This window comes from Corvus moneduloides, chromosome 5, assembly GCF_009650955.1.
Source record: "Corvus moneduloides isolate bCorMon1 chromosome 5, bCorMon1.pri, whole genome shotgun sequence".
NCBI lineage: Eukaryota > Metazoa > Chordata > Aves > Passeriformes > Corvidae > Corvus > Corvus moneduloides.
Genome location: NC_045480.1, coordinates 36,770,483 through 36,914,661, shown reverse-complemented (window position 1 = coordinate 36,914,661; position 144,179 = coordinate 36,770,483). Strand labels below are relative to the sequence as shown.

The 144,179-nt window shown below is 36.8% G+C and overlaps 3 protein-coding genes across 12 annotated transcripts; 1 reads left to right on the top strand and 2 right to left on the bottom strand.

Moving 5' to 3' along the window:
- Positions 1-18,068: 18,068 nt before the first annotated feature.
- Positions 18,069-38,389, bottom strand: FBXO8 (F-box protein 8). 2 transcript variants are annotated; one of them, XM_032110430.1, is made up of 6 exons: positions 38,212-38,389; positions 36,065-36,401; positions 33,690-33,816; positions 26,799-26,917; positions 25,163-25,359; positions 18,069-24,452 (listed from the first exon to the last, which is right to left on the bottom strand). In XM_032110430.1, the coding sequence occupies exons 2-6, from the start codon at positions 36,391-36,393 to the stop codon at positions 24,265-24,267; spliced, it is 960 nt and encodes a 319-aa protein (XP_031966321.1). In that variant the 5' UTR covers positions 36,394-36,401; positions 38,212-38,389; the 3' UTR covers positions 18,069-24,264. The 2 variants fall into 2 exon arrangements, with proteins under 2 accessions (XP_031966321.1, XP_031966322.1); XM_032110431.1 differs by having other exon boundaries at positions 36,065-36,404; positions 38,212-38,361.
- Positions 38,390-38,459: 70 nt separating this feature from the next.
- On the top strand, positions 38,460-51,545 carry CEP44 (centrosomal protein 44). 6 transcript variants are annotated; one of them, XM_032110427.1, is made up of 11 exons: positions 38,460-38,563; positions 39,966-40,108; positions 40,697-40,844; positions 41,850-41,996; positions 42,884-42,991; positions 44,429-44,557; positions 44,943-45,152; positions 47,893-47,962; positions 49,811-49,938; positions 50,191-50,228; positions 51,028-51,545. In XM_032110427.1, the coding sequence occupies exons 2-11, from the start codon at positions 40,020-40,022 to the stop codon at positions 51,134-51,136; spliced, it is 1,176 nt and encodes a 391-aa protein (XP_031966318.1). In that variant the 5' UTR covers positions 38,460-38,563; positions 39,966-40,019; the 3' UTR covers positions 51,137-51,545. The 6 variants fall into 6 exon arrangements, with proteins under 6 accessions (XP_031966318.1, XP_031966315.1, XP_031966320.1 ...); XM_032110424.1 differs by having other exon boundaries at positions 38,461-38,563; positions 44,426-44,557; XM_032110426.1 differs by lacking the exon at positions 38,460-38,563 and adding an exon at positions 38,579-38,930 and having other exon boundaries at positions 44,426-44,557.
- An 18,176-nt stretch (positions 51,546-69,721) lies between these two features.
- Positions 69,722-129,651, bottom strand: HPGD (15-hydroxyprostaglandin dehydrogenase). 4 transcript variants are annotated; one of them, XM_032109263.1, is made up of 7 exons: positions 129,225-129,644; positions 128,930-129,053; positions 124,862-124,968; positions 113,870-113,966; positions 107,712-107,788; positions 105,632-105,795; positions 103,534-104,549 (listed from the first exon to the last, which is right to left on the bottom strand). In XM_032109263.1, the coding sequence occupies exons 1-7, from the start codon at positions 129,315-129,317 to the stop codon at positions 104,411-104,413; spliced, it is 801 nt and encodes a 266-aa protein (XP_031965154.1). In that variant the 5' UTR covers positions 129,318-129,644; the 3' UTR covers positions 103,534-104,410. The 4 variants fall into 4 exon arrangements, with proteins under 4 accessions (XP_031965156.1, XP_031965154.1, XP_031965155.1 ...); XM_032109264.1 differs by lacking the exon at positions 105,632-105,795 and having other exon boundaries at positions 129,225-129,649; XM_032109265.1 differs by lacking the exons at positions 103,534-104,549; positions 105,632-105,795; positions 107,712-107,788 and adding an exon at positions 69,722-72,805 and having other exon boundaries at positions 129,225-129,651.
- Between the last annotated feature and the right edge of the window lie 14,528 nt (positions 129,652-144,179).

The window sequence follows — 144,179 nt, the reverse complement described above, 5'->3', positions numbered from 1 at the left end:
TATTAATAATTTTAATAAGCTGTAAATTGTTGCTGGTGCAACATTGAATATTGAAAATTCCTATATAGTTTTTAGCTTGATAGAAACTTAGTGAACAGCAAACAAAGAGATGCTTCTCTAACACAGAACCACTAAAGGGAGACTCAAGGGATACCTTCTGTTTCATTGTAAGTTCAGTAATGAACTTGGTCACTGCTCTGATTTGGATCTTTCAAGAATTTTTTTGTCCTGGGAAGCTTTGAAAGAAAGCAGATTTTTTTTTTCCCCTTTTCAGAATCATGAAATGGAATCAGAAAAGCATATGCTTAATTTTCTATGTAAGTCTTCATGCTGTACACATTTGTGTGTATCCATGTATGTGCATCTGCCTGGGTGTGTGCATAAATGATTCAGATGATAACCTGAAAGCCATTCAGTGGAAGAATAACAGACAAAAAGTAAAGCCTCAAGTGGCATCTATAAATTTGTTCCAAATTCCCTATGTATCTAAGTCTGTCCAAGAGAAAATCTGAAAATGTCTTCAAGATTTGTTTTCTTCAAGAGTCCAAACCCAAAGCACCCCAAGCTGATAAGAGACTCTCCTTTTGTATTTGACTGATCTGGAATGGGACCAATAGATCCAACAAGTTGATGAAATGAGAAGCTAAGGGATTGCATATGCATAAATAAAACCCTGATGTCTAAATCAGGTTAATTTAAATCCTCAGAATATATGTGAGTGCTCAACAGTTATTTATTAATTCCTTATTCACCATGATGAGCTTAAATTGTGAGCTGAGGTCCCTGGCAGATTTATGCAAGTTTCTTCTTTTCCTTAATTGGAAGAATTTGTTAGGGTTTTGTTGTTGTTGTCGGGGTTTTTTGGGGTTGGTTTTTTTTGGTGTTTGGCTTTTTTGTTTAGTTGGTTTTGTTTTTGGGTTTTTTTAAGAGTGAAAATAAAACAAATTCTTCTGGTTTAACAATGATTTCTTTTCTTGTAGTTACATTCGAGAAGTTAACACTAAAGTGTACAGCCCAGACCCCAAAGTCTCATGAGGCAAATATGTTAATGGTTTATAGATTAAAATAGCTATTATCCCATTTGCTCTGGGAACAAGCTATGAGAGCTAAAAAATGAACAGTGTAATGAATAAATATACTCTAACCTAGACCAAAAGTGGTTTTCTTAAAATGAAAAGTAGAAGATCATGAGACTTTAGGCTGGCAATTTTTAATAAAGTGTGCTGACAATTGTGTCAGGCTGCTATAATCCTTAGACTACACTACGCATTATCCTAGAAATTTCTGTAAATGGAAATAAACAATGGTACTCAGGGGGACTGGCTTAGCTTACAAAGAGCAAAATAACCCACAGACAGTACAAGTGAAGATCATTGTTTTTTCTTCAGCTAATTTCTTCCAAATGTGTGTATACTACTAGATCTATGAAAAAAATTGAAATATAGTCTCCATTGGATATATGGGTATACACAGAGAAATGGGATGGATAAATTCCCTCAAGCATTAGGACCAGAAATCCGTGATTTTTGTGATTTTGAATGGTGAATGGTAAATGGTTGACTGGTATCATCCTAGGAGATGAGAACCAACAGCATATTTAGTGAGCATTTACCAAGGAATGACATTTCATTGCTTCTTCGGTATTTGGTAGTCAGTGGGAGGCAGGAACTGCTACCTTGAAAGAAGCTAAATACTGCTTATCTGCAGGTTGGTGACATCTTTCCTCCTTCAGTCACAGCAGCTCTTGAATCTGGGTTGGCATATCATTTTAGTTAAAAAAATTTATTAAGGCAACATTCAATACTGCCCTTAAAAGCCAAAACATTTCCATCTTGTTCACAGCATGGAGCGGGTGCCAAGTGCCACCTCTACTTTCCCCACTGTGTTCCCCAGCTGTAACACACGGGTGACAGTCTGCTGCTGGGCTGCTACTTTGCTTTTGAGTGATTAGACTAAGTGTGGGGTTTAGAGGCTGATTTGCTTGGCCCTGTTATCTGACAAACTAGATCAATTTAATGTTTTTTGTACTGGCAAGGCTCCTGATACAGCTATGTTATGGATACAAAGGAAAGCACAGTATGAATGAAGATATTTTGTTTTGGTTTTGAAACAAAGAAAAAATACAAATTCTGGTGCTTACTGGGTTAGGGATGAGGATGTTTACAGGATAAATTGAGTGGGGACAAAAACAAAAGGAACATTTTCATCCTTTCTGATTAATAGATGTTTGTACAGCACCATGAAGATGAGAGTCACGTTAAGTGTTATTAATTAATATTCTTTCAAGATATTTATAAGATATTTATAATATTTATGTATTTATGACAACAAAAATGTTTCAATATCAAAGTGAATTATCCCAGAAAAAATGCCAAGCTTTTGATCTGCTTATACATCACGTCACTGCAAACCTTTTCCTTTCAACCTAGAGTTACATTCAAAAGCAGAAAGATATACAGCTGACGTTTCGAACTGCATGACACTACGATAAACTAGGGTTTCTCTAGAAGATAAAATACATCATAAATCGGTGTAACACTTACCTCATTTTAAATATTACTGTCTCCTTTTATCAGGTAACACTATATAACCTCCTTTTACCTCCTTTCTTCCCATATTTTATTTGGTATATTAATTCTGAACAATGATCACAAGCAGAATTTTTTTTTAATTAAAATCAAATATATGGCCTTAGAGGCTTAGGTTATCTGATAAAAATATTTTAATTAAAAAGATACCAATTCTTTTGGCTCCCTGATGAACTGATAATAATTGAAATGTACGGTGTTAATTTTAATCTGCAACCAGTCGTTTAAAAAAATAATTCTTACCCTTTTTCAAAGTCAAAAAGAAATAAGTAAAAAGAAATTCCTTAAGGGGAAGAGGAAACTGGCCCGATGGGCATTTTATTGCAGATTGTCAAAAAAACACCCAATATTAGACAGAGCTTATTACATTTACTTATAAAGTTATTTTATTTTATTTTATTTTATTTTATTTTTCTAAGCATAAAGAAATGCTTGTCTGACTACAGTAACTGAGTTTCTACTTTCATGGCACTCTACCCCTAGGGGAACTTCATATCTCTTACAAATGTACTTTCTTTACAAAATGCTGACTCTGTCATGATCATTGGGACACATATTTCACTACAGTGAGGCTTCACCCCTGGGCCTTGTACCAAGGAGTGTGCACGTAACAAGGACAGATTTCACAGGGAGAAAACTCTTTGTATGTTGGGAATGCAGCTGTTGTGTAGCAGCCCTGCAAAATCCCATTAGAGAAATGTTGTTTAAGGAGAGGATAGCAGACAGCATTCTAACACTTCAAGAAAAAAATCAAGATCACACAAAAAAAAACAAGAAAGAGAGACGAATGTCCACTTTTTATATTTTTATTTATTTATGCTCTAAGCCACTAGCAGAACAACTTATTTTTCCAGGTATTTTTAAGAACTTCTGGATCAAACTTCTATAGGAAAATTGATTTTAGTACAAGCTTTTAAAGACGGATCAGAAGGTTAGGAGTGGCTAATTATTATTTTAAAGAGATACCCAATGTAACATGAATTTGAAAGCTGACACTGAAGCAAAAGTATAGATCATGAGTGACAGCTACTATATAAGAGCTTCTATATAAGAAAAGTTGAAAATGCCAGATACAGTGCATAAGTTACTAAAGGAGTTTTTTTTTTTCCTTTTGAGATTGTGGGACTTAATTAGATATTAATTCCAGGTGGGATGTTGCCTGGAATTCTTTCATTTGTAATGATTGATTTTTAAGATCTAATCCATTTTTATAAATCACTGGATGAGCATGACTTCATTCAGAAGAGTGATTTAATTCTATTGTGACTGTTCTGACCTTAAATATTAAGCAAACATGGCATAGTAAGTAAAATACTCTTCTAAATAAATAAATAAATAACATAATTTACATTTTTTACAGAAATTTGAAGTTTGTTTTCTAAGTTTGACAGTGATTATGCAAAATCAACTAACTACAATCAAAATCCACTACATTCAAATAAACTATCATGCTTTGGTTTGTGTTTTTAATGTATCAGCTTAGGTTGATCTACACATTTAAATAAAATTAAAACAGTGAAAAGCTTGGGAGCAGAGACAATCTGTGTGTGCCACTGAATACCCTGTAAGAGCAAAAGCTGTTTCTGTGCTACCCACAGAAAAAGTAGCATCAGCTGTGCACAGGAGCAGACCAACTACACTGAAAGTGTGTGTGCAAATGTCAGGATATGGAGGGTTACCCCCTCCCTTCAGTGTGCCCTCTGCCTAACCAAACACCTTATTCAGGCAGTTTAATAAGTATTGCAGTTTTCAGAAGTGCAGGATGCTTTCCACTAACATGAGGGGGAACTGTTGGCCAGACATCATTAGGGAGCTAAATAAGATCCTCAGAATTCAACCACAGGCATATACTTCTAAGTATTTTGTTCAGCAGCCTTAACCTTTTAAAATTTCTTAATCTATGCATAGTTGATTACTGTCATTCTTTCCAAATATTCCTGGTCAAGATTATTCTTGTGAGTTCTGTAAATAGTGCCTAAAATTTTTCTTGTGTATCAGTTTTCACTTTGCACATGTTTTGCTATGATCTTGGAGTAGGGAAAAGAGGAAGACTTATTTATGCATACTCTTTGTTATTTTATATTGTATTTCAGTGAAAGTTTCAGAAGTTTTAACAAGATTTGTAATTTTTTAATATTTCTTGAACATGTAAATGTATTTATGGTATGAGAAAGGAGGAAACTTGAGTTGGTAAATCAATGAAATCAGAAACCAGAATTTTAGAAACAGGTAGAATCAGGAAACTGATTTTGATTCCTTGACATTAAACTAAAAAGTATTGGTGTCTGAAGTGGTGTTGCAGTTTTATCATCATTTAATGTTATAACTTGACACTTTAGTCTTCCTTATATCAGCCTAATTACCATTAGGTAACCATAATAACAGAATTAAGGAGGCATTCAGGATAGATATTTTAAATTAACACTAACACTTGGTGAGTAATATTCTTTCTTTAAGATAAAATGCATTTGTTATGGACTCCACAAAAAAAGCATATTCAATTGGGGTATTTTAGTCCCTTTTAGCTCTGTAGTAGGAAAAAATGAGATCAGCGTAGACATCTTATCTTCACTAGGTCAGTGTCGTGGTTTAGAAACAGGTTTGTGGCAACCAGATAAACTGGCTTTTATTTGCCTTTCATCTCATGTCTACAGGGTTTGCTCCCCAAGACAACTTCAATAGGCAATATTAAGAGGTTTGGGCTGCTTAAATATTATGTCAGTCAGTCTGTGCTTTTCTTGAGTATAGCTTAAAACAACGTACTTCTTTGCTCCTCTGGTTGGATTTTTTTTCTTTTTGAAGAATAAATCTTTTATTATCTCCCTTCACAGAAGGGCAACATTTGTTTCTTTATTTTTGTATATGAATTTACTACAACAGATAACAGGATATTGCAGTCTTTGTGATGATTTAGAAGCAAGGGGGGGTTCATTCTTTTTCCTTTTTTTTACGTCCTGTTTCTTTACCTCCTTTGCTTTTGGTTTTGCTCTTGTTGGATTAACATGCACATGTGCTGTAGACAGTCTTCTGGCTTGCTTGCATGCACACACATGTGGTGCATATACCAACAGGATCCACCATGAGATCTGCATGCATTCCTGCAATTAAAACTGCTCTCATTTAAAAATAGGGCTTATTGACATGTGTCACTACAGACAAACAAAAGGAAAAAGAAACAACCTCAAATTCAGCATTTCCTGAGAGAGGAATTCTCAAGAGCTAATATCTGGGAGAGAGGTCTGTTTTTGTGACTGCTTTTCACTTCCCGTTTCTCTACAGGAGGAATCCTAGTACTGTGTGGGGTAGGCTTTCAGCTTTGAAAAACACACACACCCTGCAGAGACCGCACCCTGAATACGTGCTTGTTGCATATTTTGGTGATAATCAATACGTGTTGTTAAGACAACTTTTGGTTTTCTGATATGGAAGCAGAAATAATCATATAGATCACAGAAAAACAGAATTTCTAAAGACCGACATTCACCAGTTAAAACGGCAGTTGAATAATCTGCTAAAGGAGTACATTGCATAGTTTATTCTAGATTTCTGTAAATAATTTTATTGTTCTGAAAAAAAAAGTCTTAAAAGAAATTCAGAGGAAAATAATGTGAATTCTTTTGAGATAACATTTGTGATTTTGATTATATGTAGAGCAAAAATGAAAACTCAATGAGTTATGCCTGAGTTCATATTTTCTTCAGAAATTAGTTGTACTAATAAAATAGTCTTTTTCTTAAGCAGGAATAAAGAAAAACATTTTAATTACCACAGAATTTGAGGCGAAGCTTTGCATTTTATAAACTTCTATAATTTTTTACATAATTTTACTTCCTCATCAGAAAAAAAAGATCTGCTTCTAACTGTGCTTTACTGCTAAAGGTATGAAAATCTGTTAAAAAGTTAAATTTACTGCTAAATGTATTACAAAATTGAAATGTTAAAACACTGCATTGGTATGTTGGAAGCATTTAATTTTGATAGGCATGATGTATAGCGAGGGAAGTAAAGTACTCAAATTATGCTGTCTTTGAAAGACCAGGTAATTTAAAAGTAGATTATCCAATGAGACCGAAGTAGTAGTTGTCAAATTTTCAGGAAGTAATTAAACAAGCAGAGGGTCTCTCTTTTTTACTGGCTGTTTCTGGGTTGCATAGAGATTATGAAGAGAGACAAGAAAAATGACAGAGCAGGCTAAACAGCACATCAAACTCCCCTTGAAGAAACCTTTTTTTTTTCCCTTAGTGGCTTTCTGAATAAGCTAGGTAATGTTTTGTGGTATTTTTGGTGCAGGTATCTGGTAAAATGTGCCCTTTGAAAGAGACACCACGGGCAACTTCTTTTTTTTTAATACTTCTGAATGAAATCTGTGCTACTCCAAAAGACTTCTTTCCTGTATATGGTTTGGGCTTGTTTTGTTTTGTTTTGTTGTTTTGCTTAAGATTTTTGTTTAGATCTCAGCTCTTCTGGTTGACTGCCACCTGGCCCCCTGCATTTTCTTTCCAAAGTAGGGCTACGATTGCCTGTCCAGCTGCCCGAGGTTTCACACAGCTCCACACCACTCACAGAGTGCCTCAGTCCTTCTCTGGCACACACTGCCCCACTTTTGCTCTGCTTCTTCCAGTTTGCATGCTGTGACATGAAAGAGCTGCCCCTGGGTTTCTCAGCAACATAACCTCAGGCAATGATCTTGGGTCTCAGTTTGGCTAAGAAATTTCAGTGCCTCAGAGGAGAAAGCAAGATTCCAGAGCAAGGATGCAGCTAGATGATAAAAACCCACCCTCTGGCCAGTGTAAACATGGAGGGCAGGGCTATGTCTTTTTATTTTGCAAATTCAAAGATGTAACCATTTTAGGAATCAGCCCTCCAGTATCTAGGTATTAAGTGCTGTATCAAATCAAGAGGTTTTCTGACTTCAGGAAGATGAGAACAATGAGTGTCCAGCCCTTAAAATGGACACTTATTTTGCTTATTCTCAAACTTTCATCCCTCTTTCTCTGTATATTTCAGTACTGCAGATGCAAGAAGAGAAATCACAATGGTACCAACATACAAGGTGAGGAAGCAGATCAGATTACTTTGAGAAATAAGCTGTAAAACCCACTCCTGATTTTGCAGGAAATGTCCTGCAGTGTCCTGTGCCCAGATTTGCCATTGCATCACACACAATAGAAGGCACCACCTGGGACCATTGAGAGAGACTCAAGGCCAATCTGACTGGCCTCCCAGAAAAATATGAGGGAAACCTAAGTATTTTGGTTAGCCAGATTGACACTGCAATTACCTACATGTAGCCACTTCTCTCTTGACTTCTTCCTGAGGCATAAAATTTCTGCTGTGAGTGTTCTGTTGACCTTGCCCTTTTCAGTTGCCCAAAGAGCTGATTCTCACCCACAGCAGCCAGGGCTTCAGCCACTCTCTCGCCTAGTGCTAGGAAACTTTCTGTATTGACAATACAGCGTCAAAAGGCTTTCTTCACCTTCTTTTTTTTGCCCTTTTGTATGGTAGACTAATGCAAGATTTCTCTCTAAGACATAAGGATTTATATGTGTTTACCTTATCCATTCACTGCTTTAAACTGTGGGGTGTAGACTACTGATTAATGTTGCTAACTACTGAACAACTGCTGCTGTGCTCCCTAAGGAAGACTGGAAGTCACCAATGGGATCTCTTGGAGTCTGTAGCTGTCTGTGCAGCAAATAGTGTGATAACATTTCCATAACTAAACCTTATAAATGAAGTGAAAATTAAATCCACACTTTAATTTTAAAAGCTGGAATGTGAGAAATTGAGTAAGAATAATATTTTTAAAATTTTTTTAAACCCTCACCTTAAATATTTTCAGTTCCATGTCTCATGGGTGGGGGTACATCTTTTTTAAAACTAAATTACATTTTTAAATTATTATTTTATCAGCTTCATGTTTCTGCATGAAAACTGCATTTTCGAAACTATTTCTGGTAGCTGGAAAATTGAGATTGTAGGAAATTATGACAGTATGACAGTAGATGGAGGTGATAGTTATTTTTCTAAAGGCTTTCTATAGTCACAGTTATAACGGCCTAGAGTAAGCTGAGAGGCCATTGATTTCTGCAATTGCACCATCTGATTAGCAGTGTATGCACGACTCTAGATAGTGTTGATGACATTAAACAGGCCCTTTTCAACCCAGATATGCACTGAAAGAATATTGCACACCAGTTGTAAAAGACACTTCTGACTGCATCCACAATGTACAAGAGAGGTATCAGAAAAAGCACTGGTATTTGTTAGAAATGTGTATATGTGCACATCAAATTTCAGGACAGATCTGTTAACAGACTGCTTTTTTTTTCTTAATAGAAACAGCTGAATGGAACAGATTGTACTCTTTGGAGTTACCAGCCTGATTTTTTAATGGAAATGATGCTGGAATCAGTGTCCAGGAAGAGGCTGACTTGTGAAGAGACTGAATTCTTGCAAACAAGTTTGGGACTGGTGGGGAAAGGTTCCTCTTGATACCATGGAGAGAGGTACCTGAAAGGTCACGTTTGAGAAGAGAAATGTTTGAGAGTTGCTCTGCATGTGGTAGTAACACTGAAAACTGCAAACTGCAGATCATCAGTGTGTTTTCATGTGGAGAACACTATGAGAGATATAAAATTGGAGCTGGTAATCACAATTGTTACTATTGTGGGTGAACGAGGGATTAACAGAAGGAGTAAGATTGATTTGTATGTGTCTACATGAAAGCATGTATCCAGAGCACCCTTTGGTATTATGTACCCTCTGAAATTAAAGAGCTAAATTCTTCAAAGAAGTGCACTGTGAATAAATTCACAGCTCCAAGGAAAGGGTTCAATCATATGCATTATCCTCTGCATTTGGAGACTTATTGGGCATTGATTATAAATGCAGGGAGAAAAACTTGTGGTTGTATGTGAGACACCAAAAAGACTTTTCTTGAGATTCGTTTTCAGTCAATTATCATATTAGGTTGGAATGACAGTTTCAGCTTTGCCCCTAAATAATTAAATAAAACTGATTTTGGAGGCCCCGTTTGATCCTTTGGCTTCTATGCAGAAAAACGTGTGCAAATACACTTGCCAAGGCACCTCATTTAAAAGAAAACTCCAAACCACTGTCAACCCTTCTTTTATTACCCCGCTAAAAAGCCCTGTTCTCTCTTTCATCCCGCGGCACTCCTCGAGCAGCACAGGATATTTGCAGGTGGGAGGAAAAAAAGTGTTTTTTCTTTTCACCAGTTTTGTTTGCACCTTTCCAGTCTTGCTGCCCGTTTGCCACTGGTGCTGCAAGAGCGGCCCGCTCCCACTGGTCCCCAGCGCCACGGGGAAGCCTGGCTCCCTGCCCGCAGCGGGACAGCTCTCCGTGCCGCTGAGCCTTTCGCCCCAGTTATTGGGCTTCTCCTAACACTTCTTTCTCTTTCTTTTTGTCTTTCTTTGGATGGGGAGGGGGCCGGGTGAAGGTAAATCTCCCGCCGGCAGGGCCAAGGGGAGCCCCTGAGCTCCCCCTGCTTTCCCCGTGCTCTGGCTTTCCTCTCCCTGAAGCCCTGTGTACACAAAGGGCTCGCTTCTGCCTTTCAATTAAGTAACCGAGATTTATTTACTTTTACTCTTTCTCCCATCCCTACACGTATTTAGTGTCTGTAGCTCCTGTCAGCTTTGGGATTGGATGTTCTTTTGATTTTTTTTTTCTTTCTCCCCTCTCCTCCCGATTAAGTTATTTATTTGCATTTCCCCGGAGGCAGACTTAAATCAGATATCCGTGTAAGGGAAGACTCCATCCAGCCTGTCTCCTACACCCAGCAGACAGACGCGTCTCGGCCACCCCGCCGCTCCGGCCGAGCGCCTGACCCTCGGCTCGGCAGGGCTGGGGCTCCCGCGGCTCTGGGGGTGACCGAAGAGCCCCAGCTAGCTGGGAGGCTTCCTCCCAGCACGTCGGAGGGACTGGCTGAGCTCAGCCTCAGTACATACCCTCAGGGGAAAAAAACCACCAACAAAAAAGCCCCGACAACAGAAAACACACCAAACCCACCAGCGCGTTGCTGGAGAAGGAGAGTTTCCCCGTGTTTGAGGAGCTCAGGCGGAGTTGGGTGACCCAAAGTGTTGGGGACAGCGCTTGGCACCAGCGGGTCCTCCGGGGCTTTCCCGGAGCGCCTTATATGGCGGGGGCGGGGGGGCCCGGCCCGGCTGCGAGGCCGAGCCCCAGCCGCGGGGAGCGTGTGCGTGGGGGCTGCCGCGGGGTACACGCGCTTTGTGTCATTCTAGGGGGCAGAGGGAGAGGACGAGACGGGGATCTCCGAGGAGACCCCATCCCGCCAGAAGGGAGAACCATAGCAACCTTCCCGGCCACGAAAGGTAAATGAGATTTGGTCTCTGTAGGTTGGGGTTGTGTTGTTGTTGTTTTGAACTTTTTGTTTGGACTGGTGGTTTGTTTTGTTGTGGGAGTTTTTCTCTCTGTGGGTGTGTCTTTGTGATTTTTAAAATACGTGTGTTTTTTCATTCTCTCTCTTTTTCCATCCTCTCGTCGTTTTGTGAACTGCACGGACCTGCCGGGGGAGGCTGCTATTGGCATCCCGGGGAGCGCCGCCGCCCTGTCCCCGCCTGCTGCGTGTCCCCGCGGGGGGACGGGCCCCACCGGCGGGGGAGCAGCGCGGGGACGCGGAGCGCCCGTCCCGGCCGGCGCTGCTTGCTCCCGCCGGCGGCCCCTCCGCCTGCCGTCCTCCTTCCGCTCGGCTTTGCCCGGCTCCGCGGTCCCTTTGCTGCCGGCCACCGCGGGCACGTCCCCTCCGAGGCTCTATGCGTGACTTCCGTGGAGAAGTGGAGGGGACTAAAATCGAGGAATTATCTGTTTGGCACTGAAGAGGGGAAAAAGGAAAACCGCGAGGTTCGGTCACCTGCTCCGCGTCCTGACCGGAGGAGAGCCCGGCCGGGCCGGGGCCTGCGAGAGCTTTTATTGCCCATAAATAGTACCGGGGGAGCGGCCGGTAATGCGATCAGGAAGGGAGGCATTAGGCAGAACAGCGCTCAGGCACCGGGCGCCTACAAGCGCGCTCTCTAAAGACGCATCGAGGCGAGTCGCAGTAAAGGTTTTATTGGTAACTGAGAAGCGCCTCGCAGCCGCAGGTTTGGCATTAATGACCGCTTCGGTGGGTAGGAATTACACTGCCGGGCTGGTGGCGAGACCCAGCGGGCAAAGGGCGCTACGCGGTAGTAACACGTATTTACTAAAGGAGTTACTGCCAAATGAATGCCGGGTTTCAGTCTTCGATTTGCTGGATAAATTTTTGAGTAACTATGAAAGTAGGCCAATAACATTTATAGAGGAAAGGAAAATATTTGAAGTTACAAACTTCTCTAATAGCTGAAAATTAACTTTTGACAACAAGCGGGATTTCCCCTCCTCGCTGATTCAAAGAAACATCTATACTTAAGTTTGACCCTAAAAGTTCTACTATTTTAAAAATAACAGCGCCCCGCAGGGCAATTTTCCAGCTGTAGAAGAACCTTTAAAACCAAACCGCAGTGGTGCCTGTGGGCAGACGTGTTTAGAGCCGGCGAGAGCAGAGCATCCCCAATATTTTTGTTAGGATTTTCGGGTATGCAGGGAGGACAGGAATGTTATTCTCTTCCACAGATCCTGAAGTCCTTCCTACAAGATTTTCTTTTTGATCCGCTTGTTGTCAAGTAATTAGTAAAAGGAATTACCCGCTCTGGCGCTGTGCCTTCAGGTAGCAGAGGTGTTAGGTGTGTAAACTTCGCATTTTCTGAATGTCTCCGGCTCGCCTTCCTCCTCCATCAGCAGCGGTCCTTTCAGGGGGGTTAAAATTTTAATTTAGTTCGTTGTAATTCAGCTATGAAGGGGTGTGTTATGTCGCTGTCTCTGCCCCTTTGAAGTTAACAGACTGGTTGCAGTGACTTTGCCTCTCCGGGCAAAGGCAGAGGGGGGTTTTGTGGCGAGGCAGAGCTGCCGGCAGTCCTTGTCCTGCCTCCCGGCCCCCCCGCGGCAGGGCTGGCACGCACCGAGGCACAGCTGGGAAAATCCGATGGCGCGACCGTCAGAGCAGCTTCCATTGCCCTTGGGAAGACTCTCTTTTTGTCTTTGAAAGTTTCTCACGCGAATTTCCCCAGGTGTACAGCTGTATTTTAATATGCTCTGGAATGTTAACGTTACCTTGGGAAAAAAAAAAAAAAAAAAAGATAGAAGAAGAAAGCGAAGAAAGCAAAGGCACTTGTAACTAACCAACCTTTGAGTTTTTTGCCTTTTCTCACGTGAGGATTTAAGCTCTAAATTTTATCCGTGCAAACGGAAACGGTAAATATTGAGGTACGGATTCATAAAGATACCTAAATGAACACATAGCTTTAGTGTGATTGTGTGCGTATATATATAAGCAGTTTTGTTAGAGCACTTTCATTGAAAAAGAAGAGAAGCTGACGAAACGATTAAAAGATTAAAATCTTTATCAGATTAAAAGCCGTCTGTTGTTTTTAAATGTTTAAATCCTTTCATCAGGATTATGGCTGTATTCCAAATGATGTAATAGAAGAATTTTGCTTGTAACAGGGGAAAAAAACCCCAAAACCAACAAAAAAAAAAAAACACCAAAAAAACCCAAAAACAACCAACAAAAAAATCCAAAGAAAAAAACTACTCCACCCCCAAAAGATTTTTTTCACCTTCCCACCGCCAAAACAACAACAAAACCCCAAAGCGTCGGAGAATTTTTTTGTTTTATTTTGCTTTCATTATTCAATGCTAAGACTTAACAATTACAGTTTGGAAAACCCATTTGAAAACAGTAGGGCCACATTAAAACAAACGTCTGGCCAGCATTAATCTAGTGTTTGGAAAACACTTGACAGTTGCGAGGGTTCCCCCTTCCCTTCCCTTTCGTTCCTTTAAAAGTTACCCCTTTCAAAAGGACATCACAGACCCTATCTCTGCTTCTCCAGGTAGACTCCCCTGTCTCTCTTTCCCTTTTCATGAAGGGGTAAATTGAAAAATCATTTAATTATTTTCATTCTAATCGCCTTAATCCCCCTTATACTAGGAGCAAATGATGATAATGGGATCCACATGGAAAAGACCCCTGGAGGGGGGGTTTAGGGCAGGGATCCTCCCGGCAGGAGCCTTGGCAGGTGGAGATGGGAGGGACGGGGCGGGGTGGGGTGGGACTCGGGGCTTTAACATAAATAGAGCATTGGACTAAGCCTCCTCAAGCTGCAGGCAGCCTAATTGTTATAATTTTTTTTTTTTGTTTCAGGTGACACGGCTGTAAAGTGACGCGGTTGTCACTCTGGGGGGACAGGCGACCCTCCTGAAACAGGAGAAGAAAAAACAAAACCCATCCTCACTCCCCTGCCCGCCATCCCCCGCCTCCTCGGAGCCTAAGCAAGGACAAGCTGATTAATTTTCCCGGGTCGCCCTCGCAATCCCCGAGGGCCGCTTCGCTTTGCCGCCATCCGCGGCCGGTGACCGTGCAAATCCCTCCGGCTGCGAGGGCTCCGCGGCAGCCCAGGGATGAGGAGGAGGAGGAGGAGGAGGTAGGGCAGCTCCCCGGCGGCATTACTTGTAAGCAGCGCCGTAATAGTACTCCTCTCTGAGGCTGCAGGAATAGAGCCAACGGCGAGATCACCGGGTGCTGGGTTTTCTTTGGGCGTTTGCAGATTTATACAAATACGGGGCCTGCCGGTTCTTATAAACAAATTTCAGGACACAGTCAATCAATCATACCGGCAAGCAAGCAGACCAGGAGCCTAGGATATATACAAGGCATAAATATATACATATAAACCCTGTCAATTTTGGAGTAGTTACAATTTTTTTTTCTATAAGCCTTTCTAAGAGAAACCATATCTAGAAAGATTCTGACAAGTCAGGAAATCACAGTGGAAAAGTAGAAGGTATTGTCAGGAAGTTATGTTACATTGTATGTTTTAATACTAGCAAGGGAAACATTGGAAAAGAGAAAGAAAAAAGTGTCTAAGCAAGTCGAAGACTAAAAAAAATTATTATGCTTACAGTCAGAGAGACAATTTCAAGAATATGTGGCTGAAAAACATGAAACTTAGCCACTTTAAAATATCATGCAATAGACAGCTCCATAAAAGACATGAGTTAACCAGATTTTCTAGTCAGCAAAGTATTCATGTTGCAGTCACTTCTAGTCTTTAATTTGAAACATATTTGTATCTAGGGATAGGTCCTTGCAAATGCACTGTGTTGTTTTGTTCTGGTTTTTTAATGATCTTTTGATAACAAGAGCTCTGCACAGCATGGAGTTTGTGTTCTCTCTTTCTGACACTGAGCCCTTTTCTTGCAAAAGGACCTGTGTGAACAAGGAATCCATAGAATGAAGGGTGCAACAGGTCTGAACATCCCAGCAATGCAGAAAGAATAGTTGTGTATCAAGGTAGGAGAAAGATAATTAAGTTTCAGGACTTAAAAGAGAAGGACCTATTTTGTGCTGGTGTAAATTAGGAGTTTCACTGAAAGAGAGGACTGGTTGGTACTGCAGAAATTGTGTGTTGCTCTTGTGCTGCTGTGATCCAAAACTGTGGCTCCTTCTTCTGGATAGTGAGCATTGAGGAAGGCCAGGGGAACAATGCACAGAGAGCAGCAGTTGCGCTGTAGGAGAAAGTATCAAGAGGAGCTTTTCCCAACTGCTAAAACCTGTTAAACAAACTTGTAAAATTGAGGATCAGAGTGTTGGCTTTGCCCAGGAAAGACATTATGACTTCACTGCCTCAATGGAGCTATTGTCAGGAATAATTTTATTTTTTTAAAATTACTACATTTGTTGTGTAAGTTCTCCTATCAAGAATAAACTTGATATTGGGTCATTTCACTCCGTGGTTGTTTTCTGTTAAAACAAATCCTATAAGGAGCCTAAGCCAAATATTACTGGTGTCAGGAGTGGGTTTTGGCGATGACCTTCCAAGCTGACTGGGTCTTAGAGACATAAATAGTAGGAAAATTACATCATTGCCTTCTCAGAAACTGAACGTGTTTAAAGATATGTATGGTCAGCAGAATAGGGATTGGACTTACATCTAAGACCCCTTCCCTTCAAGGACTTGTGTTTAAAATGGATTGGATCACTTACTTGTTTAAAGGCAGTTTCATATTCATGTAATTATTTATGTTTACCACCATATAAGTGAATGCTTCGTCAGTCACAGCTTTATCCTCCTGGACCCAATGTATTATTTTTCATAGCAATATATAACCTTGCCTTGATTTGTGATGTGTAAGACTGACACAATGTGTGATAAACGCATTAACTGACAATTTCCAGTTAAAAGAGCACATAAAATAAATAACAATAATTAATATCTGAAGACTCTGTAAATACTTACTAATTTTGATGTGATTTTAATGTTATGGAAAAACTGTGAAAGCTCACACACTTTTTACTCTCAAAGATTGTTTGTTTTGTTTTTTTTTTTTTTTTTTTTTTTTTTTTTTTTTTTTTTTTTTGTATCCCGGGCTTAATGATTGTTAAGACTACTATAAACAAGCTTTTGTGGAAATGAAGACAGTGAAAAAGGAAGAAAGAGGGATAGATGTATACAATACATATGCCCAACAGTATCAACAACCCCACCTCGTCTGCCCCATATCTGGGCTTTCTTCAGCCTTTGAGTATTCCTTCTAAACTCTGTCATATGGCAAGTGACAAATGTCTTTCCAGAAGGTCTTACAATGCTACTGATTCGCCAAAGACTGCTTGTGAGAAGTGCCTGCCAGAGCAGAGAGGTTACCTCATCAGCCTACTAACACACAAATTCTCCTTTGCTGCATTATGTGGTACGCCTGCATACTGAGAACTGGCTACGACGGGGGTGAAGTCAAATGGGTACTTTTACACCTTTTCTTTTACACCAATATATTGCTACACCTGTACAGGTGGGACTCCGCTATTTATTTTACAGATCTCCTTTACCGTCATTGAATTTTACTGTTTCTCTTTTCTCTGAGGTTAAATGCTTTTTGCCACTACTTCTATGAACTAACAGTATTACTAGCACTACTGGTAGTAAGCCTCCAAAGTCTCAGCCTGCTTTTGGCTTCTTGTCTCTACTGAGAATAGATCATCCAAGGAGATGTGAGGATACTGCTTTGTTTCAATTGATAACACAGTGACATCTATCACCTTAAACAGTGTATGAGACCATGGCTCTGTTAGAAGGTGAGTCATTAAAGATACTTCTAAGTCTTTACTTCTTCCAATGCAATCACATCCTGACTCTCCACCCTTCAGTTACCAATTTGCTTTTGACAGAGGTGGGGCAGTAACTTTTCTAGGGTGTAACTTGTTAGGTGTGCGGTAAGGAAAACACAGATAAGCTTCTCCTAGTATTATCTCATATTTGTCTTAGCTCAAATATGTGGTGAGCAACTTCTAAAACAGTCTAGAGATCACTAATTAGCATTCATGAAATCAATTTGAGGATGATTTTGGAGTGAATTTATTGACATAAAACTACATTTTGCAACGTGGGCTTCTTCTGTTGCTTTTGCATAATAGATCTATCTGTACTCAGAAAATATTGATACTCACTGAGAGTACATCGTAACTGCTAATTTCTCTTGTTTCTGTTATTTAACCACCGTGAAGAAATTACACAGAACACTTTATATTTTAAAAATAACAAGATTACACACTATTTACTAATTTGGGGGCAAGAGGTGTAGTTTGCAAACAAAGACTGCTCAGCTTCCCTGTGGACAGCTGTGGAGAGGTTCAGAGGTGTTGGGCAGGACAGAAAAGCTGTTTATGTTACTGCAGGAAAGAGGGAGGATGAGGCATGAATACATCTGGGACCAGGTATCCTCTTACAGAGACCACTAATCTCACCTTTTCAAAACTTCTGTCTTGATCTGCATTAAAACCAACCAAATTTTAGCTTTAATGGAGTCTTATCAAAGAGAAATTCCTTTGCTTTTTTCTGTTTTACTAATTTGAGTCTTTAGACTCAGGTTATAAATCTTGATTTATGATTGACAATTTAACTTAATACTACTAAATATCACTAATTTAAAAGAATTTTCAATACATTTCAGAGTCTTTATGATTTAAAAAAAATCTACCTTATACAGGGAGCCAGAATAATATCTATGTCTATTTACATCTTCAAATTAGCCCTTGAAGTGCTGTGATTTTCAGTATGTTATGCAGCACTATGCACACTGTGAACACTTAATACCAAGAAAGGGAAATAATATTTTACTTTTAAAAAGTTGAAAAAGAATTTTAAAAAAGGTGATTACTAGTCATGTGCCTTCTGTATTTTATTACATATATAAACCTTATTTATAGGGAAAAAAGATTCAAGCATTTCTTTCTGTATTTTTGCATTGATAGATGAATGTTGAGTACTTACTTTAAATTTTCCTACTATTCTGTGCGAAAAAAAACCCAAGTCAGCTTCTGCTAGTAAAAATCAGAAATGGTACTGTCAGACTTCAGACAGTGTGGAACAGTAACAAGTACATTTATTGATATAAATTCCTAAGTAGAATATAGAAACAAGAAGTTACATTTAATGTGAAAAAATACAGCATCTTGATTGTTACTAAGAAGCAGGCTGAGAAGTTCACTTCTTCAGCACTTGTAAAGAAGTCCTGTGATTTCCTCTTTTGTTTTCTCATGCAGGTGATTAATGCTGCAGAACTCAAGAAGTTCTCCAGTTATAAAAATATATTTCAGTTCAATTGTGTTACACATAATTATGACAATTAGTCTGAATTCTTGATATGAAGACAGGGAAACTGTGGCTCCCTGTGGTAAGAAATAGCTAAGATAAAAGTAATGCAAAGAATACATGTGCTATGCTGCCCCATAAAGGGGTGTGCTCTGCCTGGTGCAGCAGAGCAGTACAAACTCTTTTTCACCACCTACATCTCTGTGAAGCCTGCAGGACTTTTTGCCTGCTGAACGAATGGATAGAATTGGTGTATAAAGGGGTCCATACGAGTGAATGTAAGGTCAGTTTTTTGATACAGCATTATGTGACTGCAGGAGGACTTGCACAGCACAGGCAGACATATGTTTTCTCAGAAGGGAAAGGCTGCTTTTGAAATTGAAATAATCTTTTCAGTCTTTGTGTATTTCATGTGTAAGAAAACACAATGCTCAAACTGTAGACCAACAGAACAAACTTCCACAAGGAAAGCAAAGAAGACAAATTGTAAATAATTTTCAATATCAACCTTACATTTCAAAAGAATTACTAATTTGCTTATGTTATGCTCATACATGAAAAGTATTGCAAACTTGTCAGATTTTAGCTCTTAGCATACACATACACATTGATGCATCTGCCTCAAGTCCAACAGAGCATTCCTTGCCACTCAGCAACCTATTGGCATGCATAGTGCTCAGATGATGAGTTCCTCCTAACAGAATACAGTATACAGGTTGAATAGATGATCTTTCTCCAGAAAATATTAGCTAAATGAGCTTCAGTACATATTTTGTCCCTTTTAAAGTATTTCTCTTCTGCAAGGATTATAGGATTTCCCATAAGGTTAATAATAATGGCTATGGTTGCTCTTAAAAACTTAAAAATTTAAGTTTATACTGGTCTCCACTGTCAAAAACAGACTATTGAAATAACAAATGAGGTTCACTTCCTCAGAATGTGTAAATGTCCCAGCTTAGAGTTCAACTTTCAACAGCTGAAAGACAATACCATTGACACGTACCTGGCACTAGTTACTTGGGTTTATTTTTTCCTGGAAAGCAGTTTTGGGCGACAGAGTGGCGTCCGGGTTTCCCAGGTTGTTGTGCTGACAAACTGCAGTGGTGGTAAAGGCAGGGAGTCTGACAAAATCTCATTAATCATTTTAAATTAAATCCAACATTCCACTCCAGCACTGCCAAGAAGAAAGCTAACTTTTACAAATGAATACTCTCTCTGAAAATAACTGGTATCCTGATCATATTGCTTTACAAAAATACGCTTGATTTCTGTAAGGAACACATTGAGTATTTTTAAGCTTAGAAAATGCATTTTTTGGACTGCTAGGAATCTGAAAAGTGCTTTTTGCTTGTTTTCTCTATTGAGGTCTATGAGTGAACCACACAACTGAAAACTAAGAGCTTTTTTTTCAATGGATTGAAGGGTTTTGCTTTTCTAAAATTTTAAGTGCAGAAAGTTTGTTTTTAATGCAAATGAATTTCACATGGGAAATGGAAGTATTCAATTTAGATATTTTCTCTCAGCATACTTATATGAATAAGAAAGGAAAACTGCAAAGTTACTAACATTAATATTAGCAAAAAGACTGAGGTGACGATGGAGCAATGTGATCTCTTTTAGGTTTTTTACATACACACTTCTGTATCTACTCCTAGCTATTTGATTACAATTTAATTACAGTATTGTATGGCAATTTTGAACTTTGAACATCTCATAATAGAGTACCACGTAAAATTTTATCTTACTAAAATCACGATTACATGCAGATTATAAAAGTTTCTATTTCTCTTTAAGGCAAAATGAAACCATAATGTGCCGATGTGAGACACAGGAAATACTTTATATCTGTTCTTTGCCCACTTTAATGGTGCTTTTGGGCTTAGAGTGGTAGATTTTTCAATGGCAGAGAACAAGTCATCAGCCCTAATGTTTATTAGTTTTAATACATCCATGAAATATTTGAGAAGAAAAAAAAATCCTAATCCAATAAAGGGCAAGTAAATATGACTTTCCTAAACTTATTATAATTTTGATGTTTTAACATGATCAAGTAGGTATACCTCAATTTTGTTTAAATACTTAATACTCATTTTCTAAAAACAGAACAATAAACAATATCAGATTGCACAATGACATCCTTACACAGAGAACAAAACTATTACCACTTCAAAAAAGAGCAATTCCTGTTGGTAAACTTGTTTATGTTAAGAGCATTAATAAACTGCAGAATACTGAAGAAAAAATAGTAACATTTATTTGTCCAGCTAGTCAGTTTATTTTCTTAAAGCTGTCTTCTGAAACGGTTTACATTTTTTCTTCTTCCAATGTGGGGGGTGGAAGGGAAAGGTTAAAGAGAACAAATTGAATTTTTTTTCCTGAATGCAAATTTCTCACTTGCTTCAAAATTGACAAGCATGTCTCAAACTTGTATTTGTTTGGGCTTCTGTATGTTGAAGCAGCTTTATTTTAAAAAGTCAAAGCTGTATAAATGTATTGTTTAGCATTTGAATGAAAAGTATTCTAGACAGAAATAGAGTCTGAGAAAACAGGTAATATCAGATCCTGTCTATAGCAAGCCATGTGAATGTCTAATATATGTCATATTCCTTCAATAAATGCAATCAGAGCCTCAGAATTTAATAAAGGCAAACATGACCTGCATTAGTGTGACACTTTCCATGGACACAGGGCCACTCATTTTCCCTGACATGAAGAGAAAACAATTTTCCTTGTCACATCTGCGTATACTGAAGTTACCAAACTTTTAGAAATGGCCATTCAGAACAATTCCACTGTCTTTTAGGACCAGAACAGCGAGTGTGTGCAGGGGGATGGGCTGCAGGCTCATTTCTTCCCTCAGCACTGTGTACAGTGCATACAGTTAAGAGTTAAGGCAACACCACATGGCCAAAGTTCAAAGGACATGCAGTGGTGGAGTCACAATAGCTTGGCAATCACTTTGTAGTTATAAGCATGATCATGCTCATGTAATTAGACTTGAGATCCTCTACAGAAGTCTTCTGAAGTGCTTGATCAAGTAGCTATTTCCACATCACATCGTTTAGTGACACCTGGATCAATGAAATACCATTATTTTTAAATGTGCGTGGAGACACCAAGTGCATTGAAGAAGATGCTGTCCAAAACTTTAAGAGTTTGTGGAGGGCAACCAAGAGAATTTTTCTCACTTTTTAAGAGCACAATTACACCGGCTGAACTTTTTTTCTCCTTTTAAGACAGAAAATTGTGTAGCCTCATGTAAAGTCTAGATTGCTAAAATGCAAAAAATTCTTTCTCGGCCACTTTAGAGATAGACTCAAACTGGAAAAAGGACAGAAGAAATGTCTATATTAATCAGTTGTTTCTTGGTTGCCTCTGAGGGAATTCACACTTGGCATGTTGTGTTTGCTGTTTTTTGTTCAACTCTGCGTTAGTAACTAAATGTACAGCATGAGTTGGGTGCTAATCCTCTAACACTGTTCAAAATCCTGTCGTGAAGATCACATGCTGTTATCTGCATGTCATTAGGGTTTTGTTTTCTTTTCCCCTGGACTTGTCTTATGGAAACTTGAATTGTATCATCCTGTTTCTAATTTATCTTCTTGGCTGCTACACTGGCCTTCAAGTTTTCTAAACCTTGCTAATAGATGTACTCATCCATTCCAGAAAAAAACATGTTCTGTCTGCCTGGAGGCTTTGCTCTGTATCAGGGTAACTGGAACTTAAGAGAAATGCAGACTAACAATTCATACTCTCTTATTAGTGCAAAATCAAAACCAGTATCACTAATGTCAACCTAAACATAAATCAGAAGAGAATTAAGCCTTGCTCTGCATTTGTGGTTTGAGAAGAAAATATTTTCTAATAAGAAGAGTTCTAATTTCAAAATTCACTGAATTTTTCTTTTAAAGTGTGTAACTTTTGAGGAGTGTTTCTTAGAAAACTATATTCTGCTGTCTCCACTTAAGGTCACTTTAAGGACCCCAGAGACACTTGTCCTTTATTGCTGGTTTTACAAATTATGCTAAAAGTTTTCCATTTTTTTTTTTTTTGCCCCTGTAACACAGGAGCAGATATCTGTGCCTTAAACAAAGCTCCCCACTGTACTATGTACTATTTGTGTTTGAGATTAATTGACTGCTGCAGAACACATCCTTGGACTTTTTGAAACACATGAAACAACACAGGGTGAGGAGTAGTTATCCTGAGCAAGGCAAGTGATACTGTAAACCTGTCTGGAATATGGCCGCAGTACTGCTGGCTCCTGGCTTTGGCTGTGTGTGCTACATAAGTGCAATGGCATTTACACTGGATTAAATGGAATGTAATAAAAAAGTACTTTTTTTGCATGCATTTCTGTTTGTGGAACAGAGCTATAAACACTTGAAATAGCAGTAATAGCTACATCTTTTTCCTCCCATCATTTATGTAGGCCTTGTATGAACTGTCATTGTCATGACTCTTCTCACATCTAAAACAACACTCCCTCGGTGCCAAACAGAAAGCAGCAGCATAGGCAAAGTGCATGGCTGTGAGGTGTCATTCCTGCATTCAATTCAGATTAGTTCTGTTTTACAGATTAAGAATACCTTCCCACCTCACCTCACGGTACGGTAGGGAAAAAGAAGAAATATACTTGTTACCATGATGTATCCAGATGCTACTGATAGCTGAATATTATGTAAACAAACATAATCAGGAGCAGCTCTTACTTCAACTGCATGTTACATAAATTTAAAAAAAGCTCTGCTCTGTGAGTTGTCTGAACAAAAACTAGGCAAATCCTTATTTAATTCCTGCACATGCACAGCAGTTGCACTGCTAATACTCTCCACACTTCAGAAAATGTCAAGACACAACCTGACCAAGTAATTTTTGAAGTACTTCCATAAATTTAGAACTGTTTAAAATCTAGCTACATGACAGCTTTAGAAAGTAATTCAGTATCTGACTCTGAAACAGCTCCCCAAACCTGCACAGTCACTGCTCTAATCCTGCACCGTCAGTTTTTAACAGCCTTAGCAATGAGTCATCTGGTATATATTTGCCAAGGCATTTCCATCATTAACACTTCTAGACTGAGGGAACCAGTTGAAAGCAGCAACATGTTGGTCACTCCTGCCACCTTCCCTGTTTAGATTTCTTCTTGCTTACTGCGCTGAATAGGTGATTGTAGTTGCCCTGTTTCCCAAAAACTAGTATCTGCAAAAGGGGTTATGTACGTAAATCACGTAAGCCTCTCTGCACACTGCATGATTTCCCCTGGCTACCCCTGTATGGCATCAGGGTTCATCTAAAATAGAGCCTGTAATCTCTAAAATTGAGTGAATGGCAGGTGGGCAACATGCTAACTCAAGTTAATAAATACAGTATAAAATACCAGCTTAGATATTTTACAAGTGTTCTATCATCTCCTAGAATAAACTTTATTGTAATATTCAGACCAATGTTCCTCTAACTTAGGTATCTGAGGTAGTCAGCATTGTAAAAAAATGCAAATGGAAGTCAAACACTAATTTAAGAGATAAAAGGAGAAATTTTAGTTAAAATACTTTACAATAAAATAATTATGATTATAAATCTCTTTAGTTAAATATATACACATTACATGGTATTCTAAAAAGAATGAACTTATTAAAGTTTCAAGCAGATCTAATGCACAAATTCACCACTTTGTCAGCTTAGACTGTAATGTCAGTTTAACATTCATAAATGGCTGTGTCAGACTAATGGCATTGTTTTGTGCAAAACTAAAAAAAACCTATGAAAAAAAATTCCTTCTGTTCCTACAGTAAATAGATAGAAAAGGTAGTTTACACATACACACACTTATACACACAAACTTTGATTGCATACAGAGGTTAGAATGACCAGCACTAAAATAACCCCCATCTCTACAAAATAATTAATATCTGGAATCGATGTAATTTCTGAAAATTATAAATTTTAAGTGCTAGCAAATTGTGCTTTTAGGCAGCCACGTGGCCAATAAGGTAGATGTTGTCATAAAGGTGCCCTACAAAATCTTCACTAATATTCTGTGCAGCTCGTCGCGTATTTCGGATGAATTCCCTCTTTGACATTTTGTTCTTCACGTGAGGGCTTGTTAGATCAATCGAAAGAAGAATCAAAGAGTAACACAGTACATAAACTGCATCTAGACAAGAGAGAATAAATAAAAAAAGTTTAAAAAAGAAATTGTGATCATTGAAAATATTGCTCCCTGCCTACACACACACATATACATCCAACTACTCAGAAGGGTATCCCAGTGAAATAAAATTTAATATGGAACTTTCAAAGTAATAACGTCAGCACACTGCCAAATGAGAATTTACAAATCTCTTAGTATTTCTACATAATCCAAAAGCCACTAAGGGCTTTATGTATTTTCATTTAAACAGATTCTTAAGTTTGTGTAAACTGAAGACAACATCCTGCAAAAGCTTATCTTCTAAATATGTAAGCAGTTCCACTGCTGAAAACTGCCTCCCCCAACCAGTTAGAAATGCTTGTTAACTTGATTATGGCCTAATATTCCCTTTCATTTCTGTGAGACTATCCACAAGGTAAAATGTTAAGTAAGACTCTGCAAGAGGAAATTCAGAAATAGGAAAAAGCTCAAGTACAGACAAAAATGAAGGAAAGATAACATGGAAATAAACCCAACTAATCAGCTAAAAAAGAATCAGTACGTTTGTTTTTGGTTTTTGTTTTTTTTTTTTTCAACCCAAGTGGAATGCTGACTCTAAACTGAACCATTTTGTACTTTCAGAAATACTTGTTTAGGTGCTGATTTTAGAGCTATCAGAAACATCAGCATCGTCCAGAAGTATAAAGACTGATCCACTACTCATTTTTGCTTACCAGGGCTAAGGCCAAGCTCTCTCATCAAATCAGGGTTACAAGCACAGAATCTGTGAGAGAACTTTGTTATGAGAGTTTCAAGGTACTCCCCACGCTCCTCAGGAGCATGAATGTGTCTGAAGAACTCTCTCAGTGCATTTGGCAAGAACTGATTTCTGAAGTTGTGCAGCGTCACGAGGTCATCCAAAACATCTCTCCTGGTAGAATGGAAACCCACATTATTAGAAAAGTTTCTTTTAACTGTTTAAATACAAAAATGTGCAATTTTAAAAACAAAAATTAAAGCTTTAGAATAGCATAAGCTTTTGTTTCTTCTGAAAGTTGAAATTATCACTAACAGTACAAAGATAATATAAACACATGTTCTTTGCTTATTAGTAGCCAAATACTATAAAAACACACATTAACCAGAATTCAAAATTTATACATATATTCAAAGTCTACATAGAGGCTTTGCTTCCTTTAAAGTGACAAAACCACTATAAAAGACAGTAAAGGGAACAGACTCATGTGTGCCACACATTTTGATGTCTAAATTGTAACAGGAGTATCTTGTTAAAACCAGGCTTCAGCTAGGCAGAATTTGCTCACATAAGTGATCAGGGTGTGATGTTCTCAAGTGTCTTCCACTGAACACAGAAACATCTAAAAGATTCAGACCACACCTATATTAGCAGATGTGCAAAAGACAGTTGAAAAAAATTTAGAAGCAAATTTGAAGAATATTCTCCTATGTTTAACCTGATTTTTACCTTTCAGTACTAAGATGGGAGTTTCAGCATTTAGAAAAGTAGTTTTTATTTTTAGTATCTGATTATGCTCTAATTACGAAGGGCAGATATATGGTAGTAGGAGTTGCTAATATTAACTTGCAATCTCATCCATTAAATGTTTTTTTTAGTATTGCCTAAAAAATTGATAAATCTGAAGTTTTACAGCACAGGACTGTCAATGGTGGTAAACACTACAGACTCCTTTTATTCCTTTAGTAGTACAGGCTGAAGAGGATGAGAACCAGGAAAGGATTCCTGCTAGAACTGCTGTTGGCCCTCTGTTCTTCCTATTTAGGTGCAGTTACTATTCTCCTTCTCTTTCATGATACTGCCACACCCCAACATGATGGCATGAAAAAGCACTGTGGAGACAGAAGAGCACGCTACAGCAGGCAGAGTATTCCCTTCTGTAGCTCCTGATGTCTCCAAGAGGATTCTCCCTTCCATCTCAGAAGGTGTGCGCAACTTCCAATCAAGAAACATCAGGCAACCAAGTAATGGTTAGATGACTCAACATTAGTTAAAAAGCTATCAACCCTTGATAAAGTGATAACTACTCTTTCTGAATAATGCATACAGAGGGGAAAAAAAACCTCAAGTCAAAAAAAGCAGCAAAATATCTATGTAAGATTTTGTGAGGATGTGAGATATATTATTTATAAGTGGTGTTTTTGAAGATTCGTAATAGTGTTACAGTCACATAAATACTTGAACTAACTGTTCAGATTTAGCAGAATCATTACCTACTTGCATTTTTTTGCCTTTTTACATCCTTGAAGTTGCATCTCTACATTCAAAATATTGCTAAATGTGGCTGTACATTGAAAATTAACAGAAAATATCTTAAGAGAAATTTGAATTACCTTTCATCAAGGTAGATTCTCAGCTTCTTCCAATTCAGTGTTCTTGTGCAAAAGATAAACTTAGCTATTTCTTTCGGTGAATCGTCTAGTATGCCTTTGGACATAAAGTAGTTGACTCCCTGAGATAAAATACATGTACATATAAATACGTTTAATCTTCATAATGTATTTAGGAACAAGTATTGTACTTCACAATGTAGGAATGTAGTCCTACAAATTAACTGATTTGTTTTTCAGAATGATTCCTCCTCCTCTAAACCACATTTCAACATGCAGAATACACTCTAAAGTTATAAATCAAATGCAAAGAAACAATTTATTGTTATGGTTGAGATTTTACATACAGTCATAGTAGAAAATTTTAAATTATGAACCCCATAATGAGCATGACAGGTCTTTAATAATTTCTTTACAGCGTATATCTGTAGTTTGCTTTTCATACTTTTGTAATAGTATTTAAAATGTTGCAGGGACCATAACTGGTAATTTCGTAACTTTTGCAAATAAGAAAATCTTAGCCATAATATGTTTAGTCTTTAACATCTTCCATTAAAACAGTAATGTTCTCACATGTATACAATGTATCACATTCAAATAGATGCATTAAATGCATTTGTTTAAATGTGTAATAATGCAAATAAACACAAGCACGCTGATTTCAAAGCATAGGTAAGTATCAACATATATAAATATGCATACACATAAATAAGAACACTATGCCTAACATAAAAATAGTTTAAAAATACAGAATTGCATATAATTTATACTCATATTATGATTTCCAGAATTTTCCACTTTGACCAAGCACACATTTCTTATAGAATAAACACAACAAATTTAAAGTATTTCAGTGATATTCTGGATTCTCTCTGGTCATTGAAATATCCCAAAGCATAAAACTATTTTCCTTACAGTCTCAGAAATCAAAACCCAACTAATGGATTTAAAAAATGTTCACATTTTTCAACAGCAAAAATCTAAACCTAAGAATAACTAACCAAGTTCTTCTGATGCAATTTGGCAGGGGCTGGGAGCAGTTCTTAGCATTTGTTACAAAGAAGTGTTACAACACTTAAGTACAATATATCTTGACTATAGCATAAGGTTGAAATGTAAAATGAGTAGGAGAGTGCATTTCTGCATAGAATAATGTACCAAGGCCACAACCTAAATCACCTTTAAAATACTTCTGAAATATTTTTTCATAAATCTTCTGATATCAAACTTCACAATATTTTGTAAGTCTGCCCTTTTAGTTTACATTACAGCTATAAAGATGGAGGGGCAAGCTGTCATTCAGTGTATAAACTAAACTTCCCAGTGCTCTTGAATTTTGTGTGAAAAAGAAATAAAGGACTGATGGAAGTTTGGAACACTTTGTGAAGTGGCTTAGTGAAGCAAAGTCTTAGTAGCATCAAGCAGGAAAATAGTTAGAATATATGTTTAAGAACACAAGTTAAAAGCCAAGAAACACCTGTAGTATTAACTAGCTATTTTTACCAGTCCATAGTTTTTGCTTATATATTTATAGAAAATAGCATTTATCAACATACATCTATTTTGTTAAAATAACGTCTTACAAAAATAAATAAAAATATAAAGGTTTTTAATAGGTAAAACAAAAAATCTAGCAATGTTATGCCCCAATTTTAAGAAAAATCTTTTTTCAGGATGACAATGTAACATGTATTGCTCTACAGGCTTGCATTTCAGCCCAAATTAGATCATATTTAAGTTTGTCCATAATATGGATGGACAACATAACATTAAGTACTTTCTTGAACCAGAAGTAAGTAAAAAATTAAAAATGGGAGATTAAAATGAACAACAAGGATTTTGGCAACTTATATAAGATGAGCAGCAGAATGTCTCCTTTACATATATCCTGATTTAATGAGATTTATGTGTTTGCTTCAGTAATAAGAGTTTGCTTAAGGTTATACAAATTGAAGCCTGGCAAGGAAATCTTGAGTAGCATTTGTGCTGCAATTAACAAACACTTCTGCAACATATCCAGAAAACAGCTGGCATGGCATAGAAGAGGCAGGATGAAAATTATACCTTTTTTAAGACTGACAATGGGTTGGTTTCTCTGTGACAGAAAATGCCCCAGTTTCTTTCTTATGCACTAGCTTGCAACTCAATGTAGGATCTCCATCTAATAAGCTACAAAGTCTTTGCATTACCATTCTCTATCTCTAATTCCCTCTTTTCCCCCACCACACATAACACTTGACAATATCTTTCTCTGTGAATGCATTTGCCTCAACTCCTTCACAAGCAAACGGTATAAATAAAATATACTTCACCACATGCCATTGTTTTTAGTTGCTTTTTATTTCATCCTAAGCTATCAAAAATACTTTGCAACAGTAGAAGCTCAATTTCTCTTTTAAGTTCTTAAATTTTGTCTCACAGCAAATGAAATTTATTTACAAGATTTACAGCATGTCATTGAATCTGCTTTTCATAACACTGTAAATACCGCCTTGAAAACCTCTCAGAACCCCTGCTTCAAATAAATCACTTCTGATAGCTAAAATGGTCGCTTGTGGCATATATACTAGCTGAAATAGTAGCTCTATGCACTATTAAAACCTATGCTAAGATTATGCATCAGTCAGCTGGTGATTCTCCTAGGAAACATTTGACTGCAGTCAAGTAGGCTGTTCTGTGCCATGATCTACCAGGTCTGAAGAGGCCTTTTTAACACTCGGGAGACATTGCAGAATGAGCACATACAATAGTTTTTAAATTCTGATTCAGAGCACTATAATGCTCTTAGCATTAGAGAATTAGGGAAGATGACTTAAGGGTACTTGCCTACCTTGCCTCTGTGGCAAGCATGTTATCTCTGAATTTCAGACAGCTCTGGATAAAATATTAATGTATGGAAGTGTTGATTTAAATTATATATGCAAAAACCAATTTTAAGAATAGACTAATAGTAACAACAAAAGCCATTTGTTGTATTTTGGTATGTTATTTTTTTACAGCTGCTTCTTTTTTTTCCAGGCTCACAATGCTTGTTTTACCAACGTATTACAGCACTGACACTCCTTGCTTGCTTTCTACCTGTTTCCAATTTCCATTTGTTTATATCCATCCAAGATATCTAAAATGGAAAACTTTTCTTTTTCAGTGTTGGTTTCCTTTCTGCATTGACTTTCTTCTTTGCTAAGAGTACTATCAGAGCACTTCAGGACAGCACTCAACATTAAAACTTTCGTAGTTGCCTTTGACCCCTCTGTTTAGATATGCATACAAAACAAACCAGACACATCCTAAGTTAATGGCACAGAAATTTTGGAATCAGTATCTAGTATAGCAGGGTCTCAATTTCTGTTGGTGATTCTAGGTAACACTAACATTATTCGTAAATAATAATTAGACATGGATGGTATTATTGTTCCCATGTTTCTAGGGAAGTACACTATCTTAATATATTTACTGGTGCATCTTCTGGAACAAAATGCACAGTATGGATGAGATGTATAATACGTATTTTTATGATTGTTTTACTAAGTTACGAATCAAGTCATTTGTTGACAAATGTGGTCACAATATGTAATATACATTTCAAACAGTGTCTCTTTCACTGTATGTCTTTAAAATACAGTCTCGGTAATACAAACTTATGATGGCAGAAATTGCAAGTAGAACGCAGAAATATTTTTCATGTTACACAGAATCCATAACTAATAATCCACAAGATTAAACCACTGATTTTAATGTAGAATTATCAAAAGGTTTCAGCTCACTGTTCCAACTTTTTTTATAAATCACACAAAAGAACATCTTTCCTCTACAACATACGCATACTCATAATATTCTTCAGACAGATAAATCAATGCATCTCAAAATTGGCTTGCTTAGTAGATCACTATAAAATAGGATAAGTTTCAAAAAAACTTGCTGAGAAACACAGCACAGTAAACATTCCATCATCTACAGACTAGCAGGTAAGGTAGCTTTATACAAGTGGCTAACAATTTATAACCAGGAACAGGTCAAAAAAACCTGACCTCCCTGACAAAAACTAAGGGCAGTTTATAGTGAATGAGACAATCAGAAGAGTGGAAAGCCAGGCTTAGTGTAAGCACTGTCTTATTGTACTTTATTATTATGCTACGTAAAGGAAATCCTGACCTCACTGAGGACAGACAGTTTTGGTATAGTACAGATTCCATAAAAATAAATGCTTTTAAATAGATCAGTTAGAACCATTAAGGATGAAACAAAAAAATAGATCTTCTTTCCTGACCAAACGATTCTTGTTTGTACCTTCAGTTTCAGTTTTAGCTACATAGCATTGATCCGTGTAATAAACTTGATAAAATGTTTTATAGGGAGTTAGAAACTGGATACGAAACAATGGGAACTAACTTCTGGTTGCTTACAAATTCTGAGTCATAAGCACACAAGATGAAATGAGCACTGCATGAGAAACATTTCACATACACCATACACTCTTTAAAATAAAATACAGCAGAAACCACATAGGCAGATTAAACAACATAGTATTTATATTCAAGTGTTAATACTAACACTAAACCACCCCCCTCTCCAAAGAAACAACAGAAAACAGTTTCCAAAATCTTGGCTACAATGGTGGTGCCATATGAAAAAAACCCAACAAAACCAACCAACCAAAAAAAACCCCAAAAAAACCAAACAAAAAAAACCCCCAACCCAAACATGCACTAGAGGATTTTTTTTCAGATTACATGTCACATGTTTAGGCACATCCTTTCAGCAGAATGTGAGCACCTGCTATGAATTATGCAAGCTCATGCACACAATCAACACATTAAATTACAGCAGATATCACAACACCATGCACACAACAATGGCTAACCAGAGAATCCTACCACAAAGTGTGTAGATGCTCTTCCCTACCCCGTGAGCCACCGCTAGCTCTGGAGCTGTTGCTGTGGAGCCTGGTTACCCATTTTCATGACATGGGCGGTGTCCTTTGGAGAATCTTGCTCCTGTGGCTGTAAGTATTCCTATTTTTATAGTAATTTGATCAGGTCTGTTATCAAATGTAAAGCAGAGTTTGGCAGGAAATTCGGAGACACAATTTGTAATAGTGGAATGTCGTATCATATATTCCAGTCACAGTGTCCTTATAATAATAATTCTGCCAATATCACAGTCGTAAACAGTAAAAGCAATAGTATTTGTGAAGTGTCCTGAAACTCAGGCCCTGAATGATTCCTACCAGGCTATGGTGCTCCACAGGGAGAGAGGAACAGAGCCCTTAGGAGATACCCTGAGGTTCTCGTCTCTCATTGAAGCAGACTGTTTGTACTACTATTGTAAAATATAACCATAATGAAGAACCAAGAGTAGCATAATAAAGTTAATACCTAATTTAGGTATGCTGTAAGTTAGCTCTAATTTTCAGATCTTAATTTCCTTTAAAAATAATGAATCTCCTATTAAGTGCCTTTTCTGAAAGTTCCAAATGCTTTAAACATACCAAGATTACTTTAAAAAAAGTTAAAATATAATGGCACATTATAAACTAAGATAGTTAAGTGAAAAATTATGTTAAAGCAAATTGAAATACAAAGAAAAATTTGGATGGACAATGCTGCGACCAATATACTTGATACATTACTGAAAACATGTAAATTACCTAAATACTGCATTTTGTTTGAAAGCTTTTACATTTATTACTAAATTTGTGACAATTCTGCAGAAAATCAATACTAATCACTCAAGTGGCCAGGTGCTGATGTCTTGATGCTGCTGTATCAGAGTTCAAGGCAGAGTTCTACCAGAGAAATTACAAAATACTCTATTTGTGACTGATAAAAGTAATGGTCTCTTAATCAAGCAGAATATGAGATAAAGCAAGAACTTAAACGAAATCACATTATTTCAATGATTCATAGAACTGCTTTATTTATTTCACCCCATGGTCACAAGTTCACACTTCCTGTATCATATCAGCAGAGTGAAACTTGCTTCTAGAAGCGTATCTTTTCATATCACAATCCTTTTTGTACTTCAGATTTATTCAATTACCACTTCCATGTATACGTGTAACTATATGCAGGAAGTTAATGCTATTTTTGCTCAGTACTGTGTACTCTATTTTCCTAGGAAACATGAAGCAGGAGTCTGGTTTTATACACAAAGACTCTCTCTGTCACTTGGGCATTAACTATCTCCCAGGCAAAAGCTGTCTACTCTCAAACTGTTTTCTTCTTTGAAAGGTGACAGACTGAAAGCAGAAAATGACTTTTCCAGTTAGTTACATGAATTTGTAAATCAAAACCGTTCAGTTTGACAAGCAAATTTTTTTTTAAGATAAATTTATGTTGTTCTATAAGGAAAGATTATGCACAACAAACACCCACAGAAATTAAATCAAACTGATCTTCAGGGTAGTTCAGCAGCACATCTTTTTCATATTTCAAGATTTGCTCCTTGATAGTGGAAATAGGTAAAAGTCCCCTACAAGAAAACCTAATTGTCATAGAAGTAAATGGACTTTATACCTCATCCTGCTTTGCCTGAAGTGGGACCAAACTCATACTCTGCATTTTAGCATTTTTATTTATGTAAGCATATTGTTATGCTCTTACAATTCACCACTGTCTCTTCAGCTAGGATATCTGCCTCATTCCAAAGTCAATATGTGGTTATGAATTTATGGCATCCACAGAAGTGTACAGAGCACTTAAGAGGCAAGTCATGTAAATGATGTGCACAGGTAAAATATTCAAAAAAAGACCAGAATACAGCTGTAGCTCAGTATTAACCATCCCTACAGTAAAACAAACACCTATTAAAACTTTGTTTTTATATGACTATAATTAAAAAACAACAATCACAATTACTGTAACTGTTTGTTACTGTCAGCAACAGTTCACTTACCTCATCAGGGTTGGCATTAAAGGTGAGACTGCCCTCATCTAGCTGCATATACAATTTTCTAAAAGAAAATCCTAGAGGCGGATTCTTATTGTATATAGAACAGTGACCCCAAGTGGATTTGCACAACCTATGAAAATAGAATTAATCTATTATAAAAATTCCTTTCTGAATTTCACAGATTTTACAGAAGCAAAATGTAATCAACACTGCAAAGCTAAATACTCAAACTATAGGGAAAGTTAGAAGTAGGTTGCTTGTAACAGTTTTTAAGTCTTTTGCATGTGTTTTTCTAAAATCTTCAATTATATGATTAATGTTTTCTCCTCATAGAGGTTTTGGTGTCTTTGAGTGCAACCTCAAAACATATCCCAGTAGGTGGCATCATGACAACCACACAGCAGAGACCTCTGGCAGAAGCTGAACTCTGAAGAACAGTAAGAAGTTGTTCTCTTGCTGTACTGTGATGGATTAAAACATTTTGTTTCTTTTATTGTGCCCCAGCTGTGCAGTGAATTGGACACCACATCTGCACAAAATTAGGCCATTAATTCAGCACTTTCCCCATCTGTCCTTTTTCACCCAACTCTTCTTCCTCTTGTCTTGGCCAATCCTAATGACTAGATCCAGCCCCATCACTCTCTATCTTCTATAACTTTTCAGCTTCTTTTCCTTTTATTCCACCCTGACTCCTCAGTTTCATCAGTTTCTATCCCTCATCTCAGTTTCTTTGATGATGCCATCTGAAATTACCTTTCACTTTCTACGCACACTTTAGATTCCTTATTGAACTGGTAGTTCTGCTTCAACACATCTGCCCTGTAACTAATCAGGAGCAATGTTTAGGACCCAGCAGGTAGTCACTTGGAGACATGGCAAATATTCTGTTTTCAGTTCAGGAACCTGGGTCTTATTTGGACTGAGTTCAGAACTGCAACCACAGTACTTGCCAAAGCTTAAACACACCCTTATGTGTGTGGAATAGTGAAGATTTTTACAGAGATTATGCAAATTGAGATTTTTATTTATCGCTAATCAGGACACATTTTCATTACCAAATGAAATGTGGTATGAATGTATTATTTGGAAAGATTTAACAAAAAATGATTTAACTGTTTCCCAGAATAAACTTCAAGAAAAATATGTATTTCCCCCCATATGGTAAGAATATATAGTGTGTGCAACTAAGAAGCTCTAGTATCTTCAAGCTTTGGTCTAAGGAATTTATTTGTATTTAGGGTGGGTTTGATACCAAGAACTGAGCACAATACAATGCATATTGGGTGGGTTTGATACCAAGAACTGAGCACAATACAATGCATATTGATAAACTTAGAAGCCTACTGATCTCCTTCACCAACATTCCTGTTTCCTATCAATGTAACAGTCCCGAATAGCAGAACAACTGTGACTAAGAAGTTATACTGCATTATCCTTTTTGTAGGTTCAAAAGCCTGATAGGAAGGGAAGCTGCTTAATTCAAATGCAGCAGGCTAAGGAAATAGATGAGGGAAGGAAGAGATGTAGAGAATAATGAAAGGAAAATAAACAACCTGAACAGCAACCCAACTGCTATAGTAGTAATACTGTCTGTTAAGGGAGAAGAAAATGTTGTGAAAGAAGTTACAAGTTCTGCTGACCATCTACTCTAAAGATAAAAATGATTTCATGAGTCTTTCCTAGTGCTGTAAAACATAAAATACCAGAGAATATAATGTTAGTTACATTTTGATATTACACTATTTAATCTGAGAGAATGTTCCTTTATTTATTTCCCAGACATACAAATTCTGCATATGTTATACATGAATGTGTTTTGAGTGTTAGGCTGAAGAAACTTCACTTGAGAAAAAAAGACCTTTTCTTTCTTCCCTCTCTAACCATCTTCCAAAAAAGATACACCTAAAATTGCTACAAGCATCGTAGATGAGCTCTCATTCCATGCCATTTGGAAGTTTAGCTGAATAGGTTTTCTTGCTTAAGCTAGACATCTGTTTGAAGTTCAGAGAAGTAATGATACAAACACTTGAGATGTGCTTTTAGCTAATACAAAAGTGAAGACAAGCCCCTGTTTCTTTTCCCCATGCTAGCTCAAAAAACAGGTGTATAATAATATATGTTTATTATATATAATATGATAATATATGTATACCTGTGCCAAGCACACTTGTATATGTTGTAATCTTCAGTAATAGCCCATACTAATTAGAAATCCAGAATAACACATTTTTAAATGATATATGTTTCCTCTGTGTCAATCTCATTTAACTTAGGAAACCTTTGCTAAGGTTAGAATGACAAAAAGCACTTACTGAGACAAATATAAAATCTAATAATTTTTACTATGTCCAGGTGATCCTTCTTTGTTTCATGCTTACCCTTGCCAGAGGAGCTCATCATTAGCAAGATCCTGCCAGACACATGATGCTAGACAGAGATCAGTTGCATTCAGGTATGACAAAATAGTAAAACTAAGCTCTGGTGGCAACATTTCCAGGTTAATGAATCCTTCTTGTTCTTTAGATTTCCTTGTCTTCAACAGGTGGTAGATGTCAATGCCTCCTTGGGCTTGCTTGCGATGGCTCGTATTGGAAACATTGTTAGCCGGTATCCTCCTACCATGCTCTCTGGTAAGATAGCCTTGTCCACTGTATCCTTGCTGTTGCAATTGTTGGTTTCTAGCAATCCTCCAGAGTCCCTGACCCATCTGCGAGCCTGCTGGACATAAAATCCAAATTAAATGCAGACAGTTACTCGTAAACATTTTTAAGACAGACTTGGCACGTATGTAAACTTCTAGGACCAATCTGAATAGATAGAAAGTGAGTTCTATCAAAGTTATGCTGAACAGGTAATCAGTCTTCACAAGGCAACTGAAGAAATACTGAAAACGAAGCCCATAAAAAAACCTGGAAGATGTTTTTCAAAGTTTCCATGCTTGAAGAGCTACAAAATTAACAATAAGCTTCTGCAAAGTGTACCAAATATCATCTATATCCTATGTAAGTTAAGAAACCTTAGGCCTCAGTACATTTGGAATCTTCAGACTTCCCTTAAAATTTAATAAAAATACTTTATTTAGAGTCAATGAAGTGCTATAAAACATTAGGAGAAGCAAAAATATATTGGGTAGCACACAAGACGAGGCTGTGACTGACACTGAAACAAAGTTTAATGACTTCAGGGATAATGCAGTAAGGATTTAGAGTGTTCAGAAACAAGAGAATAAATATCTTTTCAAGGTTTCTTACCTAGTAGCATAACATAAAGCCTTGAGAATAAGGAAAATACTTATACAGAGAATATCACTGCAGAAATAGTATAAAAAGCCTTTCTGTAATGTAAAAAAAAAATATTAAAAAATATATTTGCTATTTTAAGGACCAACTGAAGAAATTTCACAGAAGAAACAAAATGAGACACTATTTAAACCATTCTACAACCAGTGGCTGAAAATCCACAAGCTCTATTTGTGCAGCTATTCACCAGCTTATACGCCATTTGTTAGAACACGTATAATTTTCCCAATCACATAATTACTTTCAGCTTTGTAGTACTCCAAGATGAATGCTTTCAGAACCCACTCAGAATACAAGATGAGCAAATCCATTGTTATAAAGCCTTTTAAGTAATGGTGTCAAAAACTGTATTTTAAAATTATTTTGAACATAAATTTTCAATCTTCAGATTCAATAGACCACTCAAACGCATGTTTTCAAACTTCCAATAATGTAGCTTTATCTAGTAATTGAAACCTCTTAATATCTTCTTGACTGTAGTAACTACCACAGTAAAAATAACATCACGCTTATTTATAAATCGCTGATCTTCTCTAGCTCTGTCTGGTTACAATCACAGTCTTGATTTAAATTCAAATTATGTCTCCTTCATGTTTCTTTGCTACTGCATAATAAATTCTTTTGCAGTGTTGACAAGCATGATAGGATGCTAAAAGTAATCTAGATTAATGCTGTATTAGTACTGGATTCTAGTTCATTAAATAAAAAGCAACATGTACTCTAAACATTCTCCACTTCATGGTAACTGAGCCCTCCAGCTGATGCTTTGCAGCCACGATTATCCCAACAGGATAACGTTCCTTCCTTCGATGCAAGCTTATCGAAGCTGAAGCTTCGTTCATCGCAGATGCATTGCAACCGAGGCCTGCTGGTCCCTCCCGTAACGTGAAAGCCCTTCAATCCTGGCTCCGGGCAACCAAGCTGGCGGGTGGAGGCACAGCCCGTCCCGCAGGCCCAGAGCAACCCCGGGGAGCCGAAGGCCGAAGCTGCCTAAAGCCACACCGCGTCCCGAGAAGTTCCGCAGCCGTGCCGCCCTCCTCCCGGCTCCCCGCCGCGCGCAGCGGCGCCGGGACCCGGCCCGGGCACGGCGGCCCCGCTCTCGGGGCACGGGCGATCGCGGCCCGGCGGGTGCCGCCCCCGGGCCCCATTGGGCCGCTCCCGGAGCCCCGGCTGCCGATTGGCCGTGCCGCCCGTCCGCCGGCGCCGCGGCACCCGCGGGCCCCTACCTGTGCCAGCTCGGCTCCAACCGCCGCCGCGACGAGCCCAGCCCGTCTCCGTGCGAGGGCCGCGCCGGTCGGGAGGGGCTGCGCGGGCCCGGCGGCGGGGACAGGCGGACAGGCCCAGGGATGGAGCCTCGGCAGGGAGGCCGAGCCCGCCGCCGCCGCCCCGACTCCTGCCCGGGCAGCTCTGACGTCTGCTGTTGTTGCTGGAAGTGACGTCCGCGAGGAAGGACGCGCGGGAAGCGGAAGTGGCCGTCGGCTGTGGCGGCGGCAGATTCGGTGTGCGCCCGCCGCGTTGGGGAGCGGCTGCGGGGCCCGGCCGCGCTGCCGAGGGAACGGCGGCGCTCCCGCCGCGCGGGTGAGCGTCAGCATCGCTCTCGGGCGGGGCTTTGTCCCCGCCGTGCGGGCCGGCGGCGCGGCCCGGCTCCCAGCCCAGGGCTCTCCCTCTCCTCGGAGACGGCGAGCCCCGGGGGAAGGCCCGGTCTCCGGTTGTTGTAGGGGCGAGGAAAGGCGGGTGTGGAGCCCCGGTCCTGCTCTTGCGAGTTTGCCATAGCGCGCTGGCTCCGGGACCGCAACTCGCCTTACCGTGTTCTGGCTGGGACACGCCTTTTTTCCCTCTGGTGTTTCGCTGGCGCCCAGAGCAACCAGCCTAGGAGGCACAGTCTCTTGTGCGGTTCGCTCGTGTGCAGGTGGCCTCTGTGTGGCTGGCACGACGGCGAAGTCCGGTACTTGTCAGTGACGTTTTTGCATCTCTGCGTAATGTGGTTTTCCCCCCAGCTGCCCGCCCTAAGCAACAGGAGAGTCTAGATTCAATTCGAAGAAATCGAAAGTCTAGTTGTTGGGCGTTTCAAAGACAACGTTTACGGTGTTAACGTACTTGGTAACTTGCACGGGGTAGTTTTTTTTGTTTGGTTTTTTTTTTTTTTTTTTTTTACATTGATTCTTTGAATACCATATGCGGTTTTGAGAATTCTTCTTTGAGCCACTTGCTTAAAGTTGTATGTTATCATATCTTGAAACTTTGTTATACTCGATTTTACTCTTGATAGTCAGCACTCTGTAACTTCTGTAACTAATTCCTACAGACAAAAGCTATGTACCTCATTTTACTGTGTTCACCTTCCCAAGATTTTCTACCAACTTGACTTATTTTTTTTATTTTTATGATCTCTTAAGTTGTTTTGTAGTGACAGTAGTTACCAGTTTTTACATCCAGACGTCTGGTGTAAAAAGAAAGGATTGTTGATACTTTTGGGAAACAGCCTATATGATTAGGCAAAATCCTGTGCGAGTGTCTTCTTGAGTATTTGCATTGCAGATTAAAGCTTCAGTTTTTTGTTAGACTCTTTGAGATTTGTCTTACTATCTAGTTAAATTTGCAAAACCATAGAATGGATCATATTGTAACATAATGCAGGAAGAATAGCTGCCTCAATTTCCAAATAATTGGTTAAATTCTTCCAAGTTTTCAACAATAAGTGTTGTGTACTTTTGTTTAGCCAGCTCTACATTCCTAATAATCTTTCAGATATCTTTGACTTTGGTAGTTTGTCACATTGAAGATTACTGCTTGGTCCTATTTAAAATGAATGAAGATGATGGTTGATTTTAATTGGTATTGAGCTGTAGTTCTGTGCTGTATTGTAATGCTTTGGAAAAAGGAGTGTCTAGAAAGGGGGGGCAAAAACCTTTGAATTTCAGTGGTAATTCTATTGTATTTGTAATTTTGTAATTTTTGTGTACATATTTTTTTTGAACAGACATACTTTCTTATGTTTATTTAATAATCTAAAAGAAGAATAGCATTTAGAATAATGGCAACAGGAGACCTAAATGGAAGTTTAAGAAAGATAGAACAAGGACTTCGCTTGTTAAATTATCCAAGAGATGTGGATTATACAGTGTAAGTGGCAGTGTGGAAATTTATGCTAATATATGACGACAGCAAGACCTCTAAACAAGATATGTATACGTATTAGCATTGCCCCAGTGATAAGTAAGCAGAACATAACTGTGGGAAGTTGGAGTGTGGTATATGTGAACTGGAGTATAAAAGTATGCAGTTTTAGTCTTCTTAGAGCAGTCCTAGAAGTGTATCACTGTCTTGCTCCTCTTCTGCTGTTCTTGCTTTGCTTTGGTTAATCTCTCACCTTTCTAATTTCTTTGTAAGTGCTTGCAAAACTTCCTTCAGGAAGTTTTGTCCTGTAAAGATTAGAAACAAAAAGGTCTTGAATGTTGAGCTGGAAATGCTGGTGGGCTTTAGACTTGACAATGTTTAAGTTATATGAAGATCACAAAAATATTTTTTGAGCATTTTACAAATAACAGCAAAGACTGCTGAATGAGAAATGCCTGGACAAAAAAAACTTAAAATGAAAGATGTTTGGGTATAACATGCTGTCTGTATTGATGCCTTTCAAGTTTTTGAATTCATGTAATGAAAGGCTTTTGTTACCTTCTGCTGTTTCTTAATAATTCTGTTTCTTAATAGGTTAGTGAAGGGTGATCCAGCTGCATTTTTACCTATCATCAGCTATTGTTTTACATCTTTTTCAACTTGCATAGCAGAGCTTCTGGTAAAGTGTGATGTGGAACTGACAGCAAAGAGTGACTTGCGTTTTATCGAAGCTGTTTATAAGGTATCTCTTCATGTTCTTTGCAAAAGAAACGTGGGTTTGACTATAACTTCACAAAAATTAAACATCTACTATGAGTTTTACTAGGAAGTGAAAATTTTTGGCAATGAACATGAATTTTAGTTCTGTTAGGATTTAAGATGAGTACTAAGTCACTGTGTGCAAGTGTTTAGATTTTAATGAAAATAAGCATGTGTCGTTAGCCAAATTTTAATTTTGAGACAGTTGCAGAAACAGTAATATTGTTAGATGTTAGTTTTGAAGAATACAGAAATGTTTATTGGACAATACGATTTATAGAAGTGACCTTGGCAGAAATCTTAACCACCAAAAAAATCACATGAAACTCAAAAAACTGTAATGAAAGCGCAGTTAAGAAATGCAGCTATTTTAAAACACTGTGCCATTTTAATATATAAGGTTGAATACTTAAATGTTTATAAATTGGAATCAAATTCTTAACTGATTGAAAATCACTTTGAACTGTTCTTAAAATATACATGAGCACGTTTTTATGAAAGGTGGATTGATGAATTAAGAAATAGTGGCTTATTCAGACTAGTTTTCCATCTGAGAGACTGCTTTACAGAGGGGTTCTGTGGGAGATTTACTTTGCCCTCTGATGCATTTGCTGAGATTAATACAACTTTTTATTGTGCATTCACTTTAAAAAGCTTTTGGTTTAAGTTTTTTAGTATTAATTTCTGTAGTCATTTGTTTCATGTATCTTAAGACTGTGAGTTAAAGTTTACAAGAGTGATGTGATTGAAGGAGGAGATATGTTTTAAGGCCTTCCTTTCTGGAAGAGGAGGTATGTTTAAAGCCTAGGTAGAAGAAACAGCTATATATATCTTTAAATATATAAAAATAATCAAATGAGAAAAAGCTTAACTGCTGAAGTGCATAATGCAAGAAAAGATTGTAGTAAAATAAGAATATGGGCATGCCATTTCTACAGCAAATTGTGAGGTGATTTTGAAAGTGAAGTAAACTCTTATTTTTTTGCAGTTTCTTCGAGATCAATTTCAGTATAAACCAATTTTAACAAAAGAGCAGTTTCTTCAGTGTGGCTTTGCGGAAAGAAAAATGCAAATTGTTTGTGACATTATTAACTGTGTGGTGAAGAAACATAAGGAGTTGAGTAACTCTAGTAAGGTACTGATCAAATGGTTACCTTTATTGTAAGTTTCTTTTGACATGCTTGATGCTGCAGATAAACTGGCCTTCGGCTTCTGTTTGAAGATGCAGCATTGCTCATGGACCAAATAATGGAAAATTAGTATGAAGTTCCATTGTAAGATTCTTGAATGCTTTCATTCAAGACATGAAGCTGCCAATACTTTGTAGTATTAAAAAAAATATTAGAATGAAGATAAGTCTAATACTTGGTGCCTTTACAGTAAGTGATGCGTTTTCTTTTGCACTTCTTGATACAGTGAACATGTGAATCAATAAACTTTTCAGATGAATTTAAAGGCAAAGCAAAATCATCTGATATGTTGAAGTTCCTTAACAATTTAAACATGACACTTGTATTTGTTTCTCAAATCTGATTATTTTTATCAACGATACTTGTAGTGGCATTTTTTTAATCAGTGTTTGTTGTGTATCAGTCTCTGCTTTAATGAAAACAATTACCAGTCTTTATGTTTTACAGGATTTTGTTTCCTTTGAGTTTATAACAAGTCTTCAGGACTTCTGTATACTTAATTTGTCCGTTTTGAAGACATAACTACATTTTTTTTGTATTTGTTTTACTTTCAAGTCTGGTGCAAGTTGTCTTTTCTATTATAAAACCATCTTTGATGCAACCTAGCATAGCCATTAATGAGTATAAAAGTATGGCGTTCGCTTCTGGGTCTGTGTTCTCTATAAATTTGGGTCATATTTAATTTTTTTTAGACATTATTGTACTACAGAGGTTTAAATGTGTTTGTGTGTGTGTGCCATGAAATATTCCTGACTGTCATTGATGGTGGTAGAAAGTGGGGTGTGGAATCCTGAAAATTTTCCTGTGTTATTTTCTTCTGTTCACTTTGGAGGTTAAATCCCAAACGAGGAAGAAAATCAGACCTTTTAAATCTGAAGTATGGTCAAATTGTGGTAAAGGTCTTGCTGATCCTAGTGGCAGTGCTCTGAATTCCAGACAGGTATGAAAATAATTTTTATGTTTATGTCTGAAGGTTAATCTCATTTGTAGCAACTCAGGCTCCTGCTGAAATTTTTGCTTTTGTTTAGATTTTAGTGCTTAATCAAACCAGTTTTGAGGTGGGCTGATGTTTGTTTGTTTGTTTTTCCCCAAAGTGTGGTTGGCTGAAGTAATAACTGGAATACAGAGGATGTTGCCTCTCTCTTTTACTGAGTAGTTGATTTCAAAGTCTTAGTGGTAATGACCTAGTGCTGTTGTTTGTGCTATATTTGAATTATATCAAGTGTAAGGGACAGCAATGGAAAAAGATAAAATCGGACAAAGAAGCTATATCATGTTTGAAGAGTGAAGTGTGCTTGGCCTAACACGTGTTTTCAACACAGCTTTCAAAACACTTTTTGCTCTTTTGTAAGAATCTGTTCAGCAAAGATTTCATAATGTAGCATTGCTCTTGGCTTTGGTTTTACAAAGGTGAGATGATTATGCATTGAGTAAAAATGATTGTACATTATTCTACTCTTGACATGTGAAGGAGGCAGCTTTCCTAATATTTTCTGCTAAAAGGGTGCAGAATAAAATGGTAGAAAACTTTTAGGACTATGGCTGTCTGTTAATAGGTGGTGATTTCTATTTTTAAGGAAAATACTGCTTTTATCAAGGAAAACTTCACAAATAAAGTATTTGGAATGGCTTCTCTGTCTCTTCTAGTTGTTTAATAGTAGCACTGAATAGATACGTGTGTTTTAAGAATACCCTAGTAGAGCAGAGTTTCAGCTTAACTAAAACATCGAGGAATCTGTACATGTTAAGATGCTTCACAGAACTAGTAATTGTGCATTGTTAATCATTAAGTATTTTATTTTGTTTTGTGACAGTATCATAGGATTTAATCCACCTAGAAAGAATTGCAAAATTTGTTTTCTCTAAGGGAATCCTTCAAAGGAAACTAATGTGTACCTCGTAGGGCTATTTTGCTGACAGTTGTCAAGAAGAAGGGAGAATTCTAATCTTCCTAGCTAAACTTTTTTTCCTTAATGTTTTAATCAGGGTTTTGATGTTGGAACTGTCTATACATACGCATTTCACTGTATGTAGTAACATATTTTCCAGTCCACACTTAGAAATCTAATGGGCCTTACATTAAGGGAAGACATCAATGTCTTCATTACTGTTTATGGAGAGGAAACAAGGTACACAGTATATATGGTGAAGTGTGTGCATATTTATTTTACAGTTCCTTCAAGTCTGTATGATTTTTTTAAACTGCCTGCTGTTGCTTTCTGTATTTTGCAACCAGCTGGGATAAGATAGTTGGATTTAAATAAGTATTAAAATAATAGGTTGTATGTGTCACTACTTGGCTAATTCATTCTTGTAATGAAAAACACCAGCAGTTTGTTGATTTTGTTTGTTTGTTTTTTAACATACTCAAAAGAAGCCTCTAGTCGAACGGCACTCAGGAAAAGAAGTTAGTGGTGACCTTCATCCACTACCCCTTCCAGCACAGGGAGGGAATGAGGAAGAATTGTGCCTAGATCATGATATTGTGGAAGTTAAATGTGAACAAGTAAGAACTTCTATTTTAAGATGCTGTCTGCATGTATTCTTAACCATTTTTTACAGGATTTTTCTAAAGGGATAAAGGTTTTTACATTATAGTTATACTTCAGAAGCATGAGCTGATAGTTATTTAATAAGTGTATTGAAAAAGTTGGAAAAAAGAAAAGTCAGTTTAATTGTACCGTCTCTTTTAAGACACAGTTCTGTCAACAGCTTCTTTTAAAAGCTGAGTTCCCTGAATAGGCATATTTTGGTAATACTGGAAGAAAAATAATTTTATAATGTAGCAGGATGTGGTTACTGAACTTGAAGATTGCACTTAATTTGTTTGATCAAATGATGAATTGTATCTGTTTTGAAATTAGAGGACATGTTCTTATTGATATTTTCAGGTCATAGAAGATAATTTAGAAATTGAGTTTTTAAAGAATCAGCTTGCGGATTTCCAGGAAAAGCTTCATAAGCTAGATTGGATGGAAGATAAGCTACGAGTTTTAGAAGAGAAACTGCAAGGGAAGGTGATCATAGATGAGAAGGACTGGAATAACCTATTGAATCGAGTTTTGCTTCTTGAAACAGAACTGTTGTTACAATCCAAAAAGGTATGCTAACTTCTTTTAATTGTATAACAAAAATTGCCCAGACACAATCTTGTTGGTCTGTTTCTGCCCTCCCTGCCTCTCGATGTGTTTTTTCACTGGTTTTAAAAGCATGATCTGAATGGAAGTGCTGTTTATGAAGTTGATGGTATTTTTTTCTTAACTGTTAAATTCTATTTTCCCATACTCTATGAACCAAAGCTCTCCATTGGAAACTGTTTCTTTGTAGAAATATGTTCTCATTAGTAATGATTCAATGTCATTTTGTTTACTACTGAAGTTATAGAAGGAAGTTTTTGAACATAGAGTCTTCATTCTATACAACTGACAAAAATAGATGACATGCACAGTGGAAAATGCAGGGTTAATCAAAAAGTTAATTCTTATTTTAATCCTATTTTTAATTTGTGGGTCCTTGAAATTTCTACGCTAATCAGTGGGGTTTTTTCTCCTATTTCCACTCTCTTCCCCCACTTCCTATTTCTTGTCAGTGATCTTCATTGTATTTTTAAATGTATGAAAGCACTACAGTTGTGGTGTGGCTACATTTGGCATAGCAAGTAAAACCTCTTGTTGCATTAAGACTCCTGGGTTATTTTTCATGCTGCTGAAAGGTCTGTGTGTGCACTTTATGTAATTTGAGATATGTACACATGTAAATATTTTGAGTTGCAGTGACCCATAGCATCACTTTGAAATTAATCACGTGATCCAAAAACTGCATTCTCACATGCACGTTGTGTATCCTTCAGATACTGTCAGATGCTCTCCCTAGAAGTTGAGAACCCTTGTGGAAAATAGTTGATCAGTGTTGTGTTTTTCTCTGCAGTTGTAAAACTGCTGAATTTGTTCATAACCAGAAGCTCTGTGCATGTTGCTGACCCCACAAATTTGAAAATGTTGCTAATATTTGTATGCAAGACATGTTTTACTGTGTGCCTTGAAAGTGTGGTGGTTATGCAAAGTTTTGAAATGGACAGGTGTTCAGACTGATCACTAGGTTATTTCTAAAGGCTGTAGCTCAGTTAGTAAGGATGGATATTCTCAGACACTTTATAAAAAAGAGTAGCTCTAGTAATTTACTATCTGAATTCAGATTCTTATGGATCAGTAGACATATGTCCAAATAATACCACCAATGATAATGTTTTTTTTCTGGCAGCAGTCTCAAGAGGCTTTCAGGTGAACAGCCACAGATAGTTTTTCTCCTGTTTCAAATGTATTCTTTTCAAGAAATTATTTTAGCACATGGGAAAGCTTGTGTTTCAGACTAGATTTGTTCTTTATTTTTGTAAATTTGGTTTATTACTGCTTCAGTAATATGTTTATTGCAGTTGTTCGTATGGTTGGGATAGTATTTGGAAAATACTCTCAAAAATACTGCTCAGAAACTTCTAGTGAGATAATTATATTTCTGTACTGCATGTTACTGAAAGAATTCACCTGCAGAAACAAGTTAAATTATAGTTCTGTGTGTCATTGTTGCTGGTCTTTTTTCAAAGCAAAGTTAACTGGTTTTACATATATAAATATACAAGGCTGTTTATATATGTATAAATAGTCTCCAAAACTAACTGTTTTGCAAATAGACATTTGAAAACTGCTAAGAAATAATCCTTTGGGCCACAGAATTTCTGCTTTTTTGTTTCATGAAATTGGATCCAAGTCATGTTTCACGCATACAGAACAATTCAGAATTACTCGTCCCTTACTTGTGCACTTTTCAGGGAATTTTTGGCATCTAGCCAGCATAGCAGGAGCACTCTAAGATCTGTCTCTTGTTGTTGTCAAAGTAGCAGCAGCTGTGCATTTAGCTCTGGGAAAGTCTGAAAGCTACTAAATCCATTTCAATGAAAGGAATTGAGCAGGCATAGTCAGTGCAGACTCTATTTTTGTATTTGTGAAGAGATAGACATTATTACAGGTTTTTTCCATTGTTTCCCTATACAATACCTACTATTTCTCCCTCATTCATTTATTTGGGTATAGTATTCCCCTGTTAGCCTATGTAGTTGATTCACAATACGAAGTGACATATTTTAAAGGCTGAGATGTCAAACCATAATGATAACTCATTGGTAAAAAATGTCTGATTGTTTTTTGAGTGTTGCATTGTTTTACTTTGAAATTAGAAAGGTGAACTCGAAAATACTATTGTTTCCTTCCTTATGAACAACCTTTTTAAAGTTAAGATTGATTTAAACTGAGAACATTTCTTAAAAGAGCCCTCTCTCATTTAGAAGCCTGGGAAACCAGCTTAAAATAGCCTTCTGAGTTCCAGGCATTTAAGTGGAATGAATTTGAGTTAGTCTGTAGGCTATTTTTCAGAACTGAGGACTGTATTTTTGAATAACAGCCAGCGGTAGAAGGCACACTTATTTTGTTAAGCTAATGGCAACCAATGTTGAGATGTAATGATTAGTACAGTCTAAGAGCAGTCTGATTGTCCATTCTACTCATACCTAAGTTATATGCACTGTATCTTGGCCTGGTTTCGACCTCTTTATGAACAGCAATACTGATAGGAAAAAAATCCCCATGAAATGGACTACTGTTTTAATGAAGCATATATATGGAAATGTTGAGTTTTTTTAGTCCTATGAAGATATTTGTGTAGTGCCAACGTTTCTGGATGGTGTAGCAAAAAAATGCATACATACTTAGTACTTAAATATACTTTTGTTCAGTCAGAAGATGATTTAGGCAGGATGTATGGCTAAAATGCAGTAAACTTGTATTTCAGAGAGACTTACCTAAAGAGCTCAGCAATATAAATCAAGAAAGTACTTCTAGAAGCATTCCAGTTTCTCTTGGTGAGTATTAATGATTTTCCTTTTAATTAACATAAATATGCTAAACACTTCTTGCTGACCTTGACTAAAATAGTTTAAGTAGATAACTGCAATTTAATGCCTCTGAATTTAAAACCGTACTGCAGATTAGAAGTTAACCTTCTCCTCATTTCAAGTTTCTAACTTACTCTGTAGAAGATTCAGTTGCTATAGCATAGTAAGTAATAGTTAGAAATAGCTACTAAAAATATTAGAGATGCAAATTTAATTAAGGTGCTGTTACTAAAGCTGTGAAAAACAATACTGTCATCTGAACTTTAAAGCAGTTATCATCATGTTTTAAAAATGCTCTGTTCTTAAGCACAAATTGAGTTATTTTTACTGCCACTAGTATGTTTTAAGTTGCTGTGTTGTTTTTCAGCTCACTATTGAATGTTTTCTATATTTCATCCCTGAAGCACTAAGCAGCTATCCAACTGGCATTTTTGTTAAACTTTCTTATTTTGAAGAGAAAGACAAAATCTTTTTCTTCCATTTCCAACTTCCACTTAATTTTGATAACATAACAAGAAGTGAGCGAAGCCTTAACTGGGAAAGAAGTTAAAAGCATTGCCTAGGCCATGAGTGATTCTTCTGTCTTCCTCAATGGTAGCCCTTTAGCCCTTAGCTCTGTTAGCTCCCTTAGCTCCCCCTGTTCTTCACTGACTTGGTCTGTTTCCCTTGTGGCAGCTGTTATTCTTACCACCCATGGTAAGGAGGATATTCTATTTTCCGTTCTCACAAATTAGGCATTTTTGTCCAGCGTTGAGCTCTTGAATTGTAATTAAAAGGGAGTCTCAGTAATTCAGTTTCCATGGAAATTAGGAAAGCGGCGTCTTGGTTATGTCAAAGCTTGTTTTTATTGTGGGGTCTCAGAAATGGGACCTTCATTTTACAGGGCATAGAAATCTTGCAGCATGTTTACTTCCTTTGAAAAGTTTAGTGGTGTGTTACTGACACTTGAGAACTTTGTAGTGAGTAAACAGGCAGATGGTCTGTAAAAGAGAATTTTCATATTTTCAGACTCTTCAAATTCTTCTGAATTTGTTATTCCTGCTTTTCTAAAATTCAGGAAATTTTAGGCATAAGAGTTATTGGGACAGTCTTAAGTCTTTTATCTGAGAAGTAGCGTACTTGGAATACTTTCAGGCTCTTTTTCATTGTAGCACTCTTCAGAAATCACAGATGTACAGAATAAACAATTTTTAATTTTAGGTATTTAAAACCAATTTAATATGAATTTTAGATAAAAAATAGTGTCGCTAAGTATGTTCCAAAGGTATGATGTATATAGATGGTGACATTACTAAAAAAATAGGTATGGGAAAACTTTTTTTTTCTAGATACTAAGTTCTCTTCCCTGACAAGAGTAATCTAAAATTGCAGAGAATATCACAGCCTTCCAAAAGAAAAAAAAAAAAATTCTGCTGCTTATAAGACAGGTTACTTAGCAGAAATTAAAGACATGTTTGAACAGGCAGTTTACAATAAAAATGATGTAAACCATATGAAATTACTATTAAATGTTTGGCACTGTAATCAAATGTTCCTAAGCTTTGATTTTACTCTAATCAGTAGAAAATAATCTTCTTAGTAATCTTTGGAGTTTGCTTTGTGTATATTATATGTATTATACATCGTGTAATACTGCACTTGTTTTAAAAAAATGAGAAGCCTATTTTGGACTCTCATAGTAGCTTTTTCTTTTCCCTCTCTAAACAATGCATTCTCTTCTGTTATTACATACTGTAAATCAAGTTATTTGATAGCTGACCTTGCAAAAGAGAGCAAAAAGGCAAAGGTGACATAAAACTGAGTATTTCTCTATAGATACAGAGAGGAATGAGGAGATGCCAGAGAGTCATCTTCAGTCGTCTGGATGCAGTTCACTATTATCCACAGACCAATCTCCCAAAGACATGACCATTAATTCTTGTGATCTGACAGACATTTCAAAGGTAACTAAAACTGGTGAATGCTCAGTAGATTTCCTTTGAGGTCAAGAGAACAAGTAAGCACTGGTTTTAGTTGTATATACGGATGGAAAAACAAGGAAACTATGCAAAACTACATCTAGGTCTGTCTCATAAAAATACTTTTATATATAAACAGTGCTTAAAGTTACATTTTCTCTGAATTTTAAGTTGAAAGTCCATCTGAAGAATGTCAGCTTTGAAGAGTTTACTAACTTTGTTGCTTTTAAATTGTAGGAGACAATAAGGCAAAGAATGGAAAAGATAAGTAAAATGTAAGTAATAGGAAAGGGCAGCAGGAATTTATTTCCCAGGAGGGAGTTGTACTGGACTAAGGCATACAGAGAATGTACATATGTGTTCCAAACCTCAAAGGTCTCTACGTCAGGTGTGGCATTTCCTTATGGCTTTACTGGATAATAAATCCACTTACAGTTCTGTATTTGCAGGATGAGTCACTGTTTTGGTTTCTAAAAAGCAATAGAAAGCACTCTTAATAGTATTAACTAGAGATTAAAGAGTGTTTAGAGTTTGGTTGATAAGAAATAGGAATATTATTTATCTCCTGATTGAAATTCCCTGGTAGTTGCAACTTTTCTTCCTGAAAAATAACTACGTTACCTTAACTGGCTTTTATTGTTTAAGGAAAAGTAAAACCAATTTCACCCTAAGCATTACAATAACTGTATTAAGATGAATTTTGTATTAATCCTGAGATCTCTAATGAAATTTTTTGTTATATTTTTATTATATTTGAAGAGAAATGCGTTGCTCTATAATGTTTCTCTAGCAAGAGATTTCTGTTCTCCAAGTGCGTGGCCTATAAAAAGCTCTAGCCTTTTCTGTGATTTTAATTTTATTCTGTGCGTTGCTTCTTTCTTTGTGTACCTAGGGTTTATTGTTATATGGTAGGCATTTAAAATAGGAACCAATTGCAGAGGAAAAGGGGGGGGTGAGAGAAAACTTACGGTTTCATGCTGCTTGTTAGTATTTTAGGTAATTAGAAAGTTAGAAGCAAGCCAGTTATTTCTTACCTTATTTTATTAAACACATGTAAACAAAATTTATTTTCAGAATTGAAGAAACCTTCAAATTGCTCAAAACACCAAGTCCACATCTGGGAATACCTGAAAGCACAGGTCTTCAGACCTGGTCTCTGCAGACTTATGGATACCAGAAGTAATATGTATATTTGTACAGCATTAAATTTTTAATATATCAAATTTATAATGATCACCAGTGCTTTTATTTCGTTGAATAAGTATTTTACTCATGCATCTGTGTATGGATTTCCCTCCCCACGACCACAATTTTAGGTTTTAAAGACTGTACACATAGCTTCTTCCCCCCTCCTTGCTCTTTTTGTAAATTTAAGTCATTACAGGAGTGTATTCTTGTGTTGACATTTGTTAGCAGTGTGCTAAGTAATATGTTTTTTAAAGTGCGGGCTTGAGGACCATGGTTTACATCCTGTTGGAAACATTCCAGCTGTAACTTTCATATTACACCCAAGAGGCATTCTTACATACCATCTTACCATCTGTACTGTTGAATAAGTCTTAATAAAAAACTTACATACACAGTTTCAAATATGTACCTTTCTTGCTTTTTTTTTATTTTTAAATATAAGTTTTCATGCTGAGCTGGAGAGCACCAACACTTTATGGCTTCCATTAACGCTGACAAAGTGAGGGTCAGTTTGATCCTAAACACTAAAATGTGCAAGTAAGTCCACAGACTTTGACTGCAAGAGATGTGTTGAGTGTTTTAGTGCTCTTACCCAACGCATTTTAAGACCAGCAGCACAGATGGAGACCAGCCAGTATACAAAGAAACACAACATTTTCATTATTTGAAGCCATATTAAGATTTCTGTTTAGAGACATAAGTAGATGTAAGACTTCCATAAACATATGATCAAACCAAAGATGTGTGAGGCTTGGTAAGATTTATTTATTTATTACTTTTTGTAAATTGGTAGCCTGTCATATCAAGGTTCCTTTGTTTTAATACTTCACTTAAAAAGATTTTTTGGAGTTTAATATTACAAAAGAATTACAATTTTTTTTGGGCACAGTTTGCAGATGAAGGCAAAAGCAGGTATTTGACATCCTGTAAAAAGTGATTTCTGTGTTTTAACAATAATTATGATTTTTTTGATAACCATATTGAATATAAATGGACTTTATTTTAAACAGAAACAGAAGAACTTATGGTGATCTGTTATGTTACATAAACTAGTTCAGGTTTTTTTTGATTTCTGCAAAGGACTTTTTCAGTTGTTTAAAAATAAAAGAAACTAAAAAGATTTGAAAATTACATAGTAGGAATGTGTTTTGCTTCTTAATTGAAAATAGGCCTTGCAAATCACTGTTCATTATTCTAACAATGAAATGAAATGAGGTTTTCTTCTAAATGTTAGAGCAATTAATGTCTTAAAATAGGACTACAGCCCCATCTTGTGGAAATCTTTATAAAGTCATCAAAGAGGTAAAAATTAATATTTCTGTCTGCTTTAAGTCGCTATGGTCAAATATTTTGAATTATCTCTTTTATTTTTCCTCTTTGTCTTGGAGTCAAAGAGGCTTTTATGTTCAGTAAGATATTCATTCTCTATGATATTTGATAATGTTTGTGTCAGGAACCAGAGGAATGAATCTGTTGTTTGTTGATGTCATGGCAAAAATGAGAAGTGTTAGTCAACATACTTGATTCAAGTTACAGAGACTTATCATTGAATGCATCTGGGGAATGCAGCAAGTGTTAGAAAAAGAACTTTCTCTATGTGTGCAATGCAATATCATCTCTATTCAGTGGTACAAAGTTGAAAATCCCAAGTTGTTCAACTATTTCCTCCTTCCAGCAGCTTATATAGTCATGAAAAGCTAAAATCACGGATATGGACAAACTGAAGTTGGAGAAGTGCATTATTGTCTTGTAAAGGTTAATTTTTCTGGAGAAACAGGAAAGTAAGATGATCAAAATATGTTAGAAGCTACTAATTGTGGAATTTACATAGTTAACTTTTTATTAGAGATGCTTAAAATTCTTTACTAATCACTAGTGAACTGGACTTGAAACAGCTTTTTTCTATCAGCTGCTTGTTTTGACATTGGAAGTTAGGCATAATTTCAAACAGTTGCAATTGTAAAGTATTCTACCTTAAAATTATTTATTTGCTAATTATTTACAGTTATCTTTTCAAACACTTTATGCCACGTATAGTTCCTGTTCAGTTTTTTTTCTGGGATCTTTTTTAACTCTGTGTGATGAAAATATCTTAATTCACTTATAATCCTCAGACAGTAAATTATGCTTCCTCAGGAAAAGTATTATATCTGCAAAAATTGTTTAATGATGGTATTTTGCTTCTGTATGTAGGCGGATTTCTGTGTGCTAAAGGTCTGTGTTGTGGTCTTTGGGACAATGCACTCTGTCACCTGTGCCAGAAGGGTGCTGGTTAAAACACTTTTAACTCGAGTGTCCCAAACGGGGAAAAGAAGTTGTATCAAAACTGTGATACTCCTTCACCTGAGCATCTTACAGCTTATTTAATGAGGAGTAGTAAACTTAGTATCTCTGTTTAAGCAATGTGACCTTACCTGAGAGAAAAATGCTGTTATCAGTCATTGCAAAACTCATTGTCTTTAGACAATCTCTTTAGAACAGATGCTTGATTTGGAAGTAGTGAGGCTTTTTACTCTCTGGGAGCAAACTGCTCTAGTTACAGGTTAACAACAATTAGCATTAGCGTGGAGCACTGGTGTTCTAACACAGCATTGTGTATTGGTTTTCCCTTCCCCTTTCCCTTTGCCATTTTATTGTAAAGAAAACTTACGCTGTAAAGCAAAATCACTTGATGATAGACGCAAAATCAACAGAAATATAATTTTTCCAATGTTAGGTTTGTCTTTAGTTTTTAGCATAAGCAATGTCAAAGAATATTATACTTCAGGGTATTTTAATCAAAGGTGTAATTATATTTCTAAAACATACTGCAAGGTCTTCATAAACTTTCACACTTGTGTGTCTGTTCTCTTCTTACCTGGTGTTGCTGCACTGCATTGAGTGCATGTTGAAATATGAACTGGGATTAAGAGTTAGAGAGCCTTGAATACTTTCCATGAATGCTGAGAATAGTTTCACAAAGCTGAAGTTTTTGGCAGCTTAAGGGATTTCCTCCCAGTGCTGATCATTCCCATCTGTCTGTGTTATCAACTGTGTTTTGTAACTGATGTGACTTAAATATACTTTTCTGAAAATAAATAGTGAGGGGTATTGGTTGTAATTTTTGGGGTGGTCTTTTTTTTTTTTTTATTTTTTCTCATTCACGTCAGCTCTGTGATCAGCTTATGACATTGCATCCAAATGTTTGTGCCTGAACTTTCAGTTGGAGCAGCCTGCTGTGCTGTCAACAGCTGCAACAGGAGAGAGAATGGGTCAAGCTGGTGTTTTACTGGTGAAGGATATCTTTCTCTAGAAGTGGAGAAGTTCCTATGCAAAGTCCAAATGTGCATATTCATAAAAATTTGTTTAATTTATTTTTGAATTGACTGAATGAAAGAGCAAATGTGTGTCTGAGAAAAACATGGAAAATAGGATTAAAGGAAATCTAAATCTACAATTTGGAATTGGGTCAGTTTTCAAGAGTTGAAATAGCTCTGTTTATTACGTGTGCTGGTGTTATTTATTTATTTTTTTTTCCCTTGGCCAGTTTTTTTGGATTTAGAGCCTTATTTTTCATATGTTCAAAAAAACCTGAAAAACCCAACCCTTTCTTTGCTGTGTAAAAATGACTGTAAAATATACAGGCAAATGCAAACCCAATCCTTGGGGAATATTCTTTGAAATCTTTTGTATTGTGTAATAAACGTGTGAATGTGTAACACATTTAAAATATTTCACGTAGGCAATCACACTGTATTATAAAAATAGGAAACAAACTCTTCTTTCAACCGTAGTTTAACTGTAGTGATAAACTAGGCAATATAGTTAATGGAGTTTGAAGCATTTCATTGCTGCCAATATAAGCAAGTTTCAATATACGTGAAGACTCTCCAGTTATTTTTAGTGTGTGTTCATTGCTCCATAGGTGATCAAGTAGAATGCACAGTGCCTTTCTTGTCATACTGACTGATGATCTGGTATTGCATAGTCTTTGTCCCTGTATTGTTGTGTAAGACACTGATAGTAATTTCTTTGTCTGCTTTCTCCAACTGCAAAATTAAGAGATTCCCCTTGTTTTTATCTTGAGTATGATGTGGTTTGGTTCATTGTTTATGCCCACTAAGAATTACTTAGGAAAAAAGCTAATGGTAAAAAATGTAGTCTGTTTTTTTCTTGTAATTGAAACCATCCCATTGGAACCTATTGAAGGAACTAAGGGTAAGTTCATGAACTTACTCAAGCTTATGTATTAGTGGTAACTTAGGCTCCGACTTCTTGTAGTTATAAAAGCGGTTGACAGCTGTGATAATTTCAGTTAAAGTAGTTGTGCTTTTGTGTGAACTACAGAAAAGTAGGTGCTGATATGGTGGAAGATTACTAGCCTGAATACTTTTATCAAGTTCCATTTTAAGCTGAGATATAACAATTTAAGATCAGTGACTCAAATTTTCTGTAGGTTTTTCCATATATCACTGTTAGAACATTTCTGCATTCTCTATATTACATATAGCCTTTTTCATGAAGATACACCAGCAAACAATATATTGCCTTAAGTATTTTGTGATTGAACATCATATTCAAAACTGCAAATTCTTTTTGTTTGAAACTGACTTGGACTTACGTAATACTGTGTTGATGCACTGATCATGAATTGTCTTGAGTATGAAATATACACAGGGAAGGGATACAACTGTTACGTTACTTTTGCACAGAAAGAACAAAAGGCAGTTATTCTAGTGATTGAGAAGGCACTGAGATTAATATTATTTCATAGTTGTTTTAAAGGCTTCAGCCTTGAGTGGAAGTATTTTTGTTACAGGCATGTCTTTGATAAGTGTTTGGATTTTAAGTGAGTTTTCTAATGGTGTTGCCCCCATTTTAAAGATTGACATAAATATGTACTAACTAATACTGATCTAGTACTACAAGCAGGAACAATGATCTGTAGGTGTTCTGGTAAGGTTTGTAAGCTTTGCCATACAGGTGTAATTTCACTTTAGCAATAAAAGATAAGTTATCTGTGAATCCCTTCTTACTTAAGGGGAGAAGCTGTCTTGAGTAAAGAGCAAACTGAAGTCATAATAGAGATGAGGCCTTGAAATATCAAAACCCAGAATATGGAGGTCTTTTCTGGTTATTGAAGTAAGGTCCACAGGAGATTCCTCTGGAGGAGATAAAAATGGAACTAGAAGGGAAGCTGTAAAAAGGCTCTGGATGAACCAAAAGTGGGTGTCAGCAGGACGTATTTTATTTAAGTAACGCTTTAGAAGTTACTTTCAGAATGTAATGTATCTGACAATCAAAAGGATCCGGATGAACCAAAAGTGGGTGTCAGCAGGACGTATTTTATTTAAGTAACGCTTTAGAAGTTACTTTCAGAATGTAATGTATCTGACAATCAAGCAGCACAAAATACCAAGGAGGTGCATTTAATGGAAAGTATACTCATGTTGAGAACCATTTGAAATTAAAACAGCTCAAATGAGTAGGAAAAATACACTATAGTATGGTGGTCATATGCGTAAGACAGGGTTAGCTACCATAACCACATGAACAGACCAAGCAACCTTGTGGCTGCATACCTAATACACAAGTGCTTAGATCAAAATTGTTTCCAACCTGCTCTGGGCAGATCTGTTGTCTCAATCCTTCATACCCTACACTGGGCACCAGTTAAGGCTGTCCTGGTTTAAGAATGATATTCCCCAATTCAGTGCCCCCACTGAGACTCTCCAAAACCACACTGCTGCTCGCTTTCCCTGTTTTGCCCTCCCCTTTCCTGCTGGGTGGGATGGAGTTGAGAATTGGAGGCAAAAAAGGCAAAGATGATGGGCTGAGACAAGAACAATTTACTAGGAACAGAATGAGATAAGAAAAAGTACAGTAATAGCAACAGCATTAATAACCAAAGGGTTCAAAAGAGAGAGTGATTCCATGCAAAATGCTCACTGAGCCCAGAAAGAACCCCTTCTCCCTGGACAAGTGTCCATTTCCCCTGCCCTCAGCAATGAGGTGAGGTGGTATGGAAGAACCTCCATGTCCTAATCACACCCTCGCCCTGCTACTGCAAAAAATTAACCCTGTCCTGGCTGGAACCCGGTTAGACAGCAATATTGCTTCAGCAAATGATTTCATAAACCTTTAATCAATGAAAGAAGGTGGAATGTGACAGTATCTTGAATCTTGTACAAATCACAGACATGTAAATAAGATGAGAAAACTTAATTTGACAGGTTATCTAAAACTGCCCAGGTGTCAGAGAGGGTTTTTGAGCTTTAGGTAGTAGACCTTTCAGACCTGTGCTGACTGACCTGAGCAGCACACTTTAGCACATAGCAAACTTTAAAATGTCCGCCGAAGTTGTCTTGGTTACTCATTTAGCTCCTCATTTACAGTGTCTTGCATTTTTATCACCATTTGAGTCCCATCAGGCATGCTAACAGTATTTATTTCTGTTAAGCTTATGTATTTAATGTTTGGGGGTAGGGGAGCGGAGAATGATTGTTGGGGATTTTGTTGTCCACCTGAGTGAGGTTTAATGTGAACACTTAAACCACAGCTGTACTCAGAAGCATTAGGTAGCTCAGGTAATCACTCTAAGTCCATGTAAATAAAATTGTAACTGCAGCCAGTGCGAGCATTCCTAAGTTATCAGTAAATTCAGGAGCTCAGGTCCTGGCTTGTTGCTGGGGCTAATGTTGAGGTCAGCACAGGCTACAGGACCCAGGAAGTTTGTGAGTCAGAACATGCCAATCTCTGTTGCAGTAACTGTGCTCTTGCTGATAACTGGGCTAGTTTGGTAATTCCAGTCTTAACATCTTGGACAGCAGCATATACATCATTAACTGAATGTGGGATCTGAAGGTAATGCTGCTCTCGCTAGTTCGTGTTATGCAGTTGAAATATCTCAAGCATCCCACCATGATTGTTGTATGTGTACTTTTGTGTCTATCTGTGGGAACTGAAGGGATGAATATAAATATCAATAAAATATTCAAAACATAATTAATACTGGCTTTTAACAGAAATGATAAAATCAAGTAAGGATAACCTGAACTCAAGATTTCTTTTTAAATGGACTCAGTGCTTTCCTGTTAAAAACTGAAGTTGTATTTGGAGTGATGTAAGAAATAGTATCCTGTTTTCATGTAAAGTAAGCCTGTAATTCATGCAAAAATAATCACAGAATATACTGGGTTGGAAGGGGACGCACAAAGATCATCATCCTGGCCCTTCACAGGACCATTCCCAAGAGTCAAATGTTTTTAAATGTGAATGTTAAGTCAGACAATTTGGGAAAGGGTCATTCTTTTTTGTTGCTCCAGTGTTAGTCATTGCACAAAATTAAAAGTTGACTCTTACCACAGAGACCCTAAAGAAAGCATATAAGGTATGATACGTATTTTCTATTTTGGTGTAGTTTATAGGAAAATGTAGACAGACTTGCAATATAAACAGTTTAGTCTTTAAGCTACATTTTTTTTGGTAAAAGATTGACATTTGCTGCTTTTTCCAGATAACAGTAGCCAATGTTGCCTTATCAGGAAACAGATTAGTTGCAGTTCTGTAAGTCATGGAGAAGATAAGAACAACTTTGAATAATGGAGCAATGGTGCAACAAGGTCCTTGTGTTTGAGAAAAAATTAAACTCGACACTACCCAATAAGCAGACAATCAGCCTTTTTTCCACATAAAATTTCTCAATCACTTAGAAATACGAACTTCAGATAAAGATGGTAGATTATAAAGCTTTATATAAAAATATATAATCTTAAACTTTTAATCTTTAAAATTATAAAGCAGCTTGTAATAGAATATTTCAAAATGATGTGGTTTTTTATAGGAGAAATTCAATTTAATAATCACTTTTTTATTTATTGTTCATGTGGGCCCTTATTTGTAACACTGAGTCTATGTTGCAGATATAATTCTTCTAATTTAATATTTTCCAATGTCTAAGAAAAGATATCCAAGAATATTGTCTTAAAATCTCTATAGAAATTGCTGGGTTACATTTCTTGCATCTCTAAATGTGTATCTACTCCCTTGCTAAGAAAGATTTTCTTGATGTCAGTGACGAGCACATTGTTGCACATGATTCCAGCTCTCTTGCTATTATTAGCACATACGTCATTTAGTCCTTATTGTAAGTTCAGGTAGAACTGGTTTTGTAGCTGAAAGGGAGTTTTACTCGCCTGTCACTTCCCTTCCTTATATCTGGCCTACTAATGTTTTCCTTCTTTACAAATTGAAGCTATGCTTTTCTGTTTCAGAAACTGCTTCTTCAGTTTAATGTCTGGATTACATATCTGAGGAAAGAGAGAAGAGCAAGCTCATTGCTTCTGCTACCAGTACTAAAGCTGATTCTCCTTTCTGGTTTTATCTTCACATATTTGTTTTTTGTTGAAAAAGAAAAAGATCGACACTGCCCATACTCTAGTGTAAACAGAATTAATTTTGTGATTATGTGAAATAAAAGAAAAAATATCCCAAAGCAGGAGCTTTAAGAAATATCAGAAATACAGTTTTGGCTGTATTATTGTAATATGGCTTTTAACATACCTGTTACTCTAAGCTCTATCTTTTTTGAATAGCATTGCCCTTAAGCAAATCCGTTTTTCTCTCCTTCAGTAAAGAAGAAATTGTTAATGGTGTTTATTACGGTGTCAGGTGAATCTGTGAGTATTTTGCTTGCTAATACTTTCTTTTATGCCCTGAATTTCAGAAAGAGACAGCTATTGTTGTGGTGAGTTTTGTGTTCCAGTAAATTTAGGAAAAAGGGTGGGAATAAATAAACAGGTTCAGTCAAGTACCATGGCAAAAGTGCTGTTCTTGTTACCTCATTCTATTCTATGGTAAAGATTCTGTATCAATTAGGATAATTTTTCAAAAATGACCACTGCGGACATTGTGCAAGATCTTGCAGAATGTGAACCTATGAGAGGCCATAGTCTAGAAAAGGTAAATCTGGGCAATATCCCGTGGGAGCTGTAGGTAAGCATACGAGTAAAATTGTGACTATGTTTGTTTGATTGGCATGGCTGGAGGGAAACAGTAGAGACAAGATACATAAACAGTAAACTTCAAGTATGAAAACAGTGCTTGCAGAACAGAAACAGGTCAATAGAAAAGGAACCTGAGTATTTCCAATGTTGTTTGGATAGGTAAATGTTAGCTTGGGATTCTATATAAATCATATTCATGTCTTCTGTTTTCTGTTGGAAACCTGGATTCTTCAAAGCAAAATGTAATATCTCTGTTATTTTCCAAAGGGGCTATTTTGCATTGTATCTCACTTTTGCATAAGGAGATTAAACTTAGAACTTACCATTGCAAAGTCAGATTTGTCATATATCTTCTTTAATGTTTGTCAGCATGGAAATATTTCAGCAATTTTTTTTTCACTCAGTATTTTCAGTAAATATTTTTTCAGTATTTCTGTTCTTAACAGCCTGAATATTATCAGCCAAAATGATCATATCACAAGATAACCACCTCTTCCAGAAAATTTATGAGTAGATTTAGATTTTATATTTCTACTTTATAATGGTAGGAGCAGCACACATTAAATCTTTGTTCTACCAGCCTCTTTTAAGTTTGCTTCAGCTTTTTGTTGTCTGACCCTTAACAAAATATCATTCTAGAAATTACAGACTTGTCATTCTAGAAATTACAATTTTGAAATTAGACTTGTATATCTGTATATTTTTCTTTCTTGTTCCTCCTCATTTATCCAAGCAAAACAATTTTATCTTTTCCCTTTCTTTTTTACCTTCCTTAGGTCAAACATCGGGTTCTTTTTGGCGCATTAGGTCTATATGAAATGTGATCAGTAATGGAGAATATTGGAAGCATAATATTAAAAAGAAGTTCTCAGCTAAAAATCCAGTTCAAATGAAGATGTTGAAGAAGGGCTCTGCTTCTCCTTTTGAGTCCTTTGAGGGTATTGTATACCTAATGCTTATATGACCTGAAGAAAATTAGACATTTGTCACAGAAAAACTTGATGGATTCTAGGGAATGAGCATAGCTATCACATAATTGCAGAAACTCCAACTTTAAGCTGAGTGCAGCATCCTTCAAAGGGAATTGGATTTCATACTGTCAGTAGTGTAACATAACTTATTACTTGGTACTTAATAACAACTTTAACTTGGAGGTAATGATTTTACATTTAGACTCCCATTAAAAAGATAAACACCTTAAACTGACTGCTCATCTCACTTAACCATATTGTCTGTTTAGTATGAAAGACTTTATGAATTTTTTTCCTTTCTTTGGGTTTCAGAGGCCCTGTGTGGTACTAAGCTTTAACAACTTGTCTGCCTGAGACCATAGGGCCACACAGAAACATCTGGTGAAATTGAGGAAGATTCAAAGCTCCTTACATAGCTAAAATTGCATCAGATGACCTGTGAGAAGTAGGTACCACTGCAAATTCAAGTTAATGTTAGGATTCCTGTCAGCAAAGGCAATCATTTAAGCCCTTTCTTGCAAAGCAACCAAATAAAGTATTACTCAAACATCTGTCAGCAGAGACTTGAGGTCTAACCCTCAGCTAAGCTAGAAACCCATAATGAGGGACACCTGGTCCAAACTGCTTTTGCTTAGACAAAGCTTCAGCACTTCTTTGATATATTGGTAGGCCACATTTGTGACAATATAATTTTCTAGAAATAATCTGTCCAACCTAATTTATACACTCTGATTAACTCTTTTTCATTAGGCTTTGTCATTTATCTTCACATTATAAAAATTTTCTGCATCTGAATGTATTGTGCCTTTCTTTAAAACTGTTCAAATTTAATGTGCTAGTTTTCACTTGTAAAGCAATTAAGTATTTAATAATTCTGAGATAAGTAGAAGCCTTCTGATCTCCTTTCCATATCCATGTACTATGCAAACCAGCAGAACCCGCTTCCTTCCTTTTCTAAAATGTAAATATTACACTATTTATCCATAATATTCCATGTGACTTCTTCCTCTGCTTTAATGTGCATGTTTGCTAATTCAGTCTTTTGTCACAGGATGGGTTTATGCTTCTAGAAGTTTTTCAGAGCTCAGGTTGTTCTGAAAGCTGAGGGCTAAGAAGTAAGACTTCACATTGCATTTTCAAGTAGGCCAAAAGGGGTAAGGTGAAGGGCTGTTTTTAACAAAACAGTGGATAATCATTGTCACCTCCCTAGAGAGTTTAACTGCTGCTCTTGACTAGAGATGGGATAGTTCATTTACATGGAAAAAGCATATGAAAGGCCATTAATAATTGTTTATAGAGCATGATGGATGTCACCTTATAATTACCACTATTCTACTGGTAGTAACCTGAATCTTAGAGTTGTCTTGGGAAATAAAAAAGTCGGAATCCCACAGAAAACAGGATCTTTGTCTCATTTTTTTTTCTTCTGTTAAATGGTGCTACTGTTAAAAAGCTTTAAAGTAAACACCTAGTTGTTAAAAACTGTTGCTGAATCTGAAGACTTTTTACACTGGTGTTCATTTTGTTATTCAAATTTGAATTTCATGGATTTCTTATATTGCAAAAAACCTATGCTTTCTCTTTTAGCCTTTCTGTAAGGATCCCTGATTCTTTGTTTCAAGCACTATCTAGAAACCCTTGAGAGCAATTTAAATTGCCAATTGCTTAAGGGGTGGATCTCTCTTGTGGTATCACAAGGCAGGATATTGTTTTGAGGAACACTGTAGGTTAAGGGTGAGTTCGGTCGGGACGGAGACGGAGACGAATGGAGAGATCTCTATAGGCAGGTCTTGGGACACATGGGGTTTATCGTAAAGGCGCGGGTATAGGGGCACTGCTCAGAGCTGCCTGACTCAGCTCTGAGCAGGCCCAAGAGAGTAAGCAGGTGAGAGAGAGAGAGGGGGTGTAAGAGCAAGAGTGGAAGTAAGAGTAGAAGTGGAAGAGAGGAATAGAGAATGTCTGAAGTCCTGGTTACAATACAATAAATCATCTTCTGCACTGAATATTCTAATTGTCACTAACCAATCTAATACAAGATACAAATCCTATAGCATTTACATACAGCCTATAAGAGTTCTTATATTACCATAGAGTGTTACATCTTAACTTCTAAAAACTACTCTTTCTGCTGAGCTAGTAGGGTCTGCTCTGACCCTTGGACCCGCTTGCAAGCAGAGGGTATTGTTCAATCAAGAGGGGATTACCTTCAGTCGGCCATACCATTGTTTTCTAGTTGTTCAGTAACTAAGACCTGGTATTTCAAAAGTGGCTTTCATTTCGATGTTGCCTGTAGTTTTCATATTCCCAAAATCTTTTGTCAGGCAATCATATTTCCAAGGTTTTCCTGTTTCATCTTCCCCAACAGAACACATACAGCCAGAATCCTTAATTTCTCAACCATTTAGATAGAATTCCTGAGGGACCTTAAAGATAATCTAGATCCAGCCCACCTACCACAGACAGGGACACCTTCCACTAGGCCAGGATGCTCAAAGCCTCATCCTGCCTGACCTTCCAGGGGTGGGGCATTCACATCTTCTCTGGGAAACTTGTGCCAGTGTCTCATCACCCTCAGAGTAAAGAATTTCTTCCTAATATCTAATCTAAACCTCCCCTCTTTGAATTTGAAGCCATTCCACCTTGTCCTGTCATTACATGCCCTTGTAAAAAGTCCCTCTGCAGCTCTCTTGCAGGCCCCTTTCAGGTACTGGAAGGCTGCTTTAAGGTGTCTTCAGAGCCTTCTCTTCTCCAGGTTGACTAACTCTCTCAGCCTGTCTCCATAGGAGAGGAGCTCCAGCCCACTGAGCAGCCATGTGATCTCCCCTGTAACTTGCTCCAACAATCCATGTGCTTATTTTGGGATCCCAGAGCTGGATGCAGCATTCTGGGTGGGGTGTCACCATAGCAGAGCAGAGGGGCACAATCCCCTCCCTCAGCTTGCTGGTCACAGTGCTGTTGATGCAGCCCAGGGTATGCTTGGCTTTCTGCGCTGCAAGTGCACGTCTGGGTCATGTTGAGCTTCTTGTCAACCAGAGAAAGCAATCTGTAACCAAGGAAGGTCTTGGCAAACAGTTTATCAGCATTATTCAGGCAGTCTAACCCAGCAGCGTGTCTACAGAGCATTTAAGTTAATTTTCCTTCTAATTAAGTAAACCTGAAGTGTATCAGTGAAGGATTACTTTCCTGGAATTGAAACATAGAACTTAATGTAAGTGACTGAGTTGCTCACTAATTGAAGCAATCAGTCAAGATAATGAGGGAGGATTTTCTAGTGAGTGGTAGTGGTGGTTGGGGGATAGGGGAGACATTCAGAAATTCCTTGGAAGTAGAAACATGATTAGTGGGTACAGACTCAGAAGGATTTGTATTAGGGTTGGCAGTGAAGAAGTTGTGCACTCTGCACTCAGGAATGATATTTGAAAAGGTTGTTGCTTAGGTTTGTTGCACTGAACTGTTTTATCCTCTCACTAAGCAGGTTTTTCTGATATATGGCAACCATAGAATAACTATTGACTTAAAATGGAAGAGTAACTGCAATTCTAATTTAAATGGAATTGTTACTTGAGGGTGGAAATTTTACTTGCTTGCTGTAGTTCTTACAAGTAAGTATGTGATCTGGATGGTGTTCAGCACTCATTAATCATGTTTGGATACCCCTTTTACAGCTGGATTTTCAAATCTGGTATTAAAGTTCATTTAACTTGCCTTCCAGAAAGTAAATATGTCAGTAAGTTTTGGTTTGTTTTACATACTCATTCTTCAGGTAGTTTAACTTAGTACAAATCTATACTGCATTCAAACTTTATTCAGAGTTGGTCGAGACGAGTTTCATTTCACATTATAGAGTGATTCAGGAACACCTGGAGCCAAGATTTATGTCTTTACCTAAATTTTGAAAGTACTGTGTTTTTATAGCTCTTTAGAGGAAAGGCAGGAACTGCATTAACACTTGTTAGAGCAACAGTTAATGCAATGCTGACTAGAACTTAACCTCCTCAAATGTTAATGTTAAAATGTCAAAAAAAAAAAAAAAAAAAGGAGGGGGAATAAATTTAAATACTTGTTCTTGGGAAATTACTTATTCTCCTTTAGTTAAAAAGTAGTCAAGTTTTAAAGCATTTGAGAGACATTATGGTAATGTGAAACAGGCTTGCTTCTTTATTTCCTGCTGATCTGGTATCAAAAGTAAAGACCTCAAGTCCTCATAGAAGCTATTTCATTGGAATAAGTATATGAAGATTTTAAAGCCTGACAGGTTATGTGCACCAGTCACAGACTTTGAAACTGATGTATTTCTCAACTGAAATGTTTCATTGAAAATTATCCTTTGCTTAGTTTTTTCTTGTGCCAGAGAGATTCAAACACAGTATGTTGAAAATCTAGGTTTCAAGTTGCAAGGATTTGAAAACATCTAGCTTCGAGTGCTTCTGTATAGTAATGCTATATCATTTAGAAAAATTGTATCTGCTTAAAGTTGTACTCATGTTTAAATCCTTCCTCAGAGATGATGAAAATTACAGTGTGTAGCCTCAGGTCCCATAATCCACACAGTGTAATTCCCTTGCTTAAAGTACGTAGTAGAAGGCCATGAGTTATAGAAATTCTGGCAGGTTTCAGCACTCTAGCCTGCTTTCCCAAATTCTTAAATAGTGAAATGATGCCATCTTTTGCTTTCTTTAGAAAATATCAATCAGCTGGAATTGTTGTTCATCACTGACAGCATCCATTCAGTATCATTTCACTTGAGTCAGGGTGATAAATCATACTCTGCAATTTCTCTGAAGAATATGAAACCATTCCAACACTACATCTGTTAAGAATATGATGCTAGTCTTTCCATGTGGCAGAATGTAGATTTTATCACAACAGCACCATTTAGAGGCGTGCATTCCCGTATTTGAACATTTTGACTAAGCAAGATGCGTTACTTTCCGAATAAGAAACAAATATGTCTTGGGATAATCTCTTCTATTCAGTCTCTTCTATCTTTTCTCTATGAAAAGAGATTTTGAGATATACTTGTTTAAAATACCTTCAGGAACTTGAAAGCAACAAGTGTTTCCAGTGTTTCTGCAGCTGTGTGAAATGTTTTTGCACGTCAAAATGAAGGTGATGAATTACGGTTACACAAAAGGGGCAAGCAAATTCTATTAAGACAGCCAGCAAAAGTTGGTTTTGTAAATTTCTTGAAAGTGATAAAACTTTTCCTGTTAAAAATCACCACAAAAGAAATGAAAATTATGTATCTGAATATTCATTTATTTTTATGACAGCACTGGGATGCATTATTTTTGGCTGCCTCAATAAGTATGTTCTGGAGAAAACCAAATTTTTTCAAGTATTAGAGCGACCTGACAAAAGTTGACAAATCTTATCTAAACAGACTATACACCCTTCTTTTCTTGCCTAAATCCCCATGACTCATGTATACATTATCTTGTCTCCTCAACCTGTATCCTTTCTTCCCCTATCCTAGTTTGTGCTATGGATGGATTTTACTCCTCTGTAGCCATTGTGACCCTATGGTAGTCTGCATGCTCTGGTTTGGGTTACACCCAGTCTGTCCAAATAGACTGAATACCTGTCAGTAGTTTGAATGTTTTAGCTCCCCCACATCCAGCAGCTGGCAAACTGTTGTTTTTGTTAAATCTGACCAATTTAACGTTTCAGAAGTAGCTGTTAATTTGCCAAATGAGTGACAAAAAATTAAAACAAATCTAGTTCTGCTTGTGAGGTTAGCATGCAGTTAGTGAGAAATTAATTTGATAGGATGCATTATAATGTTATCATGTTATCATAGTTTGTACTTTTAATTTTACACTGTGGCTGTAGTTTGAACAAAATTATGATCAACGTAACTAAGGATGCCTAAGCACAAAGCTTTTTCTCGAGAGCTGACGTTATGACTAGGGCATGGACTCAGACCGGCAGGGAATCTGAGATGTTTATTCAAAGAAACGAGCTGGTTTTATATACTGCTTCAAGACCCAAGATTTCCTTAAATGGTATTTTTCACTAAGCAACCTATCACACATTGCTATGTCAGTAACACACTTTCTTAATGTCCTTATTATGGGGGTGATCATGCGCTGTCTGCTCATCGGGCAGCTTCCGGCTGGCTCCTCTCCACAGGGCTCTTTGCCCTGTAGCATCTCCTTCCCCCAAGGTCAGGTGGAGACAAGCTTCTCTGTGCTGCCATGGCATTCTGCAGGCACATCCCACAGCCCACAGTTCAATTCCATCCTATCTCTTCCCACAAAGAATTAAAAAGAAATACTAAAACAAAAATTCACGTAGTCTAGAGCTCCACAAACTTAAACATCTCTTTTTGTCCAGTTCTAACCAGTACCGAGAAGCTTTTCACCCGGTCAGTATTCAAAACCAACCAGCTCATTTACACATATTTCCTTGGGGATTGGTCTGATAGATGTCCTTGGAGCCCACTTACTGCACTGATCTGCTTGCAAGACTGGTGGCAGCACTGGATGAAGGAAAGGCTGTGTATGTTGTCCACCTGGACTTTAGCAAAGCCTTTGATACTGTCTGCCACAGCATTCTCCTGGGAAAAGCTGGCATCCCATAGATTGGACAGATGCACAGTTCACTGGGTTAAAAACTGTCTGGATGGTCATGAGCAGAGAGTGATGGTGCATGGTGTTACATCCAGTTTTCAGCCAGTGACTAGTGAGGCCCCCCCGAGGCCTGTCCTGTTTAGTATCTATTGATGAGGGGAGTGGTTGTACACTCAGTACTTCGCAGGTGACACCGATTTGTGTGGGAATGTTGATCTGCGGGGGGGCAGGCAGGCTATACAGAAGGATCTGAACAAACTGGATTATGGGCTGAGGCCAGTTGTCTGAGGTTCAACACGGCCAAACACCAGCTTATGCCCTTGGGTCACAACAACCCCGTGCCACACTACAGGCTGGGGCAGAGTGGCTGGCAAGTTGCCCAGAGGAAAAGAACTTGGGGGTGCTGGTTGGCAGCATCTGAGCATGAGCCAGCTGTGCCCAGGTGGCCAAGAAGGCCGATGGCATCCTGGCCTGTACCAGCAATAGTGTGGCCAGCAGGACCAGGGCAGGGATTGTCCCCCTGTACTCAGCGCTGGTGAGGCCACACCTTGAGTGCTGTGCCCAGTTCTGGGCCCCTCACAACATGAAGGACATCGAGGGTCTGGAGCGTGTGTAGAGACGGGCAACAGAGCTGATGAAAGGTCTGGAGCACAAGTTTTGTAAGGAGTGGCTGAGGGAGTTGGGGTGGTTTAGCCTGGAGAAAAGGAGGCTTAGGGGAGACTTTGCCTGAAGGGAGGGTGTAGCCAGGTGGGGTTGGCCTCTTCTCCCAAGCAATAAGCAACAGGACAAGAGGAAATGACCTCAAGCTGCGTAAGCGGAGGTTAAGGTTGGGCATCAGAAGGAATTTCTTCATGGAAAAGGTTGTTAACCTCGAATAGGCTGCCCAGGGAGGTGGTGAGTGCTCAAGAAACAGCTGGATGTGGCATTTAGTGCTCTGGTCTAGTTGGCAAGGTGGTGATTGGTCAAAGGTTAAATTTAATGATTCTGGAGGTCATTTGCAATTTAAATGGTTCTGATTCTGTGACTTGCCTTTTGTGTTATGGCTTAGAACATGTAGTAGTTTTCTCAGTGGTAGGAATGCAAATATCTGTCTCTATTTTCAGGAAGTGTCTTAACCACTGATCCGTAGAATAGTTCATATAAGAAGTGTGGTTTGGTGTTTTTTCCTGCTTCACAAAACTTTTCACTTGTTATTGCGTTATATGTACAGCTACAAGGTAAGCAGTCTTGGGAAAAGCAAATGGAATGTAAACTGTCTCTCCATGAGCTTCCTGATGACTAGACCAGAATTTCATGGATTTTTTTGTCGTTATGTCCCTGACAATTTCCTCTGGATTACTTTATAGATGTCATCACCATGTGTGTTTTAAGAGAAAAATATCTTCCTTCCAATAATAAGTAGGTACTTGTAACTTAGAGAGTGTTTTAATCTGTGATCACAAATAGAGAGAGGCATTTAACTGTAGGTAAAAAACCTAAGCATGAAAGACTTTTTTACTTTTTTTTTGGCAAGAGTTTTCTATAATTGGCTTATTTCAGGGAGCAGCTTAAAGGAAGCAAGGAATGGCTGGGGTCAGGGAGGAAATGCATGGGAACATCTTAAACTGGCTTTACTGTCTGAAGACAAGACAATGAATCATGGAACTACACTTTAATACAGATGTTTGTATTCCTTTGAGAGAGGAGCTGGTCAAGTGCTTAAGTGGTTCTGCAGCACCTCTAAACTTTTTAGATGTGAAATTACAATTTATTGGATTGTGGAGTGCTTCACAGTCCCTATCAGAATGATGTACTCTCAGCAGTACAGAAAAATTAATTATTGTTATTTAATACGTTTGCATATAGTCCCAAATGTAAAACTGCATAACCAGCAATTAAGGTGTTAAAATATAGGTAATATAGGTAAAAATACCCCAAACAAACAAACAAACAATCACTAAAAAACCCCATTTACATATAACCCAAGAGATAAGAAGTACTTTGGATACAAGTCTGTGGGTTACTTTTTTTCTTTTTTTCCCTTTTCCCTCCAAGAACTGTTTAAAAAAAAAAAAAAGCATAAATTCATCACCCTGACCAAAAATTTCATATTCAGGAAAGAGATTTTGTGGGGAATTAACTCTTCTCCCTGCCACTATGTGCTTGGATCTCGAATGCATTGTTCACTTGGGACCTCTGTCAACACAGGAAAACAGGCAAGATTATCAAGTGAATTGTAAATAGTTGCTTAAAGGAGAAGGATGGGAAGATGGGGAGAATTACTTAAGGAAGATCATTTTATGCTACATACTTGCAGGTGGTAAGTGTGTGTATTCGCTGTTCTTCTTCTTGAGCAGTCCTTGCTGAGAGAGATTATATGCATCATCTTACTTCCCCTGATTTAATTTAAATTTAAACTCTTTTACTCATTTTGTCTCCATTCAAATGGCATAAGCACAATAAAAATGAGGATGCCTTTATTTGCAAAGAGTACATTTTGTTCTGCTTTTCTCTGACTTGTTTCATGTTTTCTTTCTAATGTCTTATTTTTTTTTTCGGTTTTCTTTTGAACACATGCTCACCTGCTTCACTGGATCCAAAGCTACTAATAAAAACACCCCATAATATATAACAGATGCAGAAGTGAATATAAGTGGAAACAGTTGAATAAGGGGAGCAGACCTAGAGCTGTCATCGAGCTCTTCACAGTCACTAGATTTTTTTTCACCTGCTCATGAAGTGCTTGCTCAAGATGTGTTGGCAGTGACTATATGTTTCATCTCTCACCATTTTTTTCCCCCTCCACCTCAGGCTTTTTCTGAGAGTTTGTGAGTATATTAAATTCATCTTTAAATCCTGCTAAATGTGCTAAACAATATAAAGTGGTTGCCATTAAAAAGACAAATTTATGTGCTGCCAATATTTTAACTAGGACCTCCTTCTAAAATTTGTCCTTGGAGACTTTCTGGAATCCTTCCAGCTTGTGCGAAACTGGTGTGGAAGGGTGTATGTCAGCTTGGTGAGGAGATCATTGGAGGGCTAGGAGATCTTTTGTTTATTTTTCTTTATAAACAAATGGCATTTCCACCTTTCTTCCCAGAATGCATTTACATTTTGGGAAGAAATGTGGAAATGCCATTTGACAAACATTTTATGCAGTACTTTGAGTCTGTGGACTAGTCATGGTAGACATACAAGACCTTTTGAAAATGACTGTGGTTCTGTGTGTAAACTTGTCAGAAGAAGAAATGGTATTTATCTTTCTTCAAAAATGTTTTTGAAAGCAATTGATAATTGCTGTTCTCTATCCACATGCAAAAGCTGTGTTTACAGAATTTTTTCTAGATATGTGAAGGAAGTTTTGGGCAAGATGGCTTTAAACAAGATGCAGAGAAGTTTTGATTTGGTTACAAAATTAAGTACTCCAGAAATCGTAATTTCATATGCATTCCTTTCCTTCCAAGAGTGTTTTCAGATTCCATTAAACAGATGAGGCTTTGTTGCCTTCTTTGTGTATACAAAAAAAAGAAAGTAGAGGCTATTAAAACAAACTTAGAATCTAACAGCTGATATGTAATAAAGTCAGTTGCATTCTTTATTGTGAACTTTATCTCCATTTGTTGGTTGTAGTAAGGTAGGTGGACAGTAAACTTAGGGAAGAAGAACCCTCTTGGTGGCCTACGAACATAATTCTGTTAGGTTAAACCAGAACTCTTAAAAAGGATTTGTCAATTTGGTTTCATTTAAGTTCTGCTTACATGTCCTACAGTGCTTGGCAGTACAATGCTGGAGTGTGAAATAAGCTATAGACACAAGTAGCTTTTTGGAGGGCATGTGATCTGACTGTCTCTGTTGGCAGCACAGAGAACACATCCCAAATTCCCTACCAGACAGTACAGACAGAAAAATAGTTTTGGTCTCCTTCCCTTTTTTCTCTGTCCTCTTTCTGTTATTCCATGTGAAATGAAATGCAGTGGTCCCAACAAAAAGTTATGGCATTTTTTTTCCAACTAAATTAAACAGTAGTGTGTCTGCAACTGAGTGGTGCATGTTCAAAGGAGTTCTATATTTTGTGGTGTTTATTGATTTGATCTATCTGTGTTCAGTATTACTGTTTGATTTTCTTTCTAGAACTGAGCTACAGGGTCTTCTGCTTTCTATTCCACAGACCTCCTGAAACCACACATCTTTCTTTGTTATGCAGTCTAGTGTCACTTGCCTGTTTAGAGGCAGAGCAGGACAGCACTGAAAGTCAGTTTGTCAGTTTGTGTTACACTGTGCACTTCCTTTCTCCCTGCTCAATATATGCTTTTAAATATAAAGTTCAGACTAGTTTTGCTACAGAGAGACCTGTCTCTGTTTGTTCACAGATGCTTTGTATTGGGCATATGGACAAATTGTAAGTGGAACTTTATTCTCTTTTGTTTGCAGCCTCTTTGGTTCTATGTGGTTGAGAGTTTTAAGTATGCACAGAAATAACCACACACTAAAACATATGGATCCAAGTGCTGACCTCAGTTACATCACTGTAAATCTGGACAGTAACTGTTATCATTCGGGTTTATGCTGGTGCTATTAAGATAAAGAAAGGGAGTGATTTATTAGTGATGAACGGAGTTTTTATAGCCATGTCAGTCTTGCACAAGTTTATAAGGTTGTTTAAGTACCAATACTCACAGGTTTAACTCTTTCTTTTATTATGTGTAAAAAGTCTATGGCAGGTCGTTCCTTGCATAGTAAGTGAATGGTATGTAAGGGTATATTAATTAAAAGTCCCGTTATTTGAGGAAATTACTTGTTGGATTTTTTTTTTCTTTTAAGTCTCAGATCTCTTGTATAATCTTTAATTGAACTAATTTATTATTTTTTATGCAATATTTTTGTCTGATATGTATCACTATTGCATGAGAATATCCTTGGCTCAAAAGAGGACCATTAGCAAGACAGTGAACATATTTGTAATTTCTTTAAGGGATACAGACATGTAAATATGTTGTGACACATTTTCTGGGCATCTCAAGAAATCTTAACCAACACTCAACAAGGGAGGGAGGCACGAGGCAAATATTTTTTAGGGATGTTGATTGCGGTTCAGAATTATCACTGCTGCTTGGTCTCTTGTCTTTTCATTCATAGCTCTCTATTTTTTCAAGCTGCACTGTAAAGGAAAGAGATAAATAGATAAATAAACTTCCATATGTAGAAAGAATAAAGAATAATATAAGTGAAGAAAAAACACTTGAGTCTAAAAAATTTTGTCTTGGTCAGTTTAAATATTTAATGAGCATAAAATACTGTGATCTTATGTCTTTTGAATAGTGCCTAATAGCTTAACATTGTGGGATACACTTAATTATTTTATTGATGAATGGTTTCAACATTTTAAGCATTTTAATCAAATAATGTGCAAAAATGAAACTTTTGGGAGAAAACTGCCAATAAAATAATTTTAAATAAAAGTCACAGAAAAGGCAGGAGCGACTGCTGTTATAAGGCCTGATACTGCACCACTGAAGTCTGTGCCAATAATGTCTTGTTCACTAATCACTGACTGAATAACCTGTACAATTTCTCTTTAAAAGAGCACCACAGTAATTTCATATTTAAGAGAATTGGAAGGCTCAAGCTATATTTATCAACCTCATCTGAACAAAATCATAACTTTTATGAGGAATGCTTAAAAAATAAATCCTTTAAGGAAGGTTCCTGATTTCTGCATTCTGAAAAACTGTTTAATGTCCAAGAGTATAGCACTGAAGATATTGAGTGGATAATTTTTCCATTAATATAAGCAATGCATAGAAATTTGGAATTTTCCTGGGATACACATATGAATAAATGCAAAGTCAAGGCTTTAAAGCAGCCCAGAAATGCTTAGCTCTCTTGATGTCCACAGCTTTTCAGGGCCAGCACTACTATTACTTATCTAAAAGTGGTTATTTTCTTGACGTGCATATATAAAACTTTTATGAGCTCCCAAGAATCTGTGAGAAATTATGCAAGTATACTCTGGGGGAAAGGGGCACAAAACCCCCTAAAGGTGGATGTTTAAATAATACAGAGAAATTGTGAACTAACATCAAATCCTTATTGAACAGCGCATGGAGACGTGGTCCTTTCAAACACACTGAGCTGAGAGCTCTAAAATATTAAAGTGATTTCTGATGTCCAGCTTTAAGGCAATAAAAATAGATCTTCATATTTTTATGTATGAATACTTGGCTTATATAGTAATAATGGCCATCAGGAGGATGCTGCACATTTGCAGACCTGCCATTTTCTGTGCTGGTATGCTACACATATGTTTCTTACTTACTCATATAGTGCCAAGTCCTGTATTTGAAGTGGAAATTATTTGATGAAGATTTTTTTATGTACATTATTAAAGCATGTTATACATTAGTCAAGGCAAAGACAGAGATAGCTGACAGTACACAAAGTATATTTGGTCTTAGACCAAATGTACAGATATACATTTATGTGTATACATTGCCTCAAAAGATTCAGCGTTTCTGTTAAGTGGTTATTTTCATGCTTGTTAACCATTTACTGAAATTTAATAAACACGTGGTTTCAGGATTTCTCCCACTTCTACCTGGATTTATTCTATCTTCACTTGAAACTCTCCCATAATCTAGTTCCACTTCACTTCCCTTTCTTGTGCCAAAAATGCCAGGCTGTTTTGGGTATTGACCTACTTTGGACAACAGTACATTTTCCAAAATGTCTCTGAGAGAATAACTTCAAGGTGTATAATATTCACATATTATTAATTGAATAATATTTATTTAAACAAATCAACCTATTACATAAAACTTTCCTATGATTTTGTTATTGTTTCTCACAACTGGATCTGCAGCTGGGGGGAGTGAGGGTTTCTGACTTGGGCCAGAATATGGTGCTGCAACTGCCCTTGTAGAAGAGCCTGAGGAGAGAGGAGGGAAGAAGACCAGGATGTGTATGGACTAATTCACATCCTTAGATAAGTAACCATTTAGAATTATTTCTTATAAAAAACATTTAAGCAGCTTTACGGTTTTTAAAAGCTTTAGTATAGTACTTGTCTGTGGAATCAGAAGTTTTACCTTTCCACTTGGTTTTAAAGCACATCAAATTCTCCATTTCGACAGACATGCAAATTTAACAGACAGGCCAACTTAATAGGCTATGCAGAAGATGATCTTACTTTTACAGGATAAAACCAGCACATTTTTGATAGAACTGTGTTTGTTGCTAATACAAACTCCAGCTTAGCCCAGCAGCTGTAAAAGAAATGAATGCATTGAAGTTCCCTATCCAACCAGTGACTTGTGGGTAGAGAACTACTTGGGCATTTTTTGGGTTTTGCTTTTGGATTTAAATGAGTGATTGAAATAAAAAATTGCTGGATTTTTGTGATCAGGAATTGTACTGCTCTCCAGGTATGTAGTCCTCTATGCTGTAAGGATGATTCTAACTTTAGTTTTACATTCAATTCTGCATGTAAAAGCCTTGGCAGCTTTCAGTCAGAAAATTTGTTGTTTGTCTTGTTCTGAAGTCTACCACACTGAGGTGGGAAGAATTTTATTAAGATTTTGAGGTCTCTTTGTCACCGTTCATGTAAAATACTATGTCATAGGAGCTAATTGTTATGCTACATACTTGAACTCTCTGCTTACTGACACAGAAGTTCTCTTTGCTCTTCCATTAGTAAATGTTATTTCTGGTCTGGGTAGGCCTATTAATTGACTCTCTCTTAGTTCATCATAATTAAGGAGAGTCTTATTGGTTGTTGCAATATTCATTCAAGTAAAACATCTTCCATGTCTCCCACCCCATTTTGCACAGTAATCTTCTCTGCCCCATACATGATGGGCAAAGGTTGGCTTGTTTGTGTTTTGGGGGCAAACAGGACCAAAATCGTCTCTTTTGTGGCATTCAGGACCTTAGCATTCAGTAGGCTTCTTGCTGAGGACAATAGAGGAACACTGTCTTAATAAAATGCTGTACAATCTTTATGAGCTCAGGAATGCCCATATATTTTTTATAGCTGTTTGGGAAATATAAAGTGCACCACGACATCCTCATATTTGTAGTGGCCTGTGGAAGTGTGAGGAGAGGGATAAGGAAGAATATTTAGGAAGATTAACTTGAATACACAGTAGGTCCAGGTAAAAATGTGGAAGACTGGAATACGTGTTTTTTAAATATATCAAACAGCCCAAAAAAGAGGCATCAAAGCACATTTGCAGAACTTCAGACTTGATCCCAACTGTAGTTTTGCTGCAGTTATTGTTCATGCTGCAGAGTTTTGTACCCCGTGTTATGGTATTTTGCTTTTTTAACTTTTACGGGTGGTTCCTCCAAGGTTAAAAATCTCAATATAAAAAATTTCACGAAAATGGAAGATTAAGCAAGTTATTATTCTTTTGCTGAGTCTATCTGTTATAACACCATTTGGAACTGATTAGTATTTATTTAACAGCCCTGAGTGAAAAATTCACACCTTATGATTCTTACAGCCTACAGTGGAATTTAAGTGTGATTTAACCTGTAATGGGTGATGAAATGCTTCCTTCATGTTCGCAGTGGAGCTATTCCCACTCTGACCATGAATTCTGCTCAGTGACAGCTCCTCCAAAGGTGAGAAATGTTGTACAGGTGTTACTGGGGGCATTATTTGAGATACTGAGTAGGTGCTGTTTACATTATAGGTGAGAGGATGCGTTTGAAACGGGGATTTTACAAATATGGTTCTGGAAAATTGGAACATTCCATTTGGTCACTGAGCTGCATCAGTGTAATATGATTTTCTTCTCTCTGAGTTGCTCGTTTTACCTGAGTTGCACTTCGAAGTACTAATTCGGTGCAGAATCTGCCTCATCATTTTTATGTTCTATACAAAAATGAGTTAAACTGATACTTTCCTATTTAAAAAAAAAAAAAAAAAAAAAGTTTACCTGTCTGATAGGTAAGAGTAGTGTACTAAAAGAAAAGAAAAGGAAATTTCGTTTTGAATGGGTGTTTCATCCAGGAAAGGTAATCAATAGAGAATGGATACTTTCCACAAGATGGCAGTGTAGGTGCATTATTTTAACTTTTCTGAACTAAAATAAATTGTTCTGCAAAATCCAAGAGAGGATTAGTGGTAACTTAGCCATTTATGACTACAAAACAATTACTAAATGTTGTATTAGTGTAGTTATTCAGATCATGGGTGGTACAGAATTTCAGTAACTTCCATTACTGCTGGGTTTTAATATAATTTATTTAAAATACATGTAACTGTTTTCTTGCCCTTTGTTTTCTGGTTGGAAGCCATAATCACTCTCAGCAATGAGCATATTATATTTTGAAAATATCACTATTGGACTGATAAAGTAAAATCTTGCAAACTGGAGAGTTAATGCTACATTTTGTTTGAATTTGAGTCACCAAATGTTTGAAAACAGACTTCTGTGCACGGTTGTGTAGTCAGAATTTCTATGTGAATAGGCCTGTGGGCCTTTTCTTGGATGCCCATTTACCCGTGTGTGAATTCTTAAAGGCCTCATAATGCATTCAGTCCTCAACTTATTAACTGCTGTCTATGTTACAAGTTTAAAAGCAAGAAAGGATTATGCTCTTAAATAATAGAAACTGTGATTTGAAACTATTCCCTGCATGTTGTTTGGTTTTCATTTTTTTTCACTAAATGCGTGGACTTGGTGATATCTTGCTCTATTCAGTATCATAAAAATTTTCCACTTGTAAGTGCTCCAGCTGGCTTTTGCACACAGTGCTTGAGTGCTTTCAGTTAAGGTTAAATGATCTTACTAGTAAAATGTAAGTTATTTAATTTTCTGGAATTTAACTGAAATAATCTTCCCCCACCTGTGTTTCCAAGTACCTGAAGAGGCAAATGGAAAAGAATAAAGGTCAAACCATGGTAAATGTTCAAATGCCAAATAGGACATTAAGAGAGTATTGAATCTCTACTGTAAAATTTCTGTTGATTTCAGTTTGTAAAATTATCATTGAAGTAGAAGTGATAAAAAGTTTCTTGGGTATTTTTTTGAGGAATGTATGGGTACCAGTTGATTGCTACAGAATGCAATCTGACAGTGTAACAAACTCAATTGTATTTTAAATTCCCGTTAATTTGCTTGTAAGCTGCATTGCTCCAAGTTGAGTGTAGCCATAATGAAAAGCCAGAATGTGAAGACTTAGGCTTCCTACAATTTGATTTGATTACAGCCATGGGAAAGTGGAAAAACATTGAGGGGAGCTTCAGAAATAAGGAACCATCTTTCATCACCATGTAAAGTTTAATGGTGTATATCTGTGCTGAATAGCTTGCCGTGTTGCAGCTGTGCACAAAATCTATTCTAGAGTCTTGGAGGCCTAACAAGTTTATCTTTGCCCTTTTGACCTATTTCTTATCTGGCTGGCACAGCCAAATATGTATGGGTTTCAGGGAAGTGTTGAGGCTTTTAGTGCTTTACACAGGTATGTTACTGATTACCAGTACAGCTATTTTGTGTATTATATGTCTCTGCAAGTGTACTGAGGATGGAAAGAACAACTTGATAGTGTATGGAAGATAGAATACATTTGATTAATCCCAACAACCAGTGATTTGGTGCAAAAATGTTTATTATTTTGGTGCCCAGTAGGATTTGTGTTATGTTACCTAGGTTGTCATACAGTTTCAATATGCTTCAATTTATATCAGCTTCCAGGAATACTGAGGAATTTGCTAGCTGACTGACAATTATACTGAAAAGTATTTGGAAATATGTTTGTCAGTGAAGTCATGGAAATTTACTGTACAGGTTAACTACTAATGTTTGTTTCATAGATTTCAGTACCTTGTTGAGGTCTCAGTCACTGCCCTGAGGAATTTACAATCAAAGATACATAGAGATAACAAAGCCGCATTGAGTTTACTTGGAGGAGAATTGTTAGCCAAACCAAACATGACACATCAAGCATGACAGATAGCATATACCTTGCATTCCATCATTAGTGAGCCAGTGAAAACAATTCAAATTTATAAATTAAATACAGGAAAAATTAAATTGGAATGAGGACTGGAGGAATAAGGTGGAAAATGAGGTGGCTTGCATTGCCCAGTGAAAGCTTTAAAAATAGTGGATTTTTATATTCAAAAGTGATATAGAAGTTGGAGACAGGATTCTTTTATTATTCACAGCAAACTCTTTGTATAGATAAGTCACCCAGAAAGGGTTGAGCTTCAGTATTGTGTATAAAAGTCAGGATGAGAGAATTAAGGTTTAATATTAGGAGATTTTCAGTTATTCCTCGGCATTTTGAATAAAGAACTGATATGAACTTTGTGTGTGAAACTGACTGCCTTCAGAATAGATTTTTTTCTTGAAAGCAATTTGTCTCATTTAGTTTATTGGGTCAATGAGGCCCAGTCCTGGAGCTGAGTCACAAAGTGTACCAACATCTTGGCAAGTTCAGTGCCAACCTGCTTGATTCTCAGTTTTCTCTATTTCAGAACACATTACTTCATCACATCAGTGTCAGTACTTCACAGAGCATTCAAGTGCAAGTCCTGCATAGTTATGTGTGCTAAAATAGGCCATTGAATTTTAATCAGACTTAAAGCTGTCCTTTTGTATCTCATCCAACACTGATAGTGATGTGTTTTATCACTTACAAGAGAATTGCTGTACACAACTTGAATGTCTTGTCTGTAAAACCATAGTTATCTATGTAACAAAATTTTTACAGATCCATTGTCAAGGTCACCTCCATTCTTGCTCAGTTTTTCTGAACAGATTTATACTGGCTTTGTGCAGTTAGATGGAAAAGATTAGAATCCATAAGAAATAATTTGTTTCTTTATTTTCAAATTTGAAGATTAATAAGGTAGATAGATTGAGCAAATCCAGATTTACCTCATTCATCTTCAAATGTTCTCATTTGTTCAGATGGCAAAAGCTTCATCAGAAAAGAAGAGAGAAAAATTTGCAGGGGAAAGCTATGTGCTCTAAGGAAAGAGGCAATAATCTTTCCAGTCTCAAGAGCTTGTAAAATGAATTTTGGATTACAAAACCCTGACAACTAACTCCAGGAGCTTTGATGACATGAATTTCAAAGGGCTAAAACAAACCACTTTTAAACACTGGTAAGTAGAAGGAAAAATAGTTAAAAAAAGTAGGCACTGGCACAAAATGATAAGGAAGGCTTAGACAGCCTTTTCAAAAAGGGAACATGGTGTATGGGGTAGAGGAAAGATATGTCACTCTCTACAATTACCTGAAGGGAGGTTGTTGCCAGGTGGGGTCAGTCTCTTCTCCCAGGTAACAGGAGAAAATGGCCTCAAGTGGTGCCAGGGGAGGTTTAGATTGGATATGAGGAAAAATTTCCTCACCAAAAGGGCTGTCAAGCATTGGAACGGGCAGCCCAGGGAAGTGGTTGAGTCACCATCCCCAGAGGTATTTAAAAGAGGTGTAGATGTGGTGCTCGGGGTCGTGGTTTAGTGGTGGACTTGGAAGTGCTGGGTTAAGGATAGGACTAGATGTTCTTAAAGGTCTTTTCCAGCCTAAATGATTCTATGATTATTGAGTGATCCAGAGCGTGAGAGAATGTGCATATTGTCCTTGCACAGAACAGGACATCAGACTTAATGAAGGTTATTTCTTGGAATAAAATAAAGTCTGGTTTTCACTGGGAGAAGGAAGAGGGATAATTACTAGCAATTAGGTTTGTCCTGTACAATAGCTGTGTTTGTGAATATTAAATGTAATAATGCAGGCAAACCCTTATGTCTGGTAATCACACTCTGTGTTAGATTCAGTAGCAAATTTTTGACTTTTCATTTACTAAAGAAGATATGAGAAGCAGTGAAACGTATCTTCTTCTTTTAGAATTAAGACTAAGTTATTTCTTCACTTTGTCTTATCCTTTCCAGCTCCATGTCCAATTGAATAGAATTATGTTATTTTATTTAGTTATTTTTCACATTCCAATCACTTCAATTAGAATAACACTTCAAAGGGGTTTGTGCTTTGCAGTCTAAGCAAGCTCAGGAGTAATTCAGATGACCTCCCCAGCTTGTGGATTGATGGACCTACGTATTTTTCTAGTTTTCCATTTCCTAGTGGCAAAATTTAGTGGGAGAAGCAGGAAATGGTAATGTCACTTGAATAAAAAAAAAAATCCCAACACAAAAAATCAGCAAATCCAAGAAACTAGCTCTGCAGGAGCAGGATGTTACTTTAGAGTAGAGGAATTAAGTAGGCATGTAATCGTTGGAGCTGGGTAGGGGTTGTGGCTGTATTATCTGTGCCATGGCTATTTCATACCTGTTGAGAGTACTGTACTTTGATGGGGTTCACAGCAGGAGATTTGTAACCTGAAGCTAAATAGTCCATAAAGGGATCATGCTACTGCATTTTTTGCTTCTGTGGTGCCTGAAATCCTAAGCAAAGCAGTGTTTAACGAGTAGGTCTAAGGAATACCACCTTTTATTTTACAGGTTTCTAGTAAAGTAGTTCTGGAGTTGTAAAGACCCATGTGTGGAACCCTGACAATCCTGATTTGCTCTGGATTTTATTGTAAACATCTGTCACATGTGGTAGAGTAGGCTCAAGATATCATCCTTTATTGGAGGGATTACCAGGCATGCACACATTTACAATATGTGCTTCAAAATTCTGGAGAAAACGGAATGGTGCAAATGATCTCTAGTGGTCACAGTGCATTTCCCTTAGTTTTTCTTAAAGCAAGAGCACAAATAAAGAAGCTCCTGGCTGATGATGCCCTGCCTGCAAGTGAATGATTTCCTTCTCTGTTTCCTTAGAAGTTTGTAGGGCTCTTATTTTCTAATTCAATCTCAATCACTCAACAGCAATATGTTGTTGAGAACTATCAAGCATCTTGTCTGGTTGTTAATCCTTTAACAAATATATTTCATATTTCTGATTTTTTCTTTCCATTTTCCCATACATCCTGGAATCATACTGTGTTCACTAGCAATATGCTCTTTGGGATGAATCAGATGTGTTATGGCACTAGTAATATGGACTGGAGTACCTCACTGGATTCCCCATAATAATAATAATAATAATAATAATAATAGTGAGTATGAGTCAGTGCAGGAGTGGCTAAGATTAACTCAGAGTTTCGGGGAGCCAAGAGATGAATCATCCTTTGAAATAAAGAGAAGCTGCTAATAAACATTAATAGACATTTTCAGTTTTGTTTGCAGCATACCAGCACTCGCTGTAGGTACTGAGGAAACAACATGAGGAACTGAGAATGTCATACTAGCAGCACTTAGAATCAATGACTTAATGCATGTTGATTTGTCACTGCTGTAGATATTGGCACTCTCTACTGTCAAGATACAGCAATAAACTTTACTGGTTTTGCTACTGCAGCAGCTTTTTTTTCAGAGTCCTTAGTGTTGTTCTTTTGCACTTGAGATTTGCTGGGTGTTTCCTCGAATTTCTGTATGCTAAGTGCATATCAGCAACAGCTAAGCTAATTTATAGTATTTAAAGTGGCAAATGACTCAGATGACAGGAAATAAATTTTGATGTAGATTCACTGGACAGTAGAATAAATCTGTGTCTTGTTGTGACAGTCACTCTGAACTCCCTACTGCCCTGAAGCCATCTTCACAATTCAGTACTGAACTGTGCCCGACTGTTGACCACGTGCTCCCAGCTTGTGGAGAACTCGCTTGCTTCAGGTGAAAAACAGTGTGATGCTTACTTTTCTCAGCTGTCAGGCAATGTCTTTGACTTCCTTGCTAGTGTGGCCACTTGCAAGAGAGCTTTTATATTTTCTAGTCACTGCATGTGTTTGGACTGGTTTTACCTGGTCAAAGGAAAGACAAGGTCAGTCACACTTGAGAGTATTGTGATAAATTCTGATTGGTATCCAATGTCATAGAGAGCTTTCTGCCCTCAGGAATTTTGTTCCTTCCTACACATTGCTCAGAGTGGGAGCTAGCCTGATGTGTAACAAACTGTCATCTCTTCCTGTTATATTTAAGGAACACACAGGTGCTGGTTTTGTTGCCTGTTCAGTGCCTCAGACCATGGTGGCCACTGCTCTTTGTCCAGCCAAAATAGTTTCATAGTGTAAGCTAACAATTTATGTTTCTTTTAGAAAGAGAAACAGGAGAGAAAACACCAATGATACTTTTACTGGCCATGCTTGTTCATGTCCTTGATTTTTTGAAAATTATTTATTAATTTTTTTTCAGTATCAGGTGTTTAAGTTGGCCAACACCTACTGCACAAAAAAAGATATGACAGGCACTTTCCTTAACAAACATACACTCCTGTCATCTGGGTGTCTGTAAAATTAACCTTTTCAATACATGCTCTTAAGCTATGGTTTTGGGGTTTTTTTTAATCAAGAAGAAAAAAACCTGTAATTTTCATTGCAAATCCTCTTCTGCATTATTGATTTCTCACTGACCTTGTACCTGCTTTGAGACTACCATCCACATACAAAAATGTCCAACATTTTTCTCAGCTTTCATGTTTGTCTTTTTCAACAGAATTCTTCTGTACCAAGGTGAGAATACTCAGAAATAATTTTGCAATTTGTAATTTCTTTCAGTGCTCAAATATCTCAAATTCACCATGCGCACTGTTAAATGTTCATTAATTCCCTTCTCTCTCAAAAAAAAAAAGATTGGCTTGAAACCTTGAGATAGCTGTTTGGGTCGTGTCTGTATATGCCTGCTGTCACATGAAAAATTAATTAAAAAAATACTGTAAAGTACATACCTGCCTTTAGAATTTGATAATGCTTTACTTTCTTTAGGTGACAAATGTTGAATAGGTAGTGATTTCAGAGACTGTCTCCACCCCTCCTCTTAGATTTTTTTTCTCTTTTCATGGCTTATAACAACCCTATTTATAAATGGGTTTGAGCTGACTCTGTTTCATATTTGACCTATATAATGTTAAAATTCTTTATATGTTGTGATCACTTTTTTGTTGATGTTTGTGAGCGTAGTGCTTTTGGCTGGGATAGAGTTAATGTTCTCCACAGTAGCTTGCATGGTGCTATGTTTAGTATTTGTGACCAAAACTGTGTTGATAACACAGAACTGTTTTTATTATTGCTGAGCAGTGCTTACACAGAGTCAAGGTCCTTTCTATTTCTGTCCTAATGAACTTGAGAGTATTGTGCTGCATGTGAAGAGTTTATTGACCTATCCTTCTTACCTATTCAAAAGTGGGTACTCCTTGACTTCAATGAATAATCTGTTTGCATGGAAAATATTCACATGACAGCATATGAGTAGCTACAACATAAGATAGCACAGTGGAATTATCTGTAAGACAGATGGAATTAAGAACATATAAATGTTATTTTGTTTAAAAGAAATGTAAAACATTACTTTTGTGATCGGTGAACTACTTTTTTTTGTGCTGCAGGTTTTATGAAATCAATAGTTTTGTCCTGTCTAGCAACTCTCCAGAAAAGAGATTGTATTATTGTAATAACATGTGTAATAGTAGTGAATTTCTATACACCACAGACACAAGGAATCCTTCTACCTTAGAAGCTGAATTACTTTGTACAAGTACTTTATTTTTATTTCTCACACTATCTACTTATTATGTGTTACTTCAGTGGCATTTAAGCAGATTATCTTTCTTTACCTTTCAGATTTGAGTACACATGCATAATACTTGTACCTTTCCCAAGTAGAACTGGTGTTATATAAATCAGAAACTTCCTAAAACTGTGTGTTACTCAAGAAAACTATGCAGTTTTCCCAGGCTGAGGCATCTTTCTCCATACCTTCTTACAAAAGTTGTGTCAACTCTACTTAATTAGCATTGACGTGATATCAACTGGCAATTGTACAGGCTGTTCAGAGACCTTTGTGTTGCAATGTGGTGTTCCTATTCATTGTGGGATGACTCTGCACTACTGGCCTCCATCATAACAAATTAAACTTTAACCCATTCACGTTCTGGAAATAACGGGGTTTGCCAGGTACCACTACACTTCTGCGTAGGAGTAGAAACCTTTGTGGAAAGGTTGCAGCTTGGATAATTTAATGAGGAAAGACTGTAACCATTTTAGGATTTCTGGATAAATAGTTCTGAGACAATAATTAACAACATCTATATACACACAACACAGTTCACATTGTTGAGCCTGGAGTGAGAAATATGGGAAAGAAGAACAGTTGAGAGAAATGAGAATCCACTTTTCTTTATGCTGAAGATATATCAGATTATTCTTAAGGTAGAAAAAGGATCAGAATATTGCAAGACAATTTATTATTGAGCTCCCGGGCAGATGGAGTCTATTGTGTTTTTTCTTCTACTCTAAAGAGTAGATTAATACCTTCCAGTTAAATGTACATTTCAGAGTGGGAACATTCTTGTGGCCTTGCGAAAGTCAGCCAGACTTGAGGTGATTCATAGTAAGACTCTCCTTTGTGGGAATCCTGAATTAATCACAAAATACTTACGGAGAAAATAATGCAGATATCCAGCATCCTGTAAGACTGAACAGTGCTGTTCAAATTCTTTTTATATGGTCTATTTTCATTCATTTAGTTCTGCATAAAATGATACTGCTATGTGAAAAGGATATAAGCATTATACTCCCCCTCTTTCTGTTGCGTAATAAACCTTCACATTGCTCTTAGTTTGGAAATTTAAAGTACATTAGTCAGTTACTAATTATTTATTAAACAGAATAGTTGGCAGTGTAAGTTATTTTGGAAGTTTTCATCACTGTGCTGGTTCTCAGGGTATCTCACACTAACTGCGAGAAATTTTCGTTTACTTTTAGAGCACTTGGCGGCCTCTATGCTGTCTCTATTTTTTTGACACTCAGCTGTGACATGGCCTGCATCTCTGTCCCAATACTATTAGTTCAGATGCAAACAATGAGGAATTATTTAGTATAATCCACTGAGCTGGAATCCAGTACAACAGGATGAAGTCTGTAAAATAAAATTCAGATTTGAATATATGAAAGCTTCTTGAGAGTGAAATCTATGAAGAAAGGGACATTTGGTAGAAGTTGTGGAAATTCCAACATGGTAGATTTTTATAGAAAAAGCAATCTTGTCTGGAAAGTGCTGTCTATATTGAGATATGCTGGATGATCTAACCCAGCAGCATCTGTCTAGGTTTTTTTTGGAATGGCATAGAAAGATTGGATACAAAAGATATGGAGAAAATTTAACTTTGAAATCCTATATTACTGTTCTAATCATCTGATGTGATAAGACCCAGCAACAAGAGAAACATGAGCTTGTATTAAGGTGAACTGCTAAATTATAACTCTCTCCAAAGTTTCACCTAAATCCTTCTGCTAGTTTGCTTATTTCTCACTCAATACAAGAACACTTTTTCACTGAAACTTTTCCCAAACTTTTTTGAAAACTATGAATTTTTAACCACAGATTTTATTCACGTAACCTCAGATATCAGTGAATAACATTTTTGAAGTTTTGATGGAGAAAGTTACATGAGTTTGCAAAGGATGATATTATTATAAAGCTTATTTAAGCTTATTTTATGCTTAATTTTCTTTTCAGTTTTCCCAGTGGAAATACTCAACATTCACGTTGAAAAAGCTCCTTTTTCAATTTTCTTTTTCAAATCACATTTGAGATTACTTAGAAGAAGACATGACTTCTTACATGTAAACAAAGCACTAGAGCTGTGGAAAAAAAGTTAAATTGTTCTTTTGGTTGGTTTCATGTCATGCCTTAAGAGTTAGATGCGTTTTAGGAAGATCTCAATGACTTTTCCAAATTGTGTTGTCTGGTGCTGGGAAGCAGGCCAGGTTCACTTATAAAGTAGAGAGTGTGAAGGAATCTATTTTGATATTGCTCATACATTTCCATAGAAAGTTGTGTAATAATATCTGAATAAATTCTGAAATTTTTATGAAGGCCAAATACATTGTATAATTTGAACAACGTTGATATGTCCTGAGGGTGGTTGTAGAGTAGAAACCTGGTACAATTTGTTTCTGTATGCTGCCACTGGCAATCCTGCACTAGAAGTGTGTGTTTTGGCTGGGGAAAGAATGGGGTTTTATTGTTAGGCAATAAAATTGAGTAAGAGATGGGATCTTGTTCTGCGATGGAGAAATGTTGTCTTGGAGATATTCTTTGAAAAGAGGTGGTCAAGAATACGCTAGGTGGTCAAGAATTTTCATGTAAACATCAAAGCCAAAGGACTAAAGAACAGGCTGCTGCTTTGTAGAGGTAACAACATTATTTGTATTTTTTTTATAGTTGTTTTGATGTTAGTTATCTTCTAGACATAAATCAGGTTCAGAGGGTGGGAACAGCTGTCCATGTTGATAGGGATATCTTGTTACTGTTGCCTGCTTTCTTCTGACAGTGATAGTGACTGCTATCAGAAACAGGATATGGAAGTTTGACAATTCCTGTGTACCCTCATCTATCTACTGTTTACGTAAATCGGAGGGAAATACTTTCACTCTGCATTGCTTGTAGTTTTGATGGAGAAAAGATCCAAGAAGACTAAATGAAAAGCCTGTGTGCCAGAAAAGAGCTTCATTAAACATGCAGGAGAAGCTGCATGCATTTCAGACATGTAACTTTTTTTACTAATTTTTCTTTCCTCACCCTGTAGGAGGATGGAGCACAAAATACTTTTCCATTCGGGGATTTCATAACAATTTTGATCTCTGTTTTTCTGTTTAAAAAAATCCAAACACTGTAAAATAGCTGCTGAATATTCCCACTAATGTACTCTGCCTGACTGTAGTCAGTTTTGGTGCTCAGGGTCTGCCCTGTTTATGGTGACAGAAATTGATAGATTTTCCAAGTTTATTGGATTTGTTTCAGTATAAATTTATTATCCTACATTGCATTGCATTCCACTTTTTTTTTTCAATGTGGAAGTGTTTTAGGAAAAAGAACAAGATTAGAGTAACTACTATACAGAGTGTTCCCAAAAAGCCCAGCAAACAAAAGGAAGCCAAGATTGCGACAGATAAGGAATGTCATTACGAACATAGCTCAGGGCTATTCTGACTTGTAGCCATAAATGCAGGAAGCAGTTTTCCTCCTGGATCCTTTTTAAATAAAGGAACAAAATAGAAGTCTGATGATTGCAGGTATAGTGCGTGGGAGATACTGGAAGGTCATATAAATGTCTGGGCAATAGGATGAAGGTGCATGTATATGAATTCACAACTCCTAACTATTATATTTTCTTAGGATGTTACCACTAATTCACCAGCATCTGTGATGAAATTATATAACTTCTTAATAGTACTTCCTTTCTTAACAGTCAAATAATGTGGTAGGATGTCCCTGTTCTTATGCTCTGAACAGTATGTCCGCAGAATTGCTTAGAAAAACTCTTCAATTTTGTTTCCGTTATGTCAACTACAAGAACTACATGCAGAAGCTTTAGGCATTTTAATAATTAACTGAAGAGCTGTCAGGATTGATTAAAAATCTCAGACAAACACCATGTACATGAAACAAATTAACCCTGCTGAGATAATAAATGAAAAAAAAATATTTTCCAGAACACTACCTTCTTCTTTAGTACAGATTAAATAGTGTATATGTTTATCTCTACATGTCCATTTTATATCTTTATGAGTGTTTTTTTCTATGATTAATGGGTAATTACCAGTTTTTATTTACAGCAAAACCAGCAGTACTCTCACTTCTTTCTTATAAGTATTTGTTATTTTTGTTTGTATATTATATGCATGCTCTTAATCTCTCTATAAATATGTTCTTTAAAAGGACTTTTTCTGGTGCTAAAATTTAGTTGTGTTATTGACTCAACTACATTTTTCAGTTGTATTTCACAGTTAATTCTTGCAAATTAAAATTGACGTCATATTCAGCAAAAAAAAATATAGTTTATTGCTTCTCTGGCCATCTCATTTTCCAGTTGCATATTTCCTGCAGTTCACTGATTTTTCCTGATTTTTTTTTTAATTTATATTTTATCTGTAAAAATTTCCCCCTTACTCTTTATTCTGCATTTTAAATTAATTATTTCCCAAATCTTTGTTTGTACTGAACCCTGAGGTCAAACCAACTGCCTCCATTTTAGATTCAGACAAGCATCTTCCAGAACAAACAGAAGTGAAATTCTGGTGACATAAACAATTTACACATTACAGGAACTCTACCTTTAAAATTCAACCTGCAAATTGAGGTTCTTAGAATATGAAATTGCAACACTTAGAGGGAAATAGTCTTCTGTGTGGTAGATGGGAAAGAGGTTGATGTTGGTGGTAATGCAGGTTGTTTCATTTCTCAGTGTTTCCTAAAGAAAGTGTTGTTTTGCTTTCCTCCACTAATTAAGTGCTTGCTAGGTGCAAAGAGCAGCACTCGTTGCATAAAAAGGATGGTTAAAGTGGTTAAAGAGCTACCCAGAAGCTTGTCACAGTGCTCCATAGCCACCAAGTGCCCATATGAATTTGTCTGTACAAAATACTCTCTCCTTTAAGGAAAATTGTAAAAGCTCATAGACTTCTTGAAGGTAGGACTTAATCTTTAATGTCTTCCTGTCTCAGGTGCTCCACTGTAAATTGTGGTCATTCATTTCTGCGCAATCAAGCATAGAAAATAAAGAGTAGGCTTCATTCATGTGAGAATAGGAACCATAGTAAAACATAACATAGCAGTGCAGAATGTGATTACAAGGCTGGGCTTTCTAAAATCTATTTAATTTTGCTTAAATTTCTCTCTGTCTGGATTCCCCAGCAAAATTATGGATAGTACAAAGAAAAATTATGAAGTAATTAGCATTCCAGAAATCATACAGTGGACTCTGGGGGAAAGCAAGCAAGCAAATTAAGTAATACATATTTCATTTCATTAGAGGTTAGAAATTGTGTTGTTCAGTATAAAAACAAAAGCTGACAGTTAACAATTTTTATCTCAAGTGAAGAAAATCCTGTAAGTTGAATCAGTTGAATTAAAAAAATTAAGCTTAGTTAATATGGGCCATTAACTTAAGAGTTCGACTCGATCATCCATCTGGGTGCCTTCCAACTCAGAGATTCTGTGGTCTGATGCACATTAGAAGGGTGGAAAGTTGGCTTCAATGGCTCTAGCTCTAGGCTGCTTTTCCTAGAAGAGGCTCAGCTACTTAACCCATATTCAGCAAAAGTTTTATTTCTGAAAAAGGGGTTCTTGGTAAGTGTCTTCTTGTTAAGAGAAATATTTTTGGTTTTGTTGTGGTATTAGTAATGTAAAGGTTTAGGGGCTGTGTCAGAACATGAGCTGAGTAAGAGACAAAACCAGAAAGCATGTGCAGTATTTCTATTGTAATTTCTGGTGTTATTTGGAATTTCAATTTTATTTGTTATGACCTCCATTTTTCAGTCTGTTTTCTAGTTAGATTTGTAAGTCCCTTTGCCAATCCCAGACAGAAGCTGCTGGTTCTAACTTCTGCAAGTTCCTCTTCTTTAGTAAGGGCATTTTGAGGAAGTGGTTTAGCATCGATGTCAGTGGTTTGATAGATCCAAGGACAGAGTAAAAGGCTCCAACAAGTTCCGGGAAAAAAGAGGCACTTGAGTGTGGTGTAGCAAAAAAATAGGAGAAGGAAAGAGGTTGCCTGCTCCCGTAAAGACAAACCCTTTTTCATGTTCTAGTTCTGTCTTTGGCTGAGAAGGACTTGGTAGAAGACGAAGAGAGGACAGTCTGCCACTGCCTAAAAACCACATAGTACTTCATCAGTTTTCCCTGGTTTCCCATACACACTCAAAGAAGGTCATTTCTGCCAACCTTATAACAGGAAGTCAGGATTTATAATGAATGTAATTTTTCTGAACCAAACTTTTTTTACTCAAACTAGGGCTACTGATTTTACACTGTACTATTTCTTCTGGGAATAAATTTCACATGGAAATGTCCCAGAAAGCAGGAAATTCTCAAGGCATTTTACTTGCAATGTTTCTCTCCATCTTTTCTTTATATTTGGTTCATAGGACTTTCAAACTCTTCTGTAGCATTGGCTGGTGCAAGGTTTCTAGTGAGACATTCATATTTACTAAAAAATGGTTTCATGGTGTATTAGAAATCACAGTTCTTTTGGAAATTAATGATACATGGAATTCTGTGATTCAGAACATGCAAGTGCAGAGAAATGAAAGACTTTTTTTTTTTAATAACAAGCTAGCAACAGACAGCTAAAAGGCAGAGAAAAAAACCTGAAGCTAAAAGAAAAAAAATTATAAATGTACAATTTCATTCCCTCAGAATTTCAGCAGCTATAAATTGGCAAATGTCATTTATGGTTTAGAAATGAAATATTTAGTTAATCCAATAGGCTTTTCTCCTCAGGCCAACTGTATGAAAGAAAAGCAGAACATGCAAGCCTGATCATGTGCTTATGAACATCTTTCTGCATAATCAGGATGTGGATTTGCTAGTCATCGTTGTGCCTCCGTGAGCCACACCAGTGCTGATGTCAGTGCTCCCTAGTGATATGAACTGGCTCAACCTTCTGAAAGTTGTCACACATATTGTGAGGTACAAAGACTGTTGGATTACTGTGGCGCTTTGCCGGCAGCTGGCTTGTTTAGAGGAACAAGTCATTGAGGAAGCTTGTAACAGGACCACATGGGATGAATATCTGGCAGTGAGGGAACAGGGGCAGTATGGGCATAGGCAGGTTCTTGATTCCACTGTCTGTTCCCTTTTAACCTGTCATCCTAAATCTCAATACTATCTGTGTATTTAAGCATGTCTTCCAAAGCTGTGGCTTTTCAGTAGGCTCACTTTTGTTGCTTTTTTTTTTTACACAAGAAACAGAAGGTGGTGAACTTTTGTTGCATTTTTTCTCATGGAGACTGTGTAGTAGAAGTGATTACCTGTGAGATGGGAAAAACTCCAATGCACACTTACTGAGTTATCTCAAGTATGTTCCTTATTGAAATAACTTAGGAATCACAGTGTTTGTACTACAGGTCACATGTTTATTACTACATATTGCTACAAATGATAGCAGAAACATGGTAATTCAGCCTTTTTATTGATGCCTTCTCCTGGTCTTAAAATCAAGAATCAGACACGGTTAGAAGGGAAAAAGGGATTTTACCTTGGTATTTATTTTAAGGATCCTTAGGTGCACTACGTCCAGGTGGAATGTGCTGAAATTCACACCTCAATGCACACCCCTGATAGATCTGGTATAACATTATAGGTTTTACTAATTAGCATATCTATCAAAAATTCCCCAATGAGAGGCTCGAGTGAGCCACCCTGCCCAAGGAACCTTCCCCTGGATGGTTCTATCTTAGTTTACAGAATGTGTTCTGGAGAGGACCTTGGGGTCTGGGGCACACTGATCCCTAGCTACGAAGCTTCTAAAATGTTTAGTCTCTCAGCTTGACAAACAAGTCCAAGAATGGAGGCTAAAAAGCACTAAGAATACAGAAGTTATAAAAAGGTATAAAAGATGTATAAAAGAAAAGGTAAAGAATCATCATGGCATCATTATAAAGCTTCATTCATAGTAATGCAGTGTGACCTTCAAAAACCTGTCTGGCTACTTCAAATGTTTACAAGAGTAGGGAATGTTTGGTGTGCTGTTATATAGATGTTTTTCAATATTAATAGAAAGAAGGTTATCTTTCAACTCTTTACCCAATCAGTTTCTTTCCTTCTAAAAGACATTGTACTTTGAAGACTAATCTGTTTGCAATGTAGTATAATAAATGTATGACAACTAGTGTTCACGAGAAAATAGAAATAATATTTGAGTATCAGTTCCTAGTTAAAGAATAAAATTGCTACACCTGCACAATAAGGTAGTCACAGCACTTAGTTTTGCAGGGTCAAAGTGAGTGTCAGCTCCAAAGACGTCATGGATTCTTGAGAAAAAAACCAATATGAGTTCAGGCCAATAATGGTAGAAATACTTTCTATGGTGATACAGGATACAGTACCTTTGAAACAGAAGTATTTTGCCCTCACCTCCCTAGCTGCAAAGGAAAATAATGTTAGTAATTGCATCTAATACTCCTAGTCTGTAACAGACTAAAAAAATTCAGTACTCTGTCTATCACTGACAATAAAATTTTCATATGATGTGGTTTTTATCTTTTGGATAAAATGAAATTTCTGGGTTTCCCCTTAATGCTAAAATAAAATTAAAAGCCTTTTCAACATGATGCTGGCATATAAAACAATATTTTCTTAGAAATTAAAGGGAAATTAGAGGTATGAGAATATATAACTAATTTAGAATTTGATGTTTTTATGTGAGCAATCCTGCCTTACTAAAGTAATCTCATTTTTACTTAATAGTCTTTTCCAGCCTTAATAATTTTGTGATTCTATAATTTGCCTTCCATTTTAAAAATCGTCTGCTTTTGTAAAGACAAAAAGTGCTGTATCTCTGTAAATTATGCAGCAGGGTCCTCTGAGTGTAAGTTTCTTCCCTAGCCCTTCAGTCCATTTTTCCAGCTTGCCTTCTAAGCTTGGAAATGTGTTTTTTTGATATGATTTGCAAACTGTGTAATTAGGACCACCAGGGGATGCATTTGCTGCATAGTCCAGATCAGCTGAACAATTCCTTCTGATACACAGCCCGAGAAATAGGGTGAGGAAGGCAGGTACAGTAAACTCCCCAGACCTCCTTCTGGGCAGAATTGATGTTGGAGGGATACACAACCATTCAGATTATTCTAGTCCACCCCAGTCTGTCATGTCTAGAGTTCCCTTAATGTAGCAGCATATCATGGCCTAGGAAGCCCTTTGATATGTTAGATACCTCCTCTCTACAACGAATTCGAGGCCAGTGTAGGACGAGCCCCTCCTTGTCTCAGACTAGGTTAGATGTGTTCTTTCTGTTCACCAAGAGTAACTCAGAAGCAATGAAAACATTGTGTGTGGTGCCCTCATGCTTCTAGCAGCACTGGTTTTTTTCTACCATAAACAGAAATTTCCCTTTAATTGGGATGTGCACATGGAAGTAGAACCTCTGCTGTTTCAGGCAGAGGCCAGCCTCACAAACGGTGTCAGGTTTCTGTGTATTTTTTGCCTTCCCTTTACACTACAGTTAGCAGTGTTATCAGTTACTCATTATGAGATAAAAGCCTGCAGCCCATTCTTCTGCGTGTAATTTCTAAACCTCTGGATCTGGTCGTGGGAAATAGAACTGTGCAGCCACGCTCAGTGATTACAAGAGAAACCAAGAAAAGGAAAAAAAGGATAAAAGTTTATTTCTTTTTAGGAAGAAAATTCCTAGCCATACACTGTCACTGTATGGTGGATCTTTATGCCATCGCTTGCCACCATTTGACATGAACTATTTGTTGACAGATTAGCACTCAGACAGGTTGTGGGGTGATATGGTGGTCTGAAAATGAGTAGTCCCAGAAGCACCATATTATAGCCCATCTAGAGGGTGTTCAAAAAGCAATGTGCAGAACCACAGAACAGGCCATGTTGGAAGGGACATTGAAAAACCATCTGGTCCAACCTTTAATAGGAAATGGAGCATAGATGAGATTATCCAAATACTCTAAAACATCATAGAGCTCTTTGTCCCAGAGGAGATGCCCCTAAGAAGGCTTTCCTGCAGCTTTCCTGGATTCTTGCCCGTCTCCTTATCCTTTTTTCTCTTGACTGGTACTGACACACATTCTTCCCTCCTAAGAATTTTGACACTTCACCTCTCAGGCTGTGGACTGATCTACAGCCAGTAGGTGACAAATTTCTTTTCAAGTTCTTCTCTCTTTAGTCATCTGATTGTGTTTCACCAGAATTCAAGTGAAACTTCTCCAGTACCAGTCTGATTCTCAAGAGCAGGGGAAACACTCTGATTCTATGTCCTCTAAGGTGATCTCAGGCTCTACAGAGTCACTTCCTTGATGGCTACTTTTACTTCACCTTCTCATCTTTGACCCTACCTCAAAGTGTAAAAAGATGAAGTTTTAAGTGTGGAAAGGTCAAATATGAAAAATAGTGTAATTTCATTTCAGCCTGGCACTAACAGAACATGAAATTAAAAACAATGCTTTACTTGATAAGGAAGAACTTATTGCATGTAGAGAGGCCGCAGTCCTCAACTATCAAATGTTCTATCTGAAACCACATCATTTAGAACAGGAAACTCAGAAAAATATGTTTCCTCCAGATCAAGTTGACGTAATGGTGTATATAAGGTAATTAATATTCTGGATTTCAAACTGGCCTAATGGAATCCTCCAAGGCAAAATGATACAAGAAAGCAAACAAAACATTTCCTTTCTTTTTCCAGAGAAAGATAAATAGGAATATCTAAGCGAGTCCTGACAAGCTTTAAAATCTGATATGAAATTTGATTGTATTATATCGCCTAAACAGGATGAGAGAGTTGTTGAGAGTTGGTTGTTCCACTAAATAAACCTTATTTAGGAGCAAAAAAGTAACAGTTGGTGACCAGAAACTCTTTCAATCCAGAGCTAAAATGTGGTGTATCAGACTAGGAAGTTTAAAAAGCCTAACCATTTTCTAGATGTTAGAGTAAGCAAAACAAATCATCACTCAAAGTGTTTATTGTTTGAGACATTTAGTTAGGAATGAACTCTCAGAGGCATAAAATCTGCAGGAAAATAGTAGAATGAATCTCTGAATGGTGGAGACCAATTATTTCGGTATTGCATCCAACTTTAGCTTAAAGAGCAAACAGATGTGCTTGAAGTTTATTACCCTTTCCACTGTCCTTTCCCTAATTCGATTAAGTAGATGGAGAGAAAGAGCAAGAGACAAGGTGCTTTCTCTCTCCACATAGGGCTGGCTATTGATATGCAGCAGGCTGAAGTTGATGGTTCTTGTGACAAATTGATTAAATTTGCTCTTTTCGTATATCTACCAGCTTCTCCTAGAAGATACACTATCCTCATGGATTTTAAGTCTGTTCTTCTAAACAAAAGTGTGATGTAAGGCAAGAAGTTTGTGTTTTACCAGCTTCAAGTTCTTGCCTTTTCTTTGACCGCCAAGTTAGAGGGTGGTGCAGGATGTAAAAAAATACACTGATCTCCACTGGATTTAATGAGTACAGTTTTAAAACTAATTTTATACAAATTTATCACTCTATTTATTTTTTTGATATGTGAGTGGAATTATGTATCCAACAAGAGATATGCAAACCCCTCAAAAGCTGCCAAAGAATACAAGTTATACAACCAAGCATGTCACAGGCTGACTTAGTGACTCACATCTTGGCAGCTGCCCTATAAACAAAGCTACTGAATTGGTTTGAATCTGTCTAATCATAGAACCTTTTATGCAGCTCACTTTCAAAGACATGCTGTAAAGAATTACTAGAGAGTGAAAATTTGATCAAAATGCATGAGTTACTAATTATTTGAAAAAATTAGAGTAGGCTTTAGAAATTCGATTATAATAGTTTTATTTCAGTCTCTGAGTTTTAATCAGATATGAATTCATACTAAACCTAAACCAAAGATTTGCAAATCCAAATGCATTCTCTTAGTAATTTGTATTTCTGCTTTGGGAGTCAGCCAATCACCAATGCCAGAGCTTCTAATCACCTGAAGAACTTTTTGAATATCAGGTAAATATTGAGGATCCAGTAGACATAGTTGCTTTACAGGTGATTAGAGTCCTGCTTATATATTCTAAGTGCTGGAATGCATGGAAAAAAAGTAAAGTAAAAAATTAGAAACTAATAACTATGATTCTTCAGGTCAGATTTTTCCTCAAAGTTGTAGTATTATGGAGGTAGCCAAGTTCCAAGACAGGGTAGTCATGTTTATTATTAGCAGTTATTTGCCAGTTTATAGAAGTGTAAAATGTCTTTATACTCCAGAGCTCAATAGCAATGAGTGTTAAGCATTAATAGTTGAGGATACTTTTGCTTGATCACAAGCCCCCTTTAGAAAATCCCAATAAATACTGAAAATTTAGAATGATTACTATACTATATTGCTACGGACTTTATAGGTAGATTTGTGCTAATCTGCACCTGTGACTGTAAAATCTCATCTTTCTCTTTTCATTTCTTCTGGAATGTAGGTTTCTTGACTTTCAGAACTGAGGACACAGTCACCTCTGCCTGGAGAGGAGCGAAAAATATTTGTAGTCAATTTGGCTAAACATTAGCATTTCATTTAGAAATTGACTAAGAATTCAGTTTATGCATATTTTCAACTACTTTTAGCAAATCTTCACAGTTTGTCACATGCTCTGGGGCAGCATTTACTGTTAGATAGTTCCTAAGTCCGTGTAAATTACCAATTTCTTCTGCATTTTCTCCAGAATTGTGCAGTTCAGAAGCTGTGATCCAATACATATGGAGATGAATTTTAATTTTCTGGGATAGGCCAAAAATGACTTTTAACTGAATGTTTGTTTGAATATCCAGAGATTAAGGGATACTGGAAGCAAAGAGCTGACAAACAAAGACAGCTAATGCAGCTCACTTCTATCCAGAAAGTGGAGAACAATGCCTTGCGGGAGGGAGGTCTTGGAGAGAGGCAGAAAATTCCATCTTCTTTCTTTGGGGGATTCTGGCATAGTTTTCACCTTCCCTGACTACAAGGGCTGTCCAAAATTCTTAGTCTTCACAGGAAGATTTGGCAAAGAAGGAAAACTCCATCAAGACCAATTTGCAGTTAATGCAGTTAATGCCTCACTACTGTAATGTTATGCCATTATTTTTTGTCTAGCGCAGAGACTTGAACACAGATTCAGCGGACTTGTAGGCTGGTTCAGGCTCACTGAAGTTGATGCCATCTTAGCATTTCCCTGAAGCTTAGCATGCAAATACTGCTTTAAATACAGATGTTTTCCCAACATGACAAATGTTTCAGTGCTGAAGTGTCATTTAATTTAAAAACAAAAGTGTTTTGTTATAAATGCAGCACCAAGACTTGAAATTTACAGAAATTAAGCACATTTAGTTTATTTAAATGATTATGATTGCTCTGCAAGCTGTTGCTAATTGAAGATGCCAAAACCAAAGTCTAATAGGGTTTTAGTCCTTATGTCTGTTAAACAGACTCCACAGATTTCTGTTGGCACCCTGAAGTATTTTAATTTATTCTACAAATGTGTTTTCAGGGCCAAGTGTTTTAAGAAACTCTCATTGGAAATGAAGTTTGAATTTTATTCCAGTGTGTAGAGTGAGTACTGAATCATTTTTGTTCCTTAAAACATTTAAATAATTTTTTTCCTTACAGTACGGTACAATTACAAATTGAGGGAAAAATAGTGGCCAGTAGGAAACTTGTTATCCACACTAATATTTATACAAGATCTTTGTTGTTCATAGGAATGAACCTTACTCCTTCAGCCAGAGTTTGCACCATGTACATGTTATAGACAAATATCTGTACTGCAAGATACAGCTATTTATCTTCAGTTCAGTTGAGTAGCACAAGCTTTGTACTTTATAGAAACATTTTGTTCTATGTGCTTTTTTCTTGGCTTTTTTTTTTTTTTTTGAATACTTGACATATTAGACATAATGACAAGGAGTAATGAGGCTACTCAGATGATATATTTGGTGATTTTTGAAGGAACACACTCCCAGAGGTCGGCCTAGTGGCCATATTTTCGATTTTGGCCACACTGTAGCATAATTGTTCTTTTTAAGCAGAACTCACTGTTTTATTCCATCCATAGTTCTGTTAAACAAATGAAATGGCAATGTATGTTCTTTTATGCCTTTTTTGAGTTTTGGCCTTATTGTTTCATTTTGTTTGCCCCTTCTGTAAGTAAAAATTTATCATGCTAGCAGCTTAAACAACAAAAGAAGGAAAACCCATATGAAAAAATGTAAATTTGCCCTGCCCCAAGGTTGGACTAAATGGTGTTAAATATCGTTTCCAACCTAAGTGATTCTATGATTCTAAAGACTCTGTCATGAAATATTTGGGAAGTGTCCCATGTATAGCATCACAAAGCTTACAGTGACTGTGATTATCTGTGATAGTATATAAAATAATAAGAAATTATAATAGATAAGAGCATAGATTTGCCTCAGCAGGTGGCATTTGAGGGATACATAATATGCCAAAGATTCTACATCAGCTAATGTTTGTTTTCAAAGAGCAAATCTAATTTTAATGCATTTCAGGGGCTGAGAAGAAAAATGAAACTGCAATTCAACTGGGTAAAACATTATCAATAAAACGTAATTTATACAGATTTAATGTTATTTCATGATCTTAAGACACCAAATTTGGGAGATAAACATCACTGAGAACTAATGCTTCACAACTTTTATAAAAGTTACTATCTCCAGGGACATGCATAGATAGTGAATATTGCTCTAGAAGAAAAGATTTCTATTGTATGTGTAGATTGTGAGTGTGTAGTAGGTGCATGTATGTAAAGATATATGTGTGTATATACATATATATGTATAAAATAATGCTAGCTGCATTTTCTCTAGTCTTGCATTAATATGTACCGTATATAGTAATTCTCTTAAATCAAAATAACAACAATAGTTTTGATAAGTGCCACCTAATTTGTAAGCATTGCTGATGGCAGTATATTTAAACAGATTTACAAATGCAGAGAAGGTTAAAAGCTCCATAAAGCAACACTATATGTGTTTGAAGTGAAATTGCCAGAAGGATTTTGTACCAGGAATTTGTTTCATTTTTGTAAGAACTGTTCCAGGATCAGTAGTAGAGAATTCAGTATTCTCTTCCTATCTCTGGGTCTTTCTTCAGAACTGCACTGTTTATGTGTATATGATGTTAACTGCTTGTAGTGTTAATTGCTGAAATAATCCTTCAAGGTCAAATGCTGTACAAGATTCTGAAGTGTTAGTCATTTAAACTAAGTCAGAATATCTAGATGAGCTAAAATACAACTATTTTTTCTGAAGAGTTTTACATTCCTGTATTCCAAAAATATCTTTATTTCCTCTTCACTTCTGTGGGTTTCGTTTGCAGTTGTGGGAAAGTGAACTGAAAGCTATCTATGCACCTTTTTTTTTCTGAAAGAAAGCAGAAGTGTGCTTATTCTCATGTCCTATATTAAAGAGTTCAAAGCTGTGTGACTGAGAGCCTGATTTCCTATTCTTCTTTCTTTCCTTTCCCAAGATTGTGGTTGCTGAGGAAACTTTCCATTGCAAAGAAAAAAAAAGCTGCTGAGATACCTTGAGCCATTTCTTTGATGTGGAGCATCAGGTGAACTAATAAACTGCCCTTAACAGTTTCTCTGAAATCAGTGAGATGAGTGATGTCTTAAGTGAATATGTTCTTGGTGGAACAGCTGAAGAAGAACAGCTGTGTTTTGGTGTAGCTGGAGTGTAGTTCACTTCTGAAATGCTTGTGTTTATGGTAGTCCAATATAAAGATGCAGAGAAGGAGTTGGCAGGGTCAGGGTGACAAATAAGGGATTAGATAGATCTTTTGCATTCTTCTTGGATGTCACTACAATAAGTCTCTGCTTGATGAGGCTAAATCTAGAGCCTTCAACCATTCAGATTTCCTGGACCAGATGTCAGACCTGTCACCAGATGATCATCCTGTCCTGTGTAGCCTCTTTTCTGTGTGAAAGGAGGAGGGCTAGGAACCCTCTGATGTGGAAGGGAAAGCTGAAAAAGGGCAATTCTTGTAGCAAGAAATCAATTCCACCTCTGCAGTAGTAATAATCTCTCTAAAGTTTGCCCAGCAGATGCAAGCAGTGAATTAATACAGAGCTTGTAAAAAATAAAAGGACCTGAATATTAACTGCTTCAAATGCTTCTCTGCTGAATGATTGCTTGAAATAGTTCAATTCTTTTCATTAAGATTTATTGTTACTGTGAAGATCCTGATTTTATCCTCTGAATCCCTGAGAGAATAGTGTGTTAGACTGTCTCTATATAAATCAGAAAACATTCAGATTTAAATTTGGGCCACAGTGGATAGCAAAGGCCTTTCACTTAAACAGTGGGGTTAAGTTACTTAAAGATGTTCCAGGTTTAGCCTCTTTGCACCTTATTTTTACCTGATCTCTTCCTGTTTACTGTCTCCATCAGAGTAGGAGCATAACTCTTCTTGTTTACTGTCCCTTTCTGTTTTAATTTTAAATTTGACCTGACATTAAGCTGTTCCTTTCTGTACTGGAGGGGAAAAAAAAAAAATCTAAGTCATATGGTATTATCCTTCACTTTCATTGCACCATCTGGATTCCTGGAGCTGGAGCTGAAAACTGTCAACATCTCTTGACGCAAAGCAAATAGACTTAGCTAAAAGGGAAGTTCAGGCTGGAGAATCATCCTGTAGAAAGTTTAGAGCAGTTCAACACTGGAGGAAGGAAATCATCTGTCAGAAGAGCCCCATCCTGCCCAAAAGCCATAGCATTAGATATCTAATGCTGTTCCTTTAAAGATTAGTCTCATATTCATGGTTTCACTGGAAATATGATTTTGGTTTTATTGAAGTTTATTTTTGGTTTACTGTTTGCAAAGCTTATGTTCCAAAGAAGAGGAAAAGGTTTAGTCTCTCGTATCTGGACTTCCTTAATTTAAGGAAACTTCAAGAAGGATTTGTTACTCCATGGTTCACCCCGTCAGTAACAAAATTGATACACATATGATTTTATGGCACTCAGAATACAGGTTAATTCCAGGTCATTCTGAGCTCTACAGAATGCAATGAATTATCCACATAATTATGTGGATTATGTACCTCGTAAGTGCCTTGAATCAAAGCATTAAAGAATACAAATAAACTAACACTGTCATGCAAAAAAGCATTTGAAATGCCTTATGATTTGGGCTTTTGTGTAGGATCATAAGCACTGAGAAAAATGGAGTTCATTAGTAATATTTATTTAGTAATATTTATTCTTTAACCCTAAGAAAAATCCTATTTGAAACTCTAAGGACCCTCTGAAAAGTAAACTTGTGTCATGTGGGATTGAGTGTTCATTCCTAATAATGATCATTATATGATTCTAGAATATTACCTGTTATTTTTGTGGTCTTGGCAATTAGTGTATCTCATTTAAAATATTTATTTTTCCTTTTGGCTGAGTTTCCCTACAGCACTGGAACAGTTGTCTTTAAAATGATGGTCTCTCAGGCAAAATAAATTAAGTCTTGGAAATATGTCAAGATTTTTAACTGAAGATGAAGTTTCAAAACAGTCTTTGTGCAAAAAATGAATCTCACTTTCCCCCTTCAACTCGTCTTTCTAACCTACTGCTTCTCTGGTGCTTCTCTCTGTGAATCAAACATATGCTCTCTTTCTTTCTTTCTGACTGGAAGACTTCCAAAGTCTGGGGGGAAGTCTTACAGGAAACTCTTCCAAAACATATGTAGGACTTGTTCTTCCTGTGCAGATAAAATCCTCAGATGTGTTTAAATTCAGACTATCTGAAACTGGAAAGCTGTAATATTTGGTTTGGGGCACTTTTTAATTAAAAGGTATAATTTTGATGGATATTTTTCACATTATGATTTGCATCAAGGATTTTGCTTCACTGTACATATTTCTTTCAGTAAGTTCCAGATGTGCTAATCATTTGAGATTTATCTTAGTTTAACTGTTTCTTTGATTCTGAGGCTTCCTTATCAGATTATCAGATGGAAATCAGTGCAATATATGCCTTTCATGAAGTTTTCTGTATGGCTTTGATTTGAAAACATCTGTCTTTTGAGTTAAAAAATTAATCCGGATGAAAAGACCTATACATATAAGATATGATTTAAATCCTTTCCCAGATACAGGCTTAGATTTTTGAGGTGTCCTGGACTCTAATTGCATGTTTTATGAATCTGATTTTTTCTTGTGTGACTACTGATATACCACATAAATGGAATCTTAGAATAATGCCAATTCATAGAATTATAATTTTATAGAAGTGGAATATTGCAAGTTAATTGAGCAATGACTAAAATGATTAGCTGTAATTAACTTTATATTTCTTTCTTGTTTTCCTCCTTCAGGGAGCATACATTGGACTCCTGGTCTTTTATTACTAACATTATTAAATGATATATTCTTTCACTGATTCCCTGGGAAAGTCAACCCAGCCTGTTTAGCGGACATTTCTTTTGGGGTATCAAGGAGGAGAGATGAGCAAAAACAACCAAACCAGCAATGTATCATCAGCAATATTCCAATCATTCTTTGAAGTGTGTTACTAAGAGAAGCTGCTAAATTACTGTCTTAGTGTGGTGTTTGGTGGTTTCATGTTTTGCATGTTCTATCATCATTATTAAACCTTCCCTCATTTCTAGGCTATGTTGAAATCCTGCTTAACAAGGAGACACTCAGAGGTAGGTGATTATCAGCATTAGGACCTAACTAACACATGCAGACTTCAAGTTTACATCACATCTTTTACACTATTCTGCCATGTATTGGGAGATGCCCTGATCTTAATGAGACAAACATAGAAACTCACACTATCACATCAGATAGTAGTTTTTAATCCAGAGGGGTATACAGATGCTGTCAGGGATGCTAAAGGTGTGGCTAGCATCCTGTGTGCATTCAAAATGGGCTTCAAAAACACTGTTTAATAATAATTAATTAGTATAATTAATTATAATTATTAATAATTAATATTATATTTATTATAATTATATAATTAATAATAATAACCTAACAAAAAATGGAGGCATTGGGAGAATGATGAGCAATTCAAAGTATGGGTTTCTGTTTATTTTCTTCTCCCCACAGACTTATTACTCCCTGACTTCCACAGAAGGTGAGTACTAATGTTTCCACTCTTTCAGTTACAATGCTAAAAAAAAAAAATCAGTGAAATTAAAGTCAGTACTCCTAAGAAGGGTAAATATTAAATTCGCAGCTTTCCCAGGAGCTATTAAATCTTCTTATGCTATGAGCCTAATTGAATTACCATGCAAAAAATTATTTTTGTTAGGCATGTGACCCATGAAGTATGAAGTTTTTTGCATAAATGTAGCTGAGGATTGACCTGGATTCAGAAGGTCCAGTAGTGCTCAGGAGGTAGGAAGCTCAAATTTTATTTTCATTGCCACTATATGACATGCTACATCTGAGAATATGTACTATGAAAGCAAAAGGCACATGTGTAAAACATGATAAAAACCAGATTATTCAGGATTGAATTGACATTTTACTCAATGAAGGCAAGAAATTAAAGGTTTAGAAAATAAGATTTAATGAGCAAGCAAACATTTCAATCAATGCCAAAATATTCATCCTTGTATATACAAAGTGAGAAAATTCACATATATATATTTATTTATAAAAGAAAACAAAAATATGTCTGAACTATTTTATAAATATCTAAAATCCAAGAAGTCAAAAATCTGTACTTTCTTAAATGATATACAACATATTAAGTTGCACATCTATGTGAGGAATGTGAATCTTTTCTGTTCTATTTAACATTTCATAAGAAAAATTAAATTCTTAACTCCTTATGGCTGCATTTGTGATCTCAATTCCTGAACTGAATTCCTGATCTGAAGAATTCAACATGTAAATAAGTAGGCATGACAGTGAAAAGAATTATAACAAAGTAAGTCAGATCTGCTAAAATATGCTTCGAGTAGGTAGATCAGAACTACCAGAATGAAAAAAAGTGGCCCCTACTCCTAAATAACAATTAAAAAAGGATTCAGAACAGTGTGTTTATTCTACTAAATAAATACTGTTATTAGTGCTTATAGAATCAGAATCGTGTGGTAACATCTTCCCACAACAGATTTTCTCACCTCTCTCTTTGTTATTAGGATGCAAATGTTTGAACACTGTCACTGATCTAGAAAAAACACTAACCTTTATTCCCCCAAAATTACTCTTTTCAAAAAGTTTTGTATTTAAGAAAAGCCAAAAGTAATTAGCACAAAACAATTATTTATCTCTTTGATGATTTAAAAGGTGTTTGGCCATATTGCTGAAAATGAATTCCTTGGGATACTGTGATCTTCATAACTTCTCCATTTAGAGTATCATCTTCAATTATTGTTATCAATCCCTCAGCAATTATTGATGGGCTGAAAAAAATAGTTATTTCAGAGTCATGATTAGGAACAAGTAAAAAGGACAAGAAACTCAATGTAAATCTATATATCTGAAAATTTAAAAAATTGGCATTTGAGCAGATTTATTTTGAGGAAAGCAGAGGTGGTATGAGTGTTTCAGGAGAGAGATTTTTTCTCCTCAGTCAGGACATACATCTAAAGTGGCTCCTTTACAAATCATCATTTGTTTACTCTAGTTTCTGATAAATGCCTGTAGACATCCAGCTGCCACTGGGCTTCCTATCAAAGTTTTCTCTGGCAGGGAAATGGGCAGAAGTAATCCTTACACAATCCTCTGCAGCTCTTTACTGTTGAGTTATCCTGTTTCTGTAGCAGAGCTGATATACAAATTAGCATAAAGGATAATTTCACATGCAGTTTGCCGTGGTCAATAGGTGCAAAATATTTTACATAAAGAAAAGTATGGGTGAAACAACACAGACATACAATTTCCTTTGTGCAGAAGTATCTTAGAAGCTAATTGTTAGAAACTAAGAAAATGCTAAAAAATATCACTTTATGCTTGTCATGCTCTCACAGTCTGTCCAAGCCGTCTGCTTTGGCCTTTTTTGGCGATCCTGTAATGGACCAGGGGCCAGGTAACTCTTTGATCTGATCCGTGGTGGTTGCTATTGTGCTCTTAATCCAGTTTTGTAAGTTCTTGGCCTGATATCTATCTTGGTTCACTTGAAAATTTTGTGAAAATTCAGTGCTAATTATATACCCTGTATCTCAGAACAAGTTTGATTAAATAAATTCATGGGGGAACACCAAGGTCTATTTAAAACTAAAATCACTATATTTAACCTGCAAATTTGATTTGGACTTTGCTGGGAAATGGGACTGCATAAAGGGATATATCACTGTACAGATGGGCAGATGGTGCTCTTAAAATAGCCTTAGATAGCTGCCATTTTTCCTTTGTATACAGGATAACACATTTGGTAGTCTTTTATCTGAGGCAGCATTTCCCTTTTATTTTAATTTTGCTGAAAGTGTGCCTTTGTTCTCCATCAACAAAGTGCAAAACCCCCACTGTGTCTAACTTGACTTACTCCATCACGCCATAGAACTGCATCATATTTTTTATCTCATCCTTGTATGAATAGTATTGTCCCATATTCTCTTCTTTATCTATTGACTGAAGAATTGGTGTGTTGACAAATCCTGGACAAATTGTGTTGAGTCTCACACCGTAGTTATCCATATTAGCAGCTAACTAGAAAAGAGAAAGGATTATGCATTTTTCATCAACATTTTAAGACAGTATTTTGTCAGCAAGTTTTCAAAGAATGAGATTTACCACAAAGTACTTTTCAGACTTGCTTAGTAAGGAGATTTTGTTACTTCTGATTGTTTTAACAACTAAGTTTGAAGCACGTTTTCTCTAGTAATCATACTAGATTACTAGAAAAAAACCCACAATTCTTTTGTTAGGAGAACAATTCTACAAGAAATCAAAACTCTTTCCATGCAGCTGCTTTTTTCTAATATTTTTTGTTCTTAGTGCTCTTAGCATGTTGTTAACTGTATTCTAGAGTGATGATATAACTCTTCTAACCAAAAACAAGAAAAAATTCTCCCAAATGTATGCTTCCAATCTTACAGGAGATTTTTTTAATTAAAAGAAAACTCTGAAATAAATAAAATTATCTTTAAGATTCTGTATTTAACTTCCTCACATCAACAGAAATAAAATATGTTCTCTATCCCTACAACTGTAATGCTAATCCTTTCTAGTTGCTCTGTTGTCCCTGCCAAGGTATGAATCTATCACTGAGCTTCTCCACTGGAAAGTCCCCGTGAACTGATTTTTTTTCAGGAAGCAGCTCAGGAACATGATGAAAGAAAGAAGCACAAGTTGTTTTGGGAGAGGTAGGACTCCTTGTTTGTGGTCCTACCAAAGTGTGTGTGTAGCAAGGAAGTCTGATCAACATCCAGGTATGTGTCAAATGCTGAATGAACTTCCTTAGCAATAGCACAGAACTGATGAACTATACATGATATATCCAAGAATAACCATAAGTGTTAAACACTGTGTTCTATTTATTTTGACACTTAACAGGGCTCCTTTCAGGTATTATATAAGTCACATCATTTTCATGGTGTGGTAGCCTGCCCTTTTGATCTGGGGGAGACAAGAAACTGAAGTCCTAGATGTAAGGTGTCAGACCTGCCCAACATCAGGCTGTGCTGCCTTTTCTGGTAAATACTGTAGTTCACTATGTTTATTATTCTTTTTTCCTGGGCATTCTTGTGTTCCTTAAAGACGGCATTTCCTCTAATCTACTTTTGCTCTTAGATGGTGATATTTATATTTATAATAAAAAAACAAAAATGTAAAACCAGGTGTCATGTTCTTGATGTGTTTAATATGGTACATGCAACACTTATCCATAGTATTCTCTTTATGTTAATCTGAAAAAGGACTTACTTGTTTGGGGATGGGGGCATAAAATGTGCATAGAGTGTTCAAAGTATAATTTCAGGTGATTAATTCTGGAAATCAGTTTGGAAATCTTATGTGAATAGACTGTCTTTAAGATGAATCTGTTAAAGTGTAATCATATTTCTCCCTCTAAATTATTACTGTGCTTGTTCAATTTACTAGCAAGATTTGGAGTCAGAGACTGAGACTTATAATATGATCATCTTACATGCCCCATCCTGAATGTGTCATTTTGCATTTTCAGCATATTAGGAGTCGGTAAGAATAAATAATGATGTGTCCAAGTCACTTTTGTACACCTCAGTGCCTATTTATCATTAAAAAGTCATCAACCTGACTTAGAAATAAGGAAAGCAAAATGTTAAATGACTGGGACAGGGTTCTGAAAAAATATTTTTAAAACTTGGATTAGAATTTGGCTTTGGACTCCTCCCACTGTCCTTAGATTACTTTGCAACATCTTTCTTCCGTGCTCCCCAAACCTCAAATCGGTCATAAACACACAGATGCCGTACTTATTCTATCTTTGGATTCCCTTTGTGAAAGGAGGGAACCTCCACTGCTTCACACACTTTGTTTTCTTTCAGAAAATTTGTTTCAGCTGTGTGGCTGTAGAGAAGGAGCATGAAAAGCTTAAGCATGTTCCCAAGGAGCTGCTGACACCCTTTTGGAAAATGCATACTTACTGCTATGGACCGTGTGAATCCAATTACACCATGCTTTGTAGCACAGTACACAGGCTGGAATGCAGCAGGCATGAGTCCTTTAAAATAAAAAGTTAGCTGAATGAAGATGTCAAATATTCCTAATTTATGATCACCTTAAACACACATATAGGTCTATAGTGTAAAAAAATTTCTGACAGAGGTGCAACAAAATGGATTAGTAAAAGTTTGTAAATTATATTTTGTAATCTGGGATAGGCTAGGAAAAAAAATTAGATGGATAAAAATGTGCAGGCAAAAGAAGAGTAATAAAAAAGCATAACTTTTAAAAAGAAAAATTGTATCTATGAAGTATGACTTAAAAGAGAGGACACAATCTGGAAGAAAACACTCAAGAATGAGACTTTTGAGGCATCTTCTAGGAATCAGTAAAGTATTTAAAGTATATTGAGGAGCAAAGTATTTTAGATAGGCTTTGATTTCTGACGTGTGAACTGGACACCTGCAATCATTTACAGTGTGTTCAGGGGGGAAGTGTGGGAATAGGAGAAGCAAAATAAAAATTTTCTGCTAACACTGTAAACCTTTATGGTCTGAGTGGGAGAGCACAAGATTGTTATTTTTAGCAGAGAAAGAAGAGAGAACAGAGGTTTTGGAAGAAAACTAAGAACTTAATTCTGGTAAGACTGAGTTGATGGCAAAAAGCTAGTCAAGAGTAAGTGACAGACCATGAATGCATATTCATTTCTACCAATTATGCCAAAAATTTCTACTATAAAATGAAAGCTGAACTGGACCACATGGATGCTGTAATTCCACCTGAAAATAAAGCCCTTATGAATAGCAAACTTCAGCCTGTCCAAAAGTTAGAGGATAAAATGTTTTCCTGGATGTGCTAGTGTAAAACTCTATAGTAAATTTAATGCCTTAATGTTTGGTTCTAATGGAACTCATCCCAATAAACAACTCACATATATTTTTTTCATTTTTCATACTGCAAATCTTAAAGTGATACGTTCAAGAAGGGGTGTGATTTGTCTCATTGGAGATGAAAAATTCATTACCTAGCTCTAAGTATGGATTTGCCAGAAAAATTATATATGCCAGACTTACATGGGCTCTTTGCTCTGGAATCTATTTTGTCTGAGGGAAAAACTTTTCCAAGACAGCACAAAGCTCTAATTACCAACCTGACAGCTTCAAGGTTTTATCTTGGTTTAAATGCTACCTTGGTGATCCTGTGAAAGAGCACTGCTCAATACTGGGAAATGAAGAGCTTAACCTATTTTCTGGTTGTTCTTTTAAAATTGTATTTATTTGCTTAGCTTGGATTAATGTGTTACGCTTCTGCTTAGGAGCTCACTTTATGAAATGGCTTTTGTACCGTCTCCTGTGAGTTGTGATCACAACACAGGCTTAATATTCCTCTGTTTGTTGACTTTTGATGATCACCATTCTTCAAATTATTGGAAACATTGGAATATTGGCACATTAGAAATAATACATTACTATTTTTAAAAAAACGCTTGTACTCTTACATGATTTAAATAAAGGAAATTCTATTCAGGCTGAAGCTAACAGAAATAAAACAGACAACATCTACTGGGAAACACAGAGGAAGAATTTAGAGGTAATTTTATTTTTACTTTTTAACCATAGTAAGAAAAATTACATTCTGCTTGAGAGGGAAGAGAAACAAAGTCAAGAAGTAAACAAAGGAAGGGCACAGCTCACAGTAATGAAGTAGAATAAGGTTCAAAGACTTACTTAAATGCCAAAGACAGCAGGAATAACTAGGCAGGAAGAGAGGAACAAATAGCTTTTTTTTTTTTTTTAAACCAGTTCTTTCCTAATTGAAATTATTATTTTCGCTGAAGTGGAGAACCAAGAAAAAGTCATCTCACTTTCAGACAAAGCATCTAAGACTAGTCCTAGCATCCCTCACATAACACAGTAACAGCCCTGTCTCACTTTTGTTCCTGAGTTCAGTGCTCAGAACCACTGTGTGGGCTTTCCAGCTCTGAGCCACTTCCCTGCCCTGGGAAGAGCTGGACCTGTTAGTGGTGTGTCCCAAGGACTCTCCTAGCAAGTATTTTATGATGAACCACTGTGTCATATTGAGTCTGCTCTGCCTGCATATTTATTCAACCAGTGAGCAGAGATGAGTTCATAACATATTAGTTAGGGCATTCATTTGTTAGAAAATCTGGATTCTGTTTGTTGCTGCCATGAATATTTAATTATCTTATGTAAAGAAGAACGGCAGTGAAACAGATTAGACAACATCATGCACAAAATAACGGGGGGAAGAGGAGGAGGGTGTTCAAATGGATGGTGATGGGTCAGTGTACTTCTGGAAAGTGATACATTTGGGTTTTAATCTTAGAAGCAGGGGCAGCTATGGCTAGAGTTTTCTCTCTGTGGATGTTGCTGCATGGTGAATTGCAAATGACTTTGTGATGACTCAAGATGCTCTTTGGTTTACCAAAACCAGTTCAAGCACACCAACAATAATCCTGTGCTCCAGTGTTAACTGCTCTGGTTTATTTTTCTCAGTTCCTGGCAGGCTGAGAGAGAAGGCTCTTGCCCTTATTCTCTACTCTCCTTGTTAGAGTGTCAGGATTACTCTACCATTGCAGACGTGGTGTCAGGCATCTCACTACAACTCCTTGTTTATCATGGTCAATAGTTTCAATAACCACATCTTGAGAAATTAGTACTAGATGTGGAGAATTCCATCAACAAGTTTGGATGGTATCAGTAAGCTTTGCTGAAACCAGTATTTCCTTTCATTCCACTTTGATGGAACAAAGAACTTTGAGGAAAACAGAAGTAAGCATTTTTCCCCAGTTATGCTCTCTGAACATGTTGCCCTCAAAGATTTGAGTAAGTCCCTTTCTTTGAATAAGATTTATTAGCCATTTTAGTTTTAAGTTGGACTTTGGCCTTTCTGATTTTCTCTCTGCATACTCCCATGATATCATTGTAGTCTTCCTGAGTGCCAAAACAAAGGTGAAAGAGAAATCCTAGCAAAAATTCTAAGTTGTGCCATTTCTATGATTTTTTTTTTACAGTGAACTGAAGTCTGAAGGGAATAGCTTCTAAATTTTTTTACCTCATTCTGGCAGATTCTGCTCAGCACTTTTCTTTTCACAAAGGGGAGGGACCAGAAGCTCTGTCATGATGCTGAAGGCCCCAGTTGTACAGCCATTGACACTTCTGCTCCCCCGTGTCACTGTGATAGAGTGCTTGCTCAGTGATGAAAGCGTATGCCTAGTTTTGTTCTTCTAATACCTATAGGAACTGATCCTAAAAAAGCTTGTTTGCTGTGACCAGGTACTTTAAGTATTTCTTGTGGCCAAAGCTTTCAATAAAGGGAAGACAGACCAGCTGCTTGCAGAATCTGAGTGCTTGAAGTTGAGTGCAATCAAACCACTGATATGGCTGTAGAGCAGAAAGGTTTCCAGATCCACTGCATATTGAATAGCCTCTCAAAAAAGTAGCATGATACTATGCTAAAAAATTTTAATATTTTTTAAGCCCTTTGTGAATACTTTGACTTTTTTTTGTCTGCTAGAATACAGACAGATACAAATTCATTTTCACAGAATACCTTCTTAAAAATACAAAAGCTGTCAAAACAAGTGTATGCCTATACTTGAATTGCTTTTGCCCTGTATTTGCAAAAAGTGTACATGTATCAGCCACCACAAGGTAAAAGACTGTGTTAAATTTAATGATTTAAACAGCCTCTTGAGTTAAATTTAGTTTTGTATGCTTTCTCTGTTGCCTGTAACTATTCCATTAAATGCAATTAAAGGTACCATGTATAGCTTTCTACAGAAGAAATTTTAGAACATTTTGTTCCTTGAATTTGAAATTAAGTCTATTCCAATGCAAAAACCTGCAGTCATTGGAATTCTTTTTTATGGAACCAAGTTCAAAGTAAAACACATTTCTCATTATCTCAGTTTAGCGGAATTACTTCTTGGTATGAATGTACAAATCCAATAAAATTGCATTTTATTGCTTTGACACATAGTTGAGTGCTTGCTGCATGTGCTCACATATTTCTCTCCCTCTCTTAGTCCTGTCGTGTGGAGAGACTAAAGAAAGGAAGACTCAGTACTGGATAGACAGGGTGGATGCTTTGGCTTTAATCCAGCTCAATGAACACTTTTAAGCATCCGCTTCATAGAAATCATTTAAGTAGTTCTGTTGGTGTTTGGAAATATAAAACTGTAAGGCTTGATTCTGTCCCTAGTCCAAATCATTGGCAAAATTCCCATGGTGATGTTCTGGTAGCTCATTAATGTGCAAAGGAAATATTATTGAATGTTACGTAAGCACTACATACAGCTCTTCTTGTTGCTCAGAAAGATTTGCTGTCTGTATCTTACAGAGAACTTGGACAGTGAGGGGGATCACTCAGAAGTTTAATGATCAACAGAAGCTAGCTCTAAGAAAACACATGAAGGCGGTGTTAAGCAAGCCAATGGAATTTTGCCTTTCATATATGGAAAATACTGCAGGACTTAGACCTTCAGACTGGAAAGGAGAATTACAGTCACAAAGAGCAGTAAATAAATAAGCAATAAAAAATCAGTATTTGTTAGCTTTCAAAGTGTGTTTTTCCTTATGACCTTGGAAATAATTGCTAAATACAAGCCATGTAAAACCAAACAAAGCAAAGAAACTTTGTTTTGACAGATATCCTCAATCACCATGGCCCAATGTTAATATTAAAAGCTTAAGTAAATAAATTCAAACTTAAATAAAATAATTAAAACAGCACTTACAAGCTCTTAACAAACTGAACAGCCAAGCTGTTAGGTCTTAAAAACAAAATCATTTTGTGTTTTTTTGACACTAGTTAGAAAAGGCATCAAACTACTTGCTACCTCTACCCTTTCTAAGCACTGCATGGGCACCAGTGTTTCTGTGAAAATGTTTAATCTTTTACTTATGTTGATGAACTCTTGCACTGCAGCAGCAGTTTCCTTCAAGTTAATTTGGACCCAATACAATGTCCATTTCAGCCTATAGGGATAAACTTACTGGTGTCAGTAGGCAATGCGTTAGGCAGTACGACAAATTCTGACTTAAAGGTACTTGGAGTCTTTTGATAAAGAACCTCTCACCCGTTTGACAGATGTGCAGGTATTAAGTCACATCCTCAAGATCCATATGCATTATGTCAATAGGATGAACTGCACTTTTTATCACAAAAGCTAAGGTTTATATGAGAACTTAAAAATACACAGAACATCCACATCTATGCACAAACAGTTAACTATAACCAGTGCTGTCTTAACTGGCTTTTCATTGTTAAAACACAGGAATATCCTGGAATGAAATTACTATAATTTGGTAATCTGCAGAGATACAAAAAAAGCCCTCTGACAATTTGAGTGTAAGGTAGCATATGTATTATTTTTCACAGATAGTCTGACAGTAGAGAGAACAACCTCTCCAAACAAAAAATAGAGAATGCGAGTACTTCCCCACAAAATATTTGAGGAAGGTTGTCAGGGGACTTCATTCTCCAGTTTCCCTTTCACCTGGGCTTTTTTGCTGTGAGCCCAGTCACTGCAACATTGAGTATATCTACAGGAAATGGTGCAGAATTCTGCCTCAGACTGGGCAGCATTACCCCCAACAGACTTAGAATCCATAGAATTCTATTTTTATACCAATAAATTGAAATACAGTTATAGCACAGATAAGTAGTGAGCAAAGAAAACACTTAAGCTTGGTGAAATATGAGTGTTAATTTTATGACTTCTCAAGTACAGGTAGATCACACCTGAAAGGACTTGGAACACAGAGTGGGTGTGTGACAATCTCTGTTAATAAAATAGTTATACTCTAGTCATAGATATTCCTACATTTGTGTTCCTCTGGAGTTGAATGGAGGAATTGATGTCAGGCTCAAGATTTTAAATACAAGACTGACACATTAGGAAAATTACTGTTTTTTCCTATCGAATTTTGTTTAAAAAAGGAAGTGAAATTTGTGCTCGTTTGATATTCCTTCTGTTGCTAAGATGAAAACCAGTTCAAGATAGTTCTAAACTGGGAAGGGCCGCAAAAAGAAGAAAAAGTAAGACTGATCAGTATGATTCATTTACTTAAGAACAAAACCCACCAGAAATTGTTTATGCAGAGAATTTTCTCACCTGCCAAGGATGACATATTAATGATTACTCCTCCATCACCTCCATTTCCTTTTCTCATGTATTCTAGGCCAAGGTAAGTTCCTCTGATCACAGATGTCTGGTATAGAGAAGAAGATTATTGAAGATACTCAAAGATTATTTGAAACTATTAAAAATATTTTACTGAATTATTGGTGGTATTCAAAGTATCTATTGTGCTTCTAAAAACTGAAACTTGCTTTTATTGTGGTGCTTAGAACCTGTATTGCTTTACCAGTGATCTTATTTACACTTTGAAGATTTTAAACACAGAGACACTCCATAGTATTGCAACTCAATAACTTCAGAAGCACAACTGCAATAGGTAGAAATAATAGCAGTTTACTTATTTCTCTTAAAAATGCATAAATAAACAAACAAATATTGAAATGCGAAATAAAAGCTGTGAAGGGAATGAAATAAAAAGTAAATAATTTATAGATGGAACACATACTTTATCTAAAAATATAAGTGGCAGATGAACTGATCTAAATCCCATCATTTTTACTGAGCCACGCTGTTCTATATGATAAAAAATATACTGACTGTATCTGAAGATAAAATTAACACTTAAAAGTGCATTGGCTCAAGTCAAAAGAAATTCACACCTTTTAGGATTAAGTACCATGATATATTTCTGGTTCTGGTGTATTATTTTCTGACTAAAGTTACAGGAGTTTTACCACTCCTTTTAAATGAAGTTAGACCACACAGGCAAATACAGAGAAGGTAAAAAAAGGCATTCTAAGAGATGTGAGATGTTGTTAGCATAATATTAGCTGCGATTTTTACAAATATTTTTCTTTCTTTTTTTAAAGAAAGAACTTTGAGGAAAAAAATTTTCTGAGACCTGTATCATCTTGATTCCTTAAAATCTGTTTTTGGACCCTACTGCAGTCAGAAATTCTGCAGAGATTCCTCTCACTGAACTTCAGACTTTTAAACTGGGATATCCAAAGACACGCCTAGCCTGGGGCTACCAGCCTCCTGGGTGAATCATGAGAGAGAGTTTCTCCCAGAAAGGCACTTTACCTGAGAGGAAAACAAACAGTAAGAAAAAGGCAGCACACAAGGCTCCTTGTGGAAGACAATAACTTTAGGGAAATGTTCCAGTATTACTGCATTAGTGATGAGTTTCATAATTATTTACCAATTGTTTTAGATGTCTCTGTAATAATTTCATATTTGCTTTACAATTTCTACTTAAAATGGACTAATGCATTGAAACACACTTTTAGTCTTACGGAAATATTACTTCAACTTTTACATGAGAACTTTGTTTGTACTTTATGACTGTTTAGTGCTATTTATTCACCCAAAAAAATTAAGATGTTCAAAAGACGAAGTGTGCATGATTATTTCACTATTTTTGACCAGAGACAGTCTGCAGAATAATGGAGACAGAAATTTCCCATATAAAAAATCACAATGAAAAGTCTGTATGTGCCTAAAACCTAACAGATAGTGACTAAAGAAACTGGAGGGAAAAAAGAAGAGCTTTTAAAATCAGAACGTTATCTATTTTCCTGCCACTATCTAAATTCCGAAAGCAAGATTGGAATAATCTTGAGATGGGTATTACATTTAATTTTCATTAGCTGATATTTTTAGACATGCATGTTATAAAATATAAAGTAGTACTTTTAATTCAACTTCAGTTATCCTTCACACTTTTTGGTTTTAATAGGAATCAGATTTGGAAGAGTGCATGTTCTGCTTTATTAGTATCATTTGTTCATTTTTCAAGTAAAATGAGGCTGTCCATTGATGGAGATAAAACAACCTGAGACATCATTACCAAGTTTGCTTTGGAATCTTGATAATGAATCAGCTTTTCTCATTTTCTATAGTTTCAGCACTTAATGAGTTATTTTCACTGATAATATATTTTCAGAATACTTATTTCCTGGAATAGTGTAAAACCCCACAAAAAGTGAATATTTCAAAATTCTGAAATAATATTTTAAATTTTTCTTAAAAATATCCCACAAATAGATTTTTTTTTGTTTATTTCCTGGAAAGTCTTGTTTAAGCTAACTTTTTTAAAAAAATATTTTGATTAATTTAGAAAAGACACTGTTGATTAAATACTTTAACAGAAGCTTTCCAAATAATTGTCTTCAGTGTCTTGACACATACCAAACTAAATCTGATTTTTCTTGCATGTCCTGGAAAGTAGCAGAGCCCTTATAAAGGTTAATCTATTGCTGTTTAATGTTGATTGTCACATGTAAGTTTGATTTATTAAAACCAAGGTTGTCAATTCCCAGGAGTTTTGCTATAAGGTATGGTTATTCTGAACACGAACTTATTGGCACCTCAACTGAAATTAGATTTGGACTTAAGAGTGGGGTGTGTTTTTTAATATATATATATATGTATGATAGGCTGTACAGGAGATATTTTAGGAAGAAAGGGATTAATGCTGTCTTTGGAGAGCAGGTGCAGGTCCTGTCATGCCCTGGAGCAGTGGCTCAGCCTGCTGAGCAGAAAAAGAGAATTCCACTTAAGACGATTAGAGAAAATAAATCAGGAAGGAAGAAGGAAACAGCTTGGGGCTCCTTTAAGGCTTTTCTATTCCTTCTAATTCAGAGATAATAGAGCTAGATGAGTCCTTGGCCAAACCACAATTATAAACCAAAAAAAAAGTGGGTAGCTTGGCTGTCCAATCAAATTTACTCTATTATTCTTTCTCTCTCTCTGGAATCCATTAACTTAGTATTTCTTCAAGTGGCTGGAGACATGTTCTCCTTTACATAAAGGTATTGTGAGAGCTGGTCTTGAAGATAAATGCAGACTTCCATTTGGATATTACCCCTTACACCTGCTACAGCCTTGAAATCCTTACCTGTGGTCCTTGCAAAAACCTCACTGAATGTGGCTGATCTTGAGTGAAATGGCTATTTATGATGTTTGGGCTGATAAAATAAAGAATTATTCTGCAGAATAACTCTGAACCACATACCCAGGGTGAGAAGAACCTATCTGCCTGCACACTTAGCAGACGACACTTTACAGTACTGTGTGATGGATTTCCCATTCTCTTGCAAGAATCCACCTCTCTCCAATACTCTCGAAATTTGTGTTTTCTGAACCCAGTTTTTTTGGTTTGAGTTTATGATGAAAATTTCCTTTCAATTAAATGAAAGAAACTAAAGGTCTTTTCAGATTGTGCAGTTCCCCAATTGTACTTTTAAGACTAATAATTTAATCCTATGTTCTTAACCAACAATAATTCATAGATTATCTATTAAATAAAAATTCTGGGAAAGTTAAATTTTAAATTACCTAATAAAAAAAATGTCTGACTCATGTTAAGATAAAAATATGCTGGGAGACTTTGTACAAGAAAGCATTTTAGAGTTGAATTTTTTACAGTTCCTTTGTTTACAACTGCATTTGGCTGAAGGGATGTTGTTCATAAACATGTCAAGAACAAAGAATATCAAAGTAGTCAGCTTTGTAACTAAATGTAGGTAAATCAAAAATTGGTACAGCTGACTCTTACATTTTTTTTTTTTATCCTGGCTATAGAAAACTAGTATCATCAGTCAGAAACTAATCTAAATTACTGTCCTTCTAGATGTTGAAAAACATGTGATCTCAGTAACACTGCTGTTTATTTTCTTATCAAAATACAGTGTTTTACCACAGCATATATTGAAGATGGGCCATCCAGGTGGAATGGATGTCTGAGTGTGCTCTCAAGGCAGCCAATTTTACTCTTCAACTGCCAGCAGAAAATTTAGGATTCTTGCAAATAAAGTTATAGTGGTGAGTGTGGGAATATCTCCTAGCATTAGTCTACATAAATTACAGATTTAAATTAGAGGAGATCAGACATGCTGAATGAAGTACCATACAGTAATCAACCCAAAATGGTATCTGACAGTATGGTAAACATTGCAACATAATTGTGCAAATACTCAAAATATTTGCAGTTGCTTTTGAGAATAACATATCAGTAATCAGTAACTAATGTAATGATTTCTTAAATGGCAACTTAGTGTCAAAAGCAGAAATATAACTTACAAAATTTTTGATTCATCACATTTCTATGTGTCCTTTGACTGTATAGCTTTAATTCTATCATTCTAAAAGAAATCATATCTTGAAACTCTGATTCTAATTAGACTCAGAGTCTTCAGTAGAGCACTAATTAATATTTTTCCACCTTTAGGAACCAATGTCAGCCAATGTGTATAATGTCCTTGTATTCCAACGTTATACCTGTAAGTCAGTTTTCATACTTTGTGTTTCATTTTAGATTTATCTATTAGAAAAAAAAAAAAAAGTGTTTTTTGGTGATGGTGCCCAGGACATAATTAATCATCATCCTTTTTAAGTGAGAATTGCTTTGAAAGTAACTTAGTACACAGTGCTTTTTTTCTAGTGTTTCAGGGCAGCTGTTCCAACCAACATAGTTTCTCACACCTATTTTAAAAGGTTTCCCTTTGCCAGCTCTTGTCTGATACATCTGGTACTTCATGCTGAGAAAACAGCTCAGCATCTTCAGTGCTGAAGACGAGCATTATGTTGCTATCAAGGTGACATGGTAATATGAATTCCTTTGAGAAAACAAAATAGTAATCAGTCCTAATATTTTACGTAGGTTCCTGAACTAATATAGTTCAGGGATTGGGATACTGAACAAAAATGAAAGAGTCACTGACTTGTGGTTTCATAAAGCAGGTTAGCACAGAGCTGGAATTTGACCCAAGATCATTTGCCTTTCATACAGTGATGTTATAAATTGATGGCTATCTATAAGGAAACATTTAAAAGTACTTTGTGAACTGTGTAAGATGAACTTCAAAAGTCTGAAACTAGGTGCTGCTTGTGTTATCCATGGAAAATTTTAGCATTTTGCTGTTGGACAGGAAGGTGGGACTAATTTTTTTTAATGTAGATTTTCTAGGACGTAGACAAGTTGGAGCAAGCGTGCAAGTCCCATGGCATTCCTATGTATAGGTTAGTTTGATTGCTGTATGAAATGAAATTGAAGGCTCTTGAGGATGAATTTCCAGCTCAAACTGTGGAAAACAAGAAGTCTACAGAGGAAGAGGCAGAAAGGAGAAAGGAATATATAGCAGGATTTGACAATTTGCTTCAAGTCAGTAGCTTTTTTACAAGGTGGGAATGAAACACTATGTTTCAGATTTTTATGGTGCAGTTTTCTTTACTTCCCTCCTCCCCTTCCATACACCTCCACATTCCTGAACGACACAGGAATGGTATTCCATTTTAAATGGCTGCTCTTATGTCCTTAGTTCAAAACCTTTGCTTTTCATTATACTTCAACATTGGTTACTGTAAACATACATTAAAACCATAAGCTAAAAAATTAATTTACTTACTGTGCTATTAAAGTAAGTCACTGTGTCCTTCCTAGTACAATATAAACAGCAAAAATAATTATACCTATAGGCTTCTTTATGTACTTAGCAGTTTGATCCCTGTGCTACTAATTTCAAGGTAAGTGTCACTTCTCACTTTTTGGCCACATCTCTCCCTAGACACTTGGTCCTCTGACATCAAGTTATGCTGAAGAATAGGCAAGTAAGCCATTGAGGTAGCCGCTGGTTGTCAGTAAACCAGTTGGCTATGCCATTTTGTCTACTACAGATAGTACTATTTTTTTTGGCTTGTTTCTCTGTTGGTGGCACTGAGAAACGATGCTTGCCTCTGTCTGTATTTCCAGCTGCTGAATCCAGCTATGGGTCCAGGTTACATTACTTTGGGGTGAAAGTTCAGTCCTTGTCATTTCTCCTGGTACACTAGGAAAGGCCAGCAAGGTGCATGGACCAGAAGAAGGTTGCAGCATACTCTCTTTTATGGCTTGCACAGTGGAACAGCCTTGTGATGACCATGAAGTCTTCATCACAAAAGGAAATTCAATTAATCACTTCTGATGTTTCCTGAGTTACCCTTCTGGTTTCTGCTGAAATATTAATTGGCCTTCTGAGGAACAGGTCCTTACTTATAAGCAAACATTGATTTTGCAAGGTTTGCTAGTTGCTGGAACATGAGCTATATTGAAAGAAGTCACACATAAATATACAGTGGTGCATTATCTTCTCTGTACTTTCAATCTAAGTATTTTGCAGGGACAAACCATGATGTTGGTAGACCTCATTTTAGTAAAGGACTTTTCTAAATTCATGGAAATCTATTACTTCTGTCACTTACGAAAAAAATTGCTCAAACTCATGAAAAATGTAAAAACTTGGAATTTTTGCATATTTCTACATTTTGCCTAGTAATGAAGAATAAGGCTGTCACGCACCTGAACAAATTTATGTGTACTTTTGAATTCTACTTACTTCTGGGCAATGTTTAAATAATTGAATCCCATATGACTGGGGTGTTTTGATGTGCCCAGGTTCTGGCCTGCAATTTAAAGTTTTGCCAGAATGTGTTAAAATGTGCAAAATCATCACATAAACAGGAGATAGTTGTGATTTTGCTTTCAAATTTTTTCATAATTTCATTTGGGGAATTGGTTTAAATATATATACAGTTAACTTTTGCCATAATAAAATAACAAGGTGGTCAAAATGTCACATAAAATACTTCTAAAATTTTGATTCAGGTATTATTTAAAATGTAAGCGTAGGTGATACCAGTACTGCTACATTTAACTGTATACTGCAACCTATGTCAGTTTTCAGAAACCTCTGACATGAACATAAAAACAGAACCTGCATATAATTTAGGGGATTGTCTTTAGTATGAAATGTGCTAAGTGCGTTTGTAAAGACAAAAAATACTGTAATTATAATGGCCACTCTAATTACAGTGATTTCAGAAAGCCTCATCAACACAAGATAAAATTATTGAAGCTTCTTAGAACACCCAGTTGTGTTTAAATAACATACATGTTCAAGGCTCATAAAGATGTGGGCCCTTTTCTTGCTTTAGGGATTTGATAAAAAAAAAAAAAAGTCAGATTATAAAATTTTGGGATCCCTTAGGCAAAAGTTTGTATGAATGCAATAAACACTGTCATGCTGGAGGACTGTAGGTAGGACCCTTCATAAGAATGTATGTGTCATACACCCTTGTGCTATTCTGTGCATGAATATGTGTGTGTGACAGACTGCTGAAACTACACTGGTAATATCTCTTTAAAATGGAATTCTTGTATGGTTGCCAAGTTCATTTTTTTTATTTGCCATAATAACAACAGTATACCCTTCTATGAGTATCACTAGTTGAAGCTGCTGCTGATCAAGATAACATCAATCAAGTCAACACCACGACATTTGGGGTTTTGAAGTGAGGAGTAGATATTCCAGGCATTGCTGGAATACTTAACTAAAAAGAGTAATAGAAATACTAACAAAGTAATTAAAAGGTGGATGTCTAGCACAAAACGTAGAAAAATGGTGGAAAGCACTGTAATGGAAATATCATTTTAGCAGTCAGTACTCCTTCTTACACCCCCTCCCCAGCTGTATCAAGTTGTCTTTTCTTGCTCTCAGGAAACTGTAATGGATACAAGTAAGAACTGTGGTTTACTCCCTCTATTTTCCTTCCAAATTAAGCCCGACTTTTGGAACTTCTTTCTTCATGATTTCTCAAGCAGTACAATCACAGAACTCCCTTACACTCCTTTAAAAATGTTCCTGAAGACCAACCAGTTCTGTGAACTGTTTTAGCCATAAAGAACACACCCCAGATGTGTTTGTTCTGATTTATCTTGCTCTGTACTGCTCTACTTCTGTACTTTGTACTTTAAACTGGGGCAGGGAATATTTGTTGTATCAATATATAAATGATATCACTAAGACAAAGACTGGCATGTAGAGGGTTTTTTCCTCTTTTAAAATAAAAAATATGTGTATAATGTGTATCACACTGTGTGGCTATAGCAACTATTTCCGTTCTTAGCAATAATACAAAGAATACTTCAACTATCCTACAGAGGGAAATTGAGACATTTTAAAAATGTATTTCACATATATTTTTCTCCTTTCTACAAGAAAAAAGAATTATAGAACCAACTCATAGAAGCTATTACATGCATCAGCTATTTTGCTTCCATTGTTATAATTAAAAAAGCTAAAAGTACAGTGTTATTTCTTGTTTTACAGAAATTACAGTAACTAGATAGAAATGCTTATGGAAATAAGCTGGTTAGTTGACTCCATGTTAGACAGGGAAAGAATAATCAAAGCAATAGGTGAGTGGAGCTATTTGGATCTTAGAGTGGCTCTGATTTAACCCACATAACTGTACTTCTACTCTCATCATTTTAGATGTTCTTCCAGTCACCACCATGTATTTATGAAATTTTTCAACGTTCAGCTGTGTATGAGGTCATTAGGACATTTATGGTGAGCTTATACAATAATATATAAACTATATAAAATTCCCATAAAAAAAAAAAATAGGGCAGTAGCTTGATAGTTAAGCATGTAGGTTTCTAAGACTTGGATTTCAGATTTTCTGCTCATTGAGACCACTCACAGTCTGCTTCTGCTCAATTACTTGTAAAAACAAAAATAAATTAATAGAATCATTGAATTGTTTTGATTGGAAAAGATCTCTAAAATCATCAAATCCAGCTGTTAACTCAGCATTGCCAAGTCCACCACTAAACCATGACCCCAAGCACCACATCTATAGGCCTTTTAAATACCTCCAGGGATGGTGACTCAACCGCTTTCCTAGGCAGCCTGTTCCAATGCTGGACAACCCTTTTGGTGAAAAAACATTTTCTAAGATCCAATCTAAACCTCCCCCAGCACAATTTTTGACCACTTCCTCTTGTCCTATCACTTGTTACCTTGAAGAGGAGACTGACCCCCACCTCATAACAACCTCCTTTCAGGTGATTGTAGAGAATGATAAAACTCCTCTGAGCCTCTTTTTCTCCAAGCTAAATACCCCCAGCTCCCTCAGCTGCTCTTCATAAGACCCTTCACTGGCTTTGTTGCCCTCTTCTAGGCATGGTCCAGCACCTTAATGTCTTTCTTGTAGTGAGGGGCCCAAACTGAACATGGGCTTTGAGGTGCAGCCTCACCAATGCTGAGTACAGGAGGACAGTCATTGCCCTGGTCCTGCTGGCTGCACTATTGCTGATACAAGACAGGATCCCATTGCCTTCTTGACCACCTGGGCACAGCTGGTTCTTGTTCAGCTGCTGTTGACCAGCACCTCCAGGTCCTTTTCTAATGGGCATCTTTCCAGCCACTCCACCCTAAGCCTGTAGTGCTGCATGGGGTCATTGTGACAAAAGTGCAGGACTCAGCACTTCACCTTATTGCAGCTCAGACAATTCACCTCGCCCCATCAATCCGGCCTGTTCTGATCTACAGAGCCTTTACAGAGCCTTTACAGAGCCTTCTGACACTTCAGCAGATCAACCCCCACCCCAACTTGGTGTCATCTGCAACATAATAGAAGGAGATTCTCAACTTCTTCTGTTTGACGCTCTTGGCATTGAAAAATTATTAGGAAATCACTCTAAGTTAGGATATTTACTTTGACAGTACATATCACAATCAAACATATTTCTCACAAAGACTTCAGTTTTTCCAGTGATGACTGCTTATCTGTGTTTGCAAATCTGACAGGTGGATGGCTGCCTACAGTAACTTATATCCTGTGTTAAAACCAGGCACAAAAGTACAGAGAAATAAGTAATCTAGAGTGCAGCCTTCTTTCAAATTCAAGGGAGCTGTACTAATAGATACTGATGTTGCATATCACTGAGGGTGACAAACTACTCTTACTTCACAATATGAAGTTTCCTATGTTTAATTTTTCAGAACATTTTAGAAATGAAATAAAGAGGAAGAAAGAAGTAGTTAAATCTTGAAGAACATGTAAATACAGATAGATATAAAAAAATCAAGAGAAATGCATTACGAAACTTAAAATCTTTTTTTTTTCCAAATGCCTATTTTCTCATTAATTTTTCTGTAACTCGTCTCATATACAGCTTGTTACTTGTGTTACTTGTCCTGGAGTTACTCTGTTTGCTTGTTTTTTTGTTTGTTTTCAAGGATGGGTACCTTTGTCATTAAAATTTTTGACAAAAACATACCTAATTTTAATATTCTGAGCTTTCTTTTTGCACAACAAATTTCAAATAAGAAAACTCCACATTTTACTCTTCAAAAAATTTTTTTTACTTTGCTGTAAGTATGGTCATGAGGTGACTTGTTGAATCACCATTGAATCAGGACTTCACAGCTGGTAGACTACAAGGTGAATTTTATTAACCTAGAAATTTTATTAATGCTAGAAAGGTCATTCCTTGTAGCTTAGATGTCATAGAGGTGTACTCTAAATTAAAAAAGATTCAGCTGAGAAACAGATATTGTTGTTTGATCTGATGAGATATCAGATAATATCAAAAAAAGTGCTAATAGTTGGTTTGAAAAATAATATTTTAGGCTTGTTGAATGTACAGGATTTTAGCAAGTAAGTACCCTTAAGTAGTATGCTCCTACCAGTGATGATGGTGAAGTGGCCTGTATTAAAAACTCACATTTTATGCTGGCATGGTTGGTAAATAAAATGTGGAGCTCTTGGTTGAACGACTTTTCTTGTAGTAACAACAAATGGCAACTTATTCTCTAATGCAGACCAGCAACTTCACAAGCAACTAAAATGTTCTAAAACATTTGTATAAACAGACTGGCCTGCTGTAGATGCAGCTCTACTGCCCTGCGCAGTCAATTCTTACACCTATTTGGGATTCCATTGGATATTATAGAAAGAGAATGTTGTCTGGTGATTGACAGCCAGAGTTAACCTCTACACAGTGCTGTATGTCTTGGACAGACAACTTTAGGGGGCCAGCACACACTCAGTTATGTGGTGATTGTTTCAATAGCTGTACTTACCAATCCAATAATTAATGTTCTGTCATCTGGCACAATCTGTATAAGCCACAGGCTGTTAACTGTATTCCAACATTAAATACTGAAATATAGACGTGTGAAAGGAGATAATGCTTACCAAGTTAGTTTGTATAGTGCTTTCCCAGTCCTTCTCATTGTTCACTCCAGCATTATTAACCACTATATCCAGCCTTCCAAAATGTTCAATTACTTTTTTGAAAGCACCTATAGTAAGATCCAAGAGTGACATTTCTTAGAACTCTGGGAAGTAAGATATAAAATATGATGCATACATAAAAATGAATGGTTTATTAGTCTACCAAAATGTCATTATTATTTTCTTAACCATTAGTGAGCAACATGCATTTAAATTCTTTATCTAATGTGCATGAACATTACATGTATTCGGGGAAACTGTAAGGGTTAAGGTACCATGACTGTCTTTTCATTCAGTTTTGTAATGTCTGATAACAGGAGGTAATGAAAGTTCTTAGCATCTATACATTTTGTATTAAATAGGATGTTTGGCACCCCAATTATATAAATTAAGCATTTATATTTTGATTTGTAGCAGTTTGATATAGCTAGTGAAGTCAAGATTTGACACCATCTATTTTGAATGAAAAATAAAAAAAGTTCATGTATTCAGAACAATTTTCTTCATTCAGTCCAAATTTAACCTAAGAATGCAATTTGTATTTAATGAATAACTGATATGAATATTTCAACGACAAATAATTAATCATGACTCTTGTTTAGATGTATCTATTTATGGATAAGTTGTTATTTATCCTACTTGTCAGGTAACTTTAATAATGTGTTTCTCAAATTCAAATCTTTTTTTTTTCTGAGGATAAAAATAGTGACCTGTCTTCCAAAGAATTTCAAAATAAGAAGTGGGAAACTTCCCCAATGACATTGTGTTCTCCCAGGTGACAGTGTTAGAATTGAGATAAAAGATGTGTATGGAAAAACACGATGATGTCATAATGAGGAGCAAACTATTATCAAGCCTGGCTCTGCTTTGACAAGATAGTTGGATGAGATGACTTCCAGATGTTCATTCCAGACTAAGATATTCCAGGACTGAGGATATTATCTGACATGTATATATATATATAGTTTGCTTTTTTCCCCCTCCAAATACTGTTCCTTGTCACTAAATATTTACTATTATGTGAACCAAGACACCACCCTCCCAATATTGTTGTACAAAACATTGTTTGGTGTGTGATTCAAAATCTACAGTATTTCAGGTATACTGAAATTATGCTTGACAGGCCTTAATGAAATCACTTCACTGAAAGGTGATCCCAGGAGCATCTTCCTTCTCTAACCTTTAGAGCTTGGCTATTCATGTCAATCAGGTGCATGGTATCAGCTTTCAGACATGTACCTTTTTCTGCAGCAGTTGCAAGGGTTTACAAAGCTTTTCTTGCACCAGCCTTTTCTTCGCCTCAAGGCTTCAGGTCATCAAAACAAGAGCTAGGCAGCTGATGGGACAAGTTTTATTTGTCCAACTGCCCTTTATTGTACAGATTTTTCTAATATTCCATACTAGAATATTGTAATATTACTAAATCCTCTAGTTTGGTCTGTCTGCCTTTTTTGCTTTTCTTATGTTTGTTGCCAATTGATTCTCTGATTTCTCAACTCTTCAGTCACTTATCTTTCCAACTCTGCATCAGCAAGGGCAAATGAACACCTCTGGCTTTATTAGGAGCCAAAGTATTATATTAAATAAGTATTGAACTTATTTCCAATGAGTAAAATAAATAGTTTGGATCCTCACTTAGGTTCCAAATTTTGGAAACTGGCTGATTCCCTTTTAAGACTTCTCTAAATAATGTCTTTTGTCAACCTAATTCTTAATAGAATCTTCAAAAAACACTATGGATAATAGTAATTTTGCCAATGATTTTTAAATTAAATTTAACAGTCTTGTCTAATTGTAGTTTTCTATTTTACATATTGAGAAAAGACCAAATGCTTTTGCATATCTGTGTTTGGAATATTTCAGGTAAAAGTTTATCTGCCTACAGTAATCCCATCTATTACCTATCCACAAAAAGAAGAATCTCATTGTAAATTCTTAGTGAAGTTGTCACCTATACATCAGTATAAGCTGATTTATTCTTCCCTTTTCAAATGTAGAATAATTCTGTGTTTGCACTGCACACTAGTTAGTGATTATGGAACCATAAAAAGTTAAAAGCAGATGATGGTATGAAATATTGAGTGGGGAAGGAAAAATTAAGAGGAGGCTCCATTTTAAAGGAAGGGTAAGAAAAACAATGCAAAGTAAGCAAAAACATCAGTTATATGTGAGCTTTCTAAATGTTTCTGGAAGACAAAAGTAAATGTATGGTGATTTTTCAAAAGTGAGGTGATATAGGAGATTTTTGTGGGGAATTATGTGAAAGAACCACCAGAGAAAAAAAGTAAAGGCAAGACTTGAAAATAGATTAAACAGATGATTTCTTGCCTATAAGCCTCATGAACTTACAAATACTAGTTCTAGTACTTCCTACTGTAACAATTGCTTCCTACTGTAAGGGCTAAAGTTAAAAAAAAGAGGAACTTCATTCACGCACATGACCTTTAACATGAAGTATGGGACTTGATTCATCCGATAAGACCTTTAAACACTAAATGTGAAATCAATGTAAATTTGTTAAGTAGTAGCTTACAATTGCAAGTGGGAAATATGAAAATAAAGCATTTAATAGCAAACAAACAACACCAAAACCAGCTCAGAATCCCCAAAGGATTGTGAGAAATGATTGCAAATTTATGGTAAGAAACCTGCAGCAGGATTAATGCAATGATTAGAGAGGCATAAGCAGCAGCAGCCGCCTCTTCTTGCTCTGTCTCTTTGTGAGAACCACTTCCAATTCTACTGTGAGTGCTCTTTTCTTAGTAACTTGGTCCAAAAACTCCCTTGCTGACCTGTCCTACTCACTCCAACTTCCCGGTTCACACCCTGTTGGTCCTGAACTCTGCTGGCACTAAAGAGAGGAGGAGTTGTGGGAGAGAAGGCACACAGGGGTAACACCCATGCAGCAGCACATGTTATTCCTACCTCTAGGATGCTTTTTCTTGCTCCTTACTCCTCCCACTTGGAGAAAAAGTCAATAATCAACCGAGCTGATAAAAACTTTGCTGATTAGAGCAGATCCCAGATTTAAAGTCTAGCATCTCTCTTACAAACAGACAATGTAAAGCTATAGAATTAGGAATAATTATGCTAGCTTGGAACAGTGGACAATACTGCTGGATTCTGGAATAGCAGCAACGTCTTCTAAAAGAGGAATGGATATGCTCAATGATCACTGAGAAAATGAAAAGTGAAGCATAGTAAATGAAAACAGAACAAAATTGTTCACATTGAGCCTGGCAGAAATTACTCTGGGGAAAGGGCACTGACAAAAGAGATGTCAAAATCTGAATCTGAGTCACTACCTATGAATGTATCATTCAATAATGAAACTTTGATGAAGTGATGTGCCTGTTATGAAATATTGTGAAGGTACATCAATGCTATATGATACTCTAAGAACTCAGTAGGGAACACCGTTTATCCACTAAGTGAAAACAGAAACTCAAATCATTCATGAGGGAAGCTGCTTTCATTCCATGTTTCTGCAAAATGTGGGTGAAGTGTTATCACCCTATAGTTAACCCTGTGATAAAGTAGTGTGCCACTTTTTACCAGTTCTGCTTTCAGCTATGGCAGCACACAATGAAAGTTAAGTGTGCTGTATGGAAAGAGCACTGCAACCCAGTACAGAATTTATTACTCCTGTGACGAGGGAATGCAGCTTGGAATCTGCACTGAAACCTCATAAAAAGCAAGTCTGAGCTTTAAAGTTTATATATATTACTCATAAAATAGCAATTATCTTCTACAGAGGCTTTCATGCAAAAATATCACACACAACACTCAATGGAAACGACTTCTTTGGCTTTTCTTTCCGATGTGCCAAGGAACAAAGGGAAATTGTGGTAGTAGTAATATTTCACATCTGCAGGTTCAGGAACAAATCGTTTTTGAGTCATTGCCAGAAGCGATCGGGAGCAGGCTGTCCTCCAGAAGGCTGCGCTGAGCGCTTACCGGTGCTGCAGCCGGGCGCGCTCCGCTCGCTGCGCCTCACGCCGGAGCGCAGCGCTGAGCGCTTCTTCCTACCTTTCAGCTGCTCCTGATCCGTCACGTCGCACTGGATGAACAGCGTCCTCTGCGCTTCAAACTGCTCGTCCAGGGCCGCCTTGCTCTCCTGTCCGGCCTCGGAGTTGAAGTCCAGCAGGGCTACCTAAGCGGGGCGGGAGGAAAATGAGTGGCGGGCGGGCGGATGGACAGACGGACAGGTCCCCCGCCGAGCCGAGTCGAGCCGAGCCCCGGGGGCTGCTGCCACCCCCCCGCCCGCGGGTGCCGGCTGGAGGCAGAGGGGAGGGAAAGGGAGGACGCACTGCCCGGGGCTTACCTTGGCGCCCTTGCCCAGCAGCGCCTGGACGAAAGCCCGGCCGATGCCCTGCGCCCCGCCGGTGACCAGAGCCACCTTCCCATTGACGTGCATGGCCGCCGCGCTCCTGCCGCCCGCTCCACGCCCGCCGAGCCAGAGCAACCCAGCGCCGTGTCACCTGCCCGGTTTCCTTTCTCCCTCCTTCGTACCCTCCCTCCTGCCCTCCCTCCCTCCTTCCCTCCTCCTCCTCCTCCTGCTGCTACCGCCGCAGCTGCAGCTCATTCCCCCCCACTCGTGTGACCGAGAGCCTCTCGGAGCTGCCTGGGCGGGGGGAGCAGGGGCGGAGCAGGTCATTAAATTGTCCTCCCGAGTGTTTGGATGAACCCTGGAGAGCAAGAGCCAGAGAGAGGACTAGCTTCATCCCCTCTTCCCACCCTCGGGTTTTCCGGGGGGGACAGGCTTGTGGCGTCCCCCGGAGAAAGGGTCCCGGGGCAGCTACAGCTCCACTCGGTGGAGAGGGGCATTTGTACGTTTGTGTGTGTGTAAATCGCGTGAGAAGCTGCTCCAAGCTCTGATAAGGGCTGTTGGCAGCTCCTGAGGCTGTGTGAGTTTTGGTTGGCCCAAGTTGCATGAGGAGCAGGGGGAGGACAGCCTCGAAAAAAATAAACATAGGGCACTTCTCACTTCAAAACAACCCACCAGCCTTCTCCCTTCTGGGTGTGAGCAGAATCTACTTGCAAAAAAAAGCAACCATTAAATGTTACAGATGTTAGATGTGTCAAGATAAGTGCTTTCGAGAAATTTTCAGGTCTGTGGTTAATGTAGCTTATACCTTAAAACGTGTTTAACTGCTTTTACAGTTTATAAGCCAAATTCTGTCTGCTACATTAATGTGAACTGTATGCAAATAAAATTTCTCAATACAAATGTATGCGACCATACAGTTGCAATAACAGCACCCTTTAATGATCTAAAAGCTGAAATAAATGCTCTCGTGCATTAACTTGTTACAAGATTCATGAATGTTATCCCATAGAAAAAGCAATGTTGTGGAGTGTTGGGTAGGCAGGAAAAATCCATCATTTCAGTCCTAAGCTCTCTAAACATGTACATCATACAAGTGTGTGTGTGTGTTAACACACATGCTTGTCTTTCATGTTCTCTGTTTTCTTCTGCCTGGTGTATCAGGTTTAAACATTTTACATGTGCTTTCAAGGCTCTAAAGTACTCTGACTCAACTGCATCTCTACATTAATGTCTTGTAATTTCTTCTTGTTTCTCAGTAACGGTGTGCCTATTTTGCTCTCTCTTCTCTTTTCTACTAGTCTGCCTTCATCTATGGAATTCCCTTCTTTTGTATTACCTAGAAGAAAGAAATTACATTGCTCCTAACACCCAGCAAACTGTTACAGAACCATTAAGGTAACTATGTTACCTAATTGAGTAACACAAGATCTCGCTATTATAACCTTTGTCCTTAAAAAAGTGAACTAATATAATCCAGCTGCTAAATTGGATCACAGCCATTAAGTTTTCCTAAAGATCATGATTCACCGTTTATAAGAGCAATCAAAGATGGCCTCTGCGATTAGCAATTTGTTAGAATATGATACCTGTGTTTCTGGGAGGACTCCAGTTTGCTTTGGAGCTGTGAAATTTATGCCACCTAAAGTCCCATGCCTAATGAGCTCTGTCCCAACCAGCTGAGCCAGCTTCCCTAATCTGTTGGGACACAAGTACAGTGCTAGGTTAAAGTCACATCATGAGAACAGTATTACCACATAGGGACCTAACAATAGCACTGCAATGGAGTCTTTCAACCTCAATTTAACCCTGATACTGCCCCTCCCCTCTCTCCTCTCCTATGGCAATGATTAGCATTTTTCAGGGTCTTTATTTCCACAATGTAATATTTTTTTAAAGACCTATGCAAAGGAAAAGATCAATAAACCCCACTGTATTCCAAACAGCTGTAGTTGGAATGACCTTTGGCAACAGTTTTCTAAATTGTTGATAATTTGGCATGAATGTTAAGAACAATTTGGACTCTTCCAACATGCTGGAATGCTTTCAGATGTGAGTGCACACACTGTTTCCATAAAACAATGCTTATAAGTCTGTGTCCAATGATCAGCTTGGTTGAATACAGTCTTGGGTATCATAGGTTGAAATTATTTAGAAGTATTCTGATAAACTAACCCAGGGTTTCTAACCTGTTTTTGTTGGCTGAACAGACTCTTGCCATTATTCCATTCAAGAATCTAAATGACACATCTTCCAAGATGGCAAAAAAAGGATCCACACTGATACACATAACTTTGGAAAAATATATTTGGTGTAAGAGACAGTGTTCCTAACTAGAACAGGATGTAACAATCCTCCAAATGCAGGAGGAAGTAATAGAAAGATGGAGCCAGCAGAGATCATTTGGCTGTAAGGGATATGTGTGCTTTGCTCTTTCAAACTACAATGGATTTGTTGCCAACTCACTACAGGTACTCTTAAGAAATTTGTTGCCACATAGTCCTTTACCACCACAAGTTTTTAATTTGACCAACTGCATGAAAGATAAAATATTGCTCATAGGAAGAAGCTCCTTGTAGATATCTGCTAGAAATCCGGAGTTAGCATCTCAATCTTCTTCGTGAAACTTGGGGGGTAGGGAGTAGTTATGAAATATTTTTCCTCTCTGATTCATAAATTAACAGTTTTTGAACCTTTCTTTCAATTTTAAAGAAAACTTTCATAGAAACATGAGGCCTTCCATTGTCAATTTTTCAATGGTCCACCTTTTCAAATAACCCAACCTCAAGAAAAAAAAATACCCAACTTCACATAAAAAGTTGGAAGAGCTGTCACAACAGGCAGAAGCATACCATAAATGATCTGTCTTCCTAAGTGGCCAGTTTACAGAAGACTGAGTATATGCCTTGGGTACCTTATTCTGTGTATACTGATATGCTGATTTAAGGAAATGTGAGACAGTATGGTATGGTGATTTAAGGAAATGTGAGACAGTTAATAAGGGTGCATTATTCAGTGGTCAAGAGTCAAACCAAATCTTATCATATTTGTGGGTTTTTTTCACCAGAATGAAATTTGCACTAATCCTTGCCCTAAGGATTTTTTACCTAATACATTAGCTAGACTCAAAAGTATCACTATTATCAACTATTACCAAAAACTAACTGTTATCTGAAATCACAGGCATGAAAAGATACTAAATGAATCCATGAATATTTGATTTTGGTGCTTTGAGAGACAAGTGATTCCATGCTTTTTCTGTTCAAAGTTAAGGAATAATAATACTGCTAAGTAATGTCTTAGATGCTGAAACTGTTCAGGTTAAATTTTCCACACAAACTCCTGCACAAGGGTGCACTGTTGAATGCTTATTAACACTTGCAGGTTATATGTGTACAGGATGTAATTTCATTTTTTGCTTTCTAGTAGACCTCTTAGCTAGCAACATGTCTTTTTCTGCTTTCCTTTTATGACTGTGGTTCCTCTTCCATTTCCCCCCATTTACTAAGTCTGTGGCTTATGCTGCACTGTTCCTCAGACCACAGTGGCATCAAAGTGTGAAGGAACTCCAGGTAGTTTTAATCTGTTTTTGTAAAGAAGACAGAAATATGACCTCTCAGAAATATGATGCATTCATTTTTTGTTACCATCTTTTCATTCTCTGCCAGGTGTTACCCAATTTGCTATGAAAACTAAGTGGTATCACACCTGTGAATGGTGTCAGCCAATGCATGTAGCAGGGCATACAAACACAGCTGAGCAGTCTGTGTGCTCTGGTAGGCAGCTTAGTGCATTTCCCCAACTTCTACTAAGAAGAACGGGTGGAAAACAAAACTAGAGAAATGCCACAGATGTCCAGCTTTGCATGGGGTAATTAAAAGACAGATTTCAGGCCACATGCTTAATGTGGTATGTGTGTTTTCCTTAACAAGAAACTTAAGTGTTCTGCAAGTATGAAGGAGTTTTCCATGTCCAAGAGGCTTATTCATAATGCTGTTTCTGTATTATCTCTCTGCATGTATTAAGTTGAAAGGCATCAACAACTGCATGAGGAGATGAGCTTATGCAGCTATGATACCTTTCAGATATTACAACTATCTGTGTATACAAAAGAATTCAAGACCTAGACTGGGTGCCAGAAATATCTAACTAAATAACACAGAGGACAAGAAAATGAATGAATAACAGGCTCAGAGATTTGCCAAAATGCGTTTTTAGAGCACATCATATCAGCTCATGGTAGTTGAGTGGCTAGATTATTTTGCTCATCGTTTTCATAGTGATCATGCTATGTGTTCAGGGTGTCATGACTTTCATGATGAGATTTGGAGTAAGACACTAAGACAAACAGTCCTGTCGTCTATCTTTTCAAAAATAGCAGGCAGGATAGGAGAGCATAATGTGGGGTTTTTGAAAATACAAGCAATTGAGGTTAGTTGTATTGTCATAGTAGAAATGGCAGTTGATGAGAATAAAAAGTCTTTGTTTATTAGCTTAAGGAGGATCATACAGTGAAGACTAGATCACTTTGCTTTATAAAATAGAAAAGGGAAATCACTGGAGATGATTACAAAGAGAAACTTGTACAGCGCCATTTCCTGATTCTTGCGAATGTCTAAAAAGTATACAATTTTTGTGAAAAGATTTGTCAGAGCATGTGGGAGGATGTTACAGTAAATGAGACGCAAGGGAGACAATGACTGTTTCTAGATTGCCTTTAACTGACATTAGAGAAGGAATGATGAGAGAGAGAGCTTCCTGTCATTTTGGAAGCATCTACTACTGAAAGAAAAGTTTTGAAGTACGGAAAATAATGTAGTGACAAATATCTAGAGAAGAGGTGAAGAAAGTAGCTTCCTAGGAAACAAAGAACAAAAGATTTAGAAATCCTCTCCTGAGTAGCTATTCAGAGAGGTTTTCTAGCTCTCCAGCATGTCTTTCCTTGATCAAATTCCTTCTGCCATGCTCAGCATAAATTCAGTCTGTATCTCAGGCATCCCAGTGGTAAATATTTCAATCTGTTGTCCTGCATATAGGTCAGATAACAGGGGAACACTTGGCTGCTCATGTTTCCCCTTAGATACTTAATTCTGTTAAAGAAAATTAAAAAAAAGCTTAAGGCAATTAAGGTAACACAATGTTCAATGAGAATAGAAGCATTATTATTAAAATCACTTTTAAAAAGTTACTAGATAAGGAAATTTGGGGTTAATACCATGCCTGAAAATCAATAATACATTTAAAAATATATATTGTCTGCTGGAAGAATGAGAACATGAGCATGAGACCTTGCTAGGAAGGCAGTTCTGCAAGGTGTTAAACTTCTCAAGGCTCGAGACAGGCTCTAAATGAATAAGGAAGGATTCAGTGTTAAAGCATGCCCTGCCCTTTCTCTATCTGATATAATTATAGGAGAACCTTTAAAACCCTGTATTTGGCACTGTCTTTAAACACCACAGCAGTACGGCAGCTGGCAGCAAAACCAAAACAGAAGTATGTGAACCCCTCCCATGCCTCTTGCAAGTTTGGCAACACACTCTATGCAGGACTGACTGTCTTCCCTATTAATTTGATTATCAACCCATCAAGCACTGCAAATATGTGTTTGCAAAGAAAATGTTGTAGGCTTACACTCAGATTGTAAAGGGCTTCTAAATAGCTAGGGTGAACAATCAAAATCACACTAGCCACCCAGTACAGTAACTTGAGTTTCTTAGAACTGTAATTCTAGAGCAAGTGACTTCTTGTCTATTTCTTTAAAGGATTATAACCACAGAGTTATATGGATTTTGATATTTGTTGAATCCTGGAGTCTTATTAAGTATCTTATTTGATACATGCTACTAATGTGCTTTCTTTGAGTAATATCCAGTTGAGGAGAGAAGAATTGTTTTGATTATGTTTTAACCTTTAAAAGTAAGAACCTAAGGAAAAAAGAAAAAAAGAGAGAAACCCCAGAAAACCTTCATTTCAAATCTGAAAAATAATGAGTTAGCAGGAAACCATGAAACCAGTGAATCCTCCTTACTGTGCTCTCTAGTTTTATGCACGGTCTGATGGTGGTAGTTGTCTTTCAAGATATTGTTTTGGCTCCCCCCTTTTTTTTCTATACACATAGTCACTGTCTAGGTGCATCAGTTTCTGGATGTCCTGTTTTAAGAAAAAACTATCATATACAGAGTTTTTTCTGATCTGGGGCAGATTATTTTGTGCTGCAGCGTGGTTGTGATATATATATTTTAGGGAACATCTACTACTACTGAAAGAAAAGTTTTGGAGTAAAGAAAACAAAGTGCAAACAGCTTGGAAGTGCTACAGAAAACTTGTAGTATGCAATAGATTAACAACTGGTCAGAAAAATGACGTAGTCACATCCAGAATTAATAAGAAAAAGTGAACCAAAACTCAAAGAAAAGGTATGAAAAGGGAAGCAAAAAATTGATGAGTGAAATTACGCTTCTTACATTAAATGAAATTAAGAAATGAGTCAAGAATCTCAAATGTCAACACCATGGCACTTTTTCTTATAGGAAGTTCATTCTTTTAAATTAAAGAATGTCATATGCAAAGGGAAATCATGTTGAAACAATTTCTGGCAGAACAGTAACTGATATACTCTTTTCATATTTTCCTATTAGTAATTACAGTACAGAATTAAAAAAAACCCAAAACACTCAACAGTTATTGGATTAATTCTATCCTGAGGTAAATCAGGCAGAAGTGGGCAGCAAAGACAGTTTAACCTTATTTCATCTCATATATGCACATCCATAGAAAAATTGTTTGAAAAGATTGTCCCATGTGTCTTTGAATTAGAGAAAATAAAAAATATTTGTAGGAAATATTTCATTTTGTTCACACACTGAATTTACTGCAGTGTAAAAACCATTTTCTTAAAATTTCATGTTTAAAAAAATATTTTAAATTTTCACAATTAAAGATCTTCATAAAAGAAAACATAAAGTATTTTCCTAAAAATTATGAGGTCAACTATAAGCAGGGTTGCTAGCACAACCCAAGAAGCTGTCTCACTTTTCTCATTAGAATTTGTCTACTTAAAATTCTTAATAGTTCTACCACATCAAAATCAAGATATTTTCATATCAGATGTTTTCTTCAAATTGGAAAACTACAGGTAAAGACAAGTTAAGCAAGACTTGAGACCCCCTCAGATGTACATCTCATGTACTTGGGCTGTGTCATGCAGAGCTACATCTGCAAAAGGTTTTCCAAAGTAGTTTTCAAACACGTGCTCAGCCACAGCACTCGCAGGACGTTTTTGCTTTCACAGGAAAACTATCTCACTGACTGTTAGTGTGTAAAGTGTAAACTTTGTGTTAATCTTTGTCTAGCAAAACTTCAGCCTTGTGACTGGTCCCACATGATGTGATGGGAGAAGTGAGCACAGGTACTGATTTGGGGTTTGTCTAATACCATGGCAAGGCCTCTCTCCCTAGATTACATTGTTGTGCAACTCTTACTTTTCAAAATAATTCCATGGAAAAATAATTGCCTAGTCTTCGGCTCTTTTCTTTTTCCAGTCAGGGAGAAGGGAAGGTTCAAATCCACATTTCTATCTTTTGAGAGGTGGCATTTTCCTACATAAATTAAAGTTGCTTTAGGGTTTAAGTGCTTCTAGCATTGTTTTGATACAGGATAATGATGACATTTCATTAGGCTAGGTACAAAGTGAAATATAAAAGCAAAGACATAACAAATACCTTCCTCTTATTATTTCCTACTCACTGCCTTTGAAATTATTTAGAAATATGTACAATGCATTAATTAAAAATTTTGTGTAAAGATAGGCCCACTGTTTTTTGGAATACTTAATTTCTCTCCTAAATTTTATAATGCACTGCTGTTGATGGAGTTAACAGGTCCATAGAATTTAAATATATATATAACTACTGTGATACTGGCATCTTTTTATGGATCTAGTCCTTCCTCATCCTATGACTGAATTTCATTTATTGGAATGAAGTTTGTCAATACCTTTGCACTATACTATTAAATAACATTTTCAATCTTCTGAAATGACTTTTCAATTAGGAGAGAAATATTGCTCCTATTTGAATTATTTCATGTCCTGTAACACTACTGGGTAACATTATAATGTTTGAGATGCTAAGAATTACTTAGACTTTTCAAAAGAAAAAAAAAAATCCTGACAACTGAAAAGTTAAAAATCCAAAGTAAAGATATGAGACTAAACATAGGGATGAACATGAAAATGAATATAGTCTGCCAAAAATCCGTGAACCGTGTAAAACCAGAATGAGCCCTAATAACAACCGAAGTATTGTTGCTAATGTGAAGTGAATCAGTTGGATCATTCCAGCTTTCTAGCTCCCTATACCACACCATCTTTCAAGTCTCTGTTCCCTGTAAGTAGGGATGTTCAGTGTTTCAGTATTAAGGAAGCACAATCTCTTATAGAACCACATTTATTTTAACAAGTTTCAAATAAAAAATCATTAGAATGAGACTGTTCTTATTTCCTTAGTAATGATAATATTTCTTTTGGCAAAATTAATTTTATTCTTAATTTGTTTAGTTATTGTAGATTTGGGCTTTTATATTTTATTAGTTGTGTTATGCCATAATGCAGTTTCTGTTATATATAATATTTTTTGATGTGTTTCATTTTTTAAGCAGTTCTTTTTCCCCAAAAATTTCTAATTTCATATTCCATGAATAATTTCCTGACTATGAATTCCTTTGTAGTGATAAAGGTAGTTGTGAAATGTGAGAATTTTCCATAACATTGAACTTCAAAGTCTCAGCCACTCTAGTTAAGGGTTTTTTAAGGCTTATTAGACATATTTAGACAGATTGTCTTCTTGGAAAACAAATAAGGATTATACTGCTAGATTGCATTCCCATGATTGAAACCAGCTATTCAAGACCACCATATTTTTATTGTCTCTCAATTATTGCCCTTTTTTTTGCTTTAGATCATGAAGCTCCCACAAGATACTCAAGTGTGTGCTGTACAAAAATTTATTAGATATACCAGGATATGACAAAATCTTCCCAATTTTGGAGGAAAGTTTTGTGTTGGTTTGAGAATCCCAGCCTGAGTGTAAAAAATTATGTAATCCATTTCTAAGCAGCTGACACAACAAAATTGGTAAGGCAGATTTACAGCAGAAGTATTGCAGCAGAAGTCTACAACTGATTTTAACTAAAGTGCTCTGGTGATCTGAAGATATTCACAATCCAACACTAAATTTATAAAAGTCCACATCAACAGAACATTTTCTCAGGCTTACGGTGCCAATTGGCCTTGTTAAACATATCTATCTGTCTATCCATCTATCTATCTATCTATCTATTTATGTCATGTATTAATCTACAGTTAATGACCATTGCTCAATCACCTCCAAGTAAGCGAAGAAATGCCAAGCTATGAGGCACCTGGTCCCAGCTGCTTGACTCAGATAACTCAGCTGAGGCATTCTATATGTAAGCTTTTGATACAGTTCATTGAGAGAATGAGGTGTGTGATTGAAATTGGAAACTTTTCTGCTGAGCTGCTTAGAGCTTGTGAGTAAGAATGTTAAAAATTGTGTAGGGCTTATGAACAAGCCTTGTGCTTTGGGTGTCTGTTCATTTGGCTTCTCAACATCAGTGTATAACTAAAAACTAATATTTGGCTATTTAAAAGACAGATACTAGTGATGGCAGAATCATTACAGCATGCACAGTGTGGTTAGACTGTGAAATCCATTGCCATAATTTTAAATGAGTTCAAAAAATTATCAACGAAATTTACAGAATCACAGGATAAGCTGAGTTGGTAGGGACCCACAAGGATCATCACATCCAACTCACAGCCCTGCACAGTACCATTCCCAAGAGTCACACCATGTGCCCAAGAGTATTGTCCAAATGCTTCTTGAACTCTGTCAGGCTGGTGCTGTGAGCACTTCCTGGGGGAGCCTGTTCCAGTGCCCAGCCACCCTCTGGGTGAAGAACCTTTTCTAATATCCAACCTAAACCTCCCCTGACACAACTGCAGGCCATTCCCTCTGGTCCTGTCACTGGTCACCAAAAGAAGAGATCAGTGCCTGTCCCTCCTCTTCCCCTCACAAGGAAGTTGCAGACTGCAATGAGGTCTCCCCTCAGTCTCTTTCTCTCCCAGCTGAACAGATCAAGTGACCTCAGCTGCTCCTCATATAGCTTCCTCTCAAGGTCCTTCACCATCTTTGCTGCTCTCCTTTGGATGCTCTCTAATAGTTTGATATCTTATATTGTCATGCTCAAAACTGCACACAATATTCAAGGTGAGGCTGCCCCAGAGCAGGACAATCTCCTCCCTTGCCCGGCTGGTGACACTGTGCCTGATGCCCCCCAGGACACAGTTGACCCTCCTGCCTGCCAGGGCAATGCTGACAACGGATTAGGATGGAGCCCTGCAGAACCCCACGAGTGACAGGTTGCCAGTCTGATGTCACCCCATTGACTGTAACCCTTTGTGCCCCACCCCTGAGCCTGTTGCTCAACCATCACACGGTGTGTTTATCCAGCTGTGAGCTGGACATTTTGTCCCAAAGGATCGTGTAAGAAACAGTATTGAAAGCTTTACTGAAATGCAAAATGATCACATCAACTGGCTTCCCTTGATCAACCAGGTGGGTTACCTTGTCATAAAAGGAAATCAGGTTTGATTAACAGGACTTTGCCCTGATGAAGTCATGCTGGCTCTGACCAGTGACTGTGTTGTCTTTCAGGTGTTTTACAATACCTCCCAAAATAATCCTCTCCATAACTTTACTACGCACTGAAGTGAGACTGACAAGCCTGTTGTTTCCAGGGTCTTCCTTCTAGATCTTCTTGAAAACTGGGACAATGTTCACCAGCTTCTGCTCAGCTGGGACCTCTCTGGATTCCCAAGAATGCTCAAAATCATCAAGACAGGTTTTGCGATGAATTCAGCCATCTCTTTGAAGATTCTTGGCTGAATCCCATCAGGCCCAATAGATTTGTAGAGATCCAGCTGGAGCAGCAGATCCCGCACAGTTTCAGGGTTGACTGGGACTTGATCATTCTTGCAGTCATGGTCCTCCAGCTCAGGACACTGAGAGCTCCTTGGCCCATCATCCGTGTTGAAAGTGGAGGCAAAGAATGCTTTAAACACCCCTCTCTTGTCCCTGTTCCCGTTTGGGAGGTAACCATCCTCATCCTGTCATAAGCTGATGTTATTTCTACACTGCTTATTGCCTTTAATAGATTTGAAAAAACTATTTTTATTGTGCCCCACATTTCTGGCCAGCTTCAGCTCCAGTTGAGCTTTGGCCACATGAATTTTCTCCCTACAGCAGCAAGCAGCATCTCTCTATTCTTCCTGTGCCACCTCACCTTGCTTCCACTGTGCATATGCCTTCCTTTTTTGCCTTACTTCCAAAGAAGATTCCTGTTCAACAAAGTGGGCCTTCTGCCTCTCTTGCTTGACTTCCTACATTTGGGAATTGCATGCTCCTGTGCCCTTAGACACAAAATTACCATCACTGAAGGTGAGATAGCAAAATGTGGAAGACTTACAACACAGATATATATATGTATGTTCTCATACGTTCTGATGACAGTCAAAGACAGGATTTTAGAATATGTGGATCTTTGTTCAGAATGAGTACAATCATTTTCGTGTTCCACACATTTTTTTCAGAACACTTTTTCCAGATAAAACATTATTTTTTAAGAATGTTTGAAATTTTTTAACCTAATTTAGGTATATTTTATTCTGTCCTCTCTATATCTATATGCATTCAGTAATCAAAGTACATTTTTGTGTGTTTATGCAAATATACATAGCTTGCATACCTTTCTATATCTAGGATATAGGCTGATTCTCATTTCACTAATTTCTATCTGAAAGATAAATTAGCCCATTATGAAATACACAAACCGGTACAAGCTGGCAGAAGAGCAACAGTATTTACAGAGTGAGTTTATGTTTTCTTTTCTGGCTAGGTGACCTTAGGTGGGGCTGACAGAGCTCAATGCCAAGAAAAGCATATGTATGTGCATCTAAAAGACCATTTTGATGAGCTAATCTGATTCCATACCTTAAAAAATTATGCTTCTTTAAATGAGAAAAAAGAAATTTCAATATGTGATATTTTTAACTTATACAGTAAGAGTTTTTGTTTTTTCTCCTCCTGGATTTCATGAGATTAAGGTCAAGCCCATAAGTGCAGTCTCTGTGTGATTCTAAATAAATTTCAGGCAAGCTGCAGGTGTTTAGTGGCTCTTATGAGAATCTGGTATGATCAGATTCCACAACCTAAAGACAATTTAACCATAGAGTTTATAATATAGCTTTAAACAACAGAAGACCAGTATTTTATAGGAAATGAAGGAAAAGAACAGCATTGGGTTAAACAGACTTTCATAAATGTGCTATTTTCACAAATTATAGAGCTACAAGATGTTAAAAATACACTTAAAAGTTTTCTGTGCCTCTGTAAAGCTGATTGACTTACTTGAATTCTGTAAAAAAGTGAGTATTCTTCATAAAGAAGAGTACCATGACTCTTACTATCATGCCTGTTATTATCAGTATATTCCTGGATATACATATATTTTTTTTTGACTTTTTGTTTTTACAAGTAAATACAATTGTTTATTTGATTCATGCATATCTTCTGTAAGGTAGAAATATGTTCTTTTCAAGTCAGTTACATAGGGGCTTCCCAGGAATAAGACACAAGTAAATCTATACATGTTGAATCATAGGTGTCTAGTAAGTACAAAGTGTGCTGCTAGGCTGAAGCCTTCTGGTTTCCTTTTTGCAACTTTTCTAAGACCATTTTTTTCGCAGTGTTAAGCATGTAGATGGAACATTTGTTTGCTTAAAGTTTTCAGTGTACCTTCTATGCATGAAAAGTGAGGGTGGATTTTGGCACCACTGTATGTTCTTTTCCCATATCTGTTTTGCCCTTTTTCTTTTTAGTTTCTGGGCTCTGACTCAAACTTACTAACCACATCTGGCATCTGGAGCAGATAAAGTTCAAGGCAGGATGTCTCAACAGCCAGCAAAGATGTCCAAAAAATTTAGAGAGTAACTGTGTGCAAATTCAAAATCATACACTAGGAATCTAGGAACCAAGAATCAAATGTTGCATGACTAAATGTAATCCAATGAAGCTAAGACACACATGAACTATTTTATGCTGATTCACTTAGGTCTATGACTAATCAGGCAGAATTAACACAGTAGCAAACTCAAAAGGGAATGAGAGCTGGAGAAAACAGCAAACTTTGCAAAAATATCAGTATCTGGGAAAACACTTTACTTAACACTTAATTTATTGCACAAATTCATTGCATAGCTTCCTTCTGTTGCTCTCAGAACAAATAATCAGCCTAAACAATCAGAGATGTGTCTATACTAGCCTTTTGCTCTGCATCTTTCAACCATTAGTATTAGCAAGGAAGCAGTCCTCATGGTAGCTGGTACAGTACTACTTGCACCAATAGCTCCTGGCATGCCTGACTGCAGATAGCTTGGAAGTCAAAGTCAGTAGCAGCTCTCCCATTGCAGATCTCTACAGTTTCTCATAGTATTATTCTAGTTCAAATCAAGGCTCAGAGGGTTTCAGGCCAAGATCCACAAAAATATTATAGTGCCAAAAGTTGGTCTGTAGAAGGTTTGAGCTTCTAAGTCCAAGACTGTGATTTTTAAAAGCCCTGCTGAACCATGTTAGGGACTGTATTTTTGGCAGTCAAACTCCTCTAATGAAAAAGATTCTACTATTTTCAGTGGCTGCCATCTTGCTAGGATTAAGACTGGTAGCTGTTTGAAACTTAAATGTAATCAGTAGTCTGAAAAAAAGGAGTTTTTCTGTCCAAGTATTTACCCATCCAGCTTCACATTAACTTCAATAAAAATATGTATGTTTTGAACACTTCTATAAATTTAAATAAAAGGTGGTAGAGATGATCTCTCTTCTGTTTTGTGGAATACTTGAATGATTAAAGAATTCACATAGAATATGTGAATGGAGCTAAGGGGTTCAAGACTTTCCACAAAATGAAATCCATATCTCTCCCTAGATATTGTTTTAACCACAAGGCTGTGAGGCTGAACAGTGATACTGGTTTTGGTGTCAGAGAATGCCCTTCTTTTGAAACTAGGACACTTTAAGTAGTCCTTCAGTAGTTCCTGAAGTATGCCTGTGTATTTTAAACTAAATGATCATTTTATGTAACTGCAGAAACATCCAGGCTTATGTGAGATATTTTTGTTGCTTATTTGTTTTTAAGCATACCAAAGTGATTCATTTAAATTCTAGAAAATATAATTTCTTGCAAAGAATCCTGTCTCACCCTGTGGGCTTAAAAAAAAAAATCCTGCAATTATTAACTCCAAATAGAAATGGAAAATTCCAATAGAACAGTAATTTTATTGTAACTGCGGATTATTTTTTGCATCTAGATACTGCAAAAATAGTCTTCAAGAAAAGCAAAGATGAAATAACAGATACAGAAATAAAGCAGAAAGATCTGTGTGTCTATCGAATTCTTACATGAGATAGTTTCTGGTCATTTAACCTAGAAGTTGTACCAGCAGGAGATGGCATTTATCTTGACATTAACTAGTTGTGACTAGTATGTAAAAAGGGATATTTTTTGCAAAAAATTAGGTAAATAAATACAGCTGAGTAACAGCCTGCTTTAAGACAGCTGTTCTCTTTGTTTTTCTGGCATCAGGCAGCATTTTTTGGTCACAGAATCTAAATGAATTTTCAATGCTGTGATTATGAAAGGCGTATGTAGTCAGAATTAAAGTAAAACAAGAAAACCAGAACTAAAGAGAGAGAGACAGACTGAAAATGAGAAGAGTAAATAAACACACAGTATGTGGTGACTACAGTTTAGTATACCATAAATGTGAAATACAGATGGAGTATCTTGTGATAGGGAAGGTGCAACTAAACATCTGTT

Excerpts from the sequence above, each read along its gene's own strand:
- FBXO8 (XM_032110430.1), bottom strand. The coding sequence starts at position 36,393 with ATGGGTCAGGGACTCTGGAGGATTGCTAGAAACCAACAATTGCAACAG. Across the intron at positions 33,817-36,064 it reads GATGAGCTCCTCTGGCAAGG|GTTGTGCAAATCCACTTGGG; the intron begins GTAAGCATGAAA and ends CTATTTTCATAG. Across the intron at positions 25,360-26,798 it reads AGAATCTACCTTGATGAAAG|GAGAGATGTTTTGGATGACC; the intron begins GTAATTCAAATT and ends CCATTCTACCAG.
- CEP44 (XM_032110424.1), top strand. The coding sequence starts at position 40,020 with ATGGCAACAGGAGACCTAAATGGAAGTTTAAGAAAGATAGAACAAGGA. Across the intron at positions 44,558-44,942 it reads TGGAAGTTAAATGTGAACAA|GTCATAGAAGATAATTTAGA; the intron begins GTAAGAACTTCT and ends TGATATTTTCAG. Across the intron at positions 47,963-49,810 it reads AAGCATTCCAGTTTCTCTTG|ATACAGAGAGGAATGAGGAG; the intron begins GTGAGTATTAAT and ends ATTTCTCTATAG.
- HPGD (XM_032109263.1), bottom strand. The coding sequence starts at position 129,317 with ATGCACGTCAATGGGAAGGTGGCTCTGGTCACCGGCGGGGCGCAGGGC. Across the intron at positions 107,789-113,869 it reads TAATATGTCATCCTTGGCAG|GACTCATGCCTGCTGCATTC; the intron begins GTGAGAAAATTC and ends TTTATTTTAAAG. Across the intron at positions 104,550-105,631 it reads CAGTTCTATGGCGTGATGGA|CCCATCAATAATTGCTGAGG; the intron begins GTAAGTCAAGTT and ends TATTTTTTTCAG.